Below are 119,834 nucleotides of genomic sequence, written 5' to 3'. Positions count from 1 at the left end.
ATGGTTTAGGCATATTTGATAACAGTTCTTGAGGATAAAAAAAATAAAAACATATATTAAAAAGGTGTTTAGTTGTTTTATGCTATTTTTACTTTTTTTTTTTTTTCAATTGTTTTAAAAATAATTATATAAATATAAAGAATAATTTAAAATAAAGCACGGTATATAAAAATTATTTTTAAATCATAAAAAAAATAAATTAAAAACATTTTAGATGCCCAGACATTTGTTCTACAAAACTCTTTTCGAAAATAATTATCAAAATTTCCATTTGGGTGACCCACATGTGATGTGGACATGTTTTACCCAGTAAAGGAAATTTCAGGTGGAGACCACCTTCTAATGCGGAGGTAGAGTCTTCCGATGGGTAAGAGGAAGTTTCCTTTCATTTGGAACAACATTATGCAAAAAATAACTAACCATGTTTCAATTTTTTTTTTTTTAAATAAATTCTTTAAAAGAATTCTATTAAAAACTTATTAAATATATTGTCCAAGTTAGAAAGTTGTTTTATGTTCAATAGAACAAAATGTTGTTCTTACTTTAAAAAATATAAGGCTATATTTGGTAACTGTTTTTTAAAACAACTTTTTGTTTTCCAAAACAAAAAAATTGAAAAACATGTTTAACAACCAAAAATCTAAAAACAAGTATTTTCATATAATATCTTTTAATTATTTTTACTTATTTTTCAATTGATGTTTTAAAAAATATTTATATAATTAAAAAATGATTAAAAATAAGCCAATGCAGAAAAAAAGTATTTTAAAAATATATTTTAAAACATAAAGAAAATAAATTATGAATATTCCAAGTTCTTGACAAGACTTTGATTGTACAAAATATTGAAAAATTGTTGTTAAAAACTATTTCTAAAATTGTTTTAAAAAACACTTGACTTACCAAGCTTAAAAAAATGTTTTTGAAAACATTTTACAAACAACAGAATAAAAAATTATCAATTTTTTCTATAATCCTCCACCATATTGTTAAGAACAACCTGCAGTCTGTAGTGTAATGTGATCAAAATGCATGTCAGTGGCAGACATCATTCTCACTTTGAAATTCAGTGCACCCATTATAAGCAGATCGTTTTGTTGGTACGATATATACTCAAATATCACCATCCCTACACACTTGCTCAGAAGTGCTTGCTCAAAAGTGCTTAGAAGAATGGCAATCATGGCTGATAACTCCTTTGGGGCAAACTTGTAGTTTTTGTGCCCATAGGATCCCCTTTTCACCACTGCACCATCTTCTTTACTTGAGACAGCCAAGTACTATCAAACAATTGTTCTACTGGGAAGAATGATTTTTGGTTCTGGAAGTACTTTATCTTTGCTTCTTCTGTATGTCTTTTTGTCTACTGTGATTCTTTTAATTTTGCCAAGATATAAGAAGCCACTTATGCATTGTGTGGCACGTGACATATGTGATTGGCTGCCATGGATCCACATCTATCATTCTTTTGGTTAATTTTTAGGTTTTAGAATGTGGAAATCAGTGTATACACAAAACAAGATACAACATTCGTTTGTAGGAAGAGAGTAAGGTCTTGTTTATGGATCAGTTTATTGTTTTTTGGGTGAAAGCAGAAACCAAAGTTAAAGTCGTAATCCTTAAGGGGTAATGTTGGTGTTATAAAAGTTTAATTTATCAAACATGAAAAAACCTTTTTATATTCGTCAAAATAGAACTTTTGTGGTAAGAAACAATAATTTCTTGGCTTTCGTATTAAACTCCTTTTAAAGCCATAAGTTCTTTGAACAAAATTAATGAAAGAGACTTTAGCACTTTAATTACGCCTCAAAAAAAGGGTTTTTAACTTTTCAAAAGTCGATTAAAAAAAAACCTAAAAATTCCAAAGGGTAAATTAGTCATGATGCCTATTTCATTTCCTACATATGTATGTATATTTGGTCATGTTGGTTAAGTTTCAATGCACTTTTACCCAAATGCTTCTTCCCACATATCTTGAAGAATTGTTAATAACCATGATTAAAATGATTGAATATTCCTAAATAATATTATATATATATATATATAAGCATGAGGTTGTGGTTGATTGTCAATCACGTGTATGAATGTAAGATATATTAATTAGAAGGTTCTTAATTTGCCTAAAAGATTATCAAAGGTTTTGTTGTGGTACTATAGGACTATTATTATCATATCAGAAACTCCAAAAAATTAGAGAAGTAAAAGGGGAAAAAGATAAAAGGTTGAAAATTCAAGTCGTCCAAGCTTTAATATGATTTTAAGATGATTCACTAAGAAGTACAAGGATTGTTGTATCACTAAGAAGTAAGATGATTTATGATGTCATACCAAGCTTTTATCAATCCACAAAATCCTCCCTCGTCTCATCCTACCAAAGCATGAGTCCCACATCATCCTCATTAGAAGTTGTGTGCAGATATCTTACAACCATAAAAGATATATTGTTTGTTTGGATACTTAAAAAGAAGGGTTATTTGATTAAAATGATGAAATTATCCTTATTTTGTAAATCTAATTCTTCATTTTTTTTAACTCTAAAAAATATCCCTTTTGGTAAAAAATGCCCTCACATTTTTCTTGCAACATAACTTTTACTTTTAAAACATACATATAAATAATCAATATGTTGAAGGGCATTTATATCAAAATAGGTTACTTTTCAAGACAAAAAAATTGGAAGATTAGATTTATAAATATGAAATCTTTTCATATCTTTTAATCAATTATGTCTAAAACAAACATGAACACCTAGTAAGGTCAATTATTTCACAGTCACTTCTATTACATGCTCCTTTCACAACCAAGACTCTCTAGTTTTGGTAAATGTTCATTTGGGAGAGGAGATTGTGAGGCTTGCCTCTTTTGTATGTCTCAAGCTCCTTTGTATTAATTTTTAGTTCCTTTTTTTTTTTTTTTTGGCCTTGGTTAGATTTGTTTGAAATAATTTTTAACATGTGAGAGAATGATTTTATAGGTGGAAACTATATTTAAAAAATGCTATTAATAAAAAGCTTAATAATTTTAGTATTGTTATAACTGAAGTAATGAATGTCACCACATTAATTATAATAAATTTTAATTAACTATTATTTATGACTTTCATTAATACTCATTAATGGAAATCATTAATGTTATTTATGAGTTTCATTAATATTTATTAATGAGAATATTGATGGAAGTTATTGGAAAGCCTTTAAAAGGGCTTCCCATCCCCTATAATATACATTCCTAAGCAATAAAGAAATTTCTTACTTTCTACATTCTCTCTATCTTTCATTCTCTCAACTCTCTTCTCTGATTCCTTCTTCCCTATTATATATTATTATCAAAGTAAGATATATTTTATCTCTACTACTTTGATTTGCATTATATTTATCCTTGTTTTATAACAAGTATTCTTAAAAATTTTAATTAAATAAAAATATAATCTAGTATCGCATTTCCAAAACATAATTAACTCCAATGAGAAATAAAGGTCTTATTTGAAAACCGTTCTTCAAAATAATTTTCTATTTTTTAAAATAGCAAATGACTTTTTATCTCAAAAAAAAAAACCATTTTGGTTAACTTTTAAGAGAAATTAAGGGTATTTTAATTTATTTTTTTAATAATTTTTAATAAAGTGTTTAAAAAAAATTAAAAATATGGAGAATACTTCAAAACTTGTATATTAATTATTTATAAAAAAAAATCTAGAAAATTGTTTATCATATTGAAATTCTCAAAAACTGTTTCAAAAAATGTCACCCAAAATTATCATGAGTTATTTTTTCTTCCTTTCATTTAAAGATGGTAAATCTCAGGACAATTACGTGGATAAGTGTTTTTACTAAAAGCTCTTTTTACTCTCCAACGACCATGAAACAGACCACCCTCTTTGGGAAAAGGAGGCCTTAATTTAAGCCACATCACACAAAAAACCAAAAAAATAAAAAATAAATAAAAATAAAATCAGGATATCCATTATTAAGATCAAGACATATATATATGTATGAATGGGGGAAAAACAATTGGGCTCATGACAAAATAATAAATAGATAAAAATTAAATCAGGAGATCCATTATTAAGATCAAGACACCTGAATAGGGGAAAAATACAAGTGGGCTTATGACAAGACTCTTTCACAGCACTAAAAAACCAAGAGGGAAAGTGAGGTTGCCTTGTCCCTAGCCAACCAGTATGACTGGCTATAAATGCTGAGTTTTCTTCCTTTCATGGCTCAACTTCACAATCCCACATCGACTTTTGTCCATATTCTTCCACGGTTGTTTTCACCTTGAGTTTCTTATCTATATGATTGTGAGAAAAAATGGGATTGAATTTTTCAATGGTCATGCTTTCTCACTATAACCCCTTCTCTATCCTAATAGTACATGTCCTTTTTTTTTTCATTATTTTCAAGCTATGTGAAAGATTTGTGATAGGTAAACAGCTAGTTCATTCCAAATCGCTCATCTGCACTGGAAAGAAAAATTTTTCTCCATTAATTTTTGGGCTGGAAGCTTTCAATATGATTTATAGTCCAACCATGAGAATTCTCCGTTCAACCAAAGACTTCGTATTTCATTTTTCTCTTCAAAGATGTGTAAATAATTTATGTTCCGTTTATTTTCAACATAGAAAACATATTTTAAAATGTTTTTTAAATTAAAAACGCTTCCTAAAATTATTATCAAATAAACTTTTATTTTTGTTTTGGAAATACAATATCAGATAATATTTTTATTTAATTAAAAAAGTTTAAAATACTAAAATTCTTTATCTTTATATTAATATCATTTTTAAAATATAATTTCCAACTATAAAATCAGTCTCTACCCCTAAACATACAAGTTAAAAATTATTCTCAACAAATCTAACCAAGATTAAAAAAAAAAAAAATTGAAAATTTCTACAAAGGAGGCCTTGAGATATCCGAGAGAGGCAAAGTCTCACAATTTCTACCGAATGTATATATATTTATGGAGTCATGTTACCCATTATTTATTTTGTGAGTCCAAGTCCAAGGTACTTGGTTGTCTTTTGTAAAGGGACCGTGAAGTGTGAAAGGAGCATCCAATAGAAGTGATTGTAAAAATTACTTGCTATATTGTCTTACCAACCTTTTCTTTTGGGTAAGTATATTTGGTTGGATGACCAGATACATGTGCCCAACTTCTAAACTTCTAAAGGGAATAATGTGGGATTTGGTTGAATGACCCAACTCTTCTATAGTTGTAAGATACATGTACCCAACTTCTAATGGGGATAATGTGGGATTTATCCATTGGTAAGGTGAGATGAGTGACGATGTAGTGGATTGATAAAAGCCAAACAAATGGTACATCTTGTGTGATCGTAAGATAAGATGAACGAATAATACCTCTTGTATGATCGTAAGATAAGATGAGGGACGATTTTGTGGATTGATAAAAGCCAAACAAATGATACCTCTTGTATGGTTGTAAGATAAGATGAGGGACGATTTCATGGATTGAAACAAATGGTACCTCTTGTATGATTGTAAGATACATGCACCCAACTTCTAATAGAGATAGTGTGGGACTTATCCTTTAGTAAGCCGAGATGAAGGACGATTTTGTGGATTGATAAAAACCAAACAAATGGTATCTCTTGTATGATTGTAAGATACATGCACCTAACTTCTAATGGGAATAATATGGAACTCATCCTTTGGTAAGGTGAGATGAAGGACAATTTTGTGGATAGATAAAAACTTGGTATAATATCATAGATCATCGAGAGAAGTTTATACCTAATTTATTTGACATGTGTTAACACATTTTAGATCCATGAATATCAATTACTCAAAGTTGATAATATCGATATAAGTTGTCATAATGTTTTAATCATATGTTTGAAGCCGTTAACAGAAGTGGATGATGAAGAAAGCAAGGTGAGATTGTTGAGTAGACATTAAGGAGAAGTTGTGTTTGATCAGACAAAAAAAAAAGAAATTGACACATTCTTTGTTGAAGAAATGAATGGAAGTAACTAGATAAGAGTGAATTCATTTTAAAGGCAATAATTATATGAGACTTTGAGAAATAACTAAGTTGGGCCTAGGCCCTTTTAGCTTCACCCTTGGCTTGGCCTAGGCATGCCTTCAAATCAAGGTTTGAAATTTAATTCTTAGCCTGGCTAGGCCTTGGGATCATAATTAACAAAATACAAATGCATAATATTATTTGGTTTTAAGATTCATTTTATATTTAATAACTTTTCAATAACTCTTTTAAAGATCCTCATAATCCCCAAATATTATAGGATATTATTTAAAGCATTTCAAAGTATATTTTAAAATCAAGCAAACGAAATTTATGCTATTAATTAACTATCATAAATAGTTCTGAATTTGAAATTTGTTAGAAGAAGTCGGGCCCACAACTTGATTAACAAATGGTTGAAATCAAAATCAATCTCACGCCTAACCAATAAAATAAAATTAATTTGGAATTTTTTCCTATAAACAATGGATGTTTTTGTTTCCATCTTAATTGAATTTATTATTTGATAGCACTTTACCTTGACCTTATTCATTGCATAGATTCTATATATGAAAGGTTGTAACATCATAATCTTCACCAAGCTTTTGTGTCAAGAAAAATGTCGGGTTTTATATATATATTTAAAGTTTTGTATTTGTAGGGAAAAAAATTTTTGATTAAGAGGATTTGATATTATAATGTTTCAATTATTTATTTTTCTTATTGAGTTGACCTTTTAATAGTATATTGTCTCCCATCAAAGCTTGTATTTTAATATATTATATCATTGCCACCCCAAATCAAGACCTAATCAAATAATATTTGTTTTGTATTCATGATCAAGAAACTACTTGTTAGGGTGAATAGGTAATACTTGTAATTTTTTATTATAGGGATTTAATTTTACTATTTACATTAGCTTGTGAGAATTAATACAAGAACCGATAATTTAAAATAAATTCAATCATAAATTGAATATTTATATACATGAAAAATCACCTATAGAAATTGTTTTAACCTTCATACATGCGTAAACCATAAATCTATCGGTCGTAGTAAAAATCTATTAAATTTAAATGAATTCTTCATGGTTGTATTATTGAATTAGGACTTGAACCATGGAGAATAAACAAAGGAAGCATTCCAATTTTTTTGTGTTTTTAGGAAGTAAGATCATGGCTAGCATTCACATAGATGGTCGCATGGGTTGGGACAATGAAATGAGGACAACAATAAAATGACATACCAATTCAAATAATTCTACCCTTGTACACTTCTCCAACCCTGCAACCCCTCTTCAAGTTTTTCCTATTCATTTTCATTCTCTGACTCAACAGCTAGCACATGTACCAACAAGACAATGTAGTTTTTGGTTTATTTCCACGAGTTTTCTTCACGTGAAATAAAAGTCGGGGACAACCCTAGTCTACAAATTCATTGCCTAACGAAGACGTTATCTGAGTCATTACAATGAATAGTAAAATCTAAATTCTTGAATGAGTGTACAAAAATATTACCAAGTTAAAAAATAAAAAAATAAAAAAAATTTGATACAAATAAATGAGATTAATATACAAATGATTGAAACACGGGATAAAAGAAGAAGTTAGTGTAACTATATAAATATAGTGGATTTCCTTTAATCAATCATATAAACAATTTTTAAAATTGGAAGATTACGTTTAGTTGTTGAGATAATATATGATATTTTTTAATGCATATATCTTATAGTTATTATATTTTAAGATAACATATCCAATTAGATATATTATTTTATATTAAATTTGTAAAATAAATAATAATAAAAATTTAATGTTTAAAATAAATATTATATTATATTTCAATATTTCCTATTTAAAAATTGAAATTTCTTTACATTTAATAATATTTATGATTAAAATATATTCAAATTTTATAAATAAAAATTTTTATATCATGCTATTCAATATATAAAAATAATTTATATATTATATATTAATATTAGTTTATAATTTTTTTTCTTTTTTAACTATAAATTTAATTTACAATAAAAAAATTATTTTGCAAAATGAGTATATAAAAAATAAAAAAATAAATTTATAATACATGGGATATACATACATGAATCTTAGCATAATATGAATATATCCTAAGTAGAAGGGATATAAAAAAAAATAAATAAAATAAAAAGGTGGATAATATATTTTACCATTTATTATATCTTATATTTAGTGAACATATGATAAGTTAAGTAATGGGAGAATTTATTCTATCACATTACGTACCAACTAAATATGGGATAAGTATATAGATAGTACTTGTAACAAGTCTAGAAAACAAACAATTTCTACTAGGCCTTTATCCTTTTTTTAGGTTCATTAAGGTTCTTATTGGTTGGAACTTCTAGCTAGTTATCTTAATAGGAATTTGATATCTTTATTTCCATGATGTCTTTCTATGGGATTACTGATCGTCCTTTATCCATTGGTTTAGGTTCATTAAGGTTCTTATTGGTTGGAACTTCAATTCCTTATCCTAATAGTCTCAACAAATAATTATTTTTTTACAAGGGATTATGATGTCACGATGTTAGGATGTCTTTCTATGGGATTATTACTCATCCTTTCTCTTATCTTATCTCATGGTCTATCAAGCTAACCAAACATGACCTAAGAATTTATTAAATCGATCTAAAATGAACAATATCTGTATGGAAAGTAACACGTCATTAGAGGACTCTATTTATCGTCTTAATTTCTTAATGTTTGGTAGTCTTATAATCCTGTGGGATATGCACCAATTCGATTCTGTAGCAAAAGCAAAACTACAAAACTCTGATATAGTACTAAACTATGAATTTCAAATAAGAACTGGAAGCTACAACCCAAAGCCTTTGACCCAGAAACAATACACATAGGGGATGTCGGCATTGGATATGGCAAAAACTGTATCTCAACATGTGTCTTCTGAGACTAACAGAGGAGAAGAATGATCAAAGGGAGGGTACCATTTGTTTTGATTCCACAGAGGAGTAGTAGCTGCCTAGCTGGCCTGTTCATTCATCCGTACAGACTTGCTCCCAAAAGAAAGAATGAGAATCATGGCTTTTGGAAATAAAGCAAACACTGAGTTCCATGCAGAGTTTAGGTGGCGAGAGAATAGGCCTTTCACACTGCATGGTCCCTTTACGTACGTGAGGCGTCCATATACCATATTAGCCTCAACTTGGACATATTGACTTTGTCCCATCCTCCTCTCAGAATATATCTATCAACTCTTTTATGAGTTTGTAGGAAAATTGAATGTTGAGGACAAAATTAACTATTTGTAGAACCATGATGCATGGTTTTGGTAAAATATTCAATTGATATGAAGAATTTTTTGAGAGGATTAAGGTAAACATAAAGATTTACGCAAGGAAAATGATTCGTTTTACAACTATTTCTTGGTTGTTTTCACTACACATTTATTCCCATTACAAGATCAAAGAATTTATCATGTGGAATAGCCACTTCGTCAATCACATGTATCTATGTAGGGTAGATTAATTATAAGGTTTTTAATTTGCCTAAAAGATTATGAAGGGTTTGGTTGTGGTACCGTGGGCGCCTATTATTAGGTATCATATCAAAACTCCAAAAATCAAGTTTAAATCAGAAAAGTTTGAAACCCTTTTAGGGAGGAAAGACAAAGGTTGAAGTTCAAGTTGTCGAAGCTTAATATGATTTTCAGATTATTCACTAAAAAGTACGGGGATTATTGTATCACAAACATGAAAAATATGTACAAGTGATGTTCAGTTTAAGATCCGTGGGAAAAAGCATTTGGGTGAAGGTGCATCTCGTAATATTTCCTTAATTGGAATTAACCAACACAACCAAATATATATGCAAATGTAGGAAATGAAATAGGCATCATGATTAATTTATCATTTGGACCTTTTAGGTTCTATTTGAATCGACTTTTGATAAGTTCAAAACTCTTTTTTAAAGTATAATAGAAGTACTAATGTCTCTTTTATTAATTTTGTTCAAAGAATTTATGGCTTTAAACAAAGTTTAATACAAAAGTTCTATTTTGACTTATATAAAAAGGTTTTTTCATGTTTGATAAATTAAACTTTTATAATACTAATATCACCCATTAAGAATTAGGACTTTAACTTCGGTTTCAGCTTCCACCTAAAAAACAATAAACTCCAAACAAGACCTTACTCTCTCCCCACAAAGGAATGTCATGTATACACTGATTTCCACATTCCAAAAACTAAAAACCAAAAGAATGATAGATGTGAATCCATGGTAGTCAATCATATATGTGACGTACCATACAATGCATAAGTGGCTTCTTATAGCTTGGCAAAAAGAATCCCACAACTTGACAAAAAACATACAGAAGAAGCAAAGAAAAAGCACTTCCAGAACCAAAAATCATTCTTCCTGTTTTATAGTACTTGGCTGTCTCAACTCTCAAGTAAAGAAGATGGTGCAGTGGTGAAAGGGGGATCCTATGGGCACCATAACTACAAGGTGAAAATGACTAATAGCTAGTTTGTTCCGAAGGGGTTATCAGCCATGATTGCCATTCTTATAAGCACTTTTGAGCAAGTGTGTAGGGATGGTGAAGCAGGGAAATGGTACACATTTTTGAGTATGAAAAGAAACTGTTTGTGGGTGATTTCGTACCAGCAAACGATCTGCTTATAATGGGTGCATTGAATTTCAAAGTGAGAATGATGTCTGCCACTGACATGCATTTTGATCAGACCATGAGAGTCACCCCGGGGAAAGAAGAAGAAGAAGAAGAAGAAGAAGAAGAAGCTGGGTGTTATAGAAAGAATAGACCTCCACAAAGAAAGAAAAAAAAAAATTGAGAAATTTTGGCCCTATTGCTTGTAAAATGTTCTTGAAAACCTTTTCTAGGCTATTTTCATAAAGTTTTTTCGAAAAATGTTTGACACGGGTTTTTAGAACAATTTTGGAAAACTTTTTAAGAATTTATTTTAAAAATAAATTATTTTTTAATTCAAGTTTTTGGATCAAATTGAAACATCAACTTAAATAAAAATAAAAAAAGCAAGGAACTGGTGATGGTGATGAGAAAAAAAAAATATTGGGTTGTTTAGTTCTTTTTTATTTGTTGTTTGGCCCAAACCCAAAGGCATGATTGAGTAGGCCTTGGTTGAAATTTGTTTAAAGAAGCCCAACCCAAGCCCTAATCATCAAGAACTAATTGAAATTTTGAAATACTAAATTACATATAGAACCCTCAAATTGTCAAATTGTTGCATCCAAAAATATTCTATTTTTTCATAAATTTTACTTTCTATATTTTTCCTGAATACAAAGGAATATTCCATATAAAAAACTTGTTGTCTAATTATCAAAGATATTGAGAAAATCCCGTAATAATATATTTATTTTATAATAAAAAAATTAATATCTCTTGATAAAAAATATAATATCTCCTAATAATTATTTTAATTATTTTTCTTTCCCAATATGTTCTTCTTCAAATTTATTTATTTTTCCTTTTTCTCTTATATAAATAATGAAAATTTTAAAATATCTACCATAAATCAAATAAAAGAAGTTATATTTTCTAATACTTCATTAAGGTTATGTTTGGTTCGTAGAAAATTTGAAGAAAAATATAAAAGGAAATAAAAAAATGAATGAAAATATAAAATATTTTATTGATTAATAAATTTAAAATCAATAAATCATTTGTATATATTACTTTAAATTCATACATCATTTATTTTAACTCTTAGATACCAATATTAAACAAAAGTTTAAAATTTTTAATGATTCTCAAAAACTATTTTTCATAAATATTTTTAAAAATGTGATATAATTTTATAGTATTTGACAATATTTTTTAAAACAATTCTCAAAAAATAGTTTTTAAAAATAATTATAAATAAATTATTTTTAAAAGCAATTTTAAAATACAATTCTCTTAGTTTTTTAGTGATAAAACTTTATCGGAACTTGAAATGTTTATTTTATGTTTCCAAATGTTTTTTAAAAATAATTTTATCTATAAACATATTTTCGAATTTGGAAATGAATTTTTTGTTTTAAAGGATAGATACGATTTTTTGTTTTAAAAATCGTATCATTTTTTTCGTTACTTAGACCTTTGTGGGTATTAGAATCAATTCAACTAGTATAGCAAAAACATGATTCCATTCGACATCCTATCACAATCTCGTCTTCCTTTTGGCTTGGAATGAGAATGGGAATGGGAATGGGAATGGGAATAGTTGATAATCATGATGTTTTCTTTCCTTTTTCTCCCAAAATCCAACGGTGTCGTTTTGAAAGATTGGAATTGGAAGGGGGATGAGTCATAGTCATGACTCATGAGTCATGATGTTCTTTCCCTAAATTCCAACGGTGTCGTTTTGAGAGTGGGTCGTGATCATTTCTGGAACCCCGGATGTGTTGTAGGGTTGGGTTCTCCTCTCTTTTTGTCCATTTTCCACTCTTTTTCTCCTCCCATAAAACCAAATCATTATATATTCATCATTATGTTCATGATAGCCCAATACCCATATCTCTTCTCTCTCTAAGCTTGACATTCTATGGAGATAAGAAGAAAGAAAGGAAGAAATAACAGGAGAGAAAATGGAAAGAAAGATGGAGAAAAGAGAGAGTGGAAGCTTCTGCTTTGAGGGGATTGTTGTCTGGCTCGAGGCCACCAACCATCTTTGATTTATTCAAATACTTTGATCAGCTTCAACCCATCTTCTCCTTCAATTCAATTCCACCCTCTGATTATGTGTTAGTGCCCTCGGACCAGGCTTCATTCCCCTCAATCACTGCTCCCCAATCGGCCCAGAGGTTTGTTTTCGGTATTTCTGGTGTTTTTTTTCTGAATCCTTAGCTGATTTTCAATCTGTTGATGGGTTTTTGTTCTCACACACATTAGGGCTGTTAATCACTTGCAGATTGGTGCAATGATGAGAAGTTTTGACTGTGTTTTGAACTAGTTCTGACAGATTTAGACAAAGTTTTCATCATTGCCTCTTTTCCTTTTATTTTATTCTAGCTTCATTTTCAACTCTGGTTATCATGGCTGAAATCTTCCCTGTCAGTCTCTCTAGACCTTTTGTTCTTCATCATTGAAAAGATTTTTCTCATCATGGCTTCAAGTTCCTGATCTTTCCATCTGTGTTCTTCATCTCCCTCGTTCAATTTTCTTTCATATTTTCCGGGAAAGATCTATGTAAAGAGGGGAGGAAAAGGCTAGCTAGGCGACAAGATCAAACTACTCTTAGACCCATTAGACCCATATGTGATTTTTAGTTTAATTAATGATTTTTTTCCAATATTTCTTGTTCTTAGTGGGGGTAGTTGGATTTGCAGACCTGTGAAATCTCCACCCTCTTTTGCTTTACCAAAGTTTCACTGCTTATTAAAAGTTGAATTCTCTGCTGCTGCAGTGAAGATTTCAAGGTGAAAGTGGGGATAAATTTTATGTAGAATTGATTCTATTTTATTGGGAATTTTCTCTTTATTATCAATGAGGGTATCTTTTTATTCTATCCCTTCAATCTAAGTTCTAGGTATCATCCCATTTTCAACTGATTCATCACTAAAAAACCCCATCTCTCCTCATTGAAAATGGATTGTCATAGACCCAACAACAAAAAAAGTTCTCTTTTGGCCATTTCCATTAAAGATCATTCAGAGTTTGAATTCTTGTTTAGATCTTTTTGGGTAGTCTCTATTTCATTCTTTTGTAACGGAAATCTTTTTGGGTGGGTTGATCATATTCTTGGAGTTGGAGATCAGACTCTCACTATATCTTGAAATTTCTTGAGCTAAAAGCAAGGACAATGGCTTTCTGAAGTCTGATACATTAGCTCCTTTTGCATTGATTCAACAACACCTTGTGTTCCCCCCTCCATCACTTTCCCTGTGGTTCTGCATGATTTTTATCAGAAAAAATCAGAGTTCAGCTCAGGTGGCCGGTACATAGAAATGGACAAAGCAAACAGTGGCCTGGAATGATGGGAAGAGTCATGGATTTAACTCTAACAACTGTTCTGGGCTCTTGCTTCTGAAAACATACTTGTCTTTTTGTTTTTGTTTTCATTTTCTTTCTTTTCAAATATTTTTCAGATAATCAAACATATGGTAAGTTGGAGCTGTATATGGGTTTGTCAGTATGTGATACTGCATTTGGACTCCACTAACTTCTGGTTTCATGGGATCTTTCTGTGATTATTATCATCTTCCACCTCTCTCTCTTGGGTAAGTGACAATGCACATTAAGTATATATATATATATATATATATATACACACTCTTCTCATTAGGGAGTGTTTGGCATTTTGAAGTGTCTAGCTCCCTTGATTCCCTTGGTTCTTTAGTTTTTCTGTGCAGAAGTGTTGTTTGGAAGGCAAGAAACCAGGGTGAGAAAGATGAAAAGGCTTTACATGGAGTTTTGAATTGATACTACTGCATAAAGCACTTGGAATAGTTTTATCTTCTGCCGGTGGTGGTGGGTGGCAGCCTGGCAGCTGTGCAGTGCACTGAACAATAAGAGAATATTTATATAATATTGTATAATTTTATTCATACTGTTCAGGCTGCTTATAATCATCTCCCACCATATGTAGAAAATTAATATAAGCAATACCCATATATTTTGTTTTGATTTGGAGCTAGTATGACAACATTACTGGTTTACTCAATGGAGAGTAATAGTCGTGAGTTCTTGTGCTATATGATGTAGATTAAGCTGGTTGAAGAAGTTTTTAGGTTAAATTGATAACTTGGCATGGTATCGGAGTTGATTTTCTATTTCTCGATATCATTAATTCAAATCTTATCATTCATTTATTGAAAAATTTTGCATTACATATAAGTACATAACACTTTCATGCAGAATAAGTTGAGAGTTGTTTTGTTTGTTAAACCAACTTAACAACTTAAAATAATTTAATAACTTAATTTAAGTCATTAAATAAATTAAGTATATGTTTAGTAAAATAATTTAATGATATGACTTAAAGTCAAAAACAATTTTAAGTAATAAGTAAAAATAATTAATTTATTTTTAAGTTTACATCTTTATTTTATATTTTTATCATCATTTGTCCTAATCATCTCTACGATCCCTTTTGCTACTCTACGACCTCTATTGTTGCTCGATCTTCTTTACTCTAATTATGATTTATGAAAGATAAATATATCAATTTGATGATTTATAATAAATTTTAAGCTAATTTTATCAAACAACCATAATACTTAAAGTACGTAAGAATTAAGTAATAAGTTTTTAAGTTAACAACTTAAGTATAATTTAACTTAAAGTCAATTTAAGTTATTTTTATAATTGTTCTTAAAAAATTATTTTAAAAAAATTACTATACATGTGGACTCATAACATTAATTTAAATGCTAATAATTAATTAAATTTTACATTTTAGCAAAAACAAAATTCAATCATATCAATTTATCATTAGATTCATTACCTAAAAATAGCAACATAATGGTTATAAAATAAAGGAATGGTTGTTGCATGGAGTACTTACTTGATGCTCCATCACTTGAAATGGTTGATTTCAAGTAAGGATGGATGTTTGGTTACAACACTTCTCAAGCTTAATCCAAGAATTAAGAGAGAGAGAGGAAGAAGATGGTTAATTATTGGCAATGGATAAAGGGCGAGGGAAAAAAAACTACCTTAACCGTAGAATCCCAAAAACTTAGGAGCCACCACCACAACCCCCATCTCTCTCTTCTTCCTTTCTCTTTCTCTTCCTCTTTCTCTGTTGTCTCTTTCTCCCTGACCATTCTCTTCTAGGCTCAGCCCCCCACCCTTGTTAAGGGGGAGAGAAAAAATTTACCCATTTTCTCTCTCCCCTTCCAACCCCACCCTCTCTATCACGATTACTGTATTATGCAATTTCGGGATTTCCATGCACCCACCGCCGCCGCCGCTGCTTCCTCCGCCACCACTGCCAGCGGTGAATGGGCAAAGCTCTCTCCGGCATAGATATCAGCCTGTAGCCGCCACCGCTTTTGATTCTGAGTTTTCCGAATTGGTTGGTGATCACTGTTTGTAATCGTGCAATGTATTTGATTCCTTCAGTGCCTTATCTTGACTCCGCCTTCGACCTCGCTACCATCTGTCTCATATCGGCCCTCCTCCTCCTCTCCCTCCTATCCCTCTTCTTCGTCTTCCACCTCCGCCTCAAGTGCCGAACCTCCCACCAGCTCCAGAACTTCAACTCTCTCTGGACCATACGGCTGCTCCTCGTGCTGTTCATCTCTTTCTGGGCTGTCAACGAACTCCTCCGCATACCCTTCTTCCGCCGGAGATATCCGTACCCATTCTTGCCGGCGCTGACTCTGGCTCAACAGGCTGGTCTCTGCAAAGTTCACGTGGTTCTCTCTCTGGGTTTGTACGAGCCTGGCTTCCTCGTGACCTTTCTATTCCTCGTCAACGTCTCCGTCAAGAAGCACAGCAGAGACAACAAGTGGGGTGTGGTCATCGTCTTCGCCTTATGCCTCCCTATCTTCTTGCTGCAACTCTTCTTCACTTACTTCTCTCCTCCGGAGGTTCCTATCCCTGGGTTTTTGAAGCGGAGCTTCATGACCATCAAGGACGGGTATGGAAACGACGCCGTTTTGTGCATGTACCCGCTCGTGAACACCCTCGTCTTCTGTGCGTTTGCGATTGTGTACGCTGTCTGCTTCCTTTTGTCCTGTTGGAGGGTAGTCTCGCTCGTGATCAACAAGGGCTTGAGGGTTCGGATCTACGCGCTCGCCTCCGCGGTTCTCTTTCCGCTCCTGGTGCAGCTTCTCTTTCTGGGAATATCGGTGGTTTTTTCGCCGGCCGACACGTTCTACGGCGGCGCTGCACTGATGGTATTCCTCAGCGTGCTGTGCTGCACCGTCGTGGGGGAGAGCATTTTGATAATCAGACCGATCACGGAAGCGTTATCAGCCGGAGGCGATTGCTGCCGGTGGATTCGCGACGTCGGGCAGGGGAAACAGGTGGCGGATGAGGGTTAGTAGAAGGGAGATGAAGGGCATTCTGGTGATTTTCTTTCACGATGAGGAGGGGGCGTTGGTAAATTCGGTAATAGGCGGTCACGCGCAGCGCACGGGACTGGTCTCAAAAATGTTAAGAGAGAGAAAAGTGGAGAGCTGTGACTGTGAATTGATGTTTGATACTTTCCTTCTTTTTTACCCTCTAAAATCCGATTTGTAGTATAATTTTTCTCTTTTTTTTTATTTTTTATTTTTTATTTTATAGATTTTCCCATGAAAATACCAGAAAATGGGAAAATATTTGATGAGAAAATGTGCAATACAATTTATTAAATTTAGTTGTGAATTAACTCTACTTGTGTGTTTAATAAATATTCAGAAATTTACATGCAATTTATGGGGTTGGAATTATAATAAACATTTTTTTTTTCTTTACGGGAAAGAAGATATTGTTTATTAATTATATTATTTTCTCAAAAAAAATCAAATTTAATATCTGTTATTAATTATTTTTTTATTTTATGCAAATTTTTTTATGTGTTTTAGTTTATTTTTGTTATAGAATTTTTTATTAATATTAGTATTTCCTTTGATTTTAGATCACAATCGTGCAATTCTTATTAGATATCCATTATAAATGAACAAGTTTGTGACAGATTTGAAAATTTTTAAAAACATAGGTGTTTGCCCCAATTATATATAAAATTAAATTTAAAAATTAATTTTATTTTTTTATTTTTTTATTTTTAACATATATATATATATAATACAAAAATGCTTTTAAATAAAAAAATTATAATATTTCAATTATTTATAAAATATATTTATTTTTATGTGGTTAAAAATTTTAAAATACTCTTAGATGGGATTTTAGAAATTGTTTTTAATCTTTTTAACATTTAAAATTTGTTATTTTTCGAAGCATTAGAAAAGGTTTCTAAAAACATACTCTTAGATGTTGTTTGTTTTATTGTTTAATTCTAAAAAAAAATAAAACTAAATAGTATGTAATAATATTAAGTATTAGGTAGTTTGTTTTTTTAATTTTTTATTTCTATTAAGCATTAAAAATAAATAATTTTTTTATTTATAAAAAGTTAAATACTTTAACTTTTTCTATTCACTTATAAATTTATATTAAGCTATAAAAAAATAAAAAAATAAATCATTTAAAATCTAAAAGAAAAAGCTTTCAGATGCTAAAAAAACAAACACCCTCTTAATTGCTAAGCAATACAGTAAAAAGGCTTTTTCATTAATAATTGACAAAAAAACCCACTAATTTAGCTACCCGATATTAGAATATTAAATAAACCTTATGACTAAACCTCCATATGCTTGTTACATGGTTTTTCCATTTATTTTTTAATAGAAATTCTTAATAATGAGAGAGTCAATATTTAATTTTTTATTTTTAATTTTTTCAATTTTTTTAATTTATTTTCTTTTATTTTTTTATATTTTTTATTTTTTGTACTTTTCGTCATCTGAATTTCCATAAATCCAAAATGACCTGTAAACTCTCAACCCACTTAGCCCACCTTCACAAGGGCCTAAATCCATGTAAGCCTGGCCCAAAAAGAATGTAACGGTGCAAAACCCCACTGAGTTAGGCCCAAATAAGTATAAAACAAAACTTCAAATATAATAAAAACGTAATGCCAGCCTATAGTCTGAATTGGGCATAGAGCCCACTTACGAATAATTTTGAGAAGAATATAAGCAATAAGCGCTTTACAAAAATTAGGCATTTGAAAAACTTTTAAAAATAATTAGATATTCAATAACAATATATTGAGAAACATTACTTTAAAAACTTAGAGAAGTAAATTACCCGCTCAGATTAATTCATGGAGAATGACTTAACATTTGAAGTAATTTTGGAGGAATATAGACGCTTTCTAAAATCGAATGTTTGATCATCAATCTCTTTATGATACATCATGATGGTTAAGTCGAACTATTGAAAGGAAATGGAAAAGAAACACCGAGTAAGGACAAAAATACAGTAAGTAGACTCTTATAAAGACGAGGAGATAATAGTCGAAAGAGATTCATGATATTAGGTTTATAGAATTGCAATTTTCTATGAAGTCAATGCTAGTAGTAATATCTTAATTCGACTACCTCACCATTCATCAAGGTAGACATAAAAACGTAAATTATTGTCAAGAGTGATCGAAGTTCTCTATGCCCCTTCACCTACCTAAGGATCAGTTATTAGAGTGTTTACTTTTTAAGGTCCTTTACATCATAATGACCTTGTCAAGGCAATCCATTCACCCAAATTTCTTCAATTTGTTCAAAATAAAAAACGCGAGACAAGAAAAAAAAATGTTTGATTATGATATAAGAAATGTTTTCTCATATAAATTCAATATTTGAAAATATTTAGAAACATAAACCAATAATCACTTGATAGGTAATTTTTAAAAAAAATATTACAAAAATGCTTGGATTCCCCTTAAAAACTATTTCTAATAATGAAAATTACAATCAATTAAATACATTTTAGAAAGAGTCGCTCCCAAACATGATGAAAGACGAGGGCCCCACCCTCATGAGTAAAGGGGCAAACAAACAAATGAAAGCCCTTCATCACGCCTTATTTTCCTAATGCTTTGTCCCAAAGCAAAAGCCCCTAACTTTGGGCCTTCTCCATGCCTTGCTTGCTTCATTGATCGTCCCACTTTTCCCCTCTTTCTCCTTGCTAAGGCCCTTAAATGAAAGCTATGTCTCCCTCTTTTTCTCCCTCTATCTCCTTAGTTTATTATCATGCCAATTTGAATGTATTTCAATGTCATTTGAATTTTTAGATACCTACCCACTTCTTCTTCATTTAAAAAAAAAAAAAATTATAGGCTTGACTTGTAAATAAATTAATCTTTTGATTAGAATCCATTATATTGATGGTCTTGGTTTAATTGACTTTCAAAACAAAAAAAAGGTTAAGTTGGAAGACATTTTTTAAATATGAATATTATAATATTAAATTTATATAAAAACATTATATATCTAATACGTCATCAATGTGTTTTAAATATGCAAGCATCCATTATTGGTCTTTTTTTTTTTACATAATTTTTTTATATTTTGAAAGTTCTAAATTAAGAAATTTTGTTTAATTAAAAATTAAAAATTACAAAAATCATCTTTAATTCAATTGCTTCTATTTTGTTTGTTGCTAAATATAAGAATTTTCATTTTTGTCCCAAAAAAATTTAAGCCTCCTCGGATTACTGCTTTTGGAAGCAATTTTTTTAAAAAAATAATTTGTAGAATAGTTTTTTATAATGTTTTATAAAATAAAAGTTTATTTGAAATTTTCAAATATTTTTAATTTGTTTTAAATATTTCTAAATATGTTTAAATTTTTTTTAAATAGTTTTCAAAAAACAAGTGAAAATAATTTAAAACAATATTATATTTTCTGTTTTTAAAAATAAAAAACAGAAAATAAAATTTTGATTTTTAAACATATTTTTTAATTTTTTATATTCTAAAAAACAAAAAATAATTACGAAATATAACCTTTTTTTTGTCAAAATAATATTTCCAGAAGTTTCTTTCCTTATTTTGGGAAAATAAAGACCATGAAAGTTATCCAAAATTCTCTCCCAACAACCCATTGAAAAAAAAATGGCATCTTTGAAAAAAAAAAGAAAAAAACCAAACAAATTGGGAACACCTCTTCATGTTTGTAATCATCAATGATCTCTTTTTGACCAAAACGTGGGAAAGATTTGAAGTAGTTCCCATTTAGTGGCACATCTAACGGCTATAAATTACAAATGTGAAACGGTTAGAAGCAATCCAATATATTATTGTACGTTAACCACACAGACTTTCACATAAACATAATCCATCAAACGGTTCGGCGTTTCGCATTGGCGTGATAGGGCTTCCATCGTCCTTCCGACGGTCCTGATATGAGGAGCACACGACTTTTCGTGCACCCCACCACACGCAACATATGAGTCGTGCTCGTGCAATGATGATGCCATATGCCACAGTGGAATCCGCCTTGACATCCGGTCGGCACGACTGGCGCCGAAAAGTAGGGGTAGTTTTGGGATTTTGAAAATTACTACGTGGACATGTTCGAGAATATTATTGGCGGTTCCTCATTGCGTACGTGTGCACCATACGCCATTGTCGGTCCGTTCTCCCACGCGGCGCACCCTTTGCCATTCATCATCCACGTGTCTAGCTGTTAAGCAAGAAACTAAATTAGCGTTTTCCTCCTGATTTCTACGAGCAGTCGAAGTTTTGCTATTTCCAGATCATCTCTTAGCAAGTAAGATTTTTCTACTTCCTCTTCAATTTAGACTTTGACCTTATTCTTATATTCATTTAAAAATTTAAAATAAATTTTATTCAAATTGTTTTATTTAATTTACATAAAAAATATCTAGAAAATTTTAATACAAGGGCATTTATTTAAAATTTTATATGTATTTTAATTATAAAAATAAAAAAAATAAAGGGTATATAAGAAAATTTTTATTATATTTATTTTTTATTTCTTTCGTGGTAGTTTCCTTCAAACCTTGATAGACTCAAACTAAGCCTAAATAATTAATTACATGATTATTTATTTTACTTTTTTCCTTGAACTTTCTCGATCCAAACTAAGTCTGAATAATTGAAAATGATAACAAATAATTATTTTTTGTTTTTAATAGCCCCCATGTCATACTCATGATTTGCACTATACTTATAAAAAATTATGTTGATATTTTATAATATTATTTAAATATGACACTAAACCTTTCAATGATGATTTCATCAAATAAATAAATAAAATAAACACATTGAAAATTAACCTTGACACAAGCTCCTTGTAGAACATTACCATATGAATTAATAATAAACAACATTTTGTCAAAGAATGCAAGCATCCTAGTAAATGGATAAACACACAAATTTTTTTCTGTTTTTTTTTTCTTTTGGGGTGGCTTTTGATAGGGGGAGGGGGTCAAATCTACCGTCCATGATCCACCGCATCTAAATACTTAGCCGAAATGAAGGCAAAAACATGTCCTAGACGGCAAATATAAGGCAAAAAAGACCCACCCAATGTCTTGACTTCTTCACAGAAACCACCTTTGTGTACAGGCTAAGGAAGCCTTCAAAGCTACATTTATGTGTGTGTATATATGTATATATAAATACCAAGCTCCACCTCTCAACACATTCTCATTCTCCTCCATATCATATGCTTTTTGTCCGTTGTTTTCTTTTATCATGAGCAACGTTCCTAGGTCATTAACGGACTCTTCTCTAACCCTTTTCAAGCTTGCCATCTCGGCTTCTGATCCCTGGCCATTTTCTTGCGTTTTCTTGTAACATCTCAAGGAAAAGAGGTGATTTTCTTTCTGGGTTTTTCTAGGTTTTTAGTGGGTGTTGCTGAGAATTGAGATATGGGGAGTGGGGAGAAGAATTTTCTCAATTTCCACATGCATGTCCACCATGGGAATGGTAATAATAAGAAGGAGATGAGGGACATCCCAAAGGGGTGTCTTGCAGTTTTGGTGGGTCAAGGGGAGGAGCAGCAGAGGTTTGTCATCCCCGTCATTTACATCAATCATCCTCTGTTCATGGAGCTGTTGAAGGAGGCAGAAGAAGAGTATGGGTTTGAGCAGAAAGGACCCATAACCATCCCATGCCATGTGGAGGAGTTTCGCTATGTCCAAGGCATGATTGACAAGGAGAAATCCCACCACCACCACCACCACCACGACCTTCACGACCACCACAACCACCACCACTGCTTCTGGGTTTGACAGATTAATTGTGATTCTACATATTCTAGCTGATTCAATTCCTATGTAAATCTTCTGGGTTTTCTCTAATTTTCACATTTTTTTTATATACCAAGGTTGTTGTAGTATTGACAAAACAAAGGAGTGGTTATGAGAATGGGGTTGCTTCTTTTTTCTTTTTCTTTTTCTTTTTTTGTGATATTTTTGGGCAATATATTTGTTTGGGGAGCTTGAAAATTGATTAAAGAGAAAGAACAAAGTTTGATGTACATTCCACCTCTCTTTATTAATGTGAACACATGAAACTGGTTTTTGAAGTCAATGAATCACGAGTGAGAGAGAGAGAGAGAGAGAGAGGAGAACGTATTGAACACGGTTGAGGCCACTACTTTGTTGTATGTTGTGTGCGGTTGCCAAAGCCAGGGAGGATAAAGCTTGAAATTCCCTTTTTTTTTCCTTTTTTTTGGGTCATTCTATATATATGTGTGTATATATATATATATTAATTTATAAAAAAAAAATAGGAGGAAGGAGGAAGAAGAAGAAGACGAAGCTTCATTTTTGTAGTTCTTCATAAGATGAGACATTTACTTAGATATATGTGGTTAACTTTTGCTGGTTTTATTTGGTTTGGTGGGTGAGGGGATGCGAGCCAATGGGTCCCGACTGGGGTTTCTGGCCTCAATTTTGAGGTTTCTATTTGGGTTTTTGGCCTTACGAGAAAAGACAAATGGGTTGGTTTGAATATGATTCCAATGTCCTTCGAAGCCTTAAAAATAATTTTTAGTTTTTAGAATATAATTTTTTTTTTAAATGGACCATTTTTTAAATACAAACTTTAGATATTTTTAATTATTTATTGTAAAATGTTGTGAATAATAATTTAACATTTGAAAAAAAAAATTAAAATTTTTATATCATACATAAGTACACAGTACCTTCATCGAGAAGAAGATGAGAAAATTGATTTTTATATTTGAATTCTTAAATAAAATTTTGTTCTTTAATCATTTTTAAAAAAGGTTCTCAATCCTTTAGTCATTGTTTCAATGCACATGAATTTATTCAATTAATTTTTTTTTTTTAAAAAAAAAAAACAAAGAATGGTGCATTAGATTTTGGAAAAAGATATAATAATTTTAAAAAATGATAATTCAAAAAATATTTTCAAAACCATTTTAAAGGAATCTAATTAGAAATTGTCTTTCAGAGTAATAATTTCAATTAAATTTTAAAACTGTCTTTTAAAAAAATAAAAATTTTATATTTCAATTTAAGTTGCATTAAAAATAATAATAATTTCCAATTGATATCATAAAAAAGGGTATAAATAAATAAAAATCAAAAATGTGATATTTTTAATAAAAATTTAAAAAATGTTTTTTTTTTTCAAAAATCCCTATAATATGCTACATTGAAATAGGTACATTTTTTGTGTCACAATTGTATATTTTTATTTTTATTTTTATTTTTTGCTTTCGGTGTTTTTCCTTTGAACTCCACACAATGCCTCAATGCTAGCTGCTCCATTTATTGCAGAAAAACATTGTTTCAGTGTTCTTCTCTTCCCCATCTCCCCACAATTGTGGACTTGGTGGGGGCCAAATGCTTCTCCATTTGGTGGGGGAGGTTTCCTACAAGTTTACCCCACCTCTCTCTCTCTCTCTCTCTCTCTCTCTCTCTCTCTCTCTCTCTCTCTCTCCCTATGATCCTTAACTTTATTTGAAGGTGTGAAGCTTCATTCCTTATCCTCAATTCATTTCCTCCATATTATTGCTTTCAATTATAGAAATATGTATCATTTTGTTTTGCCTTTGAGACAAGTTTACACCCAAAAGAAACTATAAAATTCTATAATGACATTAAATTCTAAGAAAATCAGAAATCCACTAACATGAATTTCATAAAATTCCTCAATACGAAACCTTCAAGCCACGTTTGACTAACACTAAACAAACGAATGCATAACAAGAACATGTCAAGAGATGCTAAATGCTATGTTTGGTAATTGTTGTCTTGAACTATTCCTTTTTTTAGAATTAAAAAAAAAAATGAAAACAAGATTATTTATCAATTGTTTGAAAAATAGATATTTGAAAACGGTTTGTATTTTAAATTTTTTTCACTTATTTTTTAATAATTATTTTAAAGTTTTATTATATACATATGAAAATTGATTGAAAATAAAGTATTACAGTTAAAAATTATTTTTAAGAAATATTTGAAAACATAAAAAATAAGTTTGAAAATATTCAAAATTTTCAAACAATTTTCTTTTTTTTTTCTTCTAAAAATCATCCTATAAAACTGTTTTTAAAAAACTATTTTTGAAAACATTCCAAAATAGATCTCGAATTTATTTGAATTTATGTATTATACAAAAATTTCTAATCTATTTATCATGCTTACATCTCTTTCTTTAGGTAGTATACAAAAAATCCTTGAAAAACCCTTAATTTAAAAGAAAAAATCACCCAATTTTCAAAATAATTCTAAAAAAATACTGTAATATAAAAAAAATAAAAAAGAAATATCCCAAATGCACCTTACATTCTCCACACCAAGGTCTTGAACACCATTGCTGCAGCATACCAACAACTTTACCCTGGTTTTGTTGATTTGGCCTTTCAATGAAGGCTGGGTCCCTGCAGTTCTGAAGTGTTTAACCACCAACCAACCCTCTCTCTATCAACAATTACTAATGATTTATTATGGGTATATTTTCAGAAAAAAGAAAATTCAATATCTGTACATGAAAGCATTTCTTTCTGGGTCCTTCTCTTAACAACTTTCTTGACGGAATTAATAGCCTGGCCTGTAATTCTTTCTTTCGTATTTCAATGGAGGTTGTGGAGGGTCCTTGAAAAAGTCCATGCCCTCTTTCCTCTCTGTACACGCTACCGAAGGTGGTTGAATGGGCATATATTTTTCTAAGATTCTAAGGTTAAATGAACTGTGAACAACTAGCAATTATTCTTTTTTTCTTTCTTTCTTGTCAAAGCAAGTTGGCATGTTTGAGAAGGCTTCACTAGCATTTTCCTGAGAAAGTGAGGGCTCCTTTCTTTTCTCATTGACCTCATCATTCCCACTGTTTGGTTTGATTACCACAACTAGAGATTTGACTTTGAAAATGTCTCCAGATTGGCAACTTTGCGGTTTAATTGACATTATTCCCTCCTCTATCGGTTAAGTGGGATCCATCCCATGTGATATTTTCATAATGATCTTTTAGTTTTTCTATCATATCTAGAATGAGATCCGAGTCTTCAAAAACTATTCATAAGAAATAGCTTTCCACAACATTTCTTAGAAATAGTTTTCTATTACTTTCATACCTCTCAGTTGGTCCGACTTTGGATTTGCTCTCCAATGGTCATCAGTTCGAATCCCCTCAAAACCACTAAAAGTTTACCTGATTGTTAACTTTAGGGCATGTGAGATTAATTGAGGTGTACGGAAACCGGCCGAACACATATTTGTTCAATGGTCCAAATTTAACCAATACATCAAATTACAAGTTTGACATTACACCAAAGAGGTAAAATTGAATTTTCCTTTCTTCTTATGTCCAAATCAAATTCAACCAACTTTGCTTTCAAACCATCATCAATTCCCATTTCTTTTGTCTTCCTTTTTTTTATGCATTACCCAAAAGGATAATAAGATTAAAATTGAAAATACTTTCCCACCTACTTTCAAGGTAACAGGGTTCAATCAAATGGACCAATACCAATAGATACCAGATACTTCAAATCATTTAGGTAATATTTACCTAATCTTGGCCTTTTTGGGGTCTAATACAGAGTAGCATTAAAGATTTAACCAGTGAGGAAGACATGATGGGTCCATCAGAACATGACTTTTGGTTTGGTGGGAGAATGTTTGGTCAGAGAGAATTTTCAAAAGAGAAAGAAAGGAAAAGACAGATGAAGAAAAGAAAAACATCACAGTTGCTGCCAGGTCATAGTGAAAGAACCTTGCAGACAAGTCTGGACCAGGAGTTCAATGGAGGATCTGTAAATTTTGTATGGCCTCCATTGTAGCATTTGGTTTCTTATTGAGAGTAGAAGGATTTCGGGTATTGGCTGTAAGTTTCCAGGAAAGTTTCAAAGAATAATACCGGGTCAAAAGGATGATCAGCAAGTTGATTGAGTAGAAGGAAACCTAGAATATGGAGCATAGAATATAAGCTATTCATTATCTATGGAGCCGCATTTTTGAGAAAAAAAAATCAGTAGACAAGAATGCAAGACTTCTAAATCTATATTGCTTCAAGAAACTCAACATCTGGTTCTGTACACACATTCATTTTTACAAAGAGAGTCAGTGACAAAATCCTGAGAATGTCTTTGAGGGTAAAATTCAGAGCACTGGGGGGACACGTCTCCAGAATCTCAATATCTGAATCCCATCTACACATTAACTTTTAAACCCTTTTCTGCAATTCTAAGAAAAGAAAATTACAAGCACTTACAATGAAGATTCTGTAAACGATTGTACGCACATGGCTAGACATGCTGTTGCTGTCTTGTAATAGGACGCGACACACTGCCATGCAAAAATTTGGTAAATCCAAGGAAGCTGAGTTTTCCATCGGAACTTCTGATCCAACCATTGAACGCAGAGTATGCTGCAGGGCCCACGTTCATTTCCTGGACAAAGTATTATGAAGTTCAGTAGGTTGAAAATGAAATCAACTACAGCTGATTTCCTAGAAGACAGATTTGAATACCCGTGCCAATTCCTCAACCGTGGTTACTCGGTTTCCTTCCTGTTCAAAAAACTCAAAACCTGTAGTAGCAATCTTCTCCCACCCTTGAAGAGCCTCAAGCTGGTGCGGGCTTATTGCAGCAGCACAGAACTCTTCAAAATCCATTTTCTTAAAAGAGAGTGATTCCATCTTTAAGAAAATCATAATTGTCAGCCACAAAATCAAAACAAAATAAATAATTAATTCATGAATCCACATAAATAATAGGTACCTCAATGACAACAGTACTGAATACAAAAATGACTATCGATGATACTTCTAATTTCAGGGTAAGGCCATGGTAGATAATGGGAAAAATAAACTGCAATGGAAAGCTTACACTACATGATTTTCCAAGAAAATTTCCAATGAGAAGAAGTCTAGACCTCCAGACTGAACAGAAATGAGTTCTTTCTTATTTTCTTCCTTTGATAGGCAGAGGGGAAATGGATTCATTTCATCAGTTTTTCAAAGAAATGTAACTTCTAAGGAAACGTGATATGTAAAGAAAAAAAAAAAAGTAGAGTTATAGTTCTAGCCCTGTTGTACAATGTAAGATGTCCACTGACTTTTAAGTAGATATATCAAATGTCTCACCATATTTAAAATGTCAGCCACCCTGGATTCTTTCATGGCATCAGTTGCATTTCTCATGAGAGCCTGCACATTTTGAAATAATAAGTTAATGGGCAAGAAAAATGACAAACATAGATTAAAATCGGATCTATTTATTAGACATCTATACTATACTGAGTGTTACTCGGTAAAAGATTTCTGAAAAAAATTTCAGCTTGCAATAAAAATTACAAGAAAAGGAAGCACAACCAACCATTTTAAAATTCTCAAGAGAGACACGGCCATTTTTTGGTTCCAATAGCCTAAACTGAGCCCTCAGGTACACAAGCTCATCCTCGGTCAGAGCTTTTGAGAGAGCCTGCAATCGTAGAGAAGAAAGAGCAAAAGAAAATGTTATGAAGAAAGCCTTCAATATGTGTATCAATTATGAAATAAAAGGCAATCACCTTTAGTGCCGCACGCTTGAAAGGTGAGACACGAACATATGATTTGACCAACTTGTAGACCAGAATATCAAGAGGCACAGCATGGTTTTCATCCCGCAACCATGGGTGAGCTATGAATAGAGGCATCATTAATTTCTTATGAATCTAGATTTGAAATAGAGAGCACAAGAGAAATTAAATTTCAAGCAATTGGTTGTCGAATTAGTGGTCTATGAAATAATATGCTGAAACAACTTACTTAGAGCTTGGGCAGCAGTCATTCTTTTCCTGTAATCCTTGTTCAGAAGCCTTTTTACAAAATCTTTGGCTTCTGGTGATACCGCTGGCCAAGGTAAATCATCAAAGTTAGGATCAGCTCTTAAAACGGAACGAAAAATTCCTGATTCAGTTCGTGCCCAGAAAGGCCGGCTTCCACATAACAATATATATGTTATCACGCCAATGCTCCAAACATCAGCTTCAAGATTGTAGGATCTGTGGAGTACTTCGGGTGCAACATAGTATGCACTTCCAACAATATCATTGAGACGTTGATCTACAAGCATAAAAGAGCTGACTGTTACATTCAAACTTAAGATGAATCAGTGCAAACACGAGAGAGAGAGAGGTGATTGTCTAAGGAGTTGAAACAGAACACTGTTGCTAAGAGCTTAGGAAGCATATTGATATCTATGTAAGAGTTTCATAAAGATAGGTTAATTGCAAAAGGAAATCAATTTAGTTTCATAAAAACTAATTTTAAAACAAAAAAAGGACATAAGTGGATGTGAAATTTTTATTTTTTTTTAACAAGTATAAGTGGATGTGCTTAGGACCTTTTTTTAAAAAAAAAAAACCTAGAAATGGAAAGAGAAAATCCATTAAAAAAGGCAAGACCATAGAGGAGGACATGGTTTGGTTCCAACTCGAACCTTCTAATTGAACCACCGAAGTGTTCCATGTATGAAATTTAGCCCTACAATATAATGCTTATTGAAGAAAGAATGATTACTTGTGGACACAACCATTACCTGTTCTAATAAAATCAGAAAGACCAAAATCAATAACCTTCATCGGAGCATCCTCATCCCTTGTGGTAAAAAGAAAATTCTGCAGAGAATTAGAAGTATTAAGTAATTTGTTGAAAGTGGGAATGACAATTAGACACAATGGCACATAAGCACACAGTTGACTGTGCAAGCAGAAGACTATCAGTTCATTCCATATACAACAATAGAGTTAAATTAATAACATATATATTATGTTCATTAGACTATACCTCTGGTTTTAGATCACGGTGCACAACACCTTGGAGATGACAAAAGGCAACCACATTTAGAATTTGCACAACAATAGCTTTAGCATCTTCTTCTCTGTATCTTCCACCTCTGTAACAGGAGAATGCAATATATTGCTTCAAATAATATTTTCTGATAGTAAAACTAGGCGTTACCACTAGTACAAAGAAAATAAAGCATTCAAGTTTACCTTGATAAAATCCTGTCTAGTAGTTCTCCACCTTCACATAATCTGATAGAAAAATACAAAAGGGAGAAAAAAAAAAAAAGTCAAAACTACAATACTCCAGCACAGAAATGTAGCAAGAAATCAAAAGAGGGTGTCGGGAGATTTTTGGTGGGGAAGGGGGTATAAAATGACCATATAGAAAAGTATGAAGTAAAACGTCCAACGACGATCCAATGAAACCAACATAATTGATAAGAATCTGTCACAAGTGTTTCAAAGGAAAAAAAAAAGGTTCCCACAACAGCAAACATCATTATCATTTAAATGATGTCCATCAGAAAATTTTGAGAAAAAAATGAAACACTGTCCCAGTTTGGACTGTCATAAGAATAAAAATGGATTTTAGACATAGGTTTATCATCCTCATCAGCTTAAGAAATTAGAATCAAGCAGAATTATCTACATCTACATGGTCAAATAGAAACCAAATATCTCAACGGAGTCCAAACAAAGCTGAATCATATTGCCATAAATAGGTGCACTGAAAATAGAATTAGAAGAAACCCATACTCCATGATTATGTAGACATTACTGGCATCTTCACATGCATCGTGAAATTTGACCAAATTCTTATGCACAGACAAAGCTTTTAAAATTTTCACCTCCCTACGAACATCTTCAATCGCTATTGCTGTTGTCATCTGCCAAATAACATTAATTTAGTTACCAATACTCACCCCCACCCACCAACTTAGTAAAACAATTAATTGCTTTTATGATGCAGTCACAGAAAAAGAAAAAATATATATATAAAAAGGGTCTAAAAATAAACAAATGTGGCCAGTATGGAATATGAAAAGAATGGAAGCACTTCAGCCAGAATTATCAAGCATAAGCTATAACCGCTCAATTCAACCATATTGACATGATCTACCTAGCCACCAGTTTCATTTCATTGTTGAAATATGAGATGAGATTATACTGCAACCAAATAGAACAATATTCAGAAAAGGCCACCTCCCACTGCTGTTGCATCTGTTTCTTTTCCAGTACATTAATTTATACAAACTAAATACCAAAACCTAGGTAAGGCACCTATGATTCTTTCCATCTGCTCATCAGCAACCTTAATGTTGCATGCAAAAGTCTTGATGACTATACATGGTTCAGTTACATCTGTCAACTAGTATCAACAGCCATACCAAGCAAAGTATTCTGTTTTCTTACCTTTTTTCCTCTAAGGTCTACTAAACCATGAGAAGGACCTAAAGACACCGCTCTTTTGGATCAGTAACTTCTTGGCCTCTTCACCCACATGAATTTTCCACCCACTATAAAGCAATTCTGCAATGATTGAACGACATGCCCACTGCAATAAATTCCTTCTTTCATGCAGATTGCATAGAACTCGATTGGTAAAATCAATATCATGTCTTCCTTCCTACTTAAAATATATTTGACTTTCCAATAACATGAAATAAATGCAGAAACACAAAGTCCCCAAAAGGAGTGCTTTGAATAAAAACCCAACTTTTGAGCAACTTGAATATTCCCAATGCCAGTTTCTATTGGATATTCTCAATTGCAATTTCAATCATAATCACCACCTCAACACGGTTCTAGAAGTGTAAGAATAATTCTCCACAGCCTGCCTAAAATGACACAAAAGTATGCTTTGCAACAAATTAATTCACCCAAAAATAAAACTGGTGCAAGACTTACGAAACACCCAGATTTTTCATCCATAGGACTGTAAGCCATAACGACTAATGACCTCGCAAATCCCAAATTCAAACACACCTAACTTCCAATCAAATTTAGTTGAAATTTCAATTCCAACCCAAGAAGCCTGGAGAGGTGGCATCCATCAAGGACAAAAGACGTGGAAGAATCAACTAAAATTGGTTGTTCATACAAGAAACCATCAAGTGCGGTAGCTTAGATGTGACCTGATCAAAATTGAAGGCGAAAAAAAATTCACAGAAAACGGCGAAATAATTCATGTAAATCAAAATAAAAGTTCTATATCCAGGGTTTGCTTAGTTGAGTTGAGTTGAATTAAGCTAAAATTCCATCAATCTATCAAATGTTAAGTCCATGAATTATACATAAATTGAATCAAAAACAGTATAAATCAACATGATCAAATATGATTGAGCTTGAAATTCGCATGATGAATTGAATAAACGCAAATATAAACTATAAAACACATACCAATACACACCTTAGCTTTGGAGATGATTTTCACAGCCACCGTTTGACCTTTGAGCTCACCTTTTTTGCCCCTAGCCCAACAAGTATGTCCAAAGTGCCCTCGCCCAACCTCCTTTCCCAATTCAAACTTCGACGAAAAGTTCTTCGCATATCCGAAACTCTTATCCAGCTGCGTTTCGCCTTCTCCGGCGCCTTCCTCCGGTATCGGCCCCTCCTTCGGCTTCGCCGACCCTCGCCGCTTCAGTATCGACGACATGATCGGCTTTGCCGGCGAAGGCGGCGGGAACGGCCACCGGACTCTACTACGGGGAGTCCTCGCCGGCGAAGGAGCAATTCCGGGAGGCAGAGGACTACTCCCCTGAGGGTACGGGCTAGGGCAAGGGCTGTTGAAGGAGTGAGCTGGAGTCCTCTTAACGTCAACCGCACCATTTCCGACCAGACGCAGCGGCGCTGCTGGTTTCCCTCCGATGCCGGCGGCAGACTCGCCGGCGACCGTGTCATCTTTCACCACGGAAATGTCTTTGCTGCAGCAATGCCCCATCGCCGGCTATGAATCTCCAATCTCGATCAGTCAAAGTCGCAACATCCGACGGTGTAGATTCAACGTTACAATCGAAAGTCCTTCGCCGGCTACAGCTATATAGACAACATCGATCTTCAATCCAATGCACACTAAGCTTAAATAGGCTGTGAGAGTGCCAGGGTCAAAGCTCAAGTACCACCGTCTGATGCAGATAAAAGCTCTATGGTGTGGGTCCCATTCTGACAAAAGTGCTGCCGACTTCTCCATTCATGTAAATCGGACGATGAACGGAGACAGCTGTGACCATAAACGTCACCAGTACGTGATGATTAAGGTCATAAATGGATTACTATTATTGTGTTGGTAATTGTTTAATTGGAATTTGGAGTGTTTGGTTAGGGAGATAACGCGTTTCCTGACGAAGAATTGTGAGAAAACCAATTTATTCCATTCAAATATTTTTAATTAGTGGGATCTGAAAACAACGACGACTCTGTTTGGTAATCCTCGAAATTATTACTTATAATGTTTGCTTCGAGCTTTGTGTAAAGTTTGTTTACATCCGAATCTCGTGTTTGGATGTTATAAGTTGCCACTTACTTTTCTTGATTGCGAAATCTAAAAATGTTTTTATTTTTTATTTTTTAAATATTATTCACATTTGGATGGAAAAATATTAACGGCACGGCAATATTATTATTATTTTTTAAGGATAATTGGTCTAAAAAATGAAATAAATCCATCTCAAATTTTAATTTAATGAGTTAAATTGTAATGTTAGTACAAATGGTGAAAAACTTCAAATTACCTTTCTGAAATGTCCAAAATCTATTAAAAAAATAGATATTTCATCGTTCGATTTTTTGTCCCAAGTCATGAATAAAATTATACTAAAATCGAGAACCTCTTTGTTTTCTAATATAAAAGTCTTTCACTTTCTTTTTCAAAAAAAAAATTCTTCTCAGAGTTCTTTTAATCTTTCTTTTCCATGAGAAAAGTAAAAGTAAGAAAAAAACCTTTTTTTTTTCTTTTTTTTTTTTTTAAATGATGGTTTTCTAGCCAATTTCAACTCCCAAAAACTACTCCCCTTGATTTTTTATTTGGTTGGATTAAGTTGGGCTAGCCTAACTTGGGCATCCACCTAACTCCAACACTTACAAATTTGGAACGAGTAAAGAGATAGACTATGAGTCCTTTTATATAATGTCAAGCGAGATTTCTTTGAGAATTACAAATGAACACTTTCTACTAGAGTATGAAAACCTGCATTTTCTAATTTTATGTATTATTCATTTTATATGAAACTTTAATGTAAGTACATGACTTAAAATATTGTATCTTGTACATGATGTATTAAGTTAGTGATTTTAGTAACAAGACATTGTATTTTATATATATATTATACCTTTAATCCTATCACGTAAATTAGATGTACACTATGAGAAATGTAAATATATTAACTTCATGACTTTGGTCATGAACCCATAGAAAATGAGGAACAACTAAGCAATCATCTTTAATACTTGCATTAAATTTGAGATTAGTTTCTAGAACTCGAACTCAATTCAAATTAGATTGAAGGTAAGATTTGAATAACCTAAATCTAACCTTAGCTCAGTTTTGTAAGTTTTTGTTTTTATGACTAATTGAAATGCTCCAATTTTTATTATGTTTGGCTCAAGTTGAAACTTGGAACGAACTTTATTGATTTTGACTTGGCAATAATTGTTAAATATATAAGACTTTTGGTTTTAGTTTAATTGGGAGTAGGATACTAGGATTTGATTTGAATGTCAAAGCTACAAATAAGGTGAGGGAAAGGAGGTGGGAGAGATGAGAAATAATACATTCTCTTCAAAACTTAGAAGGGATTTTAAAAAGTTGGATTGTTTTGTTATTTCAGGTCGGGCAAAAGGTGGTCGCATTAGGTAGTTACTAGGAAGAGTGGAGTTTGCTAACATGGGATGTTGGTACTTGAATTTTATTTGGTTTGAAGGCTTTGGTTAGATAACAAACTACGATATGAGTTTGCCCATAAATAGGTTGTATGAAAACCCTATGTTTTTCTAGCTCTTTAGGACATTGTTTTCGTTTTTGGTTGTGATTTGTTGTTTTTCTTTTGTTTGCCTTCTTATGTTTTTGATGTACTTCATATGCATATGGTGTGTCATTTCTAGGTATTTTAAAGATATTAGCTTATCTACCAATCAAAGAAAATCGGCTCAACTTTAATATGACATGCCTTTATGACTTAGAAGGCGAAACATTGCATACAAGGTATTTGAACCTTATCTTTCCTCTTTAGTTGAATATATTAATTTTGCTTTAATGTTTTACAATTTTGTTTAAAGTTTTTCACATTCAAATTTATATTGTCAAAGAGATGTTAATTAATCAAAGGTTAAATAGATCATCGTCTTTGCTTTGTAAATATGCAATTATGAAGAATCCAGCCAAATGATAGGAATTAGATTTAACACGATTTCAAATAGAAAAACTTCAATCATTTCGATTTGTTTGAATTGAGTAACGAATAGTGTTAAAAAGTGAAAAAATATAAGTTAAGAGTGAGTTCTTTTTCTTTCCGATGGTTATTAAGGTAAGGGATAAGTTATTCCAATGAATGAGCAAACAACTTTCTATCTTCCAGTGTATCTTAGATTATAAAAAAGCAAATTTTGATATCGGACTAAAAACTTGGTCATATAATCATTATAATCATTCTCATTGCAGGAATCTAAGGATTAATCGGAGTGTACTAGTATGAATACCCTAATGTCAGTGACCGAAAGACTTTCAAGTGGAAGCTTGCGCCTCCCTGTCCTGTTGAATCCATCGCAGTAGCACTTGGCTCCGAGCTCCGACGATTTAAACCATACTAAAACAAAACGAAAGTTTAGAAAAATGAGTTTGGACAAGTTCTAATTGAGTGTTTCAAGTTAGAAATTAGATTGAGTTTGGTTTTAATTTTCAACTTTAAGATTTATTTGGAAAGCTTAGGAAAGTACAAAAAATTTTAATTTTAATTTTAACTATGTAGGTGGGGATAAATTTGAAAAGTAAGAAGCATTTTCCACAAATTTCCCATTGGAACCAATTTTCCCACACTTTTCCAGATTTGAAACAATCTTGAGAGTGTGGGGCCATGGCCACTATTTTGGTTTATACTTTCCAACAAGAAGACAAAATGAGTTTTCACTTTAAAATGGTGTCCCTGTCCAACATATGCCATGAACCCAAACTTGAATTTGGATTCTCATGACATCTTCCCAAATTAATTTTGATAATTTTGAATTTATACTAATTTTTGAAAATTAAAATAGGCCAATAATTTTTAGACAATAATTTTGTGCACTACTGATTATTAATTATTATTTTTCACATTCAGAATCAAATACACATGAATTAAGTTGTGTGCTACTAATTATAACCATCATTATTTAAATTGTTGGGATTTATCATAACTAGGTCGAACTTTGTAAATCATTAATTACAGTATCATTATTTGTAATTCTCAAATCGATTATAATTGAGTCGAGTTCTGCATGCTAGAGATGATAATCATCATTATCTGCATTTTCCGAATCGTTATTATTGAACTAAATTTCTTAACATAATGATGTTTAACTCAAACTTTGTCAATTTTTGGAATAAAGGGAGGACCTTTAAAATCAAGTCATCGGTCTTTAACATTTTTCAAATAAAACCTGTTATTGTAATGTCCATGATATTATGTGTCAAATGATAAATGACATTTTCTTTAATTTTTTTAGTTTTTTTTTTTTTAATAAATTCATTCTTCAAATTTTCTCTTATCAAATGATTCTTATATGGAGGAGTAGACTTGGTTTAAGCCATGCTAGTTCAATCTCTACAAGAAAATTCTAGAAAATTACAAGTACTGAATTAATAAAAGTAAAAATTGTTTGATATTATTTTAAATTGAAGTACTAAATTTTATTTTAATATTTGATTAATTAAAATAATAGAAGTTTAAAATTTGTTTATTTTACAAATTTAAGCTTATTTCATGATATGACATTTTATAATTTTTTTTTTCAAATATTATATAAATAATTATTAGTCGAAGTTTCTCTTAATCAAGTTTTGATGATTACAAAAATGGGGTTAATGATAGTAATGGTTCAATCAGCGATAGTACACTAGAAAATAATATGATGCCTTTGTCTTCTAGATTGAATATGATCTTTTAAAACTCTAACCCAATATTTGATTTGTGGAAGTTTTGACATAAATGAAAAAAAAAAAAAACTTAACAATTTATTTTAATGTGCATCGTCCAACTCATTTAATTAATTTTTTTATATAAAAATAAATTAAATAATAAAAATTAGATTATGATTTACTTTATTTTAAGAAATATAATTTTAACAAGAAAATCAATGAAAATAAATTTTTAGGGAAAAAATTGCAAGAAAAAAGAAAGAAAAAAAAATTATTTAACATAAATGTTCATGATAATTTGCTTTATCATAATTTATTATGTTAAAAAGAAACTAAGTGGGTCTTGGGTAAATCAACTTAATAATTTAAAGTGATTTGATAACCTAATAACTTAATTTAAATCATTAAGAAAATTACGAATGTTTGATAAAATAATTTAATGTTATGACTTAAAGTAAAAAATAACTTTAAGTAATAAGTAAAAATAATTTACTTAATATTAAATCTATATTTTTATTTTACATTTTTATCTCATTTGCCTTAATTATCTCCATAATCTCCTTTGTTATTTCACAATTTTTATTATTACTCAATCTCATTTGCCCTACTTATAACATACCAGTATAAATATATCAATTTATTGATTTAAAATAAGTTTTAAATTAATTTTATCAAACAATCTTAATATTTAATATAAAAATTAAGTAATAAGTTTTAAGTTAACAACTTAAATATAATTTAACTTAAAGTCAACTTAAGTTATGAAGTAATAAATATTAAATTTTATGAGACACCCCTAACTAATTTACTTTACAATTATTTTATTTTTATTTTTTATTAAAATATTTAAAAAGTATAAATATATTATAAACCATTTTCTTTATTATAAAAATGTAAATATACTCAACAATTATTTTTAATGCTATCTAGCAATAAGAACTAAGTCAAAAGAGGCTTCAAATCAAGCTTGAACTCGACTTACCAATGAAAGAGGCTATGACATGTTTTTATTTTTATTTTATAATTGAAGAAGTATTTTATTTAACAACTAATGTTAAGTTGCTTGAATATGTAGAATAATGAATAAAATAAAATAATTCTTTTCAACAAAAAAAAAAAAATTGTAATAATAAATATGTAAATGATATATGTAAAATAATAATATAATTTTTAAAATTATAAAATAATTGAATACATAAGTGTATAGCTTCTAATATATAAGAAAAAATAAATTACCAAAATTTTCTTTCATTTTCAATCTATATTTTTCACATTTAAATATCATACTTATTTTATTTAATAGAATATGAAGTATTAATTTAATTTATAATACTGAGGTAAAAATACAAATATTATTAGCTTTTAATTGATATATATATAGAATATTTTTATAATTATTTTTAATTTTAATAATTTAAACAAATATTAATTTTAATATTATTAGTTTTTAATTTATAATATATTTATGGTATCACTAGTTTGATGGTGATTCAATCATCAGTTTGACTACTTCATTGTTTGGTTTCAATTTTAAAAACATTGATTAAGTAGGATATTTAAGGGAGTTTAAAACTTTTAAAATAATTAAAATTTTAACATAAGCAAAATCAATAATTTTAGTTCAAAATTTATCTTATCAGACATTAAAAATGTAGGTTGTATAAATCTTTTTACTTTTTACTGGTGAGTATCAACAACCCCTGACTATTTTTATTTATTTTTAAGTAATATTTACAACCATATTAATTTTGTGTGAAAGGTAAAAACTTAGAAAATAAGAGTCAAAGTGGTGCTAGATAAAAATGAAAGTTAAATACTAAAAAATCTTAGTGGTTAATTATTATTAAAGGAAAGAATAAAATAGAACAATGCCAAAGACACTAAAATATTTGATTCTCCTAATTTTAAAAATAATATTTATTTTAAATAAATCAATAGCAACTAAATATTCTCCTAAATAATATTTAGTTCTCTTGATTTACAATATGATATCGATTTTTCTTAATTTTAGGATATTTATTATTTATTTCTTTCTAAAATTTGTGTAAAAATTTCTGAAAAGAAACAATAAAATTCAATTCTTTCCATTTTTAAATTATCAAAATTTTCATGGTATTAGACTTAACGGCTTTCCAAATGTGGTCGAATGCCCTAAAAAATTTAACCTATCCACACAAGCCATATCTTCAAAAAAAAAAAAAATCCCTCAGCATTCTAGCCTTTCATCAATATTCTTTCTAGTTTGATATCAATTAAACTAAACACCATAAATTTTCTACTAAAATCAAATCATTTTTTTAGTTTGTAGCTTTGATTTTCTAGCTTTTTATCGTTGTTCTATCATTTCATCAATGCTATGGTAAAATCAAATCACCCTCTTAAGCAAAAATTTCATCCTACAATACTAGTTATCGATCCAGTTTTATCACTTCATGAGTTCTTAGAACCATGAAAGAATATGTTTTAAGCATGAGCTTTGGTGTTTACATAGTATATGGGGTATGAACTTTTTCTTAAACAATGATTGCATCTTGTTACAATTCAAAAAATATATATTTTGAAAAATATTTAAGAGATTTCAAATATATATATATAACAATCTCGTAGCAATCAAAAGTCGATTTCAAACTAAAACAAAGTTTATATATAAAGGGATATTTTTTTTTTCACTTACTACGCTTTTCTAGCCGATTTATAGTAGCTCTTTAATAATATAAGCAATTACTACTACCAAGTAGTTTTTATTTTGATAACATAGTTATGGTCGGGATGGTTAAGAGGACAAAAATTTTAATTGAACGGGAAGAAGCTTTACCCTTTCTATGTGTTACAATTCTCAAAATAAAAAAAATAAAATATTTTATAAAGTTATTGTTAAAGGATGTCTTCATAGCTAGATGTTCATATTCATTAAGGAACATATTAAAGGAAAAAATAAAAGAGGACTATGGCATGACACAGAATACCCATGATGATAAATAATTTTATATTTGATTGTTTGATTTAGTTAAAATAAATTTTATTTTTTAAATTATGAGAATCAAATATTTTAATATTTGATTACTTTTGATTTATAGATATATATAAAATATAATCTTTACATAAACAATAATTTTAAAGTTTGTTTGCCAACGATTTTAGGAAATACTTTTAGCCTAAAAAATGTTTATGATTTTTTTTTTTAAGTTTTAAGTAAAATTTAGGAAAGATTTTCAAAATTTTGAAAATTAACTTGTAATATTAAAAAATTATTTATTTTCGGCATAAGGATAGATAAAATATTTTCATTAAAAGTACTTCAAATAAAAACATTGTCAAACACCCTCTAACTTAGTTTTTATTTTTATTTTTTTAAACTATATTAATAATAAAAAAAAAGAAAAGAAAAAGGTTGTATAAACGATAGAAATGACATTTTTAGAGTTTATTATAGATCAAATTTAAACTATTATCGTTATCACAAATGATATTTTTGTCTCACGAAAACGATAATGATTATAGAGAAGATAAAATTAAACTTTTCCAACAGGAATGTTTGTTTTATTGGTATTAACAATAAAAGCTAAAAAAAATATATAGATTTAATATTTTTTGAAAATCTCTTATTTTTATGTTTTAATTATCTTATAAGTAAAATTATGAAGTTTATAAATATTTATATCAATAATATTTTTAAAGCCCACTTTTATAGTGAAGGTAGGAAACATTTTTAGCTTAAAAAGTGTTTTTGAAAAAAAAATTAGATGCTAAACAAAATTTAGAAAATATTTTTAAAAATATAAAAAATTACTTATAATATTAAAAAATCGTTTATTTTATGAAAAACAAAATGCTTAATAGGTGGTTTTTAAAAAAAAACAGTTGTAAAAAAAATATTTTTATTAAAAATATTTTAAATAAAAATATTATCAAACGCACTCTTACTCATTTTTTAATTTTTTCAAAACTATATTAATAAAAAAGAACTAAGAAAAACCGTTGTATAGACGACAAAAATTACATTTTTAGGATTTATTATAAATAAATTTTAAACCTTTATAATTATTACAAAATGTGTTTTTACAATTACAAAATGTGTTTTTATCTTGTAAAAACGATAAGGATGATATAAAAGATAAAATTAAACTTTTCTAACGGAATGTTTGTTTTATTGTTTAACGGTATTAACAATAAAAACTAAAAAAATCTAGATTTAATATTTTTGAAAATAATCTTATTTTATATTTTATTTTTAAATAAAATTATGAAGTTCATAAATATTTAAATTAATAATTTTTTTTATATAAATATAGATTTAATATTTTCCTGATATGATTGGTTTATTTTTTAAATATCTTTTATTATTGATAGTGATTTAACGAAATTGACTTTTATCACGAATAAATATAAAAATAAAATACATAAACAAATAAATCTACATCAAGTATTTTCCTCGAATTTTTTCAATTTTTAATTTTAATTATTTTTAATAAAATCAGGAAATTTATAAAATTTTACGTAATTTTAATTAAATTTTATTTTAATGTAACTTGTTTGGAAGTACTCTTGATGAGCCCTAGGGGAGTAGACCCACGCGGCGCTGGGGAGCGTGAGTTGAATCACCGTAAGGCTGAAAAGCCCTATAAATGGCGGGAGCCTCCGCTTTATGTAAGTTTCTCACACCCAATCATCTCTTTCTCTCCCTCTCCCTCTCTCTCTCCTCTCTCTCTCTCTCTCCCCCTCTCCCGCTTTCTCTCACTGTCGTCAACGTTTCACTTTTTTACTCTAACCCCTTCAAAACCCTTAAATCCCAAAGAACCCCCGATTTTGCTCACCAGCAAGGTACCTTTTTAATCTTCGCCATTGCTGTCTGTTGATTTCTTCGTTGTTTTTAGATTGGTTTTACACTCATACTCCACTTGTTTTATTTTTATTTTATTTTTTTATTTTAAAAGTAATTTCGATTCTAGGGTTTCTTTTTGGTTGTTGGTCTGGAATTTAGGGTTTCCGTCTGAAAGGAGTAGTGCCGGAGCTTTTGATTTCATGGAGGCCGCGGCCAGTGTCGCCGCCGCCTCACGCGTCGGTTCTCTCCCGATTCCGGCTTCCAGGAAGGAGTGGCGGGTGGTGACGGAGCCCCATTCGGTTCGGAACCCCGGGGATGAGGTAGTGGTTTTACTCGAACTGGATGCATTGATTTGGGTTTGGTGGGGAAACTCGTTGTTTTTTTGGTTTCTGAGAAACCGCTAAGGGAAGTGTCTGTTTGGTTGTCGAGAATGTGAAGGAAATGGAATGCCGAAGTTTGTTTGTGAGGCGACGAAACCGAAGTTCCGAATCTTAGGATTTTCATCGGTTTTCTTGACAACCAAACAGGGGTTAGGGTTTTATGATTATTTGGTTATTGATTAGAAAAACTTGTGCGATACAGGAGTTGGAGCGTTCGAAGCTGGGTCAATCGGATGAGAGAACGATATATGAGGTAATGATTATGTTTTAAGAACTAGTTGCATTTGAATGTATCATCATTGAAAAGTTAGGTTTATTGATTTTCTGTACTCAAGGTGCAGCAGGGAAGAGAGCCGCTGGATGTGGATTTCTGTTCAATCACTATCGATGGAAGCTTAGACAATGACATTTTGCAGCAGCGACTTCATACTATTGCACACCAGAGGGAGGAGCTGCAACAGATGGAGATTGAGCTTAGAGCTCAGGTGATTGCGAGATCAGAGGTGATGGAAATGCAGAACAGCTTTGATGCCCAAATCAAAGACCATGCTAATGCCGCCGTCAAGCTTCAGGTTTATTTTCATGCTTTATATTACCCAATTTTTAGTCTAATAAATGTGTTTGGAATAGTAACTTTTTGAGAAGATCCCCATATTTGAGGCTAAATGAAAGCCATTTCCTCAAGAATTTCATGAATTTTTTTGAAAATTTATTTGAATCATTCAATCATGAAACGTGAAATGATTTTTTTTAATGCCCATCAGAATTCTTTTTGCTTTCAGGTGTTCCAGAGCATGCTTTGCATTTGCCAGTTCCTTTGCTTTTATACATATATACAAATTGACCTGTTCTTTCTACTTAAATATGGGTTTTACTTGGTTGTGCAGGAGCAAGTCCATGAAAGGGAACAGACAATACATGAACTGGAAAGGAGGATGGAAGACAAAGATAGGGAGTTACATGAAATCAAATTAGACAATGAAGCGGTTTGTTGAGCAGTTTGCTTTTTCTGATATTGTCCTATTTGATCAGGACAAAATCTGTTTGGTTATTCATGTGTTAATTGCCTCTTCATGTGTTTTTTCTATAGGCCTGGGCTAAAGAGGACCTTCTGAGAGAACAGAACAAGGAATTGGCTACCTTCCGGTATGTGTTTGGGTCTTTAAGACCTGTTTTTTTTTTTTTTTTTTTTTTTTTTTGTGGATTCAAGTATATTTCAACTTGGGTTATTTTGGAAGGACAATTATGCCATATAGATATTAAAAGAAAGTTATTTCTTATGGTAATAATAATGATCATTATTGATGTTTGTTTCCTCTGTATTTCTAGTTCTTAATATTTTGCATCTTTATATGGTTATTTGGTGGATTGTGTTGCATGTGTTTGGGTCTTTATGACCTATTTTTTGTGGATTCAAGTATATTTTCATACTTGGGCTCTTTTGGAAGGACAATGATACCATATAGTTATTAAAAGAAAGTTATCTCTTATGGTTTAAAATAATGGTCATTATTGCTGTTTGTTTCCTCTATATTTCAGGTCCTTCATATCTTGCATTGTTTAATGGAGTGTGTTGTGTTTTTTTGGAGGTTTGTTGAACCTTTTGAAATCAAAATGGGTGGCTTATCTTTTTTCTGCAGAAGGGAGCGTGATAATTCTGAAGCTGAAAGAGCTCAACATCTGAAACAAATACATGACCTTCAAGAACACATTCAAGAAAAGGAGAGGCAACTTATCGAGTTGCAGGACCAGGTATGTTCATTTGCACGTTTATGATGCACATGTATCATGCTCTGCTTGAGTGGAAGTTATCAATATCAAGTTCTGCAATGTACATTAAATACATTTAGATATGTGTTAGCCTGTTGGTTATGGTTTTTGTTCATTTCAATTTTAAATCCAACTAAACATATGGTGAGCACTATGAGCATTATTTAGAAATTGTAGTCATACAACATTGTGGTATATTTATGTTGAAGTGGTTAATTGAAATGCTTAGCCTCTAAATTATGATCTTGTGTATGATTCAGGAAAAATGCTACCTAATAGTGTTTTTGTCTTTCAGCATAGAGTTGCTCAGGAGACCATTCTTTATAAAGATGAACAGTTAAGGGAGGCCCAAGCTTGGATTACTCGTGTTCAAGAGATGGATGCGTTGCAATCAACTACAAATCACTCATTACAAGCTGAGTTGCGAGAACGCACAGAACAATATAACCAGCTTTGGCTTGGTTGTCAGAGACAGGTATTTTTGTGTTGGATTTCTATTGCACTTGTTCTTTGTTTCATTTTATGTTAAGATATAATATAAAGTATGCAATTGCTCTTCAAATATATGGATGGAATCACTTCTTTTACATGTTGGCTTGGAGAGAAGTGTTGGGTATTTCAGTTGGGGAATTTAATTTATTCAGTCTTGCATTTCTCAGTATCCTGTCAATAAATGTTACTTAAAACAAGCTTGAATATGTCCATGCAATGTGATTCAAGATTGTGTAGTTTCAGTATTGCCTTACTCTCTAATTTTCCTTCTTGGTGTTCTGTTTTTCTTTTTATTAATTCTATTTCACAATGGATTGACTCTTTTTTTGTTATTGATTTTAGTTTGCAGAGATGGAAAGACTTCATTTGCATGCGATTCAGCAGCTACAGCATGAGTTGGCCGATGCTAGAGAAAGGAGTGGAACTTACACTGATGAGCCGCGCGTATCCCAAACAAATTCAAAGGATGTATCTCAATTTGGGCAGAACAATGGAAGCCAACTGGATGTAAATGGAAGTGGAACTTCCAGCGGGAACTCGGGGGTACTTTCAAATGGGAATGCTGACACTGTTCCACCTTTTGTTTCAACTGGCAATGCATCAAGCCAGGTAAGAGTCCTGGTATTACTGTTGTTTTGTTAGTTTGACAATTATAAGTGTTGTGGTTTAATTTCCCCTGATTAACTTTCCTTGACCCAAATTGCAAGTTGCAGTAAACACATGCTGTAACAAGAAGTTCCATAGATAATATGATCATTTATGGGGGTAAAAAATGTGTCCTTCCTGCAATGGTGGTAGTCCATTGACGATATTGACTAATATGTTATGTCAAACTGGGATATCGAATTGAATAGCTTCTTTTTATCTTTCCATTTTATTTACTAAAAATGTTCTATATTACAATTGGTTGTCTCTAATGTTGCAGAATGTTTTATTTCAATCAGAATATTTTCAATTCTTGTGTTGTGAATTAGAATTACAAATGAGGACTTTGTTAAGTTTTCTGGTCATGGTGTATTTGCTGGTATTATTATTTTAGTTTATGAAACTTGAACAATGGTAGGCACCAAGTCATAACTGTGGATGGGTCTTATAATTTGAAGGTCTGAAGAAAAACAAATCTAGGACACAATATTGAGGTTGGAATCTAAGTGCACGTAGGAGTTATCCCTAGTGAAAATCAAGATTAATGGCCAATCCAAGAGCAACTGTTTTGGGTTCCCTGGTCTTTCATCCAGTATGTAGGGGAGACTGAGGAGGTATTTTCTTAGAATTAAAAAGGACAGATACTGCTCCAGAGGTATGGTGTCATCACTACTTAAGATGGATGAAGGGAGATGCATGCTTTATTATACATAGAAATGATCAATTGATTATATGGCTGTAAAATGAGCTTAACAGAATTGAGGGCCGGCAATCTTGGGGTTGATTTGCAGCAAGACAAAGAGTTAAGAAAAGATATAATTAAACATTCAAGATTGTTTTTCATTCATAAGAATATGATATCACTTGAATACAACATGATAGGAAATTGGATTACATGGACACATGGTTTAGTCATGGGATCGGGGAAAACAGCCAAGGATTTGGGTTATAGTTTTGAGAAAACAGATGGTTGTCTATAGAAAAGGATGGTATGATAGTCAAAATGATGAATCTTGTACCATATATATGTATTTGCTACAAATATACACATATATATGCTTGAGACAGGCTACATTTTTGGAATGAAATACATCTACCTGTAAACCAAAATTGAATTTATTTATTAATTTACATTGTGTCCATGAATTGAATTTCTTTACATTGTATCCATAAATTGAATTTATTTACATTGTAAACCAAAATTGAATTTATTTATTTAAATTGTATCCATAAATTGTATTTATTTATTTATTTACATTGTATCCATAAATTAAAACTTCTTGTGTCATTATTAGGCTGAGCATGTTCCTGGTGTTGTTCCAATTGCTCCATCATCTTTACTTGGGATGCCTACCTATCTGCCACCTGGACAGGTGACTGCAATGCATCCGTTTGTTATGCATCAACAGGGAGTTCCCCATTCTGTACCATCACATGTTCCTCAATCTCATGTTGGACACTTCCATTCAATGCCAGCGATTTCATCAGTCCCACACTGGCAGAACCAACAGGTACTAGTGGACAAAAGCTTCCATTTTCATCATTGTCAAATATTAGCCATGCTTTTATAGTATGTGTATTCTTTCTTTTTCTTCTTCAGGCTGTATCAGAGGGTGCACAGATATCAATGCACAATCCATATGCACCAGCTCAAACTGATCAAAACATATTGAAAGCGGATGCTAATTATGAGTATGAATTGTCTGTAAATGGGCAAGCTCTTCAGCCAGACTACTTGGATGTTCAAATCAACCAAGGGGTGGAACGTGATTCTGTGATCCCATCACCCACTGAAGAAAAAAAGGTTTTATAAATTCAGATATTACTTCCTACAAAATAAATATTATGTTATTTATTTTCATATTCTGGATTAACAACTCACCAAAATTTTGTTCAGGTTCTTGAGTCAATTGATAAGAGTTACTTGGTAAGCCCCCAACCTCAGCAGAGCTTGCAACAAATTTCTTCCCAGTTTCATGAAGCTTTAAGACTGAACCCTCTTGAACAGAACAGTGAGAAGGTTTGTCATTATCAATTATTTTGTTTATTTTAGGACATGTTATATCTTTTTGTCTTAATTGGTTGATACTGTGAGTTCAGCCTGTGAAGTTTTGAAAACAGCTCTAAAGTGTAATAGAAACTAAGCTAGCATCAAATTTGTTCTGGCACAGAACAGTGAGAAGGACAACAATACTATCACTTTGACTAATCATGCACTGGAGAGCCAAGGCTTGACTGCAGAGCTACCAAGTCCTGCTGCCAGTACAACACCGTCTGATACATCAAATCATCCAGTAAATTTTGGTGAAATTTCAATTAGTAATGTGACTAGTACGGTTTTGCCTGAAGCATATGTTTCGGCAAGGCAGCCAAATACATTGGCAACGGGAAAAACTACAGAGGTAACCCTCCTTGATGAAAGATCGTTGTTGGCTTGCATTGTTCGGACAATTCCATCTGGATCTGGTGGTAAAATTCGGATTAGTTCAACGGTTAGTCTATTAAAATATCTTTTTTCTTGTTCTTTTTCTGGTTATCTTTACAAATTTATTTAATTGATGGTATTTGTTACCTGTGGCAAGTACAGCTCCCCAATAGGCTTGGCAAAATGCTTGCACCTCTGCATTGGCATGATTATAAGAAAAAATATGGAAAGCTTGATGACTTTGTCGTCAGTCATCCTGAAGTAAGTTTAGTGGAAGCATCGGTTTGGTATTTTTATGTTTTTTCAATATAAATGTGTTATTGTCATTATCTGAGAATATTGTTTTGTGATTTCAGCTATTTGTAATTGAAGGGGACTATATTCATCTTCGAGAAGGTGCACAAGAAATGATCGCAGCCACGGCAGCAGTTGCAAAAGTTGCTGCTGCAGCTGCAGTGTCATCACCATACTCATCTTTGTTGCCTTCTGTGGCTGTCACTCCCATGGCACAATCTCACCGACAGAAGAAGGTTCCATCTATCGATTCCAAACATGTGAAGACTGAAAAGACCGTTTTCAAGGAGTATGCAGTTACTCCGGCAAGTGCAGCTGATAATTCTTCACAACTCTTGGCAATGCAAAATCAGCAATCCAATGGTGTTTATTTTAATGCCAGTGGAGGTTTCTCAAATATAAAAATTTTGAGCAAATCCAAAGATGCTGTGGAAATGAATGGCCCTGAAATTAGGCCTGGCCAGTCATCTGTGTTTATGACAGCTGGGAATGGAGCAAATCCTGATAGATCTGGCGTGGCCAGTACTCAAAACAAAGGGTCAATTAATGGGAGGTCTGGTGCACATTTTGTTGGGAAACAGTCGGGCAGGTATGATTTTAAAACCTTTCAAAACCTAGTATTTTGATCCTAGTATGTTGTTTCTAGACTATCATCAATTAGGAGCTCGTTGAGCTTTACATTTTGTGTCATGACAGGGCAACTGGGGCTGCATCTACCTCTAGAAGATAGTAAGTATCCCCAGTGGCATATGATGACTTTGATAATTGTTTGCTTTATATTCTCCATGGACTATCTTTTCTGATTTCCCCAACAGATAAAAACAGAAATTTAGTGTGATATGTGATTTTCCATTCAGCAGATCATTTTCTAGTTGTTATTTTCCATTGCTAGTTTTAGTAACAATTATTTGTTTGGCAGGAGATGATTTGGGCTCAGTTTGATAAATCTTATTGCAAGGAATGTGGACAAAGGACACAGATCAGGGCTTATTTGGGGATGATGACATGATTTGAGGGAGAACATTTTCTTCTCTCAGGTTGGAATCTCCAGTGAGCCTCTCTCTCCATTTTATAGAATTCCCCATTGGAACCCATCAGCTGAATTTTTCCTGCTGTTTTGTTGGAGAAACTGTTTTCTTTTTTCGGTGTGTTCTATTAAGTACTCAAAACCTTACAGTCAACTGGCTGCAGTTGTATTCATGCTCACAACTGCCCTGTTCATCTGAAACCTCATACCTATTTTGTTTGTGGATGCTTAATTATCCAAAAAAAAAAAAGTGATTCCCAAAATTGGATTTACTGTCAATTCATAAGAACTGTTGTGGGGTTGAAACAATGCCTAATCGAAACAAGGTTTTCATCATTATTCCTACTTGTAGGAGTGTTCAAACCCAGATCCTAAGGGCAAAGTAGATGGAGTGGACCTTTGGGAATTGAAAGGCTTTTGCTTCAAAGGGTGAAATTTGATTTAAGGTTCAATTGGCTTTCAAGTTGCAGCCCAAAGTGGCAGGTTCAACTCCAGCTCAATCGTTTATAACCCAAAAAAAAAAAAAATTATAAATAATAATAAATGATCCATGCATGATAACCTACTGTCTATATTGTGGAATTGAAGAAGAAAAATCATTTTATTTTCATCTAATAATAGTAATAAGAAAGTTGAACTTTCTCTTGACGAGTTGCACTTTTTGACCAACTTCTGGTCTAGATGCTCATTGGATATCCATGAACTGGCAATCTCGCCTATCTATCGAGCTTAGAATCTTGTCCTGTATGATAAAATTTAGGTCATTGAACGATGTTATAATAAATATATGAAATTGAGGTACATATATGAGATCAAAATACAAAAAACAAACTAGGATGAAAATATAAAACAATGGGGACAATGGGACTGAGTAAAGTATAAATTCATATAACCAAATTATACAAGTGAAATGTTACTATTGGTCTTACTTTTTATTTTTTATATAAGTATTGATTCAATATTGCAACAAATCCCTTGTTATGTGGCTAGCTCAAATTGAAAAAGGTCAGATTTCTTCTTCACCATAAGGCTTGCTAATGATCATATCTTGATCTGTAAGTATAAAGTATAAGGAAAGGAAAAGAGTCAAGAAAAAAAAAAAAATACTTTTTTCATTGAAAGATTGATTATCAATCGATTTGTCAATAACGAAAGGATTACTAGTAATCACTAAAATGCTATGTTTGGTTCTCGAAAAACTTAAAAGAAAATAGAGAGGAAAAATAGAAGAAAAAAAAAAAAGATTTAAAATTAATAAATTATTTTTATATATATCTTTAAATTCATTTAACTCATTTTCTTTGATTATAAAAAAAAATGAAAGAAACTAAAATTAGATTTAAAATTAATAAATTATTTTTATATAGTCTTTAAATCCATTTAACTCATTTTCCTTGATTATATAAACATCAAATAATTTTAAAACATATAATTTCTAATTAATTTAATTATTTTTGATTTTATCATACTAGGTAAAGTAAAACCAGAAAAGTCGGATAAGGAATCATATACCAATCCCTGATTTTACACGGTTCATCAGACTAACGATGTAAAGCTCAAACATTGCTGAAATTGCAACTCTCTCTCTCTCTCTCTCTCAGAGTTCAGAGTGTGAGACCAGAATGATTATATCCTCTGTATATTAGCATTGTTTGCACCAATGTCATCACTGTCATAACTGGTGAAAAAGAAACAAAGCAATTCTACAAAAGATAATGGCTGTTCACATGTATGGAGATCTGTAGATGTATACCAGTGATCAAAATAGAGGCTGTTCATTGGAGATGCTACAACTACAAATTCAGTGGAGATGGTAAAGGTTGTTCATATGTGTTGAAATATGTAGATATGTATATGCCAGTACTCAAAAAGGTCTACACACTATCATCCCTAGATGGTTTAACCTCCTGCAGCCATCTCACTTAGAACTATCTTCGACCTTAGGAATCTCTATTTCCACTGCCATGTCCAGAAGCTGACTTCCCTTGGCCATCACCAGAACCAACCTCTGAGCCATCTGGCTTGCTTCCACGTACATCCATGAGACCGCTCAAAGCACCAAGCCCAGTTTGCATGGCCTGATGCATGCCATTGTTGATGATAGGCCTCATGCCCATGAGCCCTTGGATGGGTTGCTGTTGTTGGAGGTGTAGAAGATGATGCTGCTGCTGCTGCTGTTGTTGCTGATCACTAAGCTGGAAAGGCAACTTTGCACCAAACACGCCTGGTTGTTGCTGAGCTGCAGCAGCCTGAGGGTGTTGCATGTAATGCCCTTGTTGCATGGCATGATGTATAGGCATCTGCAAAGTTTGTTGGACGTAAGAAAGATGTTCTACTTCCATATTAGGTTTTGGAATGCCGATTATCTTTAAAACCAACCTGAGGAGGCACTGTTGGTGCTGGTGGTTGGGCATCAGCAATTGCAGCTAGATATATCAAGTTCTTCTGAAGCTGGGCTTGATATCTGGATCAATTAAACCATCATATGGGTGGTCCCAAAATATACAGATACCATGCAGAACCATAAAGAAGTTGGACGATTCTGGGACACCAAGCCAACATGGATAAGTTGGATGGTCCAAAATCAAGTTATTTCACATCATGAGATGCCAAAATAAATGCACATGCTATCCAAAAGACCATAAAGAAATTTATAAACAAAGAAACATAAGCCAACTCAGATTACAAGACTAAAAATAGAAGTTTATCATTGTCAAGATTAAAACTCTCTTGGGTTACTAAAGTACAACAATCCTCACCTAAATTGTGTAACTGTATTCTTGTCTTGTTCTTTGATGGTTTATTGGGGACCACTTCTTCACACTATTATATCCATGGATTTAAATTAAACCTCAAAAAAAGCTGCAGCTATCAAAGAAATGGGAACTACTTCATGAAATTCTACAGAAATTTACAACCAGAACATCAATTTGAATGATAGAATATTTTAAAAGGTAATAAAAGTCGAAACCATGATCATCCATCCTTTAGGCCCTCCAATAAATGCCAATTACATTACTTATGTTCAAAGATAACAACTAACACATGCCTTGATAAGTGATGAAAAACTAAAACATAAGATCAACACCACAACTGTTACATCAAGATTTTTCTACATAAGAAGTTTTCTGCTCATGTTAGGCACATGAAGATGCTTGAGATTTTACAAGTCCATAACTGTAGAATGAAGAAAAAAATATTTGTAATATAAATAGCTAATATTTGGTCTTGCAAACTTCACTAGATACAGAAGTTAATCGCTGAACAAACAAAAGCCCCATCAGTGAACTACACTAAACCAGTCTTATGGATACAAAACCCCCCGTGACAGATTATGGATATTTCCCTTGTTACTTCACCAACAATGAATGATTTATTGTATCAAACACCTTATTCCATAAGAACTAGCCATATCAAGTATCCCCAAATTGGAAACAGTACAAAGCATCCATAAGCACTCTTCATTCTCACTCACAGCAAAAAAAATGGATATGATGTGAATCATTGAAAGAAATATAAAAACAATTTTTTATCTATGCTTATAAAGAATGGAGATGGTATCATTGAAGCCATACTTCATAGTATTAAAATTGTTACTTACTGGGCACACTCGGCGAGTTTTCCAAGGTTCTGGTTTTCCAGAATTGCCAGAATCAGTTGTTTGTTCTCATCCAGATACTGCATCGAGAATAAAAATCAGCAAAACAATTTTAGACCCCTAGTTTCAGGGCACAATTCAGGTGCCACCAATGGGTGAATCCTTAATCAAAAGGAATCAACCCTTTCCCAGGAACATGTTCATTGATATATCCTTCACAACCCAATCCAGTACTATATTAAGAGATCAAAATACCTATGAATTAAAAAATAAAAATAAAAATAAAAACAAATCCAAAATGCCTATCTAGTCCTAGCCCTGTTCGTAATTACATTGTTCTATTTTTTCAACTCAATTCCTTTTACAAAAGTCTCTACACCAAATCGCCCCAAGAGAGGCAAATCAGAAGGTCTACTTCAATCAAATTACACCCATTGTTTTCCTGTATAAATATACAAAATCAAAAGCCCAGTTGTTCAATAATCCTATTACCCAACATTTCAAAATTCATAAAAGCTCTGAAATTCTCTGTTTCGTTGGCGAGAATTCACAGGAGAAAAAAAAAACGTAGAAGGAAAACAAAACTCGGGTTGGCCTGTCAGCTGTATGATTCACAAGTTTTCTCTTTTTATCATTTCCCCACGGTTTCCCACAAAACAAACAGATCATAGATTCGAAAAGAAAGAAAGAATCAGTGAAAAGTCGCAGAGAAGAACACCTTCTGAATCTGTTCAGTGGTGATGGCGGTGGGAGGAAATGAAGGCGCAATGTTCATCATCTGTGGTGGTTGCTGCTGCATCTCCACACCTCCTGCTTCCACAAAAAGCTCAACTCTAACTCTAACCCTAACCCTAACCCTAACCCTAGCTTCGCAGAATGAGAAGAAGAGATGGAGTTGAAGTCCTTGATGGTATCGCTGTATTACAGGCTGAATAGTATATATATAGTATCTGATGTGGAGAATGATCTTGGCAAGGTCAGAAACGACGCCGTTTAGATAGCATCGTCGTATTTAACCTTAACTAAAACGACGTCGTCATCCCAATAAACGGCATCGTTTTAAATAAAACGACGTCGTTTAAAGAGGAGGACGAGCTAGAAAAAGGCGGTGAGGGATCGAACGGCCTCATCAGGATCGGTTCGGAAGACGAAGAGGAGGAAAATGGGGTTTGTGCTGAGGGTCAGATTAGCGTCCTTTTTCGCCGGCGCCGCAACGGCGTCATTTTTGGGTCTCTATATTCTTCACAAGGACTACAAGGTTGCCCACGAATCAATCTCTCGACAGGTTTTGATCTCTCTTTCTCTCCTTGTTTCCTTTGCTTCATATATTTGTAGTATCTACAAGACCCATATCGTATATGTAGAAATTTTGAATTTCATTGAAGATATAAGAAGCAAGTTGCTTGCTTTTTCTTCTTGCCCCATATAAATAATCACATTTTTACATAAGGGTATTATTATTATAAATTATTAATTAAGTTATTGTAGATATTGTTTCTAAGGATGTTTTCAAGGATTATGCATCTGACCCCAGTTAGGTGGAATTGGGTTGAATTGAATTGAGCAAACATAGATATTGTGATGGGTTTTTTCTTTATGGGGTTAAGGTGAACAAAATGTTTGAATAATATAGTAAATTTTCACCAACAGGTCTAAATTCTTGGTTTTAATTAGGCTTGTTGTTTATTGATGGAAATGGAAGTGCATGGATGTGTGATGTTGCAGGATCTAAGAGTCTTAGATGTTTTGAGTAAGTGCATAGGCTAGTCATCGCCGGTTAATATGAATGAAGTATGAACAAAATGTTAGCACAATGTTGTAATTTGCATCAAGGAAGTCCGGTATCTTGGTGTTAATTAGGTTGTGTTGTTTATTAGCAGAAATGGAAGTATGTGGATTTGTATATTGGTGCACAATCCAGGATGATGCATGATTTGAGGTGGTATATTGGTTGGTTGTTGGGTATGAATGAAGGTGATTTTGCTATTGTCATATCATGGGCGACTAAGAAAGAAAGAGGACCATGGAAGTTTGATGGGTGGTTTTGCCAAATTATTGATATCTCTTCAGAGTTAGGATGCTTCTCCTCTTGGGGTCCTTGCTTAAGTAATCATGTGATAGATGCATTAGCAAAATGTGAAGCTAGACATATGGTTTCTTTTGTAGGAGAACTTTATATCTCTATGAATTATAGCTAGATTTGACTTTTTGAACTAGTATACACTTATCCGTCTTTTTTAATCAGACTTTGTGTAGAGATGATTGTGTACTTCTTGGAAGGATTTCTCATCCTTCTTTGTACTTAATATTTCAACGTGATGAAATCGTTGTTTCTTATATAAAAAAAAATTTTGAAGTATGGACAAAATGTTTGGATAGTCTTGTAATTTGCACCAGGTAGGTTTCATATCTAGGTATATCGTTTATTGGTGGAAATGAAAGTATGTGGATATGTATATCGTTGCACAATCTAAGGGTGGTGGATGATTTGAGATGGTAAGTTGGTTGTCTGAGAGTTAATTTGATGAAGTATGAACAAAATGTTTGAATATCTTGCTGTCACTGAGGCTATGTTGTTTGTTGGTGAAAATGGAAGTCTATGAACATTTATATTGGGCAGTCTAGTCTGGTATATTGTTGCACAATCTAAGGATGGTGAATGGTTTGAGGTGTTATGTAGGTTGGTTATCAGTACAAGAATGATTATAATGTGGAGGCTTCTATCTCACTGGTAGGATGAATTGGAAGAACATGATTTGTGAAACCTAACCATTTAAATGCACCAAGTGGTGACTTGTAGTGAACTTTGATAATCACATTCCTCTTCAAACTCCATACCATGGAATCATGTAACTCAAGAGTGATGTGGTTGTGGAGGGAGAAACTAACCAATTCGAGCTTAGTTGTAAGTATGGTTTTCTAATGTGGGAGGCAACTTAGCATTCAAGGATGGAAAGCTTGCTTAGATTTTGCAGCCTTCTTCCACATGATACACGCACAAGGAGAATCAGATTGGTTCTTCTTCTTAGAAGCATTTCTTCTTTGTTAACCATCTTGTGAGCTAGTGCTTTTACATAGAACTTCATCATTTCTTGGTATCTTTTGAAATTAGCATTTTAATTCATTTACATTTATAAAAAAAAAAAACATTTTAATTCATTTATGCTTTATTTGAATCTTAGAAATTACTATGAAAAGGCAAAAAATATAGGAAGAAATTCAAATTTTCTTATTTGGTTTGTCATGGAAAATATGAAGGAAAGTGAAATCAAATGAAAATTACGAACTTCCAATACTTCATTTTTTGTATAAAAGGGAAATAAAATAGGAGAAGTAGTGGAGAAATTAAGTATTGAGCTCAAACTTTTCTTTTATTTTCCTTAATTTTTTTTTTTTTTCCTTGTCTTCTCCTTTTCCTTTCTCTCACACTTTCGTTGATCCAAATGGAGCCTTTATGAATTATTATTGTTAAGCACTGAAAATCTGAAAGAAACTCCATTTACATTGTCCAAAGAAAAGCATGGGCCCAAAGTTGAAACCATTCAAAAAGAAAATGCTGAAAGGTATAAGAGAGAGTGATAAGCCAAGATGCAAGAGGCTACCAATTTTATCACATTCATCCTGGCAATTATGATTTAGCCTCCTTGCTTCTTGCTCATGTGTATCAAGTTATTCGTAATCAGATAACAATCATGGAGAATCCCTCCAGCAAGAAACTCTTAGGACATTCAATAAACTTTTGAGCTTCATGCATCTTGGGAGATTTAGGATGAAAACATGTGAAGTATCTTGCATTCTTGTTTTACTGGACTTTTATGTTCCGGACATTCAGAGAGTTGAAAGGAGTTGTTAATTTCTGGCACCCTTCATCATGGTATATCCGAAATTCAAAATTTTTTTATTGTTCATTTAGATATGCTTGTGTTTATGACAAACCAGAACAGGAAATAGACAAAATAGTCTTCATCTTCCTAAGATGAAACCTTTCCCTGTTCATCTGAATTAAGTGCAAATAATTTCTTTGGAATGATCTAAAGCATGGTCCTTATGGATGGGATGAGGACCTCATCTTGTTTCCTCCTTTCAAAGTATCCCTGCTTTTCAAGCTATCTGGAACTATTTAACAATTATTAAGCTTTTTGAGTGTGTGACTGGAACCATACTGGTTTGGATTTTCGTTTTGTTTTTTCTTGAATCATGGATACGGTGCTCAGTTTGATATTCATTTCAAATCTCAAATTTCCTTTCTTGTTTCTCCAGATGAAAGGCCTTAATGATTCCCTGGATGCACGAATTTCTGCCCTGGAGAAATTTAAAGAGGTTGAGGCCTCGCAGTCTGTGGAAGCAACAGAGTAGATACCTTGACGCGGCTTTCAAATTATGTCTACTTAGCATGCCAGTAGGTTCTTTAGGCCTTTTTTCCCCGTATTCTAAAGAATAATCACAACCCTACTGGTCTGTATGCTATATACTCTCAATGTCATAATTTGTTTGACAGTTTTATATTGGGCAAAAATTGCTTTTTTTGTTATTTGAGATTCAATCTCCAGTGCGTGATGACTCTTATTTTGACCTAAAACAACAGCATCTAAGCTTGGATGGCAGAATGGTTTCTTATGGGAGCTAAAATGTCTTGAATGAAAATTAAGTTCACCCTACATACCCCCCTTACAATCCCGATTACTTTGCCCAGAAAGATGGGTTCCATAATCTGAACTCATTCACCAAACTCTTTTAACGTCCTTGCTGGATTCTTCTTGAGTGGTTTCAAGTGTGAAGGAAGTTCTTCAATGACTGGAACAATCACCTGCTGTTCAGTATCTGTAAACAAATGTGTTGAATGTTAAGAATCTGAGTTTTCTCTGGTGTATACAGTTCCTTATTGTTTATCATTCAACTTTATAAGATATCCCACTACATCTCTCATAGAGGGCCTTATGCCAGGCTCCAGTTCACTGCAATCCAGTGCCAACTCCAGCAGCTTCAATGCCTTCCATTGTTCATCTACATTCCAGGAACCAATTTCCACATCAAGGAAGCTACAGCATTCATTGTTCTCCTGCAAGTTCTTCCTCGTCCAGGACACAATATCCAGGCCTTCTTCAAAGGAAGGGTCCACTGGCAGTTTTCTGCAGAGAAGCTCTAGCAAAATGACTCCATAGCTGTACACATCACACTTCTCTGTCAACCGGGTTGAGTGTCCATTTTCTGGAACACGAGGAGGAGAAGAAGAATTCAGAGAGGTAAACTTCTGATGGTCAGTCTTATAGATCAATGGAGTAGGGAAGTTTGTATGCTAAAGATGAAACCAACCTGGTGCGATGTAGCCAAGTGTTCCTACAATTGCAGACATTGTAGAACTTGCATCAGAATCATCAGAAACCAGTTTTGCCAATCCAAAGTCTCCAATCTTTGGCTCCAATTCAGAATCCATCAAGATGTTGTCTGATTTCACGTCTCTGTGTATGATTTGTGGCACACAATCATGGTGAAGATAAGAAAGGCCTTGAGCTATGCCAAGAGCGATACGATACCGTGAATCCCAGTTCAAAACCAGAGGTTTTCTCCAATGCAGCACATCAAAGAGGGTCCCACCTTCCATGTACTCGGTCACAATGAAACCATAGCCATCTTTGATGCAATATCCTGCCATTCTCACAACATTTCTGTGCCTAACCAAGCTCAAAGTCCTCATCTCAAGGCTGAAGTTTGTCTCAGACAAATCCACCTTCTTCACAGCCCAGTTCCTTCTGGAGTTCTCAGTTTCTGTCCTGTAAACAGTTCCATGCTTGCCTCTTCCAATCACATACCTATCATTCCACCCTTCTGTCGCCTTTATAATATCTTCTAGTTTCAAATCATCGGGCAAATCCTCAGTCTTTGATCGGCACTCATGAAGAGGAGATCGAGTCTGGGAGGAAAGTTGCTGTCTGAGTCGATGATCCAAGGTTATGTAAATTGCAGCACAGAGTAATGCTATAAAGAAAGCCACAGTTAGAATGATGCCAACCAGCACTAGGCCTTTTGTATGGGAGTTTTTTGCTTCCCCACAATAACTATCTCTATCTGCCTTTCCCTGCAGGCAGAGTTCTGGGTTTCCTAGATAAGACCCTGGAGATGAAGCCATTGATTTCATCCAGGCATCTGGGATTTTCCCAGAGAGATGGTTGAATGATATGTTCACAAAGGAAAGGGACACCATGCTGTTCAGTTCAGGCGGAATTGTTCCAGAGAAATTGTTGCTTGAGAGATCAAGAATCTGTAACTTGTCTAAACCGCTGAGGCATCTGGGGATTTCCCCAGAGAGCATATTGTGGCTCAGGTTAAGTACTGAATTGAGCTGGTGAAGTTTGCCTAAGCTGCAAGGGATAGAGCCTTCAAGCATGTTGTTTCCAAGCTGCAACTCAAAGAGACTCTCCAGTGAAGAGAATGAGTCTGGAATCACTCCACTGAGGTTGTTGTCTTGAAGGAGAAGGTTCTGCAGGGCCACAAATGAAGTGATCCCTGAAGGAATGTTTCCTGAGAGAGAGTTCTTGCTGAGGTCCATTTTGATCATTTGTGAGCAATACCCCAGCTCAGGAGGAATGCTTCCATTCAGTCTGTTTGAAGAAAGTAGTAACATTTGAAGATTTCCCAGCATTCCAAGCTCAGGAGGTATAGAGCCAGATAGCCTATTTTCTGAAAGATCAAGCATTGAGAGGTTGCTCCAAGAACCAACCACTGGGGGTATGCTGCCTTCCAGCAAGTTTCCTCGAGCGTCTAAGAAAGAAATTCCTGGGTTCTTATCCAATTCTGCTGGTATACTCCCTTGCAGAAGATTATAACTAAGAATCACTCTCCTAAGAGAGGAGCATTTTCCAAGTTCAACTGGAAAAGTCCCATTGAAACTATTGTTTCCAAGAGCCAAAACTGAAAGGCTATTGCCACTGCATATATATGAAGGAATCAGTCCATAAAGGCGATTCCCAGTTAAATCCAACTTAACTAGACCAGGAGAGTTGTTTCTCCCAATCTCAGAAGGCACCTCCCCAGTGAGATTATTGTCAGCTAAGGACAGGAATGTGAGTTTTTTCAAATGGGTAATCCCTGATGGAATTCTACCAGTCAAGCTATTGTTATACAGAGCCAACTCCACAAGGTTGCTCATTCTTCCTATCTGCTGAGGAATTCGGCCCTTGATATGATTGTTGAACAAATGAAATACCTCAAGATTCTCAAGTTTGCAGACTTCTGAGGGGATTCTCCCTTCAATCAAGTTGTTCTGGAGCCTAAGTTCAACTAGAGAACTACAATTTCCAACCTCTGGAGGCAATGAGCCTTGAAGCATGTTATCAGAGAGAGAAACAAAGTATAGATCTTTGAGACTTCCAATTGATGGAGGAACCTGCCCAACCAGATTATTACTGGAGAGTGATAGAACAGCTAGCTGATGGCATTGAGCTATCCTTTCAGGTATGCTCCCATTAAGCATATTCCCCGAAAGAACAAGCTCTTTTAACTCCCCAAGACCCCACAAAGTCTCTGGGATCTGCCCCTCAAGTCTGTTGGAATCAAGATAGAGAAATTCAAGCTGCACCAGACCTTTGAAGATCTCTGGTGAAATGATCCCTCCAAAGTTGTTATAAGATGCAAAGAACATAGTGAGGTTTCTGCAGTTTCCCAGAGAATGAGGTAAAGATCCAGAGAGAGCATTCTCATGAATCCAAAGATCAGAAATGGCACATGATGGTGGGAAGTTTGGTAAAGCTCCAGTGAGATTATTGGTGTTCAAATACAGAAACTTCAGCTTTGGTAGAGAGAATAATTCTCTTGGAATCTCCCCAGATAAGAAATTGTTATACAGTCCTAAATATTCAAGATTCCTGCATAATCTTACCTCAGAAGGAATTGTACCCCAGAGCAAGTTAGTCCCCAAGTTGAGTTCTAACTGCTGCTTTGAGAAAATCTGAGCAGGGATTGATCCTTGGAGGCTATTGTCATTAAGGAGAATCGTACTCAGTCGGCTGCAGTTTCCCAGCAGCTGAGGGATTCCACCAGTGAAGTTGTTGATGCTGAGATCAAGGGAGAGCAAATGCTTATGGCTGCAGACATGGGATATGGAGTTGGCCAAGATTCCAGACAGTCCATAGCCAGAGAGGTTTAAGGACTTGACTTCAGGATCATCATTGGAGTAGCAAGAAACTCCTGGCCACTGGCAGTGAGAAGGTGAATCAGACTTATTCCATGGCAAGAGATGCTGAGAAGACTTGGGAAGACTGCTTCGAAACTGGAGAAGATAACTGGCAGCTGGGGATATTGAGGCTGATGAAGCTAAAAGAAACGGAAGGGAGAGGAGAACACAGCAAGGGAGCAGCAAGAACATGACGACTTCGCAGATTGGCCGCTTGGGTTGAACATTAAATCGAGGACTTACGAGGCTGCCACTGCTTTCTGCTGATGGTTTTCCACAGCCATTCTTGAAACTGTGGGGATGCCAGCTGATGACCTTATGGGGGTAGTAGGAAATGGCAAAAACCATAAAGAAACGAATTCAACGTGTCGAATTTGGTCGTTTTCTGCAACTTCTTGATAAAAAATTGAGAGGGTTTTAGCTTTGATTCAAAGGAAAGCACCATGGTTGGCAAGGTTGGGAAGTATCCAAAGGCTAAGGTAGGACTCAAGTCACCAATATTAAAAAGATGGGAGCCATCAACCAAGCACGCTTCTCCCACTCATTAAAGAAGTCACACACTTTAGGAGAAGAACATGAGGTGGGTCACCATCCTCGAGAGTTGTTAATATATGCTTTAAAAAGGACAGTTAGATAGCAATCAAAATATGGAGTTTCTTCCAAGGAAAGAAGAATGTGAAACTCGAAGCTATTGAGAGTTTTACTAAGTTGCTTTCATGTAATGGGACTGTGCCTGCCCACTAAGGTGACCAATCTGAGTTTTTCTTCATCACTCTCTGATCTAATGGAACAGCCATTATTGACCAGCAAAACTCTCTCATAAGCAACCTGTGGTTTGCTCTTCATTTCCCATCATAATGGAACCTTCCTTCTCTTCACAAGTGTTTTCAAAAACAATTTTAAAAAATAGTTCTTAAAAACTCCTTTTGATAATTTGTCCAACAAAAGTTTGTTTAAAAACCTAAAATATTGTTTAAAAGCTGTTTTGAAAAATAATTATACAAATAATTAAAAAATGTTCTCTAAAAATACTATATTTTCTATTTTTAATAATAGAAATTATTTTTTGTTTCCCAATTGTCGAATGTGTTTTCTATTTTGTTTTAAAGAATATAGAGTCGTTTTCAAAAGCAATTATCAAACAAGACTTCAATCTTTATTTTGAGTATGTACTACTAGTTCATATGTTCTTGACCATTCTAAAACGTGTTTGAAAAATTATCGAACTAGTTGTTTTGAATTGGTATAAGAAGTGGTTTTAATTAGTAGAGTATGTAAAATGCTCTGCTCATTGTATTGAGTAGTGATCTCATTAATATAGAAGAAGATATTTACCCAAGAGGTGATTGTTTTCAATGACAAACTCTTGAGGAGCCTAATTGAGAAGCCTGGGTGGGTGGTGGCAATCTATTGAGATGATGAGCTAGAAGGCTGATGTTTATCATCCCTCTCCAGAGGAATGGTCCAGGGATGATAGAAGTTTCATTTGAAATATTAAGAACTGCGAGCTCGGAAGATGTTCTCTAAGTAGATTAAGCTCATTATGCTTCGAGTGATTATGGAAACTCGGGTTGGCAGCAAAAGATGAAAATATGAATACGAGAAACACTAAAAAAAAATTTATAGTACAAGAGCCTCGACCTTTACTTTTCTAACACTTCAAAGATAATCATTTTCAAGTGTTAAAAAAATTAAAAATACTTTTTAAAATTATTATCAAACGGATTTTTAATCGATTGATTTTCTATATTTTGTGATTTATAATTATTTCATATTAAATCAGTATGATTTATAATTCATCACTTAACCGTCTAAATCAACCAAAACCCAACCTTAAACAAGTTTCATTTCATTCGATTAGATTTTTTATCACTCGAAATTCAATTCAATTTTAATTTAAGCATTAATTGATCATACTACCTTTTCCTTCAAAAACTTCATGGTCAAAATAAATAAATCACTTCTTCCATGGAGTTGAGTGATTGTTGCCTTGGAGATTTGGTTAAAAGGTTAAAAGCTTGAAAATTTTCTAGGAAGGTGGGTGCTAGTTGTTCATTAAAGACATGGAGTTGAATATCCCCTAAATGCAGAACCACAATCACACTGCACAAATAAGTTGCTTTTTGGTCAATACCACCAAAAAAATGTTTCCATTTTTTGTGAATAATTTGGTTACTTCACCTACAAAATCATAAAGGAAAAGGGTTTGTACCGTATTTTCCTACCAAACAAACACAGGCAGTGAAAACTGGAACGACCAGTTCCCATACCATCAATGCTACGGGCACCAACCATGGTGAATTAGGTGGGGTCATCATCCCTGCCCATGATATTCAAATTTCAAACAAAAGCATGGTGGGGGGGGGGGGACCTCCCTTCGATTTTTTTGATAAATTATCTTTTGTACATATGATGATTGGTCATGTTGGTATGGTTAACAAGTCATTTTCACGTCTGTAACCAATTTTTTATGGTCAAATGTATGGTGAAAAATGAAGGCTAAATTCACTTTTTGATTTATCCCAATAAAAATATTTATTTTTTTTAAGGAAAAGAAATAAAGTTTAAAGAAATAATTATCGAGGAAGAATTCATTTTCTTTCAAATATAAATAATAAAATTCCACAAATAATTAGATCGGGATTTCACTATTACACCATTTGTAATAATCCACCATCTTTTATTCAAATACAAACCGAAATTAGGAATGACAACTGGACGGGTTCGGGACGGGTCGCCTCTATCATAACCCCGTTTCATTTATTAAAAACAATTCTCATCCCCACTCCGCTTAGCTTTTTTTTAAAATTATTTTTAAATTTTTTAATTACATTAAATAAATATATTTTATAAATAATAAAATTATTATATTTTTTATAACTTATTTTATTAAATTTTATTATTATTATCTATATATTAAAAATAGTAAAATGAAATTTTAAATTTTAAATCAAATTTAATTTTAAATTAATTTTATATGTAAATGGAGCAATACCCGAACCCGCCCCAGATTTATAAAAAAAAAATTCATACCCGTCCCATTAGGGGCGAGATGGGTACCCGAAAAAATCCGCCCCATTGCCATCCCTAACCGAAACCATCATAATTCACTATCTTTTGTATAAATATAATTTCGCGATTTTAAGATGTTGTCTTCTTGTTATATTCATCCTCGGGATGCACTCTCTTTAAAGATGTTTTTTTTTACTCTATTGAATGTGAAATCATAAAAATTATCAAACATGAATTATAAATAAATATCAAATTATTTGAACAATCATTGATCCCATATCATATGAACCCTTCTTGTTAATCGATAGCATAGACAACAAAATTCCCTAAGCTAACACAGCCAAAAATTGTCCACATCAAGCCACTTGTTTTATCTTCTCAATGCTCAAAAATCATACAAATTCTTCGAAATCTAATACCACTCATGGGGCTAACAAATATCCGAGCACCAAAAGATCGGTCTACCTCGAAATCCGATCTCAACCAACACATTTGAAGATACGATGGAAGACCAAACTAAGGCTACCAAAATTTATGTCACCCACAAGTGCGGCCCATAAGAAAAGACAGCCTCTAAACTTATAGGTTGATCTGACAAATTAACCTACACCTAAAAAATAAAGTACAATTGTTTTTATTCTTGTGTGTCTAAAAGTCAATAAAGTATACAAAAAGTTTGTAAAACATACGACAGCAATAGAATAATAGCTTGTATAAAGCCCTTATTGTGAAGTAATAATGCGCCCAATAACTTTTGTACTTACTCCAAATTCATGTAAAAATTCTTAATGAGGTCCTCTTTTTACAAGAAGTCCTTTTTTGTATTGGGTGGAAGAATAAAATTTTTAGTTACTCATGAAGATTTTTATCTTTCTCGTATCAAAATTTAAAAAAATATTAGTGAATATTTTTAAAAATAGTACAAATTATCATATTAGAAATTTAAAAAGTAATTAGAAATCTAATACAAGTGATTACTCCCTTCTTCTTCCACGTACTTAAAAATCGTGCAAATTTTCGTATCAATCGTATCAAAAATCCCAAAAAGTGTTTAGAATCCTAATATTACTCACTTTCATATTTTATGTAATGACTCGTTATCAACTGTGTAGATATTATCCATTTTGGATCCAAATGAGTCCTCACAACTTTAAAAAGCGTCTATAGGGTTAAGAGAAATTCATATTTATGTAGTATCAGGAATTTTCCCTTTTATCTGATATGGGATATTACAAACACCTTCAAACGAACACAACGTCGTCACGGGGCCAAATAAACCCCCACATGAAGATCGGAGATCGATTTTGATACTATTTGTAACGACTCGTTCTCAATCGTATGAATATTGACCGTTTTGAACCTAAATAAGTACTCATGACTTTAAAATACGTCTATAAAATTAAGAAAAGTTCATACTAATATAGTGTAAAAAAATTTTCTTTTATGTGATGTGAGATATAATATTCTATGTCCTTATAAATTTCAAAATCATGCAAATTCCCTTATCATAAATTCAAAACCACCATATACTAATACAATATAGAATGGTGGGAGCCATGATCATGGATTGATGGGAACTAAATAGATATCTAGTCATAGCAGCAAGCATCACATGTGATGGTCCTTGGTAGCTTTAATGAGGAAACAAAGTACCAAGGAGGGGGGAGAGAGAAGAAAAAGAGAGACACCCACCACTTTCTACTTTCTAGGGGTTGAATCAGATCCTTGCTAGAATTGATTAGTGAAGCAAAAAGCAAGATAGGAAAGGAGGGTATACAAATGAAGAAATGGACAATGGCATGGGACCACGTGGTCCCCTCTCAAATATCAACGCCCATCCCCAGCCACATGCTTCTTTCCCAAGGGAATTTCTTTTATTTTTATTTATTTTTTGGAAATAATAATCATAAAGATAAGGATAATAATAAAAATAAAAATAATAATAATTCCAAGGCGGTGTTTCCTTGGCGGTGACAGCTTGGGGAATCACCCATCAAAATGGGTCATGACATGCTTGTGTGTTGATGGGAATATTTAAAGGAAAAAAAATAAAAAATAGAAAGGAGAATTAAATAATTTTGGTAAGAAAACTCATCATAGATGAATCATTTGACTTTCAGCGATTGGTTGTTGTGGTCTATCAAATCAAATGATGAGACATTTTCCCTTTGAATTCAATTTTCAAATTTTCAAATTCCCTCTTACCCTTATCTTTTTTGTGAGGTATCTTGAAGAACATTTCAGAAAAATATAAAAATATTTTATACGATTAATTAACTAAAAAGATGAAAATATTTTAAATTTATAAAATTAACCTTCCTTATTTTTAAATAGGAAGAGTAACCGATTTTTAACATAAATACTCTTTAATATTTTTATTATTTACACTAATATTTAAAAAAAAATGATTACTTTTACAAAAAAAAAAAAAAGAAGACATTTTTGTCAAAAATAAGTAATTTTTAGATTGAAAAAAGATGAAGAGTTAATTTTTCAAAGTGAGTAAGATTTCATCCATTCTAATTGATTACCTTATTTTATAAAATTTTACATTACACGTATTTTTATTAATATTAAAGTTATCAAATAGGTATCCTTTGAATTTCAAATAAGAATAATTAATATTTGTGGTCAAATTTAAATGGTGAATAAGAAACTAGGCTCAATTACAAATGAGATTTAGTTATACTAAAATAAAAATCTAAGTTAAGTTATAAACGAGGATATTATAATATATTAGAAAGTTAAAATATATGAAATAGAAAACTTTATGTCATATTCATGAGGACGCAAAAAAATTGAATAGTTGAAAATGTATGATAAAACCTAAACTGTTAATAAAAATATAAACAAATGAAATTGAGATACAAAAGTACAAATCAATAAGATTATGGTATAAACAATAACATAAAAAAATATGTAAGTGATACCTTATGATTAGGGGCGGAATTAGAAATACGGGTAAAAGGATAAAGGTTAGTTTCAAGGGGCAAATATGAGCTAAAAAAAAATAATATTTTGTTAATTAGTTAATTTATTTCACTTTTTAAAGTAAAGTCACAAAACGAGTGCATCAATTTTTATTTTTTTTAAGGGGGACTATGTTGGGACGTCATTTGTTTTTATTTTTGGCTCTGGCCAACCGTACTACCGAACTGTGCCAGACAGGGGCATCACAACCGGAATGGGCCAGGACCAGAGTGGCCTCCTCAGGATTCGAACTTGGATCCTGTAGGCCTTAAGGCTTAGGACGTTGCCCTCCTGGTACCATATGAGTTACCCGTCTGGCACAGTTCAGTGGTACGACTGATCAGAGCAAAAAATAAAAACAAATGACGTCCCAACAGGGGACATATGTCATCTTTGAGTTTTAACAACATCTATCCACGGTACTCGTAATTGGTGATGCTTTTTCAATATATAAAATAATTTATTAATTTTAAATATTTTTAATTTTTTTTCTTTTCCAAGTTACATTTTTTTATCTTCAAATTTTGGATATTCAAACATAGGGTGATTAGAAAATTATGTTTAGTAAAAGAGATGTTTAAGGAAAATAAGATGGAAGGTGTTGAATGATGGGGACAGCCCTTATTGTTGGGAGGCTACAGCTGTCTCCTCATCTACCACCTTCGTAGTCCATACCCTCTCCCAATCCTCCTTGGGAACCCACTACTTCCTTTCCTTCTCTACATATCTATTGGGAAAGTCAAATTTTCATTTAAGACAAAATTTATGGTAATTTTAATACTATAAACGGACAATTTTTATATTCCCCATAAGAGATATGTCTCATCACTCATCACTCAACCCCATCTTCACTTGATTTATTTTTACTATTTTACTTAAATTAAAATATTGTACACTTATATATAAAATCAAAATTTATAAAATATTTTTTGTATTTTTAATTTTAAAAATAAATTCCTAGAAATTGGTTTTTTAAATTTAAAAACAATTTTCTATTTTAAAAAGTGAAAATTATTTTCAATAACCAAAACTATTTTTCCATACTTGCTTTTACTATTAAAAAAATAAATTTAATTGAACATTTATGCATTTTAAATTTTATATTAATAATTAAATAATTCATTGATTTAAATTTATTTATCTATTTTATTTAATAATAATTTTTATATTTAACTTTTAAAGACAATATACATTCATTTTCTTGCCACGTCACATGGTAAGGTATGGGTGGTGATTGAGTAATTAAAAATGCGGCCGAACGCCGTTTTTTGAACCAATAAGATTGAAGGAGCCGCGATCCTTAAAAGACATGTCTTTGTTATCTTTATTATCTTTATCTTTGGTCTGGGATATTTACGCATATGCCCATAACCAAAATCTCATTATTATATTTCATGCCCCACTATTTCATCTTTTTCTCCTCCACGCCCTCATTTCATGACTTGTCACATCTCATCTTAATGCCCTCCGCTCCTCGATAATCTAGCCGCACGCGCTGGGGTGTCACGTGTGAGCACTCTCCCATCGAGCTGCTGACACTAGAGGAATAGTGTGCTGTCGGGCACGCTCGGGTCGGCGCGTGGAGTTATGGTACAGCTGTTTGCTATTAAGAGGGCACTCCTCGGGGCGATTCGTTGAACGCGTCACCCACTAGCTGCTTCACGTGTTCCGAGGCAGGGTGAACTGACGGCGTTTAACGGGAGAGGGCGTCTGTTTTGACAGCTCTTAATGTGCTCCGTACAATTTGTCCATTCCCTCTTCAGATATCTGATATCTTAATCCTTTTTATATATGTATTAATCCCATAATAATATAAATACATAATATACAAAGACTTCACCACGAAGTAAAAATAAAATCTCTTATTAAATTAAAAAAAAAACAAAAAATTTGGTTTGATTTGGAAAAACGTTTTCTTTCTTTATCAATGTGAATTTTTTTTAATTATTAGATTTTTTATTAATAATATTTTCATTAAAAAATGGGTAAATATTTAAATATTAATAATAAGATGCAAGAAAATAACAATTTTTAATAATAATAATAATAAAATCACAAAAAATACTATCCTATAAAATAATCATAATAATGATTTTTAATTATTTTTCTCGTATATATCATTAGACTTTTCGAAATTAAGATTGTCATTCAGACAAAATAATTAAACACAGAAATTCGAAGTAAAAAATGATCTTATCAGCTGTGAGCAGAGCAGAGGAGTGAGCTGGTTCCCGAGGCGCCCCTTCATGGAAGAGAAGCGCCCAGATCAAGTGAGAATTGCAGAATAGAATAGAGAAAGGTAAAGGGTTTGGGTACGGTGTTTAGCTTTACATGCAGAAAACGATAGATACCATCAATAATGAGAGAGAGAGAGAGAGAGGGGGAGAGAGAGAGAGGGCTTTTACTATTTTGTCTAGAAACAACGGTGCGAATGTTGGAAGCATGGAAGCAAAGCAAAGGCCGAGAATGGCGGCAACCCAATACTTATAATTGTATAAACCCACTTCAGCCCCACACCCCATTCTCATCCTGAGAAAAGATAAAAGAGAGACAAAGGCAAGGTGGTGTGGGAGATTTTTGTGGTAAGGTGGTGGGTGTTTTTGTCTTGAAAAATCCCATATAAGGATAGGTTTTAAGGGGGTGGTGGAAAGGTGGGTTTGCCATATAGGGAAAGTGGGTTTATGAGGGGGAGAAGGAGTGGCGGGTTTGGCGTTTGAGTCAAGGCATGAGTGGTAGTGGTGGTGGGGGGTTGGGTTTGACACTGCAACAACGTGGGACTGAATCTTTCCTTTTTCCTTGTAGTAGGATGATGATGATGGTTCGTCATAATCATGACCGTGCATTTGAGGGTGGTGGTGGTGGAGGTGGAGGTGGAGGTGGAGGTGGAGGTGGTGGTGATGGGCATGGACCCACCGGGAGTGGCGGAGCAGAGGAGGTGGTCAGGTGTATGAGTGATATATACGATGTTGCTGGTGGTTCTGGTAGCGGTGGAGCAGTAGGTGTAAGGACTTCCCTGCAGCCTTTTGACATTTCTTCTGCTACCACTACTACTCCTACTCACACCTCCTTCAAATCCCCAGGTGCCCTATTTCTTTTCATTTGGGTGGGTCAATGACTCGGTTCACAAAGTCAATAATCACTTCTTGTTCTCTTATTACCATTAATCTCTATTTCTCTCTCTGGAAGATCAAATCTTTCTTTGTCGGAGACAATCCATGATGATGATATATTCATGTTCTAATGAATGTGTGCAAAAGAGAGATGAGATTAAATATGAGAGAGAGAAAGTGGAGAAAAGGTCTGAGACACTGAGGATGTTGCATTTTTGTGTGTAGCAGGAGCAGGAGCAGGTGCAGGAGGGATGGCGGCATCTTTGGGCTTCCCTTTTACAAGTGCTCAGTGGAAGGAGCTTGAGAGACAAGCTATGATTTACAAGTACATGATGGCCTCTGTTCCTGTTCCTCCTGAACTCCTCATGCCCATTACCAGAAATTTCTCTGAGTCTGCTGCTTCCCCCCACTCTACCTGTAATAATATTCTCCTCTCTTTTCTCGACGGGTTGTTCTGACTTTCCTCCATTGATGTGGGTTTGTTTTTGTTTCTGAAAATTCTACTCTCTTTTTGGCTCTGTTTTGGGCAGTGGGGAGGGGTTCTATCTTCAACCTCCGTTTCTCTAATGGCGCAGATCCAGAGCCAGGGAGATGCCGAAGAACAGATGGGAAGAAATGGCGGTGCTCGAGAGATGTGGCACTCAATCAGAAGTACTGTGAACGGCACATGCACAGAGGCCGACCCCGTTCAAGAAAGCCTGTGGAAGTTCATGCCGACGTCAACAGTAGCCACAAGAAGACCCGCCATTGCCATGCTCTTCCTGCAACTCCTGCAACTCTTTCTAACCCCATGCTAACCAACACTTCTTGTTCTCAATCGCAGTATCTTGGATCTGCCTTTGACCCACACCATCAAAGCCCTGTTTTTCTCTATAAATCTGATTCTAAAGCTTCTCCCTTTCCGCCTCTTGTCTCTGTTCCATCATTCAAGGAAACTAGGTGAGTTTGTTTTCTTTTTCTCCCTCTTTGTAAAAGATCTGATTGGTGAGGAAGAAACTGAGGAAACGAATTTTAAAGTTTTTATATAGGCTAGTGGGTTATTAGCTGTTTGGCTGCTGAGAAAATAAAGAACTTTTGTATCAAAGTTCAGTGCTTGTTTTACCAGCCTAGCTGAACTGGTTTTGTTTTGCTTTACTCTAGTTTCCCAGCATCCAAAAGAAGGGTAAAAGGGTGTAGAATCAAAACATGAAGTGGTTCCTTTTTTTCTTTTCTTTTGGATTACTGATTTGGTGATTTGTAATTGGAAATTGAAGGAGCTTGGAGTGGATGGCTAAAGGAGAAGCAGCTCCCATGGCTACAAGTGATCAACAGTGGCAGCAGTTGATGCAGACCAAAATAGGATTGACAATAGAGAGCTCCAGCTCCATTTGTAATTCTAATGCCTCAGTTTTTAACCAGCAGTACCAAGAAGAGCCCATAAATTTGAACTCATATACAGATTTCAGTGCCGGAGCAGATAATCCAGGGAGGGATTCAATCAATATGTTCCTCAACCCAGGTGTTATCTCCTTACAAAAGCCCCAGACTGAAACCCCAAGAGCTTTCATTGATGCCTGGTCGAGTGCTGTCACTGAAAACCCTGCAAATACGTGCAACAAGAGCTCTGTTTCTTCCAATGGGAAGCTCCCATTGTCTTCCCTCACTCTCTCAATGGGCGGTGACAATGGAATTGAGGACGAAATGGGTCGTACTGAGATGGGTTTGAGGATAGTCGATTCCGGAGGAGGCGGCGGTGAAAAGCCTCAGCTCTCAACCTGGCTGACCCCTGCTTCTTGGGCAGGGTTGGCACCAGGTGGGCCATTAGCAGAAGTGCTGCGACCGAGCTCGGTTGCAGCAGCCTCAAATCCAGCATCTCCCCATGGTGGCAATGGTGATTCTATTAGCCTATCTGAGACTGCAGCCTCATCCCCATCTGGGGTTCTCCAGAAACCAGTGGTATCCCCATCTGATAGCAGTGGTAACAGCAGCCCAACACTCACTGCTTCACCAGCCAAACCAGAGATCACTTTCCCATGGCTGAATCAGAGCAAGGTAGCATCTGCTGAGTGAGTTGTAGGGAATTAAACCGAATTCCCAACCCGTGAGAAACAAAATTAAAGAAAACACACGCCAAAGAAAAGATAATCACACGCACAAGACAGTATTTACGTGGTTCGACAATTTGCCTACATCCACGGAGTTGCAGGGATATCACTATTATCAGGGAAGAATTCAGAGTACAACCTAGCGGCTACAATATTCTCTCTATATATATAACACGACAACCCCACCACACTAAAAAACCCTAATCATAAAGGGTGGTTCCACAATGGGCTAAACGGCCCAACAGGCCTCAATAAATCTCCCATTAAAAAGCCATGCAATATTATTCGGGTCGGGTCGTCAAATTGGATCAAACAAAACTAGGCTCCACAAAGCCCAACAAATCTCCCACTTGGAGACTAGTCCAATCACCAACATCAAACCGCTATCCTCCAAGAAACAATCCCTCATCCCTACAACTTATCCTCTTGTCCTCAAGCTAGAAGACCAATTGAAGCTGCGCACAGCTTCAACTTCTCAATAGTGACACCCTTAGTCAACATGTCTGCAGGGTTCTTAGATCCACAAATCTTCTCAAGTATTACCAGTTTATCCTCAACAAGATAACGGATAAAGTGGTATTTTGTTTGTATATGTTTCGACTTTGAATGAAAAGCCGAATTTTTGGCAAGAAAAATTGCACTCTGACTGTCACTGTGTAGAATGCCCATCTCCTGCTTCTTACCCAATTCATCTAAGAAACCATGTAGCCAAATCATCTCCTTTCCAGCTTCAGTTGCTGCAACATACTCGGCTTCTGTAGTAGACAAAGTAACAATCTTCTGTAGATTTGAAACCCATGATATAGCTGTACCACCTAGAGTAAAAACCAAACCCAGTAGTACTCTTTCTACTATCAATATCACCAGCAAAATCAGCATCTACATAACCCTGCAATTTCAAACTTGCACCTGTGAAGCAAAGACATGTATTTAATGAACCCTTCAGATATCTTAGAATCCACTTGACTGCCTCCCAATGCTGCTTTCCAGGCCTACTCATGAATCTGCTCACAACTCCCACTGCATGTGCAATGTCTGGCCTTGTACACACCATAGCATACATCAAGCTACCAATAGCTGAGGCATAGGGCACCTTGCTCATATGGTCCCTTTCTTCTTCTGTCTTCGGTGACTGTTCTTTGCTTAGTTTGAAATGGCTCCCCAAGGGTGTGCTCACTGGTTTAGCTTCATTCATGTTGAACCTGCTGAGAACTTTCTTCACATACTCTGATTGTGAAAGCTTCAATGTACCATTAGCCTTATCTCTAATGATTCTCATACCAAGGATTTGCTTTGCAACTCCCAAATCCTTCATTGCAAATTGTTTGGACAATTGCTTCTTCAGATAATTAATCTTCTCAATGTCAGACCCTGCAATAAGCATATCATCCACATACAACAGTAATATGATGTAAGAATTGTCAAAAGACTTAACATAGCAACAGTGATCAGCTTCACATCTCTTGAACCCAATTCTATGCATAAAACTGTCAAACTTCTTGTACCACTGTCTAGGAGCTTGTTTAAGGCCATACAAGCTTTTTCTCAGTTTGCAGACTAGATTCTCTTGTCCCTGAACAATGAACCCTTTTGGCTGAATCATGTAAAGGTCTTCCTCCAAGTCACCATGAAGGAATGCTGTCTTCACATCTAACTGCTCAAGATGTAAGTTTTCTGCAGCCACCATTCCTAGTACAAGTCTGATTGTTGACATTTTCACAACTGGAGAAAATATCTCTGTGTAGTCAATGCCCTCCTTCTGCTGGAACCCTTTAACAACTAATCTGGCCTTGTAACGTTTACTACCATCATGCTCATTCTTTATTCTGTATACCCACTTGTTGTGCAAAGCCTTCTTTCCTACTGGCAATTCAGTCAATTCCCATGTCTGATTCCCTAACAAGGAATCCATCTCATCCTTCATGGCTAACTCCCACTTGCTTGAATTCTCATCTTGCAAGGCTTCATCATAACACTCTGGCTCACCGCCATCAGTCAACAGGAGATAATTTAAAACAGGTGAATAACGTTGCGGAGGTCTAATGTTCCTGGAAGATCTGCGAACTTCAACTACAGGTGTACTCAGATCTACCTGTGAATTTACATTCTCCTTATCTTCTTCACCCCCCTTCTGGACAGTACTTTCAGTCAATTCATCTAAGTTGACAAACTTAGATTTCTTTTGATCTATCTCTGTAACATCTGACACTACAGTTGACCTGTCCTTGTACATAACCTGTTCATTAAATATCACATTTCTACTTCTGATGATTTTCCTGTTTTGTTCATCCCAAAACCTATAGCCAAATTTCTCATCACCATAGCCAATGAAAAAACATATTTTTGACTTTGCATCAAGTTTGCTACGAGCATCAGAATCAATATGAACATAAGAAACACAACCAAAAACTTTTAAATGTGAAAACTTCACCTCTTTACCGCTCCAAACCTCCTCAGGAAGTCTGAATTCCATGGGAACTGATGGTCCTCGGTTTATCAGGTAAGCTGCAGTACTAACAGCATCAGCCCAAAAAGTTTTTGGTAGTCCAGCATGCAACCTCATACTTCTAGCACGCTCATTGAGAGTTCTGTTCATGCGCTCAGCCACACCATTCTGCTGTGGTGTCCCAGGAATGGTCTTCTCCATCCTAATTCCCTGTGCAGCACAATACTCATTGAACCCTCCATCTATGTACTCTCCTCCATTATCTGACCTCAAACATTTTACTTTCAAACCTGTTTCTGTCTCAACCATGGCCTTCCACTTCTTAAAAGTTTCAAATACATCAGATTTATTTTTCAGAAAATAAACCCATACCTTTCTACTTGAGTCATCAATAAAAGTGATGTAGTACCTTGAACCTCCTAGGGATGCAACCGGAGAAGGCCCCCACAAATCAGTGTGTACTAGTTCCAATTTTTCAGCCTTCGGTGTCCTGCCAGTTTTCAAGAAGCTTACCTTTTTTTGTTTTCCTAAGATGCAACTTTCACACATGTCAAAATCAATGGATTTCAATTCTGGTAGTTTTCCTTTTGACAACAGCATCTTCATCCCTTTCTCACTCATGTGACCAAGTCTACGATGCCATAGGCTTGTATCAGTACTTGCATCAGCAACTGCAATTGTGTCTCTTGGACATGAGGTCATATACAAAGTACCAGTCTTCTTTCCACGAGCCAATACCCTAGCTCCCTTTGTAACCTTCCAAGTACCACCAACAAATAATATCGCATGTCCTTCATCATCAAGTTGTCCAACAGAAATCAGATTCCTCCTCAGGTCAGGAATATGTCGAACCTTCTCCAGTAACCAAACAGACTCATTAGGCAACGATATCCGGATGTCTCCCAGACCCACAACATCCAAGGCTGAACCATCAGCCAAATACACCTTACCAAAATCACCTGCAACATAATTCTGTATGATTTCTCGGTGTGGAGTGGTATGAAACGAAGCTCCTGAATCCAAAACCCAATCATCAAGTGGACTGTCTACTGCAAGAAGTAATGCATCCTGTACCTCTTCTGTTACAGCATTAGCAGAATCATCTTCATTCTTCTTCTTAGGGCTTTTGCATTGCCTTTTAAAGTGACCTGTTTTCCCACAATTCCAACATTGTACTTGTTGGCCTGATCTAGATTTGCTTCTGTTTCGATTAGAATTTCTGGAATTTGATCTACCCTGATTTGAATTTCTGTTATTACCTCTGCCTCTTGTCTCAAGGTTTAGGGCAGAACCAGATCCTGAGGTTTCTCCTGCATCTCTTCGGCGAATCTCCTCAGCCAGAATTAAATCTCGTATATCATTGTACTTGAGCTTTTCCTTTCCCGTAGAATTGCTTACTGCCATCCTCATTGCCTCCCAACTGTTTGGCAAAGAAGCTAAGACGATCAGAGCACGAATCTCATCATCAAAATCAATTTCTACAGACGACAATTGATTTGTGATTGTATTAAATTCATTCAGATGTTGTGCTACTGATGCATTCTCTGCCATCTTCAAATTAAACAATTTCTTCATCAGATGCACCTTATTGTTTGCGGACGGCTTTTCATACATACCGGACAAAGCCTTCATCAAATCTGCTGTGGTCTTCTCCTTTACAACATTATGTGCAACAGACCTAGACAGAGTTAACCTAATAACTCCTAGAACCTGTCTGTCAAGAAGCGCCCATTCCTCAGCCTTCATACTCTCAGGTTTTGTCCCCAAAAGAGGCAGATGCAATTTCCTCCCATAGAGATAATCTTCAATCTGCATCCTCCAATACGCAAAGTCTGTGCCATCAAACTTTTCTATTCCAGACGCCTTTCCTGCTTCCTCTGCCATTGCTCCCACTCAAACCTAACCCTAGGCTCTGATACCAGTTGTAGGGAATTAAACCGAATTCCCAACCCGTGAGAAACAAAATTAAAGAAAACACACGCCAAAGAAAAGATAATCACACGCACAAGACAGTATTTACGTGGTTCGACAATTTGCCTACATCCACGGAGTTGCAGGGATATCACTATTATCAGGGAAGAATTCAGAGTACAACCTAGCGGCTACAATATTCTCTCTATATATATAACACGACAACCCCACCACACTAAAAAACCCTAATCATAAAGGGTGGTTCCACAATGGGCTAAACGGCCCAACAGGCCTCAATAAATCTCCCATTAAAAAGCCATGCAATATTATTCGGGTCGGGTCGTCAAATTGGATCAAACAAAACTAGGCTCCACAAAGCCCAACAAAGTTGCCTTTTTTGTTAATGTTTGTTGCTTTACTGGTTGGTTTGTTTGTATAAGATAAGATATTTGCTTTTAGCTGTATTGAGCTGTGACATGTGAACTGGTTTGAAGAAGATAAAAAGAGTTTTTGTCTTTAATTATACTTCATCCCTTTCCATGGACCTTGGAGAACTGATCATTTGCCTAAAACCCGAAAACTATATTTAATCGAATGAATCTTCCATTGAAGTGATCAAGTAAAAACCCGAAAAGTAGAACATTATTTTAATCAAGGGTCTGAATGAAACTGTTTTCTAAGCTTGTAGAAGATGATGCTGCTTTTGATGATCTTCTTCTGCACGTTTCAAATTGGTTTTTGAAATGGTTGGAATTGAGAATACAAAATAGTTCTCCCAATGAAGTTGTCTGGTAAAGGTAGAGAAGGGATTTGGTTGTTTTGTTTGCTTTATGACTCAATTGTGGGCAGCAATGCAATGGATACTGTTAATAATAACAAACAAAGCTGATGCTTATGATTCTAATGTTAGGAAAACGAGAAGAGCAGCTGATTTCATCAGTTTTGGCTCTACCCCAAATACGGAGCTGGTTATGGACCTACCCACCTCACCATTGTTAAAAAATTTTGCAGTACTCAGCTTGTCTGACTCTCTACTTATATTTTTGAAAACATCGGAGCCAACCCTCTGGCATGTGTCGCGCTAAAAAAAAACATGCCGATACCCACTAGACCAACTTTTATTTAAAGGTGAAAGGGAACATTGGAAAGTTCGTGTTCCAGGTTAATACGATCTTATCTAAGTCCGATTTCCGTGCCCCAGACCTCGGTTTCCGAAGAACACAAATCTTAGTAATCCTTTGTCTAAAGAACAGAATAATTTTCCCAACTCAAGTGGGGCATGTGTCAAGAAACGCTCAAGAGGCAATGTGTAGTGGCACAGTGCTACAATTGGCGGCAAGTGGTCCTATGAAAATGGTTTCATAGGACCACTTGGCCCCAACATTTTTTTCGCCTAAGAACTCAATTGTTGCTTTTACAAGTGAGGAAAAAAGGGGAAGTGAAATTGTCATGAAAAACTTGGTACATCATATAATACGAGCTATTCAAGCTCGAGACTTTAGCACGAGATTGAAATGATCATGAAAAACTTGATACATCAGATAATACGAGCTATTCGAGCTCGAGACTTTAGCACGAGATTGAAATGATCAGGAAAAACTTGATACATCAGATAATACGAGCTGTTCGAGCTCGAGACTTTAGTACGAGATTGAAATACGAGCTGTTCGAGCTCGAGACTTTAGTACGAGATTGAAATGATCATGAAAAACTTGATACATCATATAATACGAGCTTGAGACTTTAGCACGAGATTCGACTTTTTGGGGATACAAGTCTCACTGCCTTCTAAAGACAAATCTAATACACAAGCAAATACGAACTAAACTATCTTCCGTTCAATGTTCATTACTATACATCTAGCACAAAATAACCAGTTTTAGGTTTCTTTTTAGTAACAATTTTTGTAGCAACGTTTCTAAAAAATGACTTAAAACAAATGATTGTCTAAGAATCAATTTAAATAATTTTCAAACACGGTCTTAATCTCTCTTGGATTTGGCCTCGCTGTATCATCAACTACCATGGCCGCAGGACTACAGGAACCAATGTATGAAGAGTCTCTGAAAGGTCTCTATCAGTTGGTCTTAGAGAAACTGTATGTTTTGGTAAACTAGCCTTGGGAAACTTTATCAAAGAAAAACACTAAAGATCCACCCACCAAAGCAAAGGTGTGTAAAGCCAAAAAATTCAAGTACTAGTGAGTTTATTAGATAGAGAACTGGGAAGAACAGGAAAGGGAAAAGGGAAAAGGGAAAAGGCCCAAAGTGTGATAGAAACTACTCTTGAATCACTTACCTAAAAAATCTGTAGGGAGCTGTGGAGCATAGTTTATTATGTAAAACTTGATTATAAAAGAACACTCTTGGTTTTCAAAAAATCCCGCTTTTCAAATAACAGGTTTACGAGTTGTCGTCATCTCATTTGAAAATTAATTGATTTTAAAATGTTAAATTTTTGTATGACATCGGAAAAGTATACAAGTTTTACATAACTTGTCTAGTGAGAAGAGATCCAACTTTTTTATGTTATTCGATGTTACATCCATTCAAGGGCTTGCATCATTTAGGTAGAAAGAGATTGTTGCAATTTAGTTTAAATTTGGCTCCATAATTTGAACTTGATCCCGCGCATATTAAGTTTAAGACTTTGGTCGTATCATTTAAAAATCAATTGATTTTCAATAAATAAAAAGATTAAATCAATTTATAATATTCGATATCATACTTATGACGAGACTTATGTTATCTCAAGATCGTCATAAAGCCTACTTGAGGTCTTAAGTAAATCATCGTGCTTACATCATTTAGATAAAGTGTTTAATGATGTGTTCTATTGGTGATTTGAAGGTTCTATCTTTGCGCGGGGATATCAAATGAGGTTCCCTCCATGTCTCTAGGAAAATCCTTGGGAACTTTGTTAAAGGAAATGGAATGAATGGTCCATTAAAGCAAGAGATTAACAATACAATAGGAGAAAGCATGGACTCAGAGCTACCTTTTTCAGTACTAGATTATACTACAAAGTGAATGAGAATCAGTAAAAGCAAAAAATTAGCACATTATGAAACTAAATTTAGGTTTTGACAAAAGATTAAAAACAACTATATTAGGGGTCCCTAGTCCCAAAAATCAATATGGATTATGAAAGTATCATTCGCTTTCATGTCACGAGCCCCATATCTTTGGACCTAACTTTAAAACACATCTACACATACAAGACGAGTCATTCTCAAGAGTAAGGCGGGAAAAAACAACATTAAAGATCATATGAGTCATTCTCAGAGTAAGGCGGGAAAAAGCAACATTAAAGATCATATGTCGTAACATGTCTAGATGTTTGTTCGTTTTCGGTAGATTTAGTTGTGGTTTTATGTGGGATATCACAATATGAGTGTCAATAAATGGATGGAAAATTTTGAGTGTCAACAGGGTCTAATGCCAAAAATTCTCCAATTGCAAGGTAGTTAGGAAAATCAAGGAATCAAACCTAAGGTGGATTCACTTGTTCACACCCAAACTGAGGTGTGGTTAACCACATACTGCAGTACTAAAAGTAATAGAACCAGAGAAGGATTGAAAAGATTGTTTGGTATTGCTTTTGAGGAAGGTTTGATTTGGTTGTTACAAACTTCATTACAGATGAGAATTTTCATCTCTCAAATCATACATTCCCCTTCATCATCTACAACTTGACTCTGAATTTCATACTAAAAACTTCATTTCTGGTTCCCATCCTCAGCCCCTTCCCAAGATGACTGGTTGAATGTTGATCTCACCACCATGGCTCTCTTCACAACACGAAGACACATTCGAGCCCTCAAAGTTACTACCAAAAGTTTCGCCCTCAATGCCAGTGGCTCCGAACGGGTCAGGATCAGGGAAAGAAAGGCGTTTTCTGGCCGACCCTGATCTATCCCTCTCTGGGGTTGAAGCCCTCTGGCGTGGTGCACTCTGGGACCGGGCCCGAGCATTGGCTGATTCAGTAGAGGCCATGTAATTTGGCATTGCAGCAGCCCCGGCGCTGCTACTTGACCACATTCCATGGTAGTAAATTGAGCCTAGTTTCGGTGTCTGAGCAGCTGAATGGCATCGAGGGCTGGCTGAATGAGCTTGGAAAAGCTTGATCTTATATGGAGAGGGCGTGATAGGAGATGGGGGCTGATGGAATGGTCTCTGGCAGATGGGGGTTGAGTAGGAGTAAGGCTGAGAGGTGTCCACTTCAACTGTTTTTATGTGCTCTCTTTGGTCACATGAGCTTCTGCCTGTACTCTCCCAATGCTTTGTCACCATCCGCCGATCGAGCCGTCTTGGTTTGTCTTCAAGCTCTCCTTCACTAGCATGGTACTGGTCCTTTCTGGACGATCTCCATATCTTTTTCATGGTACCATACAAGAAATTTATCTTAACAATGATCCCACAAATACTTTAAGGAAAAATCAGGAGATCAGCAAGACAGATCAAAACCTGGTGGGCGAAGGCATGAGCAAGGGCCTCTTCTTCACGTTTCTTGGTGTGTGGGTGATCATCCCAATCCCAAGTAGACTGCAATTCAAAGAAACAAACCAATTAAACTAAGGAGTTTGATGAAGCTTTTAACATTAAGATTTCTCAGAAAAATTTTCTTACACACCATGGATTTTCTATTGAGAAGATTTGACTCCCATAAGCTGCTAGGATCGCTGAATATGGAGTCGATTTTCTCCTCGTGTGAGAGCGAGAGTCTCTTGCGCTGATCACAGACCCGGGCTTGGACTCGAACCAGAGCTTGCATGCAGCGAAGAGTCTTCTTTGCTCGCTTCCGGACGTTGTGGCCTCTCACCAAAGCCTGCAGCTTCACCAGCCCTTTGAGCGCCCGAAGAGCCTTCCTGGCCTTTAAAACCAAAATGATTTATCGGATCAGACCCACCTTATGTAAACAGAATAAGAGATTGTCCAAAGTTCAATATATACCAGATAGCCTCTGAATGCGGTCTGAATAACAATGGCGGCACAGTGTTCTCTAACGAAGATGGAAGGCCGCCTAGTAAGGCGAGCAACCTCCACCGCTGCTTTCGCCGTCGCAACTGCTGCCTCGGCTGCGGCTGCCGTCGCCATTGCCACTGCAATGGCATGCCTTTTCTCAGCGTCAGCAGCCTCAGAAACCGGATTTGTAGCCATTCTCGCAGTGCCGGTGGTCTCTGCAGAATTGGCTCTGGTGGTTATAGTCCTTGTTTCACAGAGTTGTACGCCGGTCTCGTTGTTGTTGGAATGTTTCCGAAAAATCCATCTTCGTTTTCCCCGCTTCTGCACAAACCCAGAAACAAATCCCATTACAATTTACACCCACCAACCGAGAACTCATTTGATCAACTATTTTCCATGAAACCAAACAGAACCTCACCTTTTCTTCTTCCTCTTGTTCATGTTCTTCTCTCTTACTTGGAGACCTGAAGGCCCTCTTCACTGCAGTCAACCAGGAGCCAGCTCCTCCAATCTTCCCCATTACAAAAAGCACACCCCAAAACTCCAACTACATTAATGTCAAAACCTAGCAGAGGCAGACACAGCTTTTGGGATTCATTTATGGGAGCTTCTCAGTTTGTAAAATGAAGGGATGGGCCAAAAGCTAAAGTAGAGCTTGGTCACTTCAACTGGGCAGTTGGGCTTTGCCCCAGTATATTGGAACAGTTGCAGACATTGAGCTTATATGTACTGCTCATAAAAGAATTATTGTTCTCTTCTGGCATGCATACAGTTGGAGACAAGAGCATCAAAGAGAGAGTAGTCTCGAGAATGTTGAAAGCTTAAAGAGAAAGAGAGAAAGAAAAAGAGAAAGAGAGAGAGAGAGAGAGGGGGGGTTAAGCTTTTGCTTTTTCTGTAATGGTGAACTCTCACGGCTTCACGTGTTTCGCTGTTTTGAGATCTCGGGGAGGGAGAGAAGACTGAGCAGTGAAATTATGGTGTTCCCCTTTTTGGGATTGAGTTCCATAGGATGATCTGGTGGTGAGTGTCTTGGTTTTGCGAGTTGGTGTGATCCACTCGTTACTGAACACGTGTGACTTGAAGGTTAGTTTGGTCATTCGAGGAATTGCTCTCGACAAGTGTCGTGGTTCAATTGGATAATCATGGAATTTTTGTTTGAAGGAATCCATTACTTTGGTATTCTCTCCACGTCTTCATCTGTTGACCGTCAAAAGAGTACGAGAAATAGCATCCAATAAAGCCACCACAACCGCAACTAAGAAAAATATATATTTTTTCTAATTAACAAAAATATTAATTACTATCATTTGATAGGTGAAAAATAATTATTAAATATTATAAAATTTTTAATAAGGAGAAAAAGTAAAATGAATAAAAATAAATTTAAAATTAATAAATTATTTTTATATTTTTTAAATTCATTTTACTTATTTTAATTTTTTGATACACAAATTATATTTTATTTTTTTATATTTTTTATATGAAAATTAAATATTAAATAGAATATAAAAAAATTTATAATTTTTAAAATATATTTTTTTACTTTTTCTTAATATTTTTCTAAATAAAACATAGCATAAAATAACTTCATATTTCATCTATCTTAATATCTACCTTATGATGGAAATATCAATTTTAACTTTATCGAATATTTGTATTCTAATCATAGAAATATGAACATTTCACATTTTTTCTCATCAAAATATTAATTTTGATTTTCTCAAATGTCTCATATTTCTAAGATTCTTTTTCGTATATATCTATGTTATGATAAAAATATCAATTTTGATTTGGTATAGATTTTTACATGCTTATTTTCATCTTAAAATATTAATAAAAATATATCTAATAATTCTTCTAATAAACTTGGAGGAGGAGGATCCATGAAAATATGAATGACAAAGGATTTGATGTATACCATACAAAATGTCCTTTCTAATTCTCCATCGGAGAAGACACGAGAGGTATGGATGTTTCCGGAAAGAAGGAGAAGAATGGAGAGCATGCATGGCGACAGGTGTTGGCCCCAGAACATTCAAGTTTCATCCACACCCATCTCGGGCCATCTCCCCTCTCTTCATATATGCCACCTTCTCTTCTCTTCCCCCATCAATTCTTTCACTCTGAACTCTGCTTTCAGTACAGATATCCATAAAATCAGTGTCTATGGCTTCTCTCAAGGCTTTCCCATTTTCATCTTCGCCTCTAGCAACCCACAAACCAAGCCCTTCAAAGGGGGTGGCGGGGGCTCCGTGCTCTGCTTTCTTCCCTTCTTCTCGCCATGGCGGGCGCTCTAGGCTGGCTCTTGTGAGAGCCGAAGCCACGGGAGAGAACAAAGACGCATCCCTCGACGTCCAGGTGCATCAAGGCAACAAGGGCGCCACCGCAGTTGAACGCCAGCCTCGTCGTCTGGCTCTGGATATCTCACCTTTTGGTAAGTGTATATTAGCTTCTCTTCTTCTCATTTCTCTACTGTAATCCATTATAATAACATAGGTTTGGTTCAATTTCCAGGGCTGTTGGACCCCTTCTCTCCAATGAGGACCATGCGCCAAATGATGGACGCAATGGACCGGATGTTTGAAGAGACGGTGGCATTCCCCGGCTCGGCGGAGGTGCGCTCGCCGTGGGATATTGTGGACGACGAGAACGAAATCAAGATGCGGTTCGATATGCCGGGGCTGTCGAAGGAGGACGTCAAAGTGTCGGTGGAGGACGACTTGCTTGTGATAAAGGGGGAGCAGAAGAAGGAAGAAGGTGAGAAAGATTCATGGTCTGGGAGCAGCTTCAGCTCCTACAGCACACGCCTGCAGCTACCGGACAACTGTGAGAAGGACAAGATCAAAGCGGAGCTGAAGAATGGGGTTCTTTCGATCTCCATTCCTAAGACCAAGGTAGAGCGCAAGGTCATTGATGTGCAGATTCAGTGAAAAGCGCCCATGAGTGTGTTGAATTTTGTGGTGTTCTCTCTATATGCATATATATATATATATATATATATGTAATCTTGTATAATTAAGTGTTTTGAAGTGAGTATTTATGAATGATATTGAGGAAGTTCCAGGAATTCCATACGCAGATTCATGAGAGGAAAATCATATTTTGCAGTAAGAAATTTTTGAGTTTCGCTGCCAGAATCCCAAAAAGAAAAAAAACAACACAGCAATTACTCCATTTACAGGAAATATATGTGGTCTTCGTCTGTTTTCCATCTCTGAATAACCAGAAAATCTGTCTGGTTGCAGTGCCCAGTGCCCACAGCTCTTCTACTCGATTCCTTCAGGGATGGGATCAAGCTTGGGCTTCCAATTTCTGGGTGATGATAAATCAACCGACTGAGACAGCAGCAGCTCCTCCAATGATATTTGCTTTGACAACAAGTCTTGGAGCTGCTGCTTTGTAATCACTACTTTGATCCTCTTCATCCCACTTCCCTTCTGCCCTCCATCATCAACCATGGATGACACCTCTGGGGCACTGACAGAACCCCCAGAAGAACAAGGGCAAGGAAGAAGATAATACACTTTGCCAATCTTCAGCTCATAATCTGATGGGAGATGCTGCAGGGCCTCTCTTGATACACCTACACCCAACCCTGAAAAATTCACCAACACATCCTTAACAAGAATTGGACCCCGGAATTGGATCATCTTCCCATCCCTCTTCACCACCCACAAAACCCTCCTCTTGCTGGGAATACAAAGAGCAAAGCAATTACCCATTTTGCCTCAAAACTCGTAAGAAACCAGAGAGAGCATGTAGGGGGGGGGGGGGGGGGGGGGGGGGGGGAGAGAGACCAGAGAGAGGTAAATTAATATAGTAAATGGGCTGTTTATAGTTTTGAGTGAAAGGGTGGAAAGGGCGGAAAGCTATAAGCTTTCTGTGGCCCAAGACATGATGGCTTGGAATCCAGGAGAGGAGTCAGAGAAAATGTGTGGAATTTCAAAATTTTCAACACGCATGCAACAGGGGTCGGTTAGTGGAAGGTGGCTCTTTGGCTTTGGCTTTGGATTTGCTCAAAGTCTAAAGCTTTTCCCATACTGTCCGTGAAGTTGGTTCTATGAAATGTATTGGTTATAGGCTCTATTTCTTCCTCCTTTTTATGGGATTTGCATCATCTCTTAGCTATGTTTTGGGTGATGTCAAAGGAGAATAAGTGAGAGGTTTAACTAATGTTTTTGTTTCTTCCAAGAAGGAGGGAAGAAAAATGTTTTGAGATTGTGTTGTGTGTAGGGTAGAGCTCAACTGGGTTGGATGTATTGTGTGGAAATGTTTTCGGTAGGGTTAATCATATTAGGCTGAGATGCAGTTGAGACAATATGGTTTAGGTTAGATTAGGGCACATGGGGTTTGGTAAAGAAGAAGTTTTTTCCCCTTTTATTTGAGGGGTGGGGGTGGATGTAGTGAGTTAGCTAGCTAGATTTCAAGCCAAAATGTATCAATTTTTGTAAATAGACAAGTTACTCACCTTATAATAAAAATGATAATAGTATCTCGTTTATATAATTATACTGATGTGAGAATTAGATACATGTTCCTTAGTCTTCTTGAAATCTTATCATGATTTCACTTTTTTTTTGGTTCTCTTAGAACCGTTCAATTCATTAGCTCCTTCTTTCATATTCTTAGAACCATTCAATTCATTAGCTCCCACTTGGATTAGGGGGATGTTTTTTTAAGTGGACGGCCTAATAAATCTTCCCTACTTAAACAACTATAATATTTTTTTACAAATCCAATTGCTTGAAGTGATGGTAGATTGGCACCTCCACTAAGACACTTTCATTATCACACCAAGGAAAAGGGAGGATCATGTGAATCTTGACCTCAACACATCTCTTAATTAATCCACTAAAAGTGTACCACTAGGTATAAATTTATTAAAATTATTGACTTAGCGATATCTTTGCTTATCTCCCAAGCCAACATCTACATGGGTTGTACCCCACATATGTTGGGCATGTCAAAAATTTAACGCAAACATCTTTCTATAAAAATATAAAGATAAAAAGGTAAGGTTTTAAAGTAATATTAAGAAAGGGATAAAAACAAATATTACCGTTAAGTAGCGTTCACTCTATCTGGGTATATATAATTCTTTTTCACATATTTATCTAATTATTATATATAATTTTTACAAACCCATTTTCATTTCATAATTTTTTTTTCTTGTAACCTAAAATATTTATGAACTCGTGTCACTAATAATTTTATTTTATCCTAAAAAAAGTTAAATATTAAAATAACATATCAACAACAAAGAGAAAATTCTATACAATATCATGACAACATTCACGAGGAATGGCCATACATACACAAAATTGGAGGGACTCTATGAAGTGGGTTTGCAGCCTTCCAACCTTGAAATGTCATTGTGAGGTAAGGGTCCCTTTTTTGATTGATTGAGAAAAGTACATTAAAAAAGTGGGAGATCAAATCTATGTAGGGTGGAAGAAGCCATGGGTGGGTCAAAGAGCTGACTTTCTTAGTCCAAAAAGGGTGGTACAAGGGGACCCATATGAGCTTAGTGGTGCACCCTTTTTCTTGGCCTGTATGCTTGCTCCCTTCATGGTCATGGCTAACATTCCCCAACGGTAGATTCAATGAATGAAGTTATAGAGTTACATACTTTGATCGGTTGATGCTACATCCCATCTCCTTTAGTTTCTATTTTGCTTTCCCTTGCTTTCTTTTTTCTTTTTGAGGTCCAACTTGTGCAGCTTGGAAGGGTATCAATGATGGGTTCCCTTCCAATAGTTATCATTCTAGGCCTTCTTATGTTGCGTGTTCTTGTGGTACTTCTAGGCCTTCTGCCTTTGAGAATTTGGCTTTTCTGTTTTTTTCTTCCTTATATGAATATTTTTTTTTTTTTTAATTTACATGTAAATTATCAAAATTGTAAAGGGTATTTATGTTAAAAATTGGTTAATTTTTAGATAAAAATATAAGAATGATTAGATTTATAAATTTAAGAATTATTTCATTTTTTTAATTAATTAATTCTTTTAAATATTTACATCAAAACATTCCCTTTTTTTTTGCGTGTTTTGTTTCTTAATATTTTGGGGACCACATTTGTCTTTTAAATTAGGGCAATTGGAGTTCAAATGCTCCACGAGTGTGAAAGATGGATAAGCTTGAGAACATGATGTTTTTTGACATCTTTTGAAGTATCAAAGTTTTATCAATCCAAAGTCTTCATTCATATTTTCAATGTTTTTAATATTTTTAAATATATTTTAAAAATAATTTGTATATCCAATCATTTATCTTTAATCATTTTACATGCTTGTATAATTATTTTATAAAATGACTCTCAAAAAACAAATGAAAATAATAGAAAATAATTAAAAGATATTTTTTAAAAACACTCTATTTCTTATTCTTAAGAAAAGAAAATAGAAAACAGTTTCTAATTATCAAAAATATTTTTTTTAAAGACCAAAAAACCATTCTCGAAAACAATTGTTAAACAAACCAAATTTTTTTTTTAAAATTTGTTTTTGAAAATGAAGTGTTTTTTAGAACAAATTTTAAGTTTTTTCAATTATTTTTTGGTAGAATATTTTGAGTAATAATTGAAAAGATAAAATTAAATTTAAACTTTTTACATTATACATCAACGCACAACAACTTGATGCAGAATCAACCAAAAACAATTATTCTTCATATTTGAGTTGTTAAGTAGAATTATTCTACAAAAACATATTTGAGAACTAATTTTGAAAACATAGGCAAATAGACATAAGTTTACTAACATTGAGATACTTAGATAATAAAAATAATTTATTTATGGTGAGCATTTCTTTTCTTTTCTTTTTTTTAAATCTTAGAACCAAATCAACATTTGCACCCTTTTTCCTAATAAAACATTCTTGTCTATATTGTTGGTATTGGCCCTCACTCTTGACTTTGGATTGAAAACAAAACTATAACCACTTATAAACCCAAGTCAAGAAGCCATGGCCAACAACATTTTCACAATAAAGAAAGGAAATTTTGACACACTAACAACCACAAATAAATAAATAAATAAATAAAATTCTCTCAAAAATTCTCTCATTCTAATATTGGGTTTAATTTGTATTTTATATTGCAAGAGAGATACCAAGGTGACTACCCCAAAAGAAGAGCTTCTTTTTAAAAAGAAGATGACAATGATGAAATAATACCAAAATCCCTGTTAAGTGGGTGCCTTTTCTTTGATATAGATAAGTCTCATATTTTGCCTCCAATGGCCTCCATAGTGGATTTGGTAAAGCTCTTATTGTCTTTGAGTCTCTTAGGTTTAGTGCATGTGGGGTCTGCTCTTGGGCCCAAAAATCAGTTATCTGACTTGGCTTTGGAAACAAACAAAATTGGTGTAGATAGGTTTGAAACAGGTCCCACCAGGCTCAGTTGGGTGGGTGTGGTATTTTTAAAGAAAGATTATTTTAGTGCAACAATATCACTTTTAAACCCGAGAATAGCTCAACCAGACGATGTTAATGTCAAATACAACAATGTCACTTTTAAACTTGAGAACGAATCAGTTAGATAATGGTTATATTAAATATTGTAAAAGACTCAACTTATCATTATTAAATAACAATTGATTTTTAAATGAGATAATTAAAACCCGGTTCAAGAGATTATAAGTTTTTTTTATTTAATATTTCTAAAATTTGGAGCATTGGGTGTGAAAAATCAATCTCAATTATTGAATTTTAATACTAAGATTCAAGAGAAAATAATAAGTTTTACACAAATATATTCCCAAAAATCTTATCATAATTCCTTTTTTATGTGTTACAAAGTATTCATTATAATATATATTTTTTCTAAATCTCAACACTATTTAACAATTATAAAAAGCACAAAATATTAATACATTTTGGGCTCAAGCTAGGCTTCAGGCTGTGTCAGCCCAGTCCATGCTTGAGCCATTGATTGGGGTTGCACCCATGGGCTAAACCCAAGTTCACAATAAGTTCATTTGGGCTCAGACAGGATGGTGTAGGTCAAATCTGACTTCCTTCTGCAGTAAGAAATCTCCCAAACGAGCTTCTTCCCCAAGCATGGTATCTTCTAAAAAACGTTTCTTTCTTTTTTTTTTTTTTTTTTGAAGGTGGCCCTAAATTTATCTTTTTCAAAACCTATCACATCATATTGTTTGAATTGAACACCATGTGAAACTCTTCTTTTAAAAGAAGCTATTGAATTTCAAGGTAGAACTTATATTTTCAACAAAAACCGACATTTGAAAACATTGATCTCTTTTCTTGAAATTGGAAATATGAGTATGATCCAAAGATATTAAAATAATATTTTTAAATCATATTTCGTATAAATTTCTCTTCAAAATTATGTTTTCAAAAAAATATTTTAAAATTATCGAATTCATCTTTTCAAAAGATAGTCTATAAAGTAAAAACAACTCATATTTTAAAAAACATGATATGTATGTTTTAAAAACAAATCTCGTGATGAACTTTCTCCCCACAAGTTTGGATACACATGGATTAATGCAGCTTGCAAGTTATTTTTCTAGGTCAACTTAAATGTCTAAGTATCTAAGTTCACTAATTTTCTTATTGATTATTATATATTTATCATACATATTTTGGGTTTTTTTTCCTTTAAAAATAAAAAATCAAATGAGAATTTACAAAATTTAGAGCATAATTAAAGATGATTTATATTTTCTATTTTTAGAAATAATAGAAACAAAAAAAAATGGAAAGTCATTTGAGGATAACTTTATTTCAAATGTCTTATTTTCAAAAATAAAAGACAAAGGCTTGTTTGAAAATTTTACTAAAAAATCATTCTTAAAAATAGTTTTTAAATATAACTAAAACATGAAAAATGACTTTTTTTGGCTTAATCTTCATAAAAGTAATAAACACTTACGTGTAAAACTTTCTAAAATATTCTTGATGTTTTCAATTTTGCATAGAACACTCTATGAAAAAACATTCGAAAATAACTTAAATTTATTTTAAAAAATAAAATATTTTAATAATTAAAAAAGGGTAGATCGTATCTTTTAAGTTAAAAAAATTGTTTTCTGTTCTAAAAACAAAAAACGATATTCTCAAATAGTTTCCAAACCACCTAAAACACCCACCTCAATTATTTGAAAATAAAACAAAACAAGGTCTATTCAAATTCAAAGCTAAAGTGATTTACTTCCTTTTTTTTTATTTTTATAGGTAAATCATAGCATGACTATAATGAAACTTTTGAAAGTTAAATTCCCGCCTTCCAAGCCATCATTTTTCCATGAAAAGGACTTTTTTTTTTTTTATCTAATTGATATCAAGTGTGCTTTTTAAGCATAAAGCTCAAGATTAGAACCTAAAAAACATCAATGGAAGAAGAATTTTCCACTAGATTTGTGTGCCATCTTTCTAAAGAAATTCTTATTTTTCTCAAAGTAGAAATTGTATGCCATCAAAGTTGTGATCAGTCAACACTTAATAATGCTCTATAGTACAAGTGGGTATGACCTTTTTTTTTCACATCCCAAAGAAATAAAGCCTTATTGGGTATGGAGGTGTCATGGGCTTTTCTTATCTTAAATAGTGCAAATTCCATGTATTGTAAATACCCTTCACTTTTTTCCCTTCCAAGTATATGTCTCATTAATTTTACTTTTCGTAGTTGTATTTTTAAAATGGGAGTAGATGTCTTTTGTTAGAAATAAAAATATTTTTCATATTTTTAAAATTTTTAATTACATAAAAATCTTCTTTTTTTTCTTTTCGTTTAAGGAAAAATAAGATTAGTAATTGTTTTACAATTTTGGGGAATCACTCCAAGTAATTCATGATCACTTAAAAGATTATTTTTTCTTAAAAAACAAAAAAAATCCCAAGACTAGAATCGCTTCTTACAAAAGCATTACAAATAAAAATGTTTTAATCATAATCATTCTAAAATGAGCTATTTCAACGATTCTCTAAGTTTTTAAAATGATTTTAAAAAAAAATATCAAATACCCATTTCTATAAAAGAATACCTGTAAGCTCGTTGAAATTGAAATTAAAGTCGAAGTCACAATTTTTAAACCACGATATTAGTATTATAAAAAATTTATTAAATATAAAAACCTTTATTACATATATCAAAATAAAACTTCTACAAAAAGTAACATTTTTGGTGACTTTTATATTAACTTTTTATTTTTAAGTCATTAGTTTTTTTAATAAAATTAATCAAATAGGAATAGAAGTTCTTACAAATCTTTTTTTAAAAATGACTTTTTGACTTCTCAAAAATTGCTTCAGTTCCTTAATATCTTAAAATCATTGATAAATGGACTCTTACTAGGTGTAATCTCACTTATATTAAAATATTTTTACAAAGCATCGTATTCCCTACTTTATGTATATGAATTTTTAGAGGCAAAACTTCTCCTCAAGAGTTCAAACTCCACGATTAATGGCACAACCCATGGGCCATATTTACTTACAAATACACTGAGGCCTACATAGAATGATAAAGTATTGAACTCAATAGTAAAAAAATAATAATGCAGAGATGGGGAAGGGATATATAGAAAGTTGAATACAGCGAAGCAGATATATTTGGACCCATTAAAAGTATGGAAAGAATTGATATGGGAAAGATTAAAATATGGAAAAAAAAATAATGTGTATGATTTTTCATTGGAAATCACTGCTACTATTCTCTTGTGCCCACTTGCTCCTTTTTTGTTTTTTTCCCATTCTTTAATCTTCTTGGTTTTTTTGTTATTTATGCTAATAAATTCTGTTTTTTAATATACAAAAAATTTCCATAATAAATTCACATATATAATGTATACGTGGGGTTTTGTTTAATTGTTCTTCTAGTTTTTTTTTTAATTTTTTTGGGTTTCTGTTCTGGGTCTTCCTTTTCCTCCCTTTTTCTGCTATAGTTTCAGCCCCTCCAAACAGCAATAATTTTTCTCGTTAAAGGTATCCTTGTTGAGGAATCTTAGAAGATGTGACTGTGGAAATATACTAGCTTTGGAGGAAGAGAGAAAGAGAAAACGAGAAGTGGGTACTGTTGAGACTCTTGTTTGATGAAAGATCTTTATTGGGTTTGATTTCTGATTGACTGATTCCATTCACCCACAAATATTTGTGATCAAACAGACTTTCTCTGAGGTTTTTCTCTGGATTTTGACTTCTGGGTGTTTTTCTATCTGGGTTTTTCTCAGATTGTCTTCTGGGCTCTTGTTTGTTTGGAGTTGTGGTGGTGGTGAGGTGGTGGTGAGGTGGTTGTGGTGGTATTCATGTCTCATCCAAGGCAGTATCAAATGGTGGGCGGTGGTGGTGGTGGTGGTAGTGGTGGTGGTGGTGGTGGTGGTGGCGGCGGCGGCGGTGGTGGCAATGCCACACAGTTTGGTGACACTACCTATACCAAGATCTTTGTGGGGGGATTGGCTTGGGAGACTCACAGGGAAACCTTGAAACGATATTTTGAGCAGTTTGGGGAGATCCTGGAGGCTGTGGTGATCACTGATAAAGTCTCAGGAAAATCAAAAGGATATGGCTTTGTAATTTAGCCCACTTTCTTTTTTTCTTTCTCTTTTCCATCTTTCCTTGTTGTTTTCTGGTTTCAATTCTTCTGTTTGATTTATCTCCAATGATTTTCTCAGGTAACATTCAAGGATCCAGATTCAGCAATGAGAGCTTGCCAAGATCCCTCCCCTGTCATTGATGGAAGGAGAGCCAATTGCAATATTGCCTCTCTTGGTGCCCACAAGACTCGCCCTCCTCCCCATCATGGTATGTGATTTTCTCTCATTTTCTCTTCTGTTCACCTTTCGTTTTCTTAATCTCTATCTGATAATGGGCTTAAAGAATGGTGGAAGAACTTTACAAACTTTCAGTACTCATTGGGAAAAGGATCCAATTCATCTCTTCATTCTTGGAAAATCTGCAGGAATGGAGAGACTCAGACCAGCATCAGGATCAATGGGAAAACCCAGCCACCATGGCTCCTCAACAAATTTCCGTCAATCCAATCCCCATTTTTCATTCCCCCCTTACTCTGTCTATGGGTAAAAATCTTCTTGAATGGTATTTTCTTTCTGGGTTTTTTTTTTTTTCCTTTCAATTGTCTTATGAATCTTCTCTTCTTCAATTCAGGTACTCTGGTTATCCACAAGAACTATATGCAATGGTTAGTGTTATTCTTCTTCCATCTTTCCAATGCTGATTCATTTAGGTTTTGAAGTTTAATCAATGGTGTGTTACTGCAGAACTACTACAATGCATATAGTGGGCAGCAGATGTCATCCTACTACTCCTCACCTTCGGGTACGCCTGGAGTTTACTACGGTTACTATCCAGTCTACACTCAGCAAGGCCAGAGCAGCCAAATGCAAGGTTTTGGAATTCAGTACCCACAAACAACACAGTACCCTTACTTGCCTCAGCCGTACCAGGCTGTTGGGATCTTACCACTTCCAGCTTCAGCTTCTGCTTCAGCTTCAGCTTCCCTGGGAGCCACTGCCACTGGTTTGAATCTCTCCTCCAACCAATCCTTACACTGAATTCTCCATTGAAGAAGAGCTCTAGATCTTGTAAATACTAATAACAAGCTGTTTCTGCTATGCAACAGGTGCAGCCACAGCAGCAGGGGAAGTGACAAGGACTGCTGCAGCCTCTGAGCAGGGTTCATAAGGAGGAAACACAACATACCAAAAAGGATAGAAAGAAAAAGGAGGAAACAAAGAAAAGGATAGTGTTTGGTTTTTATAACCAAAATTATGTATACATTTGTTCATTGTTATTCTCTTGGAACAGGCTGTTAGAATTTAGAGCTTGCTCCTGTAACCATACATTTGTTCATTGTCATCCACCTCCACCTCCACCTCCACCTCCACCACCACCCACCACCACCACCACCACCACCATCATAATCATCATCGTCAATCAGCACACCTTTTTTTTCTTACCTATTTTGGAGAATACAGTATAGAAGAGGCATTCACCCTTTTCATAGGTGTGGCCTTGAAACAGATTTTTGAATCAAATTCTCGGAAGTACGAGGCTTCCCATGGCAAACCCATGTTTGTGTTAGCAGTAGTGACACACCCACATTGCCATCATTTAATGGGGTTTTCAGTTTTTTTAGTTCCTTGTCAATTTGCAGAAGGCCAACTCTCTGTAATTCTTTTTTCTTTGTCTTTTTTTTTGGGGGGTATGATCTCCTTTTTCTGATTTGAAAGGGCATGTGTGGAATCCAATGTTTGAGACAATTTTTGATGCGGAAGAACTGGGTGTGTGGGGTGGTGTGATCTTAGTCACAGATATGGTCATTTGGACCATTTTCCAGGAAACTTCTATAAACCAAGGGAGAAAGCACTTGACTTGGAACCTTGTTTGAAAATGGAAAACAAAACAAAAGAAAAGTTAGGGGCTTGTTTGGTTGCTGTTTTTGAAAACTGTTCTGGAAAACAGTTTTTGAAAATAGTTTTTAAGAACAGTTTTTGGTGTTTTTTTTTAAAAAATTGTGTTTGGGAACTGAATTTTAAAAAACAGTTTTTGTTCTCAAAAACAAAAAAAACATGTTTGGTTGAGTTAATAAAAAAAAATTTAGAACAAATAAAACAAAAAACACGTTTAAAAGATTTTTTTTTCTTTTCTAATTAATAAAATATTTTTTCAAGTAATTTTATATTATAAATTTATAAATATTTTTAGATATATAGTTCATTTAAATTAAAAAAATTATTTATTTTATTAATTTTAAAATAAAAATAATTTTTATATTTTTTTTAAAATAAATCAAACATAATAAAATCATTTTTATTAATATTTTTTTTTATTTAATCTTTAACTTTATGAAAAATTATAGCATATTCTTAAGTTGAGATAAACTTGTTATCGTGATTTGTTAAGTTTTTTTTTATCTCCTCTCAAAATGAAATGGCCTTTTTTCACTCGGGCATCAAGAAGCCCTTTTCTGAAGCCCTTTTCTGAAGTTGCCCTCCAGACGAGAGAAACCCTAAAAAGGCCCTATTTTCCTCTGCCACTCTCAATCCTCCCAGGTACTAATCTAATCTTGTTATTTATTTTTATTTTTCTGCAACCCCGTTTGATTCCCAAGAAAATCCATGCCTCCGTTTGATTCCCAAGAAAATCCATGCCCGTTCAATTTCTGGGAAAATTCATCCTCGTTTGATTTCCGAGAAAATCCATGCAAAACCCCAAGGAAAACCAAAAAAATTGCTGTTCTTTTGCTGGATCCGTTTTAGGGATCTCTTTGCTATTGTACCAAAATGGAAAGAAACGGGAAGAAAAAAAAAACACGGAGAACAGATTGTTTTTTTTTTTTTTAATTTTGTTCTGTAAACAGTAAAAAAACGGGGAAAACAACATTTTGTTGTTCTCTAAACAGTGCCATTTTGAGAACACGGGGGACAACAAAAACAAAAACTACTCTCTCAACCAAACGAGTTTTTGGTGTTTTTTGTTTTCAAGAACAGAAAACAGTTCTTGAAAACACTAAACAAACAGGCCCTAGTCTTTTTAACTTCACCAGTGCCCCCCTCATTGCCCAATTCATCATTAACACATCTTTATGGTCATGAGGGTTGGGTTCATGTCACACTGTCATCATTGGAACATTCAAACAAGTTAGATTGGAATTATTACCCATTCTGAATCGATCATATTTTTTACACTCAACCAGCAGTTTAGGTGTTAATTGTATTGATTACTAGGGTTTTGCAACCCACCTAATCTCATATTCAGAGAAAGGATAGATGAGGAGAAATCTCATTAAGATTAAGGGTCAGTTTGGAACATTATGTGAAAACAGTTTTTAAAAACAGTTTTCAATTGATTTTAGAAACAAAATTTTATACTTAGAAAAATAATTTTGCTTAATGCACATTGTACAATATAAAAGTTTTAAAAATATTTTTTATATTTTCAATTATTACTCAAAACACTACGCAAAAAATAATTGAAAAAACCCACAACATATTTAACTATTTTGAGAACAAATTCTCGAAGAACTGTTTTCCATCAATACTTGGTCAAATGTGTTTTCCTAAGCTAATAACCGTTATCTAAGAGAACTATTTTCTGTTCTAACGATCCAAAAACTATTTCCGATACGGTTTCCAAACAGGCCCAGGACCCTGTCCCCTGGCCAAAGCTGAAAACGATGGGCAAAGCCGAAAAGAATACATCCAACACTTCTCAACCTACATGTTTCCAGATCAGAAGCTGATTAAACTTATTCCAAGGAGAAGAGTTACTTGGCTTTGAACTTTTGGTAAGTTAGAAAGACGTTTGAAACTGGTTATTCTTCATCATTGTAATTATCTATCATTAAAGATAGAATTGTTGCCCTCATGAGAAGATAACCACCCTGAGTCATCAACTTCGAGTTTTTCCCAATGGGAAAGTGTAGAGTTTTGACCTGAAACCCCTTTCCTGAAGGGAAAACTACTTCCAGAGAATTTGACCAACTTTTCCTGTCAATATGTTAATAGTCCTAACGGAGAACAGCAGGAAAAGGAAAGAAAATTTGAAGTTTGATTGTGAATTTGGCGTGCAACTAGGAGTCCTTTTGATTGAAAGCAAACAGATTCACCTAACTCTCGGACTAAATAATCTAAAAGATAGAAACAAAGAATGTCAGCCTGCAAAAAATAAGAAAACAAGCAAAGCATCCAAACCTACAGATCATTAAGAACCAAAAGTTTTAAAATGGGTCTTTGAAGAATCCTTCAGGAGTTAGAAACATCATAAAATTCGAACAAACATTAGTCTTTTGGGACAGCAGACCTACTCTATCAACCATAATGGGAATGGTTTAAAGCCTCGAAATTCCACCCATCTCTACAAGGTAAACAAACAAACATGGGTAACCCCTCCAGCTCTACATGCTAAGATAAACAACCATAAATAACCCCTACAGGTAACAAAGATACCGGGCTAAGTCACTGAGGACGAAACTAAGATGATAAACAAAAGCCACAAGTACCTTAAATAACATGTCTGTATCTATGTATGTATATGTAAATATTATAGCAGCAATAGATCCATCCAGGACACATGCAAGGCTGGTTCAATGCAAGGCTGGGCGAGGAGCTCGTGGCCTGACAGGCGTCTTTGATGGGCTGACTCTGTATACACATGAGAGAAAAACATTGTGGCAAGTTAGGAACAAGAACAGAGAAAAGGGAAGATCAAGTTAGATCAAGGAAAAAGGTTTATGAAATCAAACCTTATAGGCAGGGATCCTAAAATGGCGCCGCTACAGTTAAGGGCTGCAATTGCACTCTCAGCCTGAAAGAGCAGAAAACACGGCATAAACAAGAATCGGTCAGTCTAGAAATCAAGCCAAAAGAATGATAAGAGTTCTCATGCAGGATGTAATGTAGTGTGAAGAAGAAATTGCAATTCATATCTAGATACCCATTACTTTGTACCCACATATATGTTTCTGAAAATGAAAACATTTTCACTAAAGATATGTTCTTATTGATAGACTTGGCACAAGCAACAGGGGCAAGGTCTTGAGTTAAGAGCCATTCATTGCTTCAAAGATAATCTAAATCAGAAAGTGTGGCTATGGCACAGTCTTAGTCAACTCTCCGACATGCTTCAACTAGCATTGAGGCACTACAACTGCTAGCCCCTTCCAGCTCCAACAGTCAACACACTTCAATAAGATCTCTGATCCCTGCAGGTCATATTGATTGGCTCTGAGCCTAAAGCTCATCTGGAGAGCCTACCTGCAAACCAATTAGACATGCCATTTCACTTATACAAGGCACACCAAACCTCATTCTAAAGGGATCCCAATTTAGATCTCAAATCAAACACCATTCCCAAGTACATGATGCCTTCCCATGGCACAACAGCTCTCCTTCCAACCTCCCCTTTTCTTGAGTTGCTCTATTCTAATCTCAAGTCAAAGCACCTATTATATCCCACCATTTTGTTTTGTACAAAGGACATAGTTATCCAGAATGCCTAAGAGACAAGATAATCAACCACAATCATTTTAACTGTAAAAGGCATTCATGCAATTAATCTCCAGCTCAATCATGCACACACACACATCTGGCTCTTTTTCCCAATTCCAGTAGCCACTTAAATTTGGCAGTGTTAGCATCCAGAGACTGTCATTCCCATTTCCTCCAATAACAGTATCCCAAGCATCGAGATATACTTTGTGGAGTTTACATTGAAATTAATTTATCAAAAAATCATGCCAGCATCATAATCTGAAAAATTAAGGTCTGAAACTAAAGCTAATTATCAAAATTCTTAGAATACATTGGTTAAAATGCAACTTCAGAAGTATTAAGTCTGTGACAAACACTTATTTTCATTGATAATGCCTTTTTTCCCCTGTTACATGGAGTTGAGATTGGAACTTCCACATCCCCACCCCAAACCTTTGCAAGTAGAGAATATATTAAGAAAATTTAACATCCAGACCACAGTACTATGCCACAACGTTAGCACTCCTAATATGCTTTTCTCTCATTGCAAAAGTAAATTATATCAAGAAAATTCATGTATTATGGACTGCCACATTGTTATCATTATTTTTCTTTATGGGTTCATCACATACTTCATCCATGAACACATGAATTGCCACAAATGTGGGACTCCCAAATTTTATTGGGACTAAAATAAAAATTCTCACGGTACATAAAGGAAATCTGACTTCTGAATCCATTTGAAATGACACAATTATGCACAATAAAAAATGAGAGCCCTATTTGTTTCAGTTTTGTCCATGTGAATTGAAAGGCATTAATCAATGCCCATATAGACAAATTCCATAAGAACCAAATTTCATGCTTTAACGGCAATATAGCAATCAAAGGGTTGGATGACAGCAAGTTCATGTGTACCTTAGCTAGAATAGAATTTTCCTTCTTTTCTTTTCTGTTCTTTTTTTCTTTTTTTTCTTGTTTTTGAGTTCTAATTAGGAGTGTAGATACAATTCCCTTTCAAGATTGTACCAAAGGAGGGAGAACTTCACATGTTGCATTGTTACAGAAAAAGTAACACCTGAGAGGTAAAGGATATGGCATAGAAAGTTTAAGAGCTTGTAGGTAGTTACCATTACAAACTCGACAAAAGCAATTCGAGTAGAGTGATGATAGTCTCCAAGCAGCCTCAAGCGATGAACCTATACCAGACAAGATGCTCTTTCACTATAGCTAAGAATTCAAGACGCAGTACTTCAGGTTCGTTTGATTTATAAGCAGATACAAACCTCTCCACAAATTGATTCAAAGAAAAGTTTGACTTCCGCCTGGGTCACCTGCATCAAATAAACAAGTAAATCAGATACAGATTTTCCAATTAGTGCTCTCAACCACACTAGAAGTGACAAGTAGATTCAGAAATACCTTCTTATCAATATTTGTACAGTAAATAGTCCTGGCGCACATTTCACGTTCATCTTCAGACTGGATGACACGATAACATTTAATTAACAAGCACAAGAAATAGGAAACAATGTTTGATTGGCACGTTTCTAAGCTATACCCATTTCTAGCACCAACATGTTAAACAGGGAAAAGTGCGAGAGCAGCATAATTGTAGCCTATATCCAGTTCTAAAACCTAAATATGTCATATGAATGATAAGATCAAGCAAAGATAAAAGATTGGCCACAAAAAATATACTCTCACCCTTGGCAAAAATGTTGGGTTAACAGGTGCAATTGCAGTTTTCGAAGGTAGCACTCTCACTGGATAATACCCAAGCATTGTTCCCGCCAAACTCAGAGCAGCCCGTGCGCCTTCTGCAAGCACATGAATGTTAATTATACCTAAAAAAACAATGTTCAGGCAAGAGGATGCATGCACTACATACAACGGTCAACGGTTAAACCAATTTAATGTTAGAAACTGTTAGCAGTTTGTGGAGTCATTTACATTTTTATTTCATTTCTAAAAGCAATGTTGCAGGGAATGAAAATCACTTTTTTGGAAATTTAATGGGGTCAAACCAAAATTGATCCTTGCTTAAATAGACGGTAAAGATTAAATAGATAAGGTCATAACATACCCTCATCAGTAAATTCAACGAAAGCAAATCGGAGAACGGAATTAGGATCACCACATATACGACAGTCAACAACCTTCAACCAAAATGCCAAAGGAAATCATTAACAAACACAATACTCCATTGGTCCAAACAAACCGGAATACACTTAAAACATGAAACACCGAATTACCTGGCCACAATTGATAAAAAGAGCAGCAAGATCTTCCTCAGTGACCTAAATTCAAAACAGGAAGAAAAATAACACATGTCCAACACAAGAAAAACAAAACCAAACAACAATTAACAGAAAAAAAAAATGGCAACACACAGGCTAACATAACCTTTACCTGCTGATCAATGTCAGACACATATACTGTCCTCTTAATCACTTCCTCCCGCTGTGCCATGCTGGTTCGGCTGTTGATTCTCCGCTTCTGATTATAATTGTTCCTCTTCTGCACAAAGGAAATGCACAACTAAACCATCAGGAGAACTAAAATTTTTCTTGAGAACTATAAAACAGAAATGCTATAAGATAAACTGAGGCAAAGACTCAAGATTGTGATTCTGGGTCTTAGATTTTTTTTATTTTTTTTCTCATTCTTTGGGACCGGGCAAAACATAGAATTCTAACAACTGAGCCCCACACAACAACTTGGCTCTTTCTTCTTTCTTTCTCCCTTTTTTTGGGAAACCAAACAAACAAAACCCGTAAGGTACTACACATACTAAAAGAAAATGCAATATTTCTTTGCCCTTAGTCCATTTTCTCAGCAACCAAACAAACACATAGGAAATGAAACAGAAAAACCATACCCGTCTACCAGCATTCCCATTTGCATTGCCAAAATTAGCCTGCAATAGAAAGTTGTTAGTGTATCCAAAAGCAGCACCAGCAGACCATCCATGGCCATTTGCGAGAGAAGGTGGAACAAATTCTTCGGCCATAGGGTTCAACTTGGAGAGAAGGTCCTCCAAATCCCTAATATCCCCACCATCTTCTCTATCTCTTCCGAAACTCCCCACCATCTGAATCTTGGCCACTCCGTTGCTCCCCGCTTTCTGCTGAAATTGGGGTATCTTCTGCGAGTAATAGTTTTCATCATTTGGCAGCAAAATCGGTTTGCTATTAGTGTTCTTCTGCTGCAAATTCTGCATAACTGTGTGATTACTCGGCTGCGATTGACCAAAATCCTTGGTGTCCGCACTCTCAGAATTCCCACTCGACGACCCCACTTTGTTTCCAGCATTCTCCACAACCGCCATGATCAGAACCCCCGAAATCACACGACCCCCCTACAAAAAAACCATAAAAAAAAGTAAAAAAATCTGGGTTCAACCTACGATCACCAAAAAAAAAACCGAAACAAAATCCTGGTTCATCAAAGATGAACACCAAAAAAACGGAAATGAAATTGTGGGTCGGTCAAATGACGATCAAAAAATAAAGACAAAAATAATTAAAACAAAAAACAAAAAAAGAAAGAAAAGAAACAATCCCACCTGCGCCTTAATCTAAAATGTTTCCATTCGATGCCACAACCAGACAGCCTGAAGATCGAGGAATGCGAAAGGAAACCGGAGTTCCCTGCAAAATTCGATGAGAAAACGGGGAGAAAAAAGGGAGGTAAAACCAGAGAAGGGCTTTTTCTTTTCTATATTATTATCAAATATTTCAATATAATACTATTCCACTGTTGATCCTCCAGAGATAGAGAGAGAAATAGAAAGTTTTTTTCAGAGAGAGAAAATATATAGGCGTTGTTCGGATCGTCCCCTTTGGCTTTTTCGAGCCTTTATGGACCTTCTTACGACCCGATTTTTTCATTTTCCCAAAATACCCTTCCCTTCTCCATGCCATGCTCACCCTTATCATCACCACCATCATCATCATCATCATCATCCATCATCTCTTGTGCCATCATCATACTCTATATGGCATAATGAACACGTGTATCATACCAAATTGGAATATTTGTATCCTTATCCTCACTTTTATGATTTTATTCCATTATTACCCTCCAACATTATTTTTCTCGTCATTACATTATTTTTGAAAATTTTCAATTAATAAAATTTAATTTTGTTTTTTAGTCATAATATTTTATAATAAAAATTAATATATAAAGGTATATCTATATTTGGTTCTCATAAAATTTGAAAAAAAATATAACAAAAATAAAAAATCAAAGAAAAAAAATTAATTTAAATATAATAATTATAAAAGCGTGGATTTCTAAATAATTTTAATTATTTTTATTTTATATATTTTTCGAGAATCAAACATAATATACGAGTTCATAGGTAATAATTAAAATTTGAGAGTTTAAATATTATTCAAAATCTAAAAATTCAATTTATATGAATTTAAAATAATTAAAAATTATGAAAATAAAATATTCATTTAAATAACAATGAAATAAAAGTCAATAGTTGCATGGAAGGAGTTGCATTTTTTCTATCCTTCTAAAGCTTCTAGATAGGCACCAATGCTTTACTAATTTGGTGCTAATAAAATTTACTATTTTAAAGGGGTATTTTTATATATTTATTATTTACTTATTTTAGATTTAAAATTTTTAGAAAAAAAAAATGGTGAATTAATTAGGGAATATGAAATTTGTGAAGAAATTAAAGATGGTGAAAAAAATGGTATGGATTTATCTAACATGCGCATGGGGGCATATATCGCTTACTTGCGACACGTGTATGTGGGCATTAGGCTGCGTCCCAAAGCTGTCACTTTCTGCAGCAGTGACAGACATCGAGATATTAATTCTCTTTTCTTTTTTTCTTTTTTTAATTCTCTTTTTTTTTTAATAATAAAATAATATTTCTTGGGAAGGGCATCAGGTTCTGGTTTTGCTACGAGACAAATTTGACAACACCTTCTGATGTAAGCAACGCTTTCCGCCTTCTAAACGGCGTCGTTTTTGGAATTCAGCATTTTCAAATTTTTTATTTTTCAGAAATTAACCAATTTGACTATTGTGTCAGCCTCAGCCATGATAAAATATAATATTCAAATATTCTAAAATATTAAAATTAGCATGGTATATTAATAAATAGTTGATTCCACAACTTTCCTTTGAATATTTTTTATATATTGACCTAATTTTCATATTTTAGAGCATATTAATTATAATTTGTCATATATATTTATTTTATAAAAAAAATATTCGGATATAAATCATATCATATATCACATAATAAAAAAGTGCATCAAATCGTATCAAAAATGATTTTTTAGATTTTTAAAAATGAATATTAAAATTATTACCTTACTCGAATCCTCGTAAGATTATTAATTATCGCATATTATCTAGCCTAGAATTTAACCATATATCACAAGATGAGTACAAATTTGAGTTGGGTAAGGCAATCATAGTAAAGAGAAGGTGGAGGAATAAATGAATGGATAGGGACCAACTACCAAATCAAGATCCATGAAATGACCTCTTTGTCTTAACATATATGGGTGTGTTTGAACTTTCAATTAAAATATTACATCATTCCAATGCATTAACATGATTCCATAATCTTGTGGCCATTTTGGACACTTCATTAAATCTCAATAATCTAAGTTTCTTCCCCGAATTTCATGGTAACAAGTTTAATTATTCCATATGAAAAGCGACGATAAATGATTAACAAATGTTTAAATTATAAGAATATAAATAAAAATAAGATGAAAGTAGGGATAGTTGGATGTAACGTGTGGAAAAGACAAACCAAAATCTCCGTAAAAGTGGGATAGGGTTTTCAGTCACCTAAACACAACAATGAATAAGAATGAAATCGATTTATCATTTCATTTTTTATTTGAGCTTTTCAAACATGCGTATTTTCTCGAAAGTAAATTTACAGATATATTTTGTTTCGAAGAGTTATAATCAACATCGAAAATTAAATTATGTTCAAAACATTTATTAAAACTTAGTTATTAAGATGAATTGTGGTCTAGAGCTTTAAAAAAGTGAAAAAATATCACGTGGTGTTAATATATTTTATACTAGAAAATAAATAAATAAATAAATATTTCAATGAAAAATAGTATGCAAAGGGGCAAGAAATACCAACCCCAATGTTTATTTCTATGTAAATGCCTTGTGGATTGCAATAATCTACATTAAATTAACCACCTAACATTGATTTGGTGGACCCCTATATATTGCCTTTAACCTCATTCTCAAGACATTAATGTGAACAAAAAAAAAAAAAAAAAAAGTGTTATGTGGGTGATGTGGGCATTTTCAAGATTCTAAAAGCCCCACCATGGGCCTAGCAAATGGTCATGTTCTTGCCACCTCTACCATTTTGCCTTTGCTTTTGCTAACAAAGCACTGTCACATTGAAATGTACATGAATGATTTTCCATTTTTCTAAAAATAATTTATTTAGAGTACATAAATGCATAATTTTTATGGCAATAAAGCGAAGGAATATGGTAAGTACGGATCATATCAAACTTTTTCAATGTGAATTGTTATGTTCACATTATCATTGTCATGGGTTGTGGTTACATCCATATCATTGATTAATGATATGTTCACATTATGGCATGTAGTTACATCTATATCATTGAATAATGATATTATTGTATTATTGGATTTGGGTTTGGGTGTCCAAGTGGGTTGACCCGATTCGACCCAATTAATGGGAGAGATAAGGGAAGTCGTTCTAGATAGTTCTCTCTCTTTTCCTGAAAACAAAGATGAAGAAATACGTTTTCTTATTTCCCTTCAAAACATAAGAAAAAATAATTTTTCCTTAAAAATAAAAAGTATTTTTTTCTTAAAGTTATTCATGTTTTTCCTGTAAAAACGAAGATCAAGGCTCTTGTGCTATGAGAAAATAATGGTTTTCATATTTGTAGTTTCATTCATGACTTGAGATGATAAAATTAGTTAATGAAATAACCAATCTAGATTTTGGGCATTGCAGAAGGTAATTCAGAAACCTTGTTTTTCATTACAGAAATTAGAGATGAAATATGTGCATTTTTTGAAAATTATGAGCCTTTTTGGCCATATTTTCGTTCTTAAACTTGTTTTTTTCAAAATTGTTTCTAAGTTAACAAACAAAAACTAGTTTTCTAGTATTTTATAAAAATAAAGATGTTGAACAAACTGTTTTTAAAAACAATTTTGAAAAATTAAAAACAAAAAACTTGTTTAAATAAATTTTATATATTAAGTACAATTTGATTTGAAATTTATTTATTTAATGAAAACATTTACAGAAGTTAAAAGAAATTCATAAAAGTGCATTAATATAAAGAAATATCATATTTGAAAATTTTCATCATATTTAAAAATTTCGCATTGATATTAGATTATAAAAATATAAAGAAAATGATATTATGTTTAATTTTATTTATTTATTTAAATCTTCTATATTTTCCTTTTATTTTTTAAAACTAGTGAAAATGGTTTGTACTTATTCTTTAAAAGCTATTATCTGTTTTACTTTGTTTTTAATGCTTGTTTATAGAGAATAACGATCAAACAATATTATGAATTTTTAAAAACAACTTTCTATTTTTAAATCATTCACACAAACTTTAATTTTGAAAATAAATTTTTAACTAAAAAAAAAGAAATATTTATTTGAGAATTTATTTGAAAAATATGGTTTTATAGGACAAATTTAAAATGTTTTTTCTTGTTTTGAAAAATTATTATTTTTAAATTAATTTCAAAAACATTTCCAAACATACATGGTTTGTAAAGTAGTATTTATTGTATTAGAAAGTTGAACACAATTTTTAGAGGCATTAAATTAAAAGTAAAAGAGAAAACTTAGAAAAAGTTATTCTTCAAACAATTATTTATTTAATTAAAAACTTTTAAAACATAGAAATTAACCTTATATTTAATATAAAAAAATATTTGTAATCCCATGATAAAAATTATTTTATTTCTATTTTTTTTACCACTAAATTCATAAATTAAATTAAAAATTTTGAGAAAGAAGCATAACATCATTTGAAAATATTGGATGAATGCTCGTGTTAATTAATAATTATTAAAAGGTGGAATCTCAAATCATGCCAAGGATTGAGGAATTTGTTTGATTAACTTGTGTTGGAAGTTAGAAATGATGAGCATATTTATGGACAGACCTACCTTCTAATGATCACAATTGAAAACAGCCAATTTTCTCTTCCTATTCCTATTCTTTGGAGAAAATGTTTCTAAAACCCTAACTTTGATTTTACACACATTTCTAAGGTTGGTAATTTTTTTTCAAATCGCTTCCACTACAATTTCAGATCAAAGAAAACAAGATTAGAAGTGTTTGTATCACATCAAATTATTAAAACCCATATTTGGTTGTTGTTCCTTAAGTTATCAATTTATTTAAATACTCCGAATCTTATGCTTATGGGATAAAAGACAAGTAACATCCAAATTCTTGTAAAATTCATATAAGGACTTATTTGTTTTTTTTAATCATTTTTTGTCTAAAATTATAATAAAATTTAAAAAATTTAGCTCTTTTTAAAATTTAATTGCATTTCTATATATTTTGTCTGAATACAAAGAGTAAAAAAATTGAATTTTTATATAACATTTTAGTCTGACATATTTATATATTGGTCTTTATTTAAGTTTAAAACAACTTTAGATATATTCATTTGGGTTCGATCACGGTAGTAAAATATATTTTTTTGATCACAATTGATTCTAATTAAAAAGACATCATCAATTAAATAATATTATATATTCATTTTTTAGTTCCATTGTTGCATTCTCCTCTTATTTGTTTGTACTATTATATCTAAATCTCATTCGATGTTACCACGATATAGCATTTTTCTATTCATTTATTTGAAAAATCATGAGAAAAATAAATTTCACATTACATTGAAGTGGCATTATATCACGAGGATTAAATAGTGGGACCAATGGAAGTGAAGTCCCAAGAGTAATGGCATGCATTGGGTTGGCTTGTTGAATGTGCCATGGAAGGCATGCACTTGTAGGGCTAAGGTCACCATCACTGGAGCCTAAGGCTCCCATAGTAGGGGTCCTATTTTAGGGATAGCTTTCCTACCGTGCAGGGTTTAGGACAAGGGTCACAATCACCAATGGCATGACCCTCAGCTTGGACCCTAACTAGGGTCCCTCTAATCATATTAACCATTTGAATAAAAATAAATAAAGAAATATAAATAAATAAAAGAAAAAAAAGGGATAAAAAATGAAAGTTGTCCCCTTAATATTTTTTTGTCATGTTAACTAAAAAAACAAAAAATATTAGTTTTTACAGTACTAAATCTTTCCCCAAAACAACCCCCAATGATTCTAAGCTGTTCCAAACCACTAACAAGAAAAAGAAAACTTCATGGCTTGTGCAAACTCCAAAGCTATATATAGAAAAAAAAATATAGCACCCCTTTTGAATCAACAAAAATAAAGAAATATAAATAAATAAAAGAAAAAAAATGGATAAAAAAGGAAAGCAGCCGCCCTAATATTTTTTTGTGTCATATTAACTAAAAAATGACACAAAATATTAGTTTTTACAGCACTAAATCTTTCCCTAAACAACCCCCAATGATTCTAAGTTGTTCCAAACCACCCCAAGTCTAGTAAGCTTCATTTGCTAAGACCATTGTTTGTTTTCACTAACGAGAGAAAGAAAACTTCATGGCTTGTGCAAACTCCAAAGCTACATACAGGGAAAAAAAAATATAGCACCACTTTTGAATCAACAGAAATAAAGAAATATAAATAAATAAATAAAAATGGATAAAAAATGAAAGTTGTCGTCCTAGTATTTTTTTGTGTCATATTAACTAAAAAATGAAAAAATATTAGTTTTTGCAGTACTAAATCTTTCCCCAAACAGCCCCCAATGATTTTAAGTTGTCCCAAACCACCCTTCCCACCAAGTCTAACAAAACTTCATTTGCTAAGACCATTGTTTGTTTTCACTAACGACAGAAAGAAAACTTCATGGCTTGTGCAAAGTTCAAAGCTACATACAAAAAAAATATATATATAATACCCCTTTTGAATCATAAAAAAATAAGAAATATAAATAAATAAAAGAAAAAAATGGATAAAAAAAGGAAAGATGCCGCCCTAGTCTTTTTTGTGTCATATTAACTAAAAAAGGACACAAAATATTAGTTTTTGGGAAAGCCCCAAATGATTCTAAGTTATCCCAAACCACCCCCAAGTTTAGTATAACTTCATTTGCTAAGACCATTGTTTGTTTTCACTAACGAAAGAAAGAAAACTTCATGACTTGTGCAAACTCCAAAGCTACATACAGAAAAAAAAAATTATATATATATACATATATATATAGCACCACTTTTGAATCAACACAAATAAAGAAATATGAATAAATAAAAGAAAAAAATGGATAAAAAATGAAAGTTTTTGTGTCATATTAACTAAAAAGGACACAAAATATTAGTTTTTGCAGCACTAAATCTTTCCCCAAATAGCCCCCAATGATTCTAAGTTGTCCCAAACCACTTCCAAGTCTAGTAAAACTTCATTTGCTAAGACCATTGTTTGTTTTCACTAATGAGAGAAAGAAAACTTCATGGCTTATACAAACTCCAAAGCTACATAGAGAAAAATATATATATATATATATAACACCCCTTTTGAATCAACAAAAATAAAGAAATATAAATAAATAAAAGAAAAAAAATGGATAAAAAATGAAAGCTGTCACCCTAGTCTTTTGTGTCATATTAACTAAAAAATGACACAAAATATTAGTTTTTGCAACACTAAATCTTTCCCCAAACAACCCCCAATGATTCTAAGTTGTCCCAAACCACCCCCAAGTCCAGTAAAGCTTCATTTGCTAAGACTATTGTTTGTTTTCACTGACGAGAAAAAGAAAACTTTATGGCATGTGTGAACTCCAAAGTTACATATAGAAAAAAAATATAGCATCACTTTTGAATAACATAAATAAAGAATTATAAATGAATAAAAGAAAAAAAAAATGGATAAAAAATGAAAGCCCCTAGTATTTTTTTTGTGTCATATTAACTAAAAAATCACACAAAATATTAGTTTTTGCAGCACTAAATCTTTCTCCAAAATAGCCCCCAATGATTTTAAGTTGTCCCAAACCACCCTCAAGTTTACTAAAGCTTCATTTGCTAAGACCACTGTTTGTTTTCACTAACGAGAAAAAGAAAACTTTATGACTTGCGCAAACTCCAAAACTACATACAGAAAAAAAATATATATATAACACCCCTTTCAAATCAACAAAAATAAAGAAATATAAATAAATAAAAGAAAAAAATGGATAAAAAATTAAAGTTGTCGCCCTAGTCTTTTTTTTTGTGTCATATTAACTAAAAAATGATACAAAATATTAGCTTTTGCAGCATTAAATCTTTCCCCAAACAGCCGCCAATGATTCTAAGTTGTCCTTAACCACCCCAAAGTCTAGTAAAGCTTCATTTGCTAAAACCATTATTTGTTTTCACTAACGAGATAAAGAAAACTTCATGGCTTGTACAAACTCCAAAGCTACATAGAGAAAATATATATATATATATATATATATATATATATATATATATATATATATATATATATATATAACACCCCTTTTGAATCAACAAAAATAAAGAAATATAAATAAATAAAATAAAAAAATTGATAAAAAATGAAAGTTGCCGCCCTAGTCTTTTTTTGTGTCATATTAACTAAAAAATGACACAAAATATTAGTTTTTGCAGCACTAAATCTTTCCCCAAATAGGCCCCAATGATTTTAAGTTGTCCCAAACCACCCTCCCCACCAAGTCTAGCAAAGCTTCATTTGCTAAGACCATTGTTTGTTTTCACTAATGAGAGAAAGAAAACTTCATGGCTTGTGCAAACTCCAAAGCTACATACAATATATATATATATATATATGGTACCCCTTTTGAATCAACAAAAATAAAGAAATATAAATATATAAAAGGAAAAAAATGGATAAAAAATGAAAGCTGCCGCCTTAATATTTTTTTGTGTCATATTAACTAAAAAAGGACACAAAATATTAGTTTTTGCAACACTAAATCTTTCCCCAAACAGCCTCCCATGATTCTAAGTTATTCCAAACCACCCCCAAGTTTAGTAAAGCTTCATTTGCTAAGACCATTATTTGTTTTTACTAACGAGATAAAAAAAACTTCATGGCTTGTGCAAGCTCCAAAGCTACATATAGAAAAAAATATATATATAGCACCTTTTTTTTTTGGGTTCTAGGCAACACTTAATTGTTATATTTAATGGGTCTTAGTCTATTTCATGATTAAATTAAAAAGGAAAATTGGTATTTATTGTGCTTTTTTCTTGTGTGCTATTTTCATCAAATATTAGCTGTCATTTTTTGAAGAAATCTAAAAATTGAAAACTTATAAGTCATTTTCAATCGTTAATTTCTAATTAAAATTCTTTTATTGAATTACAAAAAATTGTTAGAACTTACCCCTTTGACAACTCGACTTTGCCTTTTATTTGCTCGAGGGACATACTCCCTACTTTCTTGATCATATGATGTATCAATTAACGTTTGCAACAACTACAACAAGATATGATATAAAAGGTGTCTTTCACATACTTAACGTTTACTTTCTACATTTTAAATTAGGTGATGCATTATTGATATGTTATCCTTTTGACATAACATAAAACATAAAAAATTTTAGTGATGTGTTAAAATTAAAACTGTCATCGTCTAATTCGCTTGTTTGTAATTTTTTTCGAGGAATGTAACTTAGGAGTTGGCAGCAACTACAAAGAGATATGATATGGGGATCCAAGATTCATTGCATGTAAGATGGTTTGGACCACTTTTGTGTGCATAGCTTATATCTTGATGATGGGATGAGCCTCACTCGACCTAGGTGACTGTGACTCCTTCTGTCTTCATATTCATTGACGGTGGAATGGCAGCCATTTCGAGTTGATTACTGACCATTGAATAGAATTTTTGGTATGACTCTGGAGTTGAACGGTTGAATGAAAGCCCTAGAAGGAAATTAATAAATTTTCTTACCATGATCCGGGGTTTGACCAATTTGATCCCCTAATTTTCCAAGTGGGTCATAGAAAACCCTGTAAAAAACAAACGACATTTAGCTGTTTTAATTGGGAAGTTCAGAATTAGTCAAAACGTTGATGAGAAAAAGGGTACTCCAGTATGGAAAAAATGATTGTGAAAAAGACCTGAAAGACACTCACTTTTGGTATGGTCCCAACCTGCAGACAAGGAGATTTGTCATAACAGATACATGGAAGAAGAAATAGACAAGAGGTTTGAGACGACAATGCTGAAAAAACAAAGTTTTACTCTTATTTTATGGGGCAAGTTAAGGGGGGAGTGACAATTTGTTTTGCTCTGCATTTTGGATCTTTTTGCTGCATAAACACCTAATTTTCACATTGGTGGGTCAGGTTCCAAGAACTTCCTTATAAGGGTGTTTGGCAGCATCCTAAATTTCTCAGCACCGTGCCAGTCAAAATAGATCAACGCGTTCATGAGGCTTGGAACATCATGCGCAAAGGCCATGCTTGAGTTAGAGCCAGCCCTTTCACACGAGGACACTGGGACCAAGTTTTCTCTGGACTCAATACAACTTTCAAAGGGAGAAGGAGATGGCATACTGAGAGGTTGGAAGTATGGAAAGATACAAGAATCAAATAAAAAAGGCATAACAAATGTGTTAAATCAATACATTAATGAACTTATTAATAGAATCTGTACAGAAAAAATTCTCTCTTATATCTAAATGCTCAAAAGCACATCAGTTTCCAGTACTTTTATTCTAGACTGATGCCGTACAATAATATAATCATAGCTGCCCCTCCCGTGGGACTCAAAACTTGGAACAGCCTTTATTATCACTCATACAACAGTAAATATCTATGGTGTTTAGTTCAAATTATGCTGGTGATGCAGAGAGTAGAAATACCGGTTGTAATCTTTGTAGCAGTATTCCACAAAAGGGGCAGAAGGGTTTAGAGAAATTGTTTAAGGTGCAGGATTCAGTTGAAGACTTGAAATCCAGTGGATATCTGGGCATGAGAAAAAATTGTGGGGGAGCCAGTTTTGAAGAATATCTCTGACAACACGTGCAAAACCAGGAGGGTGTAGCAGGGCAGACCTGCATGCAAACGGCACACCGTGCTAGTTTATGGCTCTGACCAACCCCACCACTGCACTTTGCACCTTGGCAAAAAGCAATCTCTGGAGATTCAAATGGAACAGATGCTAAACAATAGCTACATTGCTCTCCTGCTACATATTCACAAACAGAATGCAGCTTCCTGTTGAAAGAAACACAGATAAGATTAAGAGTGATCGAAAATACATAGGCATGTGTACATACACAAACTATAACACACAACTTCCGATTTTTGCAAGCCATTTTATTTGTTATAACAGAGCCTGGCACTACATGAACATCAGCTGCTACAAGAGCTTAACATTTAAGATTTAACCATTTTGTTTTCCTTAACACTTGGAGATGAGCTTATTCTCATTCCCTTATGCAAAAGATTCTCTCTCTCTCCATATTTTTATGCTTATAAGCTTTTATAGTAAAACTTCATCTGTCATCACAGCTTCATCTTATCAACAATTGGTTGCACTGGAAGGGGGGTTGCCTATGGTCAGACCCTTAGGTACAGGCATCTGAAACCGAAGGGAGCCTGCTTACCCAACTGGGAAATTAGTTGGATGAAGCATTTTGAGTTGTGTTATAGATGATGATTGTCTCTAGTAATTCACAAAATGGTGTTTTTTTTTCCTGTTTTTTCATATTCATTTATGCTGAAAAACTCTATCTTCATCAACAGATGTCTTTACATACAAGGGAGATGGTCAGAATTACTCCTCCCTATGACATATGTTTGCCCTTAATTTTCTGCCATTTGCATAGAGGTATATATTAGCTACTTGTTTATCAACATCCCGACAGTCTCCACCAAAACCGGATGAACTAACCAAGGATCTCTATGGTTTCCATAACATAGAACAAGATCAAATAAAAAAAATTAGTACAAAATAAAAGCAGGGTCACAAGAAGTACCTCTTATCAAGGTTTCTAACTTCTGATGCAAGGAGTTTTAGTTGATCCTGTACATGATCATAATTAAGTGCAACCCACTGCTCCATTTGTGCTAATCCAACTGGATCCCAGCCCTCAGCTCTATAAACTTTTGCAGCCAAAGAGGACATGAGACCTAAAACAGTAGAAAAAGCAAAACCCACAAGCCTTTCACGGAGTTCTCTTTCACTGCAAAGAAGTAGTTCCATCCACAACTTCAGTTTTTCCTCCTCAGCACCACCAAATTCTTCTAGATTAGGCTGTTTGCTGTTAATTTTATCTGCCTTCAGCTCAGATAGTACTACATGTCTACAGATGATATTGAAAAGGTGCAACTTTCGGGTAGTAGTATTTGAGAAAGTTCTGGAGGCATGAGACAAAATCTTTCCTGTTGAAAGGCCCAGATGGGATTCCACATTTGAAACTGAAAGCCACTTAACCAGTACAAGTTCCACATACTTAGGTGCAGACTGCTTGAAAGCCAACAATGCTGCAACTATATCCCAAACTACCAAAGGCTTATCCAGATGCTCATATTGACTTAAATACCACAACATATTACACTCCCAATAAATCAATTCCTTCTTAGGAAAACCAGGAAAATTTTCAATACCAAACTCTAGGTTTCTGTTTGTTGAACTTTCAAGTTGTTGCCCACCTATCCAGAAGAACTCAATGGCAGCCTTTTGAGTCCTGTGTATTTTAGCAAAAGATGTCAATTTATCTTGTTGAGATTAGATACAAACAAATCAATCCAGGGAAGGTTTTCACCTTTCTTGACTAAATCATCATTTCCAAAGTAAACACAGCAATAATATGTGTATGGGCACTTTACCTTGCCTGATACATTGGATTCAATAGACCAGCATCAAAACCACGAGCCTACAAAGATCAAGTGCAAATAGGTTAGTTCTTAGATCCATGGTATGCAACAGTACAAGTATGCATCATCATCATCATCATAAAATAAAACATAAATATATGTTCCTAAGAGAGAAGGACAGTAAAACACCAAGGACAGACAAAAAAAAAATCTAACAACAACCCCAAATGCAAGAATTTCATCCTCCATCAAGCCATTGATTCTCCTACAGTTAATAATTGGAAGGTTGGAAACGACTGGTCACCTATTTAACATTCAAATTTCTCAAGCTTTATAATCTTTTTAGATAAGCAAATCCCTAAGTGGAACACAACTCAAGCACAAGTGAAGAGCATTTAAGGAAGAGAAAATAAAAAGAAACACATAAACACATCACCCCTACTTATCTCACAAAGAAAATTTATAAAAGAGCCACAAGTGGAAGCCATCAGCTTGGACAACCAAATGAAAAGAGACCTCATGCTTGAGCCTATCAATCAAATGCACCTCTTCTAAACTTATACCTATTCTTCTCCTTTGAGATACTCCATAAAAGACAAGAGTAGTTCCTAAAAAGGGAAATAGCCTGCTGTCAAATTTTAAAATATCTGCACGACATTTACACTGAACACCACAAATCCAAGAATAGCACATGTTTCTATTATTGGATCCTCATGCAGCAATATCAGAGGAAACAACAGGTACCAAAAAGGGTCGCAAGAATGTATTACAATGCTTTTAGAGTAAAACATGTCATGTACATATGTACATATAACTTATATTGGGGTATATCCAATTAGCTCTAAAACATAAGCAGATATATATAACCAAAAAGGATTACTTTTCCAGAAACTGCATATGCATAAGGAAACACATAACTTATGAGATTAAGAAACTTTTGCAGGGATGAGATATCATACCACAGCAACCACCAGATTTCCAGGGGATACTGCTACACCATAGCATGAACCAAATAAATATGGGAGCTGCAAAGAAATATCATATTTTGTTGAAATAGAATAAGGATAATAGAACAAGAAGAAAAAAAACAAACAATAATTACGTCATCGGCAGGGTTCTTTACACCAGGAGTATTTGGAGGAATGGGTACTTCATCGAGGGAATTCCCACATAAACTCCAGCTACGCACAGAATTATCCTATTATCATCAAAAAAAAAAAAAAACATTGTCATTGAAATCCATAATACTCTGTGAGTTCAAGCTTTAAGCAGCCCTTATAATAAGAGCTTGGATGCAGATAATTAATAGAAATAATTGTGTGGGTTATGGGATGGAAACTACTAATTCCTAGCTAAAATAAATATATAAAAAAATCAGATAAAATGACTACCTGGCTGCAGCTGTACAAACAACATCCATCGAAAGCCCAAGCTAAACCTGTAACCTGGTAAAATTCTTAAGCACATAAATAATCATCAATTTGAAGGTAAAGATTAATCAAGACAAGAGACTTACAACATGATCATGTGCATTATATGAGCCGATTCTATCAAATTTTCTGATAGATAAATCACATATCCATACTTCAAAAGATCCACATCCCTTGCCAACTGCTAAGAACATCTTCTGTGGTGATTGTACAGGCACAATAAGCGTGAGAACTGAAACTGGGACAGAATCAGCATTTATAACCTATTTAGAAGCAAAAATTTGGAAAAGATTAAATTAAATTCTTTATCTTATTAATTTGTATAAAACAATTGGGAGACATATTTTTAAAATATTACCTCTTTCAACAATGAGAAAGGGGGATCATTGACCTCAGATGATTTCAGCAATTTCTCACTGTATTCTAGCCAAATCTTCACACTGGAAGAAAGAACATCACAAGGAAAGTAAACCTTGACTATAGTTCATCCTTGTTTTAGCAAGAATTGCAGTAGTGTTGAATATCTCTACTCTTCATCATTAATTACAAACTCAATTAACTATGTAGTAGGGAATGATTTAATTTATCACTAAAGTTTTTTAGGTTCTCCAGTAACAAGAAAAGGACATAGTAAAAAATATACCATTTCCTAGGATCAAAGCAGTCACCTAAAATCATAACACAGACCACAGACCTAATTTTCTATATTTTGCCAAAAAAAAAAAAAAAATACACAATAATTAACCAAATAAGATTCAAAATTTCCCCACAAAATACTGCTACTTTAACTGGAAAAAAGAAACTGAAATAAGGTTCAAGCAAACAAACATGTACACATATACAGAAGCAAAGAGGAAAGGAACATTTTATGATAAAAAAACATAAGAATCCTCTCTCATAAATATTAACAAAAGAAATTTTCGTTCCAGAGAATAATAGTCTAAATAAATAACCCACCTCCCATCTGTACTCCCTGTAGCAAGTAAAACCTGAGGACTTGAAGCATCAGAAGTTAGTAATGCCCAACTGATTGCAGTGACCCATGTGTTATGTGCCTGATGGAATCCAGCAAGCATCACACTGATGGGAACCCTGCTGTGCTCAACAGTATAGGATAGCGGTTCATGAACTCTCCAAAAGGAAATTTTACCAGATTTCCCACCAACTGCAAGTAGAGAAAAGCAGTTGGATGAGTTATCTGGAGGAGCTGAATCGGTTTCAGGTGGTAAACACAGCACTGGCGACCAGGCAACAACCAGTGATGACAGCATTGCATTGCGAGAAGCATATTGATTCACAGTTACCAGTGGGAGAGTGCAGTCTTCTCCTATCTTCTTGAGTGATCTCGTTTTAGATGTGCAATCTTCTCCTATCTTCTTGAGTGATCTCGCTTTAGATGTACGCTTATAAACAATTTGAAGTGGATTATTTCCTTCCAACTTGTCAGAATGTGGCTGAAACACCTGAAGAATAAATAGAAAAAATCAGAAACAAGGTTTCCAATGAAGTTTCACGGATGTGCAAGTTAGAACCACCGGAAAAGTAAAAATCATTGCATGGAAGATTAAGATGTCGAGTTACAAGCATAACTTAGCAAATGTACCAACTTATCGCAGTAGTATAAATCAGCACAGTATTTAGAACCATGTAAAGAGAATTGTAAGGTGAAAGAACTTACATCAGAAGATACAGCAGTTTCTGACTCTCCAAAACTAATATTTGCAAGATAATCATAGAGCATGTCTGTTATATCCACAACCTATGGAAGTTTGTTACAATAGATAGTTGTCAATATAATCAATACAAATAGAAGGGAAATTACAAATTAAAGCTCCTGACGAGGATGACAAATCCAGCATGATGACCATGATATAGCAGCAGATTTTTCTAATTATTATTAGCATTTAGACAAGCAAAACTATGCATTTAGATCAAATTCTCTATGATGAACCACTGGACAATAAATTGTCAACAAAGGAAAATGCTTATTAGTAGATAAAATTGGCTTGAAAGAGCATTTAGAAACCACATAAATGAAAAACATTCCATCATCTTTTTGGTAGTTTTGGTGAGGACTCTATTCACATGAAGAACTCGTGTACTCAGCATGAGTTCATTTGTTGTTCTATGGTTCTGAAGCATCCCTTTGGTAACAAAACGATCTATCATCAGTCCTAAATATGGGGCATCAATAAGTCCTTCCCATACGTACCTCTACCCACTCAACTTGGAACTCACAAAATGGTGCACGATACAGCTTCACACGTCCTTCTATGGTGCAAATAGCAAGCAAGCATCTGTACCACACTAAATTTCAATTGAAATTAAACCCACAAGATGCCTTAGCCATCCATATAATTATGGATGCCTTACTGCAGCAATTGACAATGGGAAAGACAAAAATGATAAAATGGTAAATATATGAGGTTCATACCCTGCATTAGGAGCCAATCCTATATGTGACCATGAAATTGATCTAACACATGGTCGGATGTCTCGTGATAAACAAGTGCTCAACAAGCAGCCTGAGTATAAATCTGCAAAACACTCCAAATTAAAATAAATTTCGGATGAAACTGAACCATGGACAACTGATGCAAATTACTAATTACGATAGTGTAGGACTCATGGGGAGATTTTTGACACTGTGCAAATGCAAAAAAGGGAAATTCTGGTCACCTATTAAAAGTAACTGGCAAGAGAGTTGTAAAACACAAATTAAGGCATATTCCCATCACTCACATGCAAATATAAACACTTCAAGCAATCAGCCACACTAACATGGAACTCGAAGAAAAACATGAATTTGGTTTCTATAATGAGAATGTCCATCGAAAGAAATCTAATCTGCTCTATAATTAACATATAGACAATTCAAACAGCACTATATTTTGATCATATAGTTGCATGTACAATCTAATCTGCTCTATAATAATTTACCTTGTCTTTCTATCACTCCAATCGGAAAGGGCTTGTTGGCCGGAATCGTTATCAAACCTCGCGGTCCAAATGGCAATGCCGGATTCTACCACAAAATAAAACTAATAAATAAAATAAAAAAACAGAAATTCCCGTTTGCTTACTGAGAAAAAAAAAAAAGAAAAAAAAAAAAAAGACAACTAATCCGAGAAGTGTAAAAATCAAACTTTGCTAGCTCAATTTGACAGCGGATGATCAGTACAAGTAAAGAGAATCACCAGTATGGTGACGAGGTGGCCGGTGGCGACGGCGATGAGGTTCTCGTCGGACCAGGCGACGGCATTGGGGTACGACGGCGAAGCCACGAGCGAAGCGGCTTGGAAACGGGAGGCCATTGGCGGAGGCCTGTGGACGGAGGTGGTTAGAACTGAATGGGAATTTGGAGGGAAAAATCAAAGATTTTGCGGAAGATCCAGGGATCAAGTCCGGTGTACAACCGATTTTGAGAGGCGGCCTTTATTTTTTTATATTATTTTTTGATTGGGTGGTGGTGGGTAGTGGGTAGTGGAGAGAGAAAGGAGGTAAAACCCTAGTTCGAATCCCATTGGGATTGTGGAATGGAGATTAATTTAAGAAAATTTTGATTTTATAGTATGTTATTATTTCTTCTTCTTCTTCTTCTTCTTTTTCTAAATTTGACTTTATTTTAAATACCGCTGTTTGGATATATTTTTCATTTTTTAAATTTTATTTGATAATTTAAGAAAATACCGTTGTTTGGATATATTTTTTATTTTTAAAATTTTAAAATAAATAATAATAAATGTGGTACGAAATATAATGATTTTAAAAAAATCAAGGTATTAATTTATTTTACTATTTTAAAATATAAAAATACAAGATAATTTGTATTCTATTTTTAAAGCTTAAAAATAATAATAAATTTTATTTAAATTTATTTTATAAAAAAATATTAATATTTTTCTAATTTAAAAAATAAAAAACAAAAAGTACATCAAAATCAACATTGTAGAGTCTATTTAATAATAATTTTAAAACGTGTTTTTAACCTTAAAAATATTTTTAATTATTTGAAGAAAAAAAAATTAAGAAAGGCCTTTCAAAATATAAAAAATCATTTGTAACTTTAAAAAATTACTTTATAGTGTTTTCTAAATAAATATTTAATAAGTAATTATCTTAAAAATAATTTTAGATTCAATATTTTCATTAAAAACACATGATTGCATTTAGTAATAATTTTATAAAATGTTTTTGTTATTTGTAACACTTTAAATTTTTATCTTTTAAGTATTAAAATAACTAAAAATATTTTTTTAAATCATTGTTAATTATGGTTGATTGTTATTTTAGGAAGCAATTTTAACCTAAAAATATTTTTAAACAAAAAAAATTAATAAAATTTAAGAAACACTTTTAAAAATTATTTGTAGTATTTTTTGAATAAACACTTGATAGGTAAAGATTTGAAAAACAAAGAGAAAATGCTTCAATTAAAAATATTTCAAATAAAAACACTACCAAACCCT

At 33.7% G+C, this 119,834-nt stretch overlaps 14 protein-coding genes and 1 long non-coding RNA gene across 20 annotated transcripts; 8 read left to right on the top strand and 7 right to left on the bottom strand.

Annotated features, from left to right (window-relative positions):
• Nucleotides 1–12,433: 12,433 nt before the first annotated feature.
• LOC117933150 lies at nucleotides 12,434–14,766 on the top strand. The gene is made up of 2 exons (XR_004654285.1): nucleotides 12,434–14,231; nucleotides 14,351–14,766. It is a non-coding gene; the product is annotated as an uncharacterized LOC117933150 (long non-coding RNA).
• Nucleotides 14,767–15,904: 1,138 nt separating this feature from the next.
• On the top strand, nucleotides 15,905–17,003 carry LOC117933440. Its single transcript, XM_034854795.1, has 2 exons — nucleotides 15,905–16,043; nucleotides 16,078–17,003. The coding sequence occupies exons 1-2, from the start codon at nucleotides 15,905–15,907 to the stop codon at nucleotides 17,001–17,003; spliced, it is 1,065 nt and encodes a 354-aa protein (XP_034710686.1).
• A 5,155-nt stretch (nucleotides 17,004–22,158) lies between these two features.
• On the top strand, nucleotides 22,159–23,016 carry LOC117933845 (auxin-responsive protein SAUR32). The gene has a single exon (XM_034855404.1). The coding sequence runs from the start codon at nucleotides 22,406–22,408 to the stop codon at nucleotides 22,766–22,768; it is 363 nt and encodes a 120-aa protein (XP_034711295.1). The 5' UTR covers nucleotides 22,159–22,405; the 3' UTR covers nucleotides 22,769–23,016.
• A 3,966-nt stretch (nucleotides 23,017–26,982) lies between these two features.
• LOC117934082 (CDPK-related kinase 3-like) lies at nucleotides 26,983–32,842 on the bottom strand. 2 transcript variants are annotated; one of them, XM_034855685.1, is made up of 11 exons: nucleotides 32,190–32,842; nucleotides 30,536–30,666; nucleotides 29,987–30,028; nucleotides 29,778–29,886; nucleotides 29,530–29,608; nucleotides 28,758–29,054; nucleotides 28,520–28,629; nucleotides 28,327–28,431; nucleotides 28,095–28,157; nucleotides 27,480–27,647; nucleotides 26,983–27,399 (listed from the first exon to the last, which is right to left on the bottom strand). In XM_034855685.1, the coding sequence occupies exons 1-11, from the start codon at nucleotides 32,718–32,720 to the stop codon at nucleotides 27,256–27,258; spliced, it is 1,779 nt and encodes a 592-aa protein (XP_034711576.1). In that variant the 5' UTR covers nucleotides 32,721–32,842; the 3' UTR covers nucleotides 26,983–27,255. The 2 variants fall into 2 exon arrangements, with proteins under 2 accessions (XP_034711576.1, XP_034711577.1); XM_034855686.1 differs by having other exon boundaries at nucleotides 32,180–32,251.
• An 8,780-nt stretch (nucleotides 32,843–41,622) lies between these two features.
• Nucleotides 41,623–49,021, top strand: LOC117933679. Its single transcript, XM_034855157.1, has 17 exons — nucleotides 41,623–41,708; nucleotides 41,869–42,029; nucleotides 42,292–42,342; nucleotides 42,425–42,661; nucleotides 42,977–43,075; nucleotides 43,180–43,235; nucleotides 43,730–43,841; nucleotides 44,155–44,334; nucleotides 44,694–44,960; nucleotides 46,292–46,507; nucleotides 46,597–46,800; nucleotides 46,894–47,016; nucleotides 47,180–47,488; nucleotides 47,584–47,682; nucleotides 47,778–48,304; nucleotides 48,412–48,444; nucleotides 48,635–49,021. Coding segments are annotated over exons 2-17 (2,634 nt in total). The 5' UTR covers nucleotides 41,623–41,708; nucleotides 41,869–41,909; the 3' UTR covers nucleotides 48,636–49,021.
• A 1,335-nt stretch (nucleotides 49,022–50,356) lies between these two features.
• LOC117933582 (GRF1-interacting factor 2-like) lies at nucleotides 50,357–53,245 on the bottom strand. The gene is made up of 4 exons (XM_034855012.1): nucleotides 53,059–53,245; nucleotides 52,344–52,420; nucleotides 51,122–51,206; nucleotides 50,357–51,042 (listed from the first exon to the last, which is right to left on the bottom strand). The coding sequence occupies exons 1-4, from the start codon at nucleotides 53,137–53,139 to the stop codon at nucleotides 50,683–50,685; spliced, it is 603 nt and encodes a 200-aa protein (XP_034710903.1). The 5' UTR covers nucleotides 53,140–53,245; the 3' UTR covers nucleotides 50,357–50,682.
• Nucleotides 53,246–53,461: 216 nt separating this feature from the next.
• On the top strand, nucleotides 53,462–56,871 carry LOC117933583. The gene is made up of 2 exons (XM_034855013.1): nucleotides 53,462–53,625; nucleotides 56,601–56,871. The coding sequence occupies exons 1-2, from the start codon at nucleotides 53,503–53,505 to the stop codon at nucleotides 56,694–56,696; spliced, it is 219 nt and encodes a 72-aa protein (XP_034710904.1). The 5' UTR covers nucleotides 53,462–53,502; the 3' UTR covers nucleotides 56,697–56,871.
• Nucleotides 56,872–56,950: 79 nt separating this feature from the next.
• LOC117933580 (leucine-rich repeat receptor-like protein kinase PEPR1) lies at nucleotides 56,951–60,974 on the bottom strand. Its single transcript, XM_034855011.1, has 2 exons — nucleotides 57,654–60,974; nucleotides 56,951–57,548 (listed from the first exon to the last, which is right to left on the bottom strand). The coding sequence occupies exons 1-2, from the start codon at nucleotides 60,856–60,858 to the stop codon at nucleotides 57,220–57,222; spliced, it is 3,534 nt and encodes a 1,177-aa protein (XP_034710902.1). The 5' UTR covers nucleotides 60,859–60,974; the 3' UTR covers nucleotides 56,951–57,219.
• A 7,924-nt stretch (nucleotides 60,975–68,898) lies between these two features.
• LOC117934253 (growth-regulating factor 4) lies at nucleotides 68,899–76,587 on the top strand. Of its 2 annotated transcripts, none has more exons than XM_034855922.1 (5): nucleotides 68,899–69,572; nucleotides 69,828–70,019; nucleotides 70,133–70,541; nucleotides 70,856–71,652; nucleotides 76,432–76,587. In XM_034855922.1, the coding sequence occupies exons 1-4, from the start codon at nucleotides 69,218–69,220 to the stop codon at nucleotides 71,649–71,651; spliced, it is 1,752 nt and encodes a 583-aa protein (XP_034711813.1). In that variant the 5' UTR covers nucleotides 68,899–69,217; the 3' UTR covers nucleotide 71,652; nucleotides 76,432–76,587. The 2 variants fall into 2 exon arrangements, with proteins under 2 accessions (XP_034711813.1, XP_034711814.1); XM_034855923.1 differs by having other exon boundaries at nucleotides 68,902–69,572; nucleotides 69,831–70,019.
• A 3,028-nt stretch (nucleotides 76,588–79,615) lies between these two features.
• On the bottom strand, nucleotides 79,616–81,833 carry LOC117933120 (protein IQ-DOMAIN 14-like). Its single transcript, XM_034854509.1, has 5 exons — nucleotides 81,426–81,833; nucleotides 80,996–81,328; nucleotides 80,676–80,915; nucleotides 80,510–80,587; nucleotides 79,616–80,416 (listed from the first exon to the last, which is right to left on the bottom strand). The coding sequence occupies exons 1-5, from the start codon at nucleotides 81,525–81,527 to the stop codon at nucleotides 79,781–79,783; spliced, it is 1,389 nt and encodes a 462-aa protein (XP_034710400.1). The 5' UTR covers nucleotides 81,528–81,833; the 3' UTR covers nucleotides 79,616–79,780.
• Nucleotides 81,834–83,048: 1,215 nt separating this feature from the next.
• Nucleotides 83,049–84,074, top strand: LOC117932939 (small heat shock protein, chloroplastic). Its single transcript, XM_034854264.1, has 2 exons — nucleotides 83,049–83,441; nucleotides 83,522–84,074. The coding sequence occupies exons 1-2, from the start codon at nucleotides 83,174–83,176 to the stop codon at nucleotides 83,935–83,937; spliced, it is 684 nt and encodes a 227-aa protein (XP_034710155.1). The 5' UTR covers nucleotides 83,049–83,173; the 3' UTR covers nucleotides 83,938–84,074.
• A 33-nt stretch (nucleotides 84,075–84,107) lies between these two features.
• Nucleotides 84,108–84,766, bottom strand: LOC117932940. Its single transcript, XM_034854265.1, has one exon. It carries the CDS (start codon nucleotides 84,727–84,729, stop codon nucleotides 84,274–84,276), a length of 456 nt encoding a protein of 151 aa, XP_034710156.1. The 5' UTR covers nucleotides 84,730–84,766; the 3' UTR covers nucleotides 84,108–84,273.
• A 7,074-nt stretch (nucleotides 84,767–91,840) lies between these two features.
• On the top strand, nucleotides 91,841–94,123 carry LOC117933008 (RNA-binding protein 24-like). Of its 3 annotated transcripts, none has more exons than XM_034854355.1 (7): nucleotides 91,841–92,031; nucleotides 92,196–92,534; nucleotides 92,637–92,766; nucleotides 92,924–93,041; nucleotides 93,130–93,163; nucleotides 93,243–93,501; nucleotides 93,605–94,123. In XM_034854355.1, the coding sequence occupies exons 2-7, from the start codon at nucleotides 92,271–92,273 to the stop codon at nucleotides 93,664–93,666; spliced, it is 867 nt and encodes a 288-aa protein (XP_034710246.1). In that variant the 5' UTR covers nucleotides 91,841–92,031; nucleotides 92,196–92,270; the 3' UTR covers nucleotides 93,667–94,123. The 3 variants fall into 3 exon arrangements, with proteins under 3 accessions (XP_034710246.1, XP_034710245.1, XP_034710243.1); XM_034854354.1 differs by having other exon boundaries at nucleotides 91,841–92,035; XM_034854352.1 differs by having other exon boundaries at nucleotides 91,841–92,075.
• Nucleotides 94,124–96,684: 2,561 nt separating this feature from the next.
• On the bottom strand, nucleotides 96,685–101,773 carry LOC117933843 (polyadenylate-binding protein-interacting protein 12-like). The gene is made up of 11 exons (XM_034855401.1): nucleotides 101,524–101,773; nucleotides 100,837–101,316; nucleotides 100,368–100,475; nucleotides 100,211–100,255; nucleotides 100,042–100,114; nucleotides 99,663–99,775; nucleotides 99,378–99,437; nucleotides 99,242–99,289; nucleotides 99,086–99,154; nucleotides 97,229–97,290; nucleotides 96,685–97,127 (listed from the first exon to the last, which is right to left on the bottom strand). The coding sequence occupies exons 2-11, from the start codon at nucleotides 101,284–101,286 to the stop codon at nucleotides 97,070–97,072; spliced, it is 1,086 nt and encodes a 361-aa protein (XP_034711292.1). The 5' UTR covers nucleotides 101,287–101,316; nucleotides 101,524–101,773; the 3' UTR covers nucleotides 96,685–97,069.
• Nucleotides 101,774–111,720: 9,947 nt separating this feature from the next.
• Nucleotides 111,721–118,878, bottom strand: LOC117934306. Of its 2 annotated transcripts, XM_034855989.1 has the most exons (14): nucleotides 118,563–118,878; nucleotides 118,306–118,390; nucleotides 117,800–117,902; nucleotides 117,578–117,662; nucleotides 117,044–117,124; nucleotides 116,323–116,828; nucleotides 115,724–115,805; nucleotides 115,452–115,628; nucleotides 115,327–115,380; nucleotides 115,038–115,133; nucleotides 114,895–114,960; nucleotides 113,948–113,994; nucleotides 113,095–113,805; nucleotides 111,721–112,330 (listed from the first exon to the last, which is right to left on the bottom strand). In XM_034855989.1, the coding sequence occupies exons 1-14, from the start codon at nucleotides 118,677–118,679 to the stop codon at nucleotides 111,946–111,948; spliced, it is 2,595 nt and encodes an 864-aa protein (XP_034711880.1). In that variant the 5' UTR covers nucleotides 118,680–118,878; the 3' UTR covers nucleotides 111,721–111,945. The 2 variants fall into 2 exon arrangements, with proteins under 2 accessions (XP_034711880.1, XP_034711881.1); XM_034855990.1 differs by lacking the exons at nucleotides 118,306–118,390; nucleotides 118,563–118,878 and having other exon boundaries at nucleotides 117,578–117,672; nucleotides 117,800–117,889.
• Nucleotides 118,879–119,834: the final 956 nt, after the last annotated feature.

Source organism: Vitis riparia, chromosome 16 (genome assembly GCF_004353265.1).
Source record: "Vitis riparia cultivar Riparia Gloire de Montpellier isolate 1030 chromosome 16, EGFV_Vit.rip_1.0, whole genome shotgun sequence".
Taxonomy (NCBI): domain Eukaryota; kingdom Viridiplantae; phylum Streptophyta; class Magnoliopsida; order Vitales; family Vitaceae; genus Vitis; species Vitis riparia.
This window is presented reverse-complemented; position numbering and strand designations above follow the sequence as displayed.

Coding starts and splice junctions, on each gene's coding strand:
- LOC117933440 (XM_034854795.1), top strand. CDS start 15,905: ATGCACCCACCGCCGCCGCCGCTGCTTCCTCCGCCACCACTGCCAGCG. Junction 16,044..16,077: donor CGAATTGGTTGGTGATCACT/GTTTGTAATCGT, acceptor TGATTCCTTCAG/TGCCTTATCTTGACTCCGCC.
- LOC117933845 (XM_034855404.1), top strand. CDS start 22,406: ATGGGGAGTGGGGAGAAGAATTTTCTCAATTTCCACATGCATGTCCAC.
- LOC117934082 (XM_034855685.1), bottom strand. CDS start 32,720: ATGGGGCATTGCTGCAGCAAAGACATTTCCGTGGTGAAAGATGACACG. Junction 27,648..28,094: donor TGGCTGACATTTTAAATATG/GTGAGACATTTG, acceptor ATTTTCTTAAAG/ATGGAATCACTCTCTTTTAA. Junction 27,400..27,479: donor CGGTTGAGGAATTGGCACGG/GTATTCAAATCT, acceptor TACTTTGTCCAG/GAAATGAACGTGGGCCCTGC.
- LOC117933679 (XM_034855157.1), top strand. CDS start 41,910: ATGGAGGCCGCGGCCAGTGTCGCCGCCGCCTCACGCGTCGGTTCTCTC. Junction 44,335..44,693: donor GGCTTGGTTGTCAGAGACAG/GTATTTTTGTGT, acceptor TATTGATTTTAG/TTTGCAGAGATGGAAAGACT. Junction 47,683..47,777: donor TTGTCGTCAGTCATCCTGAA/GTAAGTTTAGTG, acceptor TTGTGATTTCAG/CTATTTGTAATTGAAGGGGA.
- LOC117933582 (XM_034855012.1), bottom strand. CDS start 53,139: ATGCAGCAGCAACCACCACAGATGATGAACATTGCGCCTTCATTTCCT. Junction 51,207..52,343: donor AAACTCGCCGAGTGTGCCCA/GTAAGTAACAAT, acceptor TAATTGATCCAG/ATATCAAGCCCAGCTTCAGA. Junction 51,043..51,121: donor CACCAACAGTGCCTCCTCAG/GTTGGTTTTAAA, acceptor CAAACTTTGCAG/ATGCCTATACATCATGCCAT.
- LOC117933583 (XM_034855013.1), top strand. CDS start 53,503: ATGGGGTTTGTGCTGAGGGTCAGATTAGCGTCCTTTTTCGCCGGCGCC. Junction 53,626..56,600: donor ACGAATCAATCTCTCGACAG/GTTTTGATCTCT, acceptor TTGTTTCTCCAG/ATGAAAGGCCTTAATGATTC.
- LOC117933580 (XM_034855011.1), bottom strand. CDS start 60,858: ATGGTTTTTGCCATTTCCTACTACCCCCATAAGGTCATCAGCTGGCAT. Junction 57,549..57,653: donor ACTTGGCTACATCGCACCAG/GTTGGTTTCATC, acceptor CTCGTGTTCCAG/AAAATGGACACTCAACCCGG.
- LOC117934253 (XM_034855922.1), top strand. CDS start 69,218: ATGAGTGGTAGTGGTGGTGGGGGGTTGGGTTTGACACTGCAACAACGT. Junction 69,573..69,827: donor CACCTCCTTCAAATCCCCAG/GTGCCCTATTTC, acceptor TTTTGTGTGTAG/CAGGAGCAGGAGCAGGTGCA. Junction 70,020..70,132: donor TGCTTCCCCCCACTCTACCT/GTAATAATATTC, acceptor TGTTTTGGGCAG/TGGGGAGGGGTTCTATCTTC.
- LOC117933120 (XM_034854509.1), bottom strand. CDS start 81,527: ATGGGGAAGATTGGAGGAGCTGGCTCCTGGTTGACTGCAGTGAAGAGG. Junction 81,329..81,425: donor AACAAGAGGAAGAAGAAAAG/GTGAGGTTCTGT, acceptor GGGTTTGTGCAG/AAGCGGGGAAAACGAAGATG. Junction 80,588..80,675: donor TTCTCAATAGAAAATCCATG/GTGTGTAAGAAA, acceptor TTTGAATTGCAG/TCTACTTGGGATTGGGATGA.
- LOC117932939 (XM_034854264.1), top strand. CDS start 83,174: ATGGCTTCTCTCAAGGCTTTCCCATTTTCATCTTCGCCTCTAGCAACC. Junction 83,442..83,521: donor TCTGGATATCTCACCTTTTG/GTAAGTGTATAT, acceptor TTCAATTTCCAG/GGCTGTTGGACCCCTTCTCT.
- LOC117932940 (XM_034854265.1), bottom strand. CDS start 84,729: ATGGGTAATTGCTTTGCTCTTTGTATTCCCAGCAAGAGGAGGGTTTTG.
- LOC117933008 (XM_034854355.1), top strand. CDS start 92,271: ATGTCTCATCCAAGGCAGTATCAAATGGTGGGCGGTGGTGGTGGTGGT. Junction 93,164..93,242: donor CACAAGAACTATATGCAATG/GTTAGTGTTATT, acceptor GTGTTACTGCAG/AACTACTACAATGCATATAG. Junction 93,502..93,604: donor CCTGGGAGCCACTGCCACTG/GTTTGAATCTCT, acceptor GCTATGCAACAG/GTGCAGCCACAGCAGCAGGG.
- LOC117933843 (XM_034855401.1), bottom strand. CDS start 101,286: ATGGCGGTTGTGGAGAATGCTGGAAACAAAGTGGGGTCGTCGAGTGGG. Junction 99,438..99,662: donor ACCCAACATTTTTGCCAAGG/GTGAGAGTATAT, acceptor CGTGTCATCCAG/TCTGAAGATGAACGTGAAAT. Junction 97,128..97,228: donor TTAGGATCCCTGCCTATAAG/GTTTGATTTCAT, acceptor ATGTGTATACAG/AGTCAGCCCATCAAAGACGC.
- LOC117934306 (XM_034855989.1), bottom strand. CDS start 118,679: ATGGCCTCCCGTTTCCAAGCCGCTTCGCTCGTGGCTTCGCCGTCGTAC. Junction 118,391..118,562: donor GCCACCTCGTCACCATACTG/GTGATTCTCTTT, acceptor ATTTTGTGGTAG/AATCCGGCATTGCCATTTGG. Junction 116,829..117,043: donor AAACTGCTGTATCTTCTGAT/GTAAGTTCTTTC, acceptor TTTATTCTTCAG/GTGTTTCAGCCACATTCTGA.